Source organism: Argiope bruennichi, chromosome 7 (assembly GCF_947563725.1).
Source record: "Argiope bruennichi chromosome 7, qqArgBrue1.1, whole genome shotgun sequence".
NCBI lineage: Eukaryota > Metazoa > Arthropoda > Arachnida > Araneae > Araneidae > Argiope > Argiope bruennichi.
In genome coordinates this window covers 34,122,172-34,266,350 of record NC_079157.1, presented here as the reverse complement: position 1 = coordinate 34,266,350, position 144,179 = coordinate 34,122,172, and the positions used below count along the sequence as shown (strand labels likewise).

The 144,179-nt window shown below is 30.0% G+C and overlaps 2 protein-coding genes across 2 annotated transcripts in view; both read right to left on the bottom strand.

The window, feature by feature from the left end:
* LOC129976406 (alpha-tocopherol transfer protein-like) overlaps positions 1 to 2,515 on the bottom strand; it is a 21,532-nt gene extending 19,017 nt beyond the window's left edge. The window contains exon 1 of the mRNA XM_056089952.1: positions 2,396 to 2,515. Within this exon, the coding sequence (XP_055945927.1) occupies positions 2,396 to 2,470 (75 nt within the window). The 5' untranslated portion in view covers positions 2,471 to 2,515. The remainder of the gene's footprint in view (positions 1 to 2,395) is intronic.
* Positions 2,516 to 37,778: 35,263 nt separating this feature from the next.
* Positions 37,779 to 71,783, bottom strand: LOC129976642 (clavesin-2-like). The gene is made up of 6 exons (XM_056090323.1): positions 71,687 to 71,783; positions 69,176 to 69,355; positions 58,892 to 59,134; positions 54,085 to 54,278; positions 50,045 to 50,155; positions 37,779 to 37,980 (listed from the first exon to the last, which is right to left on the bottom strand). The coding sequence occupies exons 2-6, from the start codon at positions 69,330 to 69,332 to the stop codon at positions 37,813 to 37,815; spliced, it is 873 nt and encodes a 290-aa protein (XP_055946298.1). The 5' UTR covers positions 69,333 to 69,355; positions 71,687 to 71,783; the 3' UTR covers positions 37,779 to 37,812.
* Between the last annotated feature and the right edge of the window lie 72,396 nt (positions 71,784 to 144,179).

The window sequence follows — 144,179 nt, the reverse complement described above, 5'->3', positions numbered from 1 at the left end:
TAGTTGGTTACATTCATGGGAATTGCATACATTTTTTTTTTTTTTGCCTTACATGGGGGGAAAAAAATTAGCAATCATTTCAACTGCAGAGCGAAGTATTTTGCATATTTGCCTATCATTTTTTTAAAAAAATGTACTAGTTACAGTGCGCTATTCTTGAATTTGTAGCAACGAATTTCATTATATAGAGTAAATTAACAAAATTAAAGTTCGATGCTTCTAATGCCACTTGATAATGAGATTCTAAATAGCTGTGTATATAATTTTTTCTAATTTTAATCCATGATACTGTAACTTGTCTTTCTTCTTTTTCCTACAAACTGTTTAAATAAAAAAAAATCCTTTGCTTATAACTATGAAAAAATCTTACTACCAAATATTTAAATAACAATAAAAAAGGGTTTGAATTTCGCTGCAACAAAGAAATTATTGTTAGAAAATTAGCAAGGAATATTAAATTATCGAAACACTAAGAAATTATTCTTCAAAATTTAACATGATCACAAAACGAGATTTCCATTTTGAAAACTGCGCGAAATTAAGTTATTGAATGATAAAGATGAACTTTTTTGAAAAATAAATATTACGGAAAAACAAGCAAAAATTCGCTTATTTTTTTTATAAATTAATAATGTTACCGCTTTGTTGGCGCTCTTTGTTAAAGAATGTTGCAACCATGCGCTGACTTGGCTTCAGCGATTAAATTTATGGTAACCCTGCTGACATGGAATCAGCTATTAAAACAGATTCGTATTGAATCATTGTGGTGTCGGTTGAACGTCGATAAAATAAAAGGTTGGTTTTCGAATTGTCGTTTGATTTTAAATAAGATTACAGTCTACTTATTAAAAAATTGAAATGAACCAGTTTAAACTTATGGTAAATTCGTACCAAATAATCTTAAAAGAAAATTTTAAAAATCCATCTGAGATAAAAATTTTCCTCTACCAATGCATATCTGTGCAAAATTTAATAGCTCTATATCAATTAGTCTTATTACATATTGCCATCCTAATGCATAGAAATATATAAATTCTTTTGTATTATTAGAAAGGATTCTAATTACAATTTTGAGCTTGAATCTCAAAAGATTCAAAATTTAGCTTCTATTTGCTTCTTTTATGCAGATATTTCCATACTATAAATATGTTGCTGCTCATAGCTGATTTTTGAATGTTTGATAAAGAGTTCTAAAAAATTAAGTTAGATACATAATAAAATATTTAAAGAAAATTTATTGTTATCTTTGTTCATTCATTAAGCATTTTATCTTATTTTTGTTCATTTCATTAAAACTTTCCTAAATAAATGACTATACTATATTGTGTTTAATATTAATACAAAGAGAAATTTAATGAAAATAATTTTTTAAATATGCTTTTACGTTTAATAAAAACTTTTATTTTTATTTTATTTAATTATTTTTGAAATTTTTTTCATTTAAATTGTAATATTTTAATTAAAATATATAATTTTAAAAACTTTAAAAATTACATATTTTTAAAAAATATTAGTACCAGGTGGCTCGCTATGTAAAATTTAATACTTATTTAAAAATTGACTTTTATTTAAATAATAAAATTAGGCATTGTCTTTAAAAATACACAATTGTACAAAGGTTAAGAGCTTTAAAGCGTAGGTAATTAAATTTATTGTAAGTAACCAATTACAAATTCTGCTTTTGTAAATCCATTTAAATAAATGATATTGAAAAACAATACAGAGAAAGTGCATAAAAAAGATCTTATATATATATATATATAATTTTATTATTGCTTTTATTTTGGTTTCTTAAATATTTCAAGTAAAGTTTGTTTCCTTCATTTTTTTCAAACTTCAATATTTTAAATTAATGACGCAAAACTAGTATTTTTAGAAAATTGTTTATCCTCTTATGCTAGCACATTGATTATTTTCCACAAGAAGTAGAAACGATACCACAAGGAAACTTATGCAAAAACACAATTTTAAATTTTCTCTAAAAATTAAATTAATTTTTTTTTATTTGGAATTATAAGATGCGGGCTTTGGTGTACTTTTCGTGACCATCAGGGCTATCTGAGTGATCAATTTCATGACTATAAAAACGGAAGATTTGATTGTGCATCGCAGACACACACACATGCGCACGCACATACACACACAATTCTTTCAAGAAATCGACATTCATATGTAAAAAAGAACTAAAAGTTAATTTCAGCTTTTGATATATCGACTAATAAACCATAAAAATCAGTTAACTATTCTGAAAATGTCTTTGTTTACAAGACATAACTAAAAGAATATTGTTGCCACTGATTTAAAAGTTTATAAATAACATATACGCAAGAATCTTAAAATTTCAATACAGGAAAACATTTATGATATTCAGATAGAACAAATCATATCAACTTACTAAATATGTCCAATATAAGCCTGTAAAAAACAATAAAATTAAAAATAATAGTCTTCTACGTAATGAACGACTCATATATAAGCTATAAATTGGATGAAACGAAACTGACCAAGCACTTCGTTCATAAATCTTAAAAGTGAGTGTGGCTTTTTTATAAATTCCTTGCACCTGCTAAAGATATCTACGCAAATCTAGTTTCCTTCATTATGAGAGGCTAAATCAACTTCGTGCTTATGGAATAAGCTTAGTATTATTGAAATAAGTCAAGTTTTAAGTAAGGCACTAGTTGTAAAAGAAGTACCTAAAGCAATGGGACTAAAGGTATGTTTTCGGTACCTTCCTCTTAATGGTTTTAGAAAAATATTTTAAATTTTAATACACGTATATTATGATATTATTTTTGAAGTTTTCACCATTTTGTTCTTACATACGTTCTAGCTAAAAAAATAAGCAATAAACACACAAATGCGAGGCACACATTCAAAACGGTGAAATAAAATACACATTTTAGACAGAGGTTGAATAGTCAGCCAAATGCAAATCGATAAATAAACTCAACATAAAACGCAATCTCGCAGTCGCGCCGTAACACCTTAAAAAAGGGCTTACCGGAAGTATTCTTCATTTCGCAAGTACCGATAATTCTGTGAAATTCGAGATTTCTACACGAGTGGATGAAATGCATTGGGGGGGGGGGTGTCGGTATGTTGAATGTATTAAGCAGAATGTGATTCACAGTGATATCCATTGATTCTAGAACCATTTTCAAATGGTCCAAAATGCCAGAACAAGACAGGATTGGAAACCGGAGAATAACCACATCGTCAGACGATCGCTACCTGTTGCAATGTATCAAATGCTGGAGGACCTTATGGGCGCGAAGGCTGGCATCGCAGCTCTCAGCTGCTCCAAGATAGCCCATACCCCTCAAACTGTGACAAGCCCCATTCCAACATTCTGTGCTTGTCTCCAGACGAGGACACTTTCTCCTTTATTGTGGTTTTCCGGGGTTCTTTGATGTCTGTTCAGTTTACCGACAATTTTCAGGAAACTCCGGATCGCGTTCACAGGTGGGATTGGTTCAACAGTGGGTCAGTTGGAAGATGTTCAACTATATCCATAAAGGCCACAGGTCATTGGAACGCGGCTTCAAGAAGACTGCATGAAGGTGGACTGCTCCACGACAACCTGTCGTTTGTGTGTCTTTGTCTCCAGCGCTTTAGAGCGATGTTGCATTGGGCCCATGATCATCGCAGTTGGACATTAGAGCACGTATTCATTACGGATGTGTTTCGATTTAACATCCAGAACGATTCCCGAAGGGCAAGGGTATGACGAAAGTCAGGGACATGCTATCGGGTTCCAAATGTTGAAAGGGATCTTCACTGAGATGGCGGTCTGATTAGGCATAGCAATGAACACCCAAACCAACTTCCACGTGTTGCTTGGCGATCTCGCGACGAAATCCTACACACCCTTGGGCGCTCTTTTAACTCTGAAATTGTCACTGACGCGATATTTATGGATAATTCTTACCCTCAGAGAGCGCGATTGGAACAGCGTTCCCTAAAGAGTGAAACCATGCCACAGATAGTGTAGCTTGCTAGATCACCGAGCCATGAATCCCACAGAGCATGTGTGGGACATGTTGGGAAAACGGATTGCAGGTCGCAGTATGTCGCTAGGCACCTTGCAAGAGCTCTAACAAGCCTTATTGCAGGAATGGGCATTACTGTTACAAAAAGCGATCGACATTATTATTATCAGCATTTTCTGTCGTTGTTAAGCATGCATTTCAGTTAAAAGGTAAGATGTCTTAATGCATAATTTGGACTGTCGTGCCGCGACGACTATAATTTATGTAATTTTGTTTTTATTTGCTTTATTGTTTGATCTGTAGTCTCGTAATGCCTCACCAATCTCGTGTATAACTTTCATGTATATCTATTAAATAGTTTTTGTTTTATTCCGAGTTTTTTTTTGGGGGGGGGTGTCTATTTTTTGAGCAGGTGAGTATATATGATAGATATTTTCATAAAATGTAGTCTATATCCTTATACATAAGAATATATCAGAGTAAAAATCAGCAGTGTTTAAAAATGGAAAGACTTTATAAAGTCTTTGCCATTATTTAGTTTTAAGGGTGACTCTATTAGACACTTTGAGTAATTATTTAGTCTGAGTTATGAAATTTTTTATACATATGTATTAAAATAGAAATACGTCAAATATCTTAAAAAACATTTTAAAACAAAATGTATTATTTTTTTTAAAAAATTAAAAGATATATAATTTTTAAAAATTTCAAAACATTCCAGGCTTCTTAATTTTTATATTATTTTTTTTTCTTATTACCCAGTGTAAATTTTTCCCGAGAACAAATCTACTTATGATTTTGTAATTCCAGTTAAATGCTAATCTTTAAAAAAATTATGGAAAATTACTGAATTTTTATAGGAATTTTATGTTTTTTTGAACTAAAATTGACTTTTAACATTCTAATAAAAAACTCGAAACATAAAATGCATCCCCATTTTCTTTTAATATGTGACCAAAATCTTTATCATCAATCTCATTTAATTTTTTGAAAAATTAAGACACCTGGAACATTTCAAGGATATTTAAATCAAATTACAATATCATTTTGAGAAAAGTCATTAAGATGCCATTTTTTTCCCTCATAATCCTTCAAATATTTATTTTATTAAACAATACATTTTATAACGCGATTTTAGTTGAATATAAACATATATTTTGGTGATGAAATGATAAAAATAAAATTGTCCATTATTGCTTGTTTTAGTAGAACGCATCGTTTGAAATTAAAAAAACCAAGACATATCTTATACTGAAACTTAACAGCGAGAAAATAATTCGAATCATTATATCTTATGCATTAACAATAGAAAAATAAGCGATCAGGAAATATTAATATACAATTGAAAACGATTTCAATTTAAATTCAAGAGTGAATTATATTTTTAAAAAAGTGCTAAAATATTTAAAAATTCATCAAAAACAAAAAAAATTAGAGATGAATAAAAATTGGTATAATTTTCCATTTTTTTCATAGAAATTGCTTTGCGCGTTTATATTTTCAGAAATTTTCACAGAGAAACACCAAAATTTCATTTGATTTTTAATTAAAATTGAAACAATTGCTCCGACGTATACATTATAACGATTGGAGAAGTGACTTTTTTATGACTCAGCGCATCAATATTAGAATCTTAATGAAAAGCCGGTATATAGCATTTTTAATAAAACGATAATATTTTTTACGCTCTAGCGATGCATTAATATTGGCATACTGCATCCTATGAAAGTCATACGGTCTCATCAATAAAATCTTGATTTAAAGATGATGTATGACATTTTTAAGAAAATCGTAATATTGAAATGAATGCACATCAAATAAATACACATTAAAATAAAAATATTCAGATAAAAGATGTGCAGATAAAACATAAACGAAATACAAGAAAAACATATTTATTCAAGCTTATATTTACATATTTTCATAGATAATCACGATAAAAATTTTGATACATATTACGAAAGATTATGTGGACGTGAAAATAGACTAAAATAAAGTGAAATTATTAATATTTAGATACATATAAAAACTTAATAACAACAAAACATCAAAGAGGTAAATCGTATTTTGATGAGTATTTCATTTCTGTATAAATTAAAATGTCTTTAACTTTTCTCAGATATCAGGTTATTTATAGCACTAATGTATTCTCTTACTTAATTACATCCGAAAGGATACAATGAAATCATTTGTCTGTAAATCTAAGCAATTAATTATCCATCTAAACCCGGGAGATTGTAAGATAATATTAATGAAGAATTATCTATTTCTATGCGGTTAATGAATTAAAATATTTTAAGTCAGCTAATTCCAGGGAATTTTATTGCTCGCAAACTAATTTCCTTTTGTATAGCAAGAACTCGAGTAAGCAAATTTATATGAAATAATATAAGAAGAGGAATATGTACTGCTTTTTAATGAAACCAATTGATTTCTCAGAATTGTTTTTCCATCTGAAAAAAAAAAATAATGAAAAGTCCCTGAGTCATCTTTAATTTGACTTTGTTCTTAACTTGAACTATAGCTTTCGTGAATATTGTTTATAGGAAGCAAAGGGAATGATAGGGGATATGATAACAAGGGAAAAAATAATGTAATTTAAAATAATTTTTATATAAATAAAAAACAGTTAATTGACTTTTTAGTAAAATACAATGTAAGAAATACAAATGCATATAAAGTGATTATTACTAGTGCATTATTTCATTGATTTATGATATAAATCAATAAGTGATTTCATTTATTAATGATATAATAAAAAAAATATTTATGGAAATATTTTTTTTAAAAAAATTAGCAAAACATTTCTATTGCTTATAATTAAAAACTTAAATACACAATTTTTGCAATATATGCTGTACTAATAATACACATCAAATCCTTCAGTTTACTTTTGAAATCTTTAACCCATTCGCCGTCCTGTCCTGTCCGAAAACATTTCTGTTCTTCCTATGTTTTCTGCAGCATTAAAACAACAAAAATAAAAACTCAAACAAGTAAAAATTTATAAAGCGTTTTATACGTTTAATAGTTTTAAAATGTAGAAGAACACTTGAAGCGCGTTACGGCTTCCCTGCAAAAGTTTCACTTGAACCCGCTAGATGCGTTACGGACGACGAAGAGGTTAATAAAGATTTTAAGAAAATATTATTGAAACGCACTTCTATGTTTAGTAAGTTTAAAAGTAAATTTTTTGTAACGCTAGAAAACTTAGAATGGTAGTTTCAATTACAAACCAGTTCGAAACCAGTTTTTTCCTTGTTTATTCTTATTTCTAATTTTGTTTTTATTCATAAAGGACATTTAGAATAAAAACAGCTCATTTTCGCGCATTATTATAGGCAGCATAAATACTACTATCTTTTTTGTAAAGTTAGAAATCTGAGAATGGTAGTTTCAATTACAAACCACTTCGAAACCAGTTTTTTCCTTGTTTATTCTTCTTATTTCTAAGTTTGTTTTTATTGATAAAGGACCTTTAGAATAAAAACAGCTCATTTTCGCGCATTATTATAGGCAGCATAAATACTACTATCTTTTTTGTAAAGTTAGAAATCTGAGAATGGTAGTTTCAATTACAAACCACTTCGAAACCAGTTTTTTCCTTGTTTATTCTTCTTATTTCTAAGTTTGTTTTTATTGATAAAGGACATTTAGAATAAAAACAGCTCATTTTCGCGCATTATTATAGGCAGCATAAATACTACTATCTTTTTTGACCACTGAACAAATATCGCAGTCGATTTTGTGCATTTTTATTTCTACTTTCAGCATTTTAAGCACTATTCGTCTGCAATTTCCCCGAGATTGGAATAAATTAGATAGGAACTAATGTAAATGGGAAGAAACGCCGAGTGTTGAAAACACCTGCTATCTCTGAGTATTTTTTTTTCTCGCTAGAAAACATCTGCTTTATTAGAATGCCTACAATTTTTTTTTTCTATATACCTAAATTGTTTGGACATGTATTTTCTCTTACAGATTGAACAATATCTGGATTGTTCGAATTCTGATTAAGATGAGAAATTGTAAAAACATTCTTCTGATGATGAAATTGAGCCACTTTCTATAGGTGCATATTAAAATTTTACAGAAATTTCAAAAACAATTTTTTCTCAAACTTTAACAAAAGAAGTAAACAAAAATCGCTTGATAAATATTGTAATCCAACTTTAACCCTTAACTGGGGAGGTGAAATTTTAGGACTTAACTGGGGAGGTGCGATCTACGCGACCGCATTTCATTTGCACTCAAATTAAATTTTCTAATGAATGCATTAGTATGAAGAACTGCCAACATATTTTGCAGATATTTTTCTTGATATATAGATATGTTTTAGAAATTTTTCAAAATATATTATCATTGAAAAAAGTAAATGCGTTAGAACATACATTTTCCTCTGAAATTACATGTTGCAATAGATAATATTCTTGAAAAAGCATATTACTTTTTACTTTTTAAATCATATTTATTTTTACAGTATATGAAGGTATATAGAAGACAATATAATTTAAAATTCAACAATTATATGAAAAATAAGAAAAATGCCAGTGGGTAAAATTGGCCCTTTTTCTATCGGCTTGTGGGACTTTCATCGCACGGTTTTCTAGGGCATTTTAAATATACAGTTTAAGAACTAGTATAAAAATCAACCTATAAATTCTGTATATATATATATATCATGGTATATTAATGTATTTTATAAATTTTTCAAAATAAGATATCATTAGAAATATTAATTATATTTGAACATACATATCAAAATCAGTTTAATGCAAACTTTAATCGAAAAACTCTTCTGTACAATTATCTTTATGACTAAAATCACTTTCTGCTTCATTTAAAAGTGTCTGGAGCACTGCTTCATAAAAGGATCAGGAAACTGGATGATAATTCGGGGCCCAAGTTTTAGAGCCATCTGCTAAGCCTTGTTTATCACTGGGACACTAACAGGGAGATGCGGTCTTAGAGACCGCGCTCGAAAAAGCAGCTGAATTATTTAAAAAAGCAGCTGCTGAAATCGGTTGAAAAAGTGCACGTGTATTGAAGGTCACAAAACAGGAAGCTACAGGATCAATCCATTCAATTTAGCTAAAAATAGAATAGGGGTGACAGAAAATCCATCGCTAGCGGTCTCACAGACCGCAGTCCCCAGTTAAGGGTTAAAATCTATAAACGTGAAAATGTCGAAAATGAGAAAGATAAATGATCAAAATCAAGTAAGGTACAGTAGCTATCATTTCTTAGTGACGGTGGATCTAACAGTTAATCGGATGCACTGATCAAAATAACGTGAATTTTCTGTATATAGATACATGTACAAATACTGCCAAGGTTCTAGTTGTCTAGTTCGATGGTTGTATTGAAAAGTCTAAGGCGGCTATAAGTTTAAAGGAAAAAAAAAAGGTATTTTTTTAGATTGTGCCTCTGTTGAACAACTTCATTCTCTATCTTCTACAATAATCTCCCTCGTTCCCTTCGGGTCGCGGTGACCTGGTGGTAAGGTCTCGGCTTCGGAACCGAAGGGTTTCAGGTTCGTGACCTGATTCCACCTAATAACTGTCGTGTAAGGGGGTCTGTTACATGTTAAATACGTCATGACCAAACGTCCTCCCACTGGTGTGGTGTGGAGAGGGGGGTGCCAGCTCAGGTGTCGTCCTCGTCATCAGACTGCGGTTCAAAATGATGAGGTTCGTCCTAAAATAGCCCTAGTGTTGCTTCAAACGGGACGTTAATATAACCAAACCAAACCCTCGTTCCCTTCAGTGAGTTAATGGTTATGACAGAGCAAATTCATTATGACCAAACATCACGTGTTGAGCATAAAGAATAAATCTGAAAAATCACGATCAACTTTGCAGACTAAATCAGCAGAAGACTGCTGATATGTTGAAATTTGCACTGTTGGCTTTTGATTAATTATTCAAATGTATGATATTAAATTTATATTCCGGAAGAAAGACATTTTGATTCGTAAACGAAAACAAGAGGGAAGGGTAAAAACGAGGAACAATCCTCGAAGGAGTGGTTTAACGAAGTGAAGATGATCTCGACAACAGACCGTCAATTCGTTAGAAGGTTGAATATTTTAAGATTGTTCCAATATTGTGCTGAATCTTTTGATAGATGTAAAAAACTAATCTCGTAAATCTTTTGAAAAAGTTTAAAATAATTAATATATATGAATTTTATTCAATCATGTTGTATACTGTAACTATTTTTCAGTTTCTAATTAAATAAAATAAACAATGTATTGTAATTATTTTTTCATTTTCTAATTAAAGCAAATGAACAATACAATGTGTCTATTTTACTATTTCTAATAAAAGTAAATAAACAATATATTGTATCTATTTTACTGTTTTTAATTAAAACAAATGAACAATACAATGCATCTATTTTACTGTTTCTAATTAAAATAAGTAAACAATACATTATATCTATTTTACAGTTTCTAATTAAAGTAAATAAAAATAGATTGTGATTATTCTTCAGTTTCTAATTAAAAATAATACATGATATCTATTTTACAGTTTCTAATTAAAGTAAATAAAAATAGATTGTGACTATTCTTCAGTTTCTAATTTAAAAAAATAAACAATACATTGCAATTATTTTTCATTTTCTAATTAAAGCAAATAAACAATACAATGTGTCTATTTTACTGTTTCTAATAAAAGTAAATAAACAATATATTGTATCTATTTTACTATTTTTAATTAAAACAAATGAACAATACAATGCATCTATTTTACTGTTTCTAATTAAAGTAAGTAAACAATACATTATATCTATTTTACAGTTTCTAATTAAAGTAAATAAAAATAGATTGTGACTATTCTTCAGTTTCTAATTTAAAAAAAAATAAACAATACATTGCAATTATTTTTCATTTTCTAATTAAAGCAAATGAACAATACAATGTGTCTATTTTACTGTTTCTAATAAAAGTAAATAAACAATATATTGTATCTATTTTACTATTTTTAATTAAAACAAATGAACAATACAATGTATCTGTTTTATTATTTCTAATTAAAGTAAGTAAGCATTGTATCTATTTTACAGTTTCTAATTAAAGTAAATAAAAATAGATTGTGACTATTTTTCGGTTTCTAATTTTTAAAAAAATGAAGAATACATTGCAATTATTTATCATTTTCTAATTAAAGCAGATAAATAATACAATGTATCTATTTTACTGTTTCTAATAAAAGTAAATAAACAATATATTGTATCTATTTTACTATTTTTAATTAAAACAAATGAACAATACAATGTATCTGTTTTATTATTTCTAATTAAAGTAAGTAAGCATTGTATCTATTTTACAGTTTCTAATTAAAGAAAATAAAAATAGATTGCGACTATTTTTCGGTTTTTAATTTTTAAAAAAATGAAGAATACATTGCAATTATTTATCATTTTCTAATTAAAGCAGATAAATAATACAATGTGTCTATTTTACTGTTTCTAATTAAAGTAAATAAACAATATATTGTATCTATTGTACTGTTTTTAATTAAAACAAATGAACAATACAATGTATCTTTTTTACTGTTTCTAATTAAAGTAAATAAACAGTACATTGTATCTATTTTACTATTTTTAATTAAAGTAAGTAAACAATACATTGTATCTATTTTACAGTTTCTAATTAAAGTAAATAAAAATAGATCGTGACTATTTTTCGGTTTCTAATTAAAGTAAATGAACAATGCATTGTGTTTATTTTTCGGTTTCTACTTAAAGAAATGAGCAGTACCAATATGAGAAATGAATGAGAAGGATTAAAAGACTCTTGTTTTGTGTTTAAAAAAGAAATTTTAAGAAGAATATTTAATGAAATTAAATGTGATAATTATATAAGAAGAAAAATAATTTTGAAAATTTACAAACTATATAAAAAGCAAGATATTACGAAATTTATAAAAATACAAGAGATTAAATGGTCAGGATAATTAATAAGATCCGATGAAAATGGAGCCACTATGAAGATCTTTTTCGTTAATACATTTGGTACCCGAAGTAGAGGGAGACCAAAACTGAGGATGATTGATTGCATAGTGAAAGACTTGAAAGGCAAATTGGGAAACTTTAGCCAAAAAGAGGACAGTATGAAATGGAATTCTGTGGAAGATCAGTGCCCATCATGTATTCTCACGACTGTGAAGAAGAAGCAAAATGGTGTCATCTTTTTTTTTTCTTTTTTTTTCCTGGCGCTTTTTACAAATCTAATGCGATTGTTAGGCAGTTCAGTAACACTGATCAATCAGATTCAGTGATCATTTTAGATTTGACTCAAAGTGATCATTATAAATTAGGCTTATTGCATCTGAAAAATAATAAGAAACAAACATATCTCAATGTAATCAAAATAGTCGAAAGGAAGGTGTCACACAATATGAAAAACTATGGACTACTATTTTTACTAATATGCGTTCTTTAGGATGACGATAGCATCTAAATGTGTTGAGAGATTTGGCTGCTTCAGTCCAGATCTACTTTCTCGAATAAGTACTGTAGAGGAAAATTTTGTAATCGTCGAAGTAAAAGTAGTCCAATCTTATGGCTCTGCTATTCATCAAAACAACAAATTCCCGTTACTGAACTAACGAATTTTTAACCACATATTTGAAGTAGCTCCCAGTCGGACTGAAAATATTAGAAAGACGTAAGTTTTAGAAATATTTACCGAAGATTCAGAAAGAATTAATTATATAGAATACAGCTGGATGGAAATGAATAAAACATTTCTGCAAACATTCATATTGTACAACATCTGGATGATAGCACATCATTTGAGATGAATGAAATTAAAGAAAAATGAATGCAAAATTCAATTTGGAATTTCTGCATATACATAATCCAATCTAATGACTCTGCTTACTTACCATGACAGCAAGATCTTGTCTGAACTTCATATTTGAAGTAGCACCTAGTGGGACCGAAAAAATGGTAAAGACTGGTGTTTTAGGAATATTTACCGAAGAATCAGTAAGAATTGTATAGAATATCGCTGATTGGAATGCTGAAAATATTCCTACAAACATTCATATTGTACAACATCTGGATCATAGTACAGCATTTGAGAAAAATGAAATTAAAGAGAAATGAATGCAAAATTCAATTTGGAATTTCTGCATATACACAGTCCAATCTAACGACTCTGCTTATTTACCATGACAGCAAGATCCTGTCTTAACTTCATATCTGAGGTAGCACCTAGTGAGACCGAAAAAATGACAAAGACCGCTGTTTTAGGAATATTTACCGAATATTGAGCAACAATTTTTTATTTTGAAATACAGCTGAATGGAAAAGCATAAAAGCATTCCTCCAAACATTCAAATTGTGCAACAACTGGTTGATTGTGCAATATATGGACTATCGCGCAACATTTGAGAAAAATGAAAATAAAAATAAATGAATGCGAAATTCAATTTGGAGGTCAAAACTATTAAAAGAAAAAAATAAGATTTAATTAAAAATATTTCAAATTCATGAAATTATCTTTATTAGTAATATTGCATTAAATATTTTACTAAAAGATGTAATTTCAATAGCGCACTGACATCAAATAGAAAAGCGCCAATTTGCATACAAAGTTGGTTAAAATTACAAAGAAAGAAAGGAAAGAACAGAAAGAGCAGTATTTCCATGAATAAAGAAATGCAAAAAAATATCATTTCCTGTTTCGAAATCTTTTGAATGATTTTTTTTCTTCCAGACAGTAAAAATTTAATATCTCATCAAAAATCAAAATTCCTTATAAAAAGGGTACAAAAAAGTTGTAAAAACTAAGGAGAATAAATGCAATATAATCAAATCCTTTACTTTTCCTTTTGGTTCTTCTGAATCGTAAAAAGGAAGTAAAGGTAGTTGTGAAAAATGAATTCATCGACCTTCTTAAATAAATCGTTTGCTCGTTTCGTCAAACAAAAGTAAAAAATAGCCTGCGCTGTTTAAATGACGAACAGATGGTTCAGATTCGATACACTATTAATAGCACATCACGTTTCGGTATTTTTCCTCCTTTCATTTTTTTGGACTTAGCGAGACTATTTATACAAATGTGATAACGATCATTAGGGGAAAAGAAAGACTTTCCGAATATAAACTCCAAGTTCATATCAAAACCAATGAATCCCCGCCTCTTCTTGGATTGCTTTGTATGAAAAGCATAATGCATAATTAATAGAAGATTAAGATTCAATGACACGTAGTTCATTACATTTTCATATGGTACACGTTTTGAAGTGTGTTATTCTTAAGAAAGCTGCTAAGTCATGAATCACGTTAAATCCACTTGCTTGAGTCGGAGGATTCCACAATTTTTGCATATATACCAGGTAATTCTACAATTTTTGCAATATATCAGGAATACCATTTGTTTCAGTTGTTTAAACAAAACTTAACCTGCATTCTACTTGGCCATAAAGAAAATAGTTTTTATTAATAAATGAAAAACGGCATAAATATAAAGAAAGACATTCAATAAAATTTCTATAAATTTATACAAGCTTTCATGTTTTAAAAAAAGTTTCAAAGATAATTATAATATTTTTTAAAAAAATAATAACATTTTTGAAAATAAAATATTTTTTTTATTAAATGCATCGAAATTCTACTGTAAAAATATTATGAACCATGCCATAATTAAAATACCATATCTGTATAAACTGAAAATATTTTTACTCTCAGTTAAAGAAACCAAAAGAAAAAAATTCAAAAAAATTAATGGACACAAAAATTTATTCAAATATCCAGACGGAAATAACGTACTTGATAATGTTGCAGGAATTATTAGATAAAATTGATTTTATTTTGCATTCTGAATTATAAAGAAGTCATAACATACATATGCATATAAAATAAATTTTTATAGTGTAATACACGAGTGTGTAAATTCATGTCTGACACGATGAACAGTTGTTGACATAAAGTATATTTTTTTCTTTTGATACTTTTAATTTTACAGAAAAAACACTAAATCCACGCTGGTTAAAAAATAAATTTTTGCTGAAATCAAAGGAGAGTCTTAAAAATTTTGAAAATAAATGAAAACCGGGTGATTTTATTTATCAGGATGTCCCATAAGTTTCTTTCATATTTCTAATATGAAATAAATATAAAATATTTACTGTTAAAGATATTATTTATTTTGTTATAGAAGAACCCTTTTCTCTATTACCTTCTTCCATCTCTCAGGTAGCCTCATTATGTCTTCTTTCCAAAATTGTTGTGTTTTGGACAAGAAAGAATACTCGAGGTGCTCTTTTATTTCGCTGTTGGATTTAAAACTCTTATAGCGAAGATGATTTTTTAAGGACAGAAAGAAGTAATAATCAGGTGAAGTGAGATCTGCAGAGCATGCAGTGTGCCGTAAAACATCCCAAACTGTAAGAGCTTTTCTCTTACGACTAATGAAACATGTGGTCTCGCGTTGTCATGATGAAAAACAACGCTTCGACGATTCATTAATTCTGGCAGTTTTTTTGCTATGGCAGCTTTCAATTGATGCAGTTGATGTTGATGACAGTATTTCGTAGAATTTATTGTTTCACATTGAGGGAGGAGCTCATAGAAAATTACGCCGTTCTAATCCCACCAAATGGACAAAAGAGTTTTTTTGGGGTGTAGTCTCTGCTTGGGGTGTAGTAGAACTTTGGTACGACTGAAACCGATTACATATACGGCTAATAGATAAAGAGGCAGAACCAGATAAGGCCATTCATAATGCGATGAGAAAGAAACTTTTGGGACACCCTAATATTTTAGATTTGAATCTCCAACACACAAATTATGACAGTAACATTTTAATTCTGTTTCTTCGATCATAATTTTATCTTTAAAATTTAAATATTACAAATAATAATTACATTGTACTGATAAACAGTACCGGCACAAACAGACAACATTTATTTAAAACAATCTGTAAGTGCATATGTATATGTTTTGTAACTCAATGCCTGAAAAAATGTTGTTGATTTTACTTAGAAATATTATTAAATATTTATTCACTTTACGGAAAAATTTACATGGATATGCATCGGCTTCACCTAACAGCTAATATTTTAAATTTTAAAATTATGCTAAAATTGAACTCATATTATAATAGATTAAGATAAATTCTCTAAAATACAACAAGAAACATATCTTAATTTCAAAGGTAATAAAATTTCAATTGAAATCTTATTGGAATTCTTAATTGTATTTCTAACTGTTAAAAAATACATGTTTGCTTTATTTAATTTTATAAATTTATAAAAAGCTCTTTGAAAACAGTCATATATGTTATTAAATTAGAACAATTATAAATGACCACATATTACATAATTCCTTTAGAAAAATATCTTTTTCATTCTATAAATCTGTAAAAATTAAATATAAAAAACAAATATGTTTTTGCTATTTTCATTCCAAATAATATCTGCTGAGCATATAAATTGCAGTTGTATCTCATTCCAACACGCTAGCTTTTAAAAAGAAACAAAAATCTGTTTTTTTTATTATTTTTTTTCCCATTAAACACAAGTGATAATTTTCTCTCTTCAATATTCTAGAAAAACTTTTCTTCTTAAAAATGACACATTTAACCAGACGATAAAAATTATTGCTAATCATCCTTCAATTAGTATCAATTATGGGACAATAAAGTTATAAAAATATATTTTCGTTAACAGCTTATTACTAATAATTTAAAGGCTGACAGTAAAAATGAAATAAATTGGTTTCTCACTTGCGCTACAAGGGTGCACTTTGACAAATGTTTTACAAAAAAAAAAAAAAAAAAAAAAGTTAGATATATTTTGAAATTGAATAGGAAAGTGTTAACAGTTAAAAGAAATAAGTAACAGCGATCACAATATTTTTTAACACATGAATTGTTAGAAAACATATTTCAAAACTGTCTTTAATTTTGTATCTACAGCTCTCTCCTTGTCAATTTGAAACATTCATCGTTTCTGATGTATTATCGGAACATTTTTTAAGTTTCAAATCTAAGGATTATTTTTGTTTTTCTAAGTGATTTTCAACATATAAAACGTTATATAATCTATTATAATATGTTTTTCCTTTTATATCTGGGGGAATTCTCAAGAGAAAAAAATCCTCTTTTCAACGAAATCTATCTTTTATTCTGTATAAAATATATCCCCTGAAACAGGAAAAATTTTAATTTAAAATCAAATAATCTTCTTGAAACGCTTCAATACAAAACAATGTATTTAATATCAGTAATAATAACTACAATATATTTACAGAATTTTGAAAGTAAATATATGCCATTTCTTGAATCCATAATTCTTTTTGCTAGGTATCGCCTTTGTAATAAATATTAAATTTCTTTGATTCAATTTTTTTATGTAAAATTAAATATTATATTTTAATTATGATGTAAAATTGCAAGGGACTCATTGAATACAATGTGATTTTAACTTTTTTGTGCATTGTCAAATTGTATTTTCACAATCTTTTATCATCGTATTTTCACTAGTTTAGTTATATTAACGTCCCGTTTTAAAGCAACACTAGGGCTATTTTGGGACGCACCTTTTAATTTTGAACCGCGGTCAGATGACGAGGACGACACCTGAGCTGGCAGCTCCCTCTCCACGCCGCACAGCAGGGGTAGGTTTGGCATGATGGATTTAACGTTCAACAGACCCCCTTACACGATGGTTCTTCGGTGGAATAGGGTCTCGAACCTGAAACCCTACGTCTCACAAGCCGAGACCTTACCACCAGGACACCGAGGACCTGTATTTTCATTAGCGTAGATCACATTTTAACTAATTTCCCCCTGTTTTAATGCCAGGACAAAATATTCGTCCAAGCTGAATAAGCCTTGGTAACAGGCTTATTCGCTTTGACTTTTTGGATGAAAATTATTGACTTTTTAGCATATAAATGATTAATAAAGAATGTTTTTTTTAATTCGTTCTAATTGAGAGGATATAAAAATAAATTCAATTAAATCAGTTCACTATAAATTAAAAAAGTATTTATATTAGGAAATAAAAGCGGAAATGAAAACTATACACCTGAGTTAATGATTGCCAAATGCAAGCTATTGAATGTTTTGATGACTGAGTATTACTTATAACATTGAATTAAACAATATATATATATATATATATATATATATATATATATATATATATATATATATATATATATGTAATGATATTTTAAACTCTTAATTTCAATTTAATTAATTTACAAGGTTTTATCTTAATTTAGCCCATAGTAACTTCATTCTAGAATATTCTCTTATTTCATGATCCAATTCTACTTTCTCTACTTAATTAATTCAAGATAAGCTTTATAAAACTGCTGAATGAAATTTATTATATGAAAATGAAATTTATTTCATAAAATAGGTAATTTTTTTGTATCTTAAAATGATGCAAACATATGAACATCAATTTAATTAGATAAGTCAGCGATTACCCATCTTGTAACGATTAATCCTATTTTTATGTTCAATTATTTTTGTTTAAAGATTGTTCTTTGATTTTCTTATAATTTTTTACCTCTGACTAAATGGAATTTTGGTGACAGAACGAATCCTCTCCAAAATACTTCATAATATTTCGCAGATTTGCATTAATTAACTATGCGAAACGCTCAATCCAATGCAGCTGTTAAAATATTCAATGGAATAATATGAATTTCCTGCGACATTTTGTTTACATTTGATTTTTGCCATTCGATAGCAAGTGATTTCTGCGTCACGTACGTTAACGTTTTATGTGTAGAAATATCCATTTGTAATCGCTATGTGTAGCAAATTAGTAGAGGTTGAAGAATATTTTAGCAGCTGAGTGATTGCAAATAGATTTTCCGCTTGGTTGTAATTCTATTATTTCACATTTCAAAGGATATAAGTGTAGGACTCAGAAATCACTACTATTTTATAACGCACATTTAATTACATTTAGGACGATTAGGACATTTAGGATATATATACATTAACATAAAAGAATTGACCATTCAGTAGATTTCGTCGAATACGTCGCGTCTCGTCTCGTCTTTACTTTCGTCCAGATTCATCTGATCTGACACGTCTTTACTCTCGTCCAGATCCGTCTGATCTGCTCTCCGTCTAACCAGCGTCAACTCCGTCTAACAACCAGCAGATGGCGCTCGCCAACAGGCGCTCGTCACTACATTCGGCGATCCTGACGTCTCTTTCGTCCTCGAAAGTTATATCAAAGTAGAGAAATCTGAAAGAATAAAAAAAAAGAAAACAGTATCTAGATAAACCAATAAACATTTTTTTTTTCTTTTAGTCTGAAGACCATGCTTTCATGAAATCAGCTGCTGTTGAAGTTGTATTTGGTCCGTCATGACATCCAACTTTTTCAACGTCATACCGATCCTTAGGTTTAACCTTGACAATCGATACGGTCCATGAAACTTTGGTCTTAGTTTGAGTCCAGTTCCAAACTGCGTCCGTTGTATGGCCACTAATTCACCAAGTTTGTAGATGCGCGCCACTTTTCTTCGTTTGTTGAAACTTTTGCGATTCTCTTCTTGCATCTTCAAAGTGTTTTCCCTTGCTTCTTCTCTCATATTATTTCGATCTTCCATCATTGCTTTTGTGTATTCTTCTTCCAATATTTCCTTTAAATGTAAATCAGTTGTATCTTTTAATTTTACTCCAGTTTGGCTCTTCTTTCGTCTATGTGCCGGTCTTCATTAATAATCCGGCCGAACCCCCATATTTGTAGGACTCAGAAATCACTACTATTTTAGAACGCACATTTAATTACATTTAGGATATATATACATTAACATAAAAGAATTGAACATTCAGTAGATTTCGTCGAATACGTCGCATCTCGTCTCGTCTTTACTCTCGTCCAGATCCATCTGATCTGCTCTCCGTCTAACCAGCGTCAACTCCGTCTAACAACCAGCAAATGGCGCTCGTCACTACATAAGTATGAGTGAGTCGGATGCTTACAATGAGTTTTGTTCTTTGAAGTTCTGTTTAGTGTTTCCCTACTTATTTGGATTCTCAACGGAGGCGAACCTTTTCCTGTTTGGTTTCAGTTTCTTGTAACACTTTTAGTCCATTAGGGATTATTTTAACCTTATTTATAGATAAGCAGATGGACACACACCCATGAATATGATGAAAAAAATCATTTTTTTCTTACTGAGGATGATTTTATTATGCATATTTATCATACTTATTTTAAAATATCAGATAAAATTATTTTACTGTGATTGAAAAGTTATTAGAAAGTTAATTGTATTAGAAAATTATAAAAACACACACACACATTAATTTGAATTCTTAATAGAGATGATTTCGAACAAATTATCTCTATTAAGTATTCAAATTAATGTGTGTGTGCGCGCGCGCGCGCGTGTGTGTGAGCGTGTGTGCGTGAATGAACATTCCACACCTCAGACCGTTTGACATACAACGGAAAGTTTAGTATATACTTATTTGTAGGGGTGGATTACGCATTTCAGCTCTGTGTTGTTGTTGTTTATGAGATAATTTGATTGTAATAATTAGATAATTAATAATTGAGATAATTAGAATTGTAATTAAGAATTATTTTTTTTTCGTTTTTCTAAGATAACATCCAAGAAATAAATTTCGCACCTTTTCAAAATTTAAAAATATAGCTTTTTAATAATCATTAAAAATTTTCATTAAATTTGCAATATTTAAAAAAATATTTTTTTGAATAATTTTTACATTAGATTATGCTATTTCCCTGCATTTAAATCAGATTCCATTGTTCGATTAAATATTTTATTGTTTCTTCAATTATTGAAAGCTAAGAAAGGAGATTTCTGGTATATCAAATACCGGTGTGTTTTTTTAATGGGCACAGAAAACTGAATCGTTTGGCTTTGAAACCTCATTTGTAAGAACCGATTGATTTTCATAATGTATGCAATACCTCAAAGAATTACTCAATGAAATAACTTATCATTTATCATAAAATTTAGTTTCTAATTTTACATTCAAAATGATTTAAATGACTTAAAGAATAATATTTTATATTGTTACGGTCATTGAATGTACTTCAAAATCTGGATTTTGTATAGTTTTTTTGATCTTAAATATCATATTCTACAAAATATTCTTGAAACTAAAACTTTTTAAGTAATAATAATAATTAAAAAAACATACTTAGCCTATACGATCAAACCTGACCAAATTATGAAACTTTGCATATTACTATTACAGAAAACTCAATATTTTCATTGTCTTAGCCCAAACAGGCTTTGGAATCTGAGAGTGCTGATTGCCATATCTTCTTTGAGACGATCTGTACAGTGGTCTAAAATCACAAGTTATTGTAGTGAAGTATAAATATAGGTATTAAAAGTTTGACAGCTCACTCAGTTTTAGTCGCAGATAATATCTTTCGAAGAGTAGACGTTTCTTTTTATTTAAAATGTTTTGGTTTGTCGACATTTTTAATTGAGATTAGTCCCATGACGTCACAGCGCTATTAAAAGGCAAATATTCGGGTCAAGTATCTTCTGATTTTTTTTATGTTCCTCATAAAGTACAAAGATACCAAACGGAAACCTTATTCGTATGTTCATAACGATGAAAAAAATTCACGTGATTAGATAGTTGATGAAACAATGAAAACAGTTTGAATCGCTGGGCAATAATGATAAATTGTTGGGAATCAAGCAAAAGATATTTAAAAAAACGTCTAATTTCAGCAAACATTTTCACGACTATTAAGATCATTAATTTTTAAAATCTAAAACCAGTATAAATTTCCTTTCATTTCAAAATTATTTTTAGAAGTAATTGCAAAAAATAACACTCTAAAATTCATCTTAATTTTTAATTAACTAAAATGCTAACTATTTTTTTAAATATCATCAAAGTTCACATTTTCAATCTCCAAAATATATAAAGTCAAATTTGGTAACCATTCGGTCAATTGGTCCGGTTTATAAAGAACTAATACACACCAACCCACGCACGTACATACATATACATATTCATCTTTAGCATTTGTATTGATAGAGATATTAAATTAGCTGGTAATGCGTTTTCATTAGGCATACAGAATATCTTAGGGCTTACAGTACTTTGGGTTTATTTAATTTCTCATTGGCGGTTTAGACGTTTTGAGGCTATAGGCAGTAGGTATTATAAGTATGTTAGTTATTAATATGTCAATTTATTTTCATGGTGTGATAAATTGGTAACTTAATCATTATACGAAGGATTTATTTTAAGATAGATATTCATTATTTTTATTTTGTGAACTTCGAGAAAAACGTACATTTTAATTTTTTATGTATATATCGGCGAGTAAAAGATTGTAAGCAATGGAATTCTTGAAAAATTAACTGTGAATATTAGTTAAATGTTCTTCATCAAAAAAAGAAAATTGTTTATTAATTATGTGGAATTTATAGAGAAGTAATAAACTTTAAACATATATTGGATTAAAATTATTGTTTTACAGGGCATTTCCATTAGAATAAAACATCTTATAATTTTAAACAAAAAATTCTAGAATATATATATATATATATACATGTGTGTGTGTGTGTGTAATGATATTTTAAACTCTTAATTTAATTCAAATTAATTTCCAAGATTTTGTCTTAATTTAGCCCATTGTAACTTCATTCTAAAATATTCTCTTATTTCGTGATCCAATTCCACTTTCGGTTTATACTGATTAATTCCTCTGTAAAAATAATGCGCCATCAGTATCAAGAGAAAGTGATATCTTCGGTTGCCCTTGAAAAGGAGTCAAAGGTTACCATGTGTATTGAATTGGTGTCTGGCCAGAAATACTATGTTATATAAGACTAGTGATCATTTGTTCGTCACATTTTGTCTTCTGCTTTCGTCCGCGCTGCAACTTCTTGTAAATAATCCTGCCTGCCACTCGGAATAAAATTAAACGAAATTATAACTACAAAGTCTCTTCACTGCTTTGAACCTGCATTCTACTTAAACCAAAATTATGTTACATATTATTTAGCCGATAGGATTCCAATATATATATATATATATATATATATATATATATATATATATATATATATATATATATATATATATATATATATATATATATATATATATATATATATATATATATATATATATATATATATATATATATATATATATATATATATTCCATCTTAAAATTGGTGGAGCTCCAAAATTTTGTTTGCCAGCTAGAAAAATTGAAATTGAATAAAAGTAATAAAAAATTATATATATATATATATATATATATATATATATATATATATATATATATATATATATATATATATATAAAGAGAGAGGGAGAGAGAGAAAGAAGTTTCGTGATAGTTTCAAACCGGTTTAAACCGGTCAATGACTTAAATTAATTAAGACAAATAATGCCTTAAAAACTTTTAAAAACCTTTTTAAAAACTTTTTTTTTTCCAAGTTCGGAATGAAAAATAAAACGTTTTTGAAATTCACAAATACTTAAATGTAGATAAACAATAATTTTAAATTTCATTAATTTCATTGTTTAAGTAAAATTTAATGCCATCAATAACCATTTAGCATTCCCAAATGAATTATTTACATTTCTTAAAAACATTTAATATCTAAAATAAGCGGACACCTCTTTTACTTGAGTGATTAATTGAAATAAAGTACTTGAAAATATTTACTTTTTTCAGCTAGAAGATTTTAAAAAAAAAACATTTCTTAAAATTACCAATGCACAAATATAGATAAAATATAATTTTACATTTAATTAATGTCATTGTTTTACTGAAATATAATGCTATCAATTACCATTTATAATTATAAATAATTTTTTCCCTCTCACGTTTAATAAATAAAAAAGCTGACACTCTTTCGCCTAGATATTTATAAGTGATTGATTACTCTCATTTACGAACAAATATTTGCTTTTCTCAAGCTCAGAAAGAAAATATCTGAGAAATTCTGTAATAAAATATAATCCTGCGTGTTATGAATTTCAAATTCAATCCTGGTTTTCAATCATTTCAATTTAATCTTATGTTTACTTAATTACTTATTTATTTGAATAAAAATGAATAGCATTTTAATAATTTTGCACTGACAAATAAATTATTTGCTTTTCCTTCAAGTATTTAATAGGGAATATAAACTAAAACTCTCTTAAATAGTGGCATTGTGAAGATAAAATGAATTAAATTGTTTGCAATTATGAAAAAAAAAAAAATATTGATTCGCTTTTAGTTCGTGCAAAATATATTATCAATAATAAACTATTATTGAATAGTGGAATTAATGCCGATGGAACTATGCCGATTAAACATCGATTGTTATTCCAGGAAATTTAATTAATTTTTATTTTTCTTTTCAATTTAAATTACATCGACTGGAATTTGAGGAGGCCACTTATTGTCTAACACAATAAGACGAAGAATTTAATTTCTAATTCAATAAGAAGGCCATACACATCATTATCAAAAACAGATTCAAAGACATTATAGTTTGTTTTTTAAATCAATACAATATTTCCTTGCTGAAGTATATGTTGAACAACAGCTCACGTCGGTAAAAGGAATAGGAATATTGTTTTTTTTAAAAATCATATTGTATGCAAATGAAGAATTATAAATATTTCATTATAAAGGCGACATAAACAGAAAAGTGCATGCTCTAAAATTGTTTAGATTTAAAAAAAAAGTGCAATAAACAATTGTCCATTGGAATATCAGATTATATAAAATTATGTTTCCGACTATTAATAAAATACAACGCGTGTGGTGTTGGCGTTAAACAAAATAATATGTTTGATTTATAACTACCAAATTTTGAATAATTATACTTTAGAAAGTAGAAATGTTTGGGAAATGTTTAGAGAGCGGAAACGGATTGCTTTTGACATTTAAATTTATTAAAAATTAAACCAGATTTTGGCGTTTTATATTCATTGTTAACAAACATATAATTGCTCGAAAAATATTCTTACCTATTTTTAAAATTAAAAAAAAATCTTTTTAATGATTTTAATTTATATGGCATGTAATTATTTCTGAATTTTGAAAATATTTAGTTAGATTCGTAGAGGAAGACTACATATTTCATTAGTTATCATTGCAAAATTTCGTAAAAATTTCTTCAGTTCTTCACTGATCATGGTTCTTGATCATTTGACGCAAGACTAATTAGAGCAGCTTTATTTTTTCTTAAATATACGGTGAAAATTTTATAAAAGTTATTTATCTTCCGAATCGGGCGTTGAGTCAAAAATGCCACTGATTAGACGAAAAAGGAATTTTCAGCTGTTGTTTATAAGATCTGATAGAGGCCATATAAAGAGGTCGCTAGATGGTCGAATTTCATTCGAGATATTACAAAAGTTTGGGTGCAACTTCTGTCCTTTAATCGCAACCTCAATTCAATGTATAAATGGCTTTTTTTGTTTTTACTTTTTCCTATACAAAGAATAGAGTCAGTTTTCTAATCGTCAAAAAATTCGTGCTCGAAATTTTGATGAATCTTCCCCATTTAGACTTTCCTATGTTCGAAAGCACATTTTTGAATACTATCCGCCTGTCTGTCTATCTGTAAGTAACAAAGATAACTTAAAAACACTTTGAGTTAGAAAGATGAAATTTAATATATGGTCTTTATATCCAATTTATAGATTTATATCAAATTTTGAGGAAAGTCCGTTCAGAGGAAGTCTGTCTTTACGGGTTTAGGAATGTAAGATAACACTACAACTACAAAACGAAGAGTGTGAGATTAAAGTCAAAAGAGTCTTCGTTAAAATTTACTAAATAGAGTGAATATCAATAGTATAAACATCTATCAAATATACATCGAAAAGACTAGTTCAATTTTCTCCATTATGATAGGAAGCTCAAAGCGCATCAAACATAAATCTTTAATCAAAGTTCATGTGGATGCGTGAAAGAAAAGAACGAATGGAATTTTGACGACTTCTACATGAGCAATCGATTTTCATTAGGATTTAAATTAGATCTTAAAATATCATTACACACACACACACACACACACACACACACACACACACACACACACACACACACACACACACACACACACACACACACAAACACACACACACACACATATATATATATATATATATTAAAGGGGTTCAAGTTAGCTGGAACATCCTCACCAAACTTCCACGACATGCTAGCATTTTGATTTGCTGATTTCTAATAGGAAAAGCGCAAAAACATCCACGCTGTTCTACGATAAGAAACGACCAATGTATTTATATGTAGCTATATTTATTATACGAGAGAAAGTATTATGTAATGTGCGACAAAATGTAGTTAAAGTTATTATACGACAAAAAGTATTATGTTATGTTCGAGCAAATGTAGTTATATTTACTATACGATCAATGTATAATGTAATGTTCTACAAAATGTGGTTATAGTTATTATACGACCAAATGTGATTATACTTATTATACGACCAAATGTGATTATAGTTATTATACGACCAAATGTGATATGTAATGTAAGACCAAAATGTAGTTAGAAAAAAAGGGCATTTTGTTCAATTGAAAGCGTCAAAACAGTTTAAGTTGCTGTAATAAATAACGTTTTCAACTGATTTCTGTATGAATTTCTTATTGACATGACTTTTTTCTCTGTTTCCGAATGTATTGTCATTTCAGGTTTAACAGTTAATTTCGTCTTGTTACTGAAACCTTCTTATATTTTTACATATATTATAATATTTTTAACTATGATACACATTTATCATTATGTAAAAGAATTGTCTTCAAGATTCGCTCTCAGAGCATGCCGAATGTCGACATTTGTTTGCATGGGTCAGAAATAACATTTATCAAATATTTTGGTCTTTCATCAACATATTTGTTATATGTCACCATTCACAGGAGATATTTTCATTTGCCATAATTCAGACTTTCACAATAATGCAAGGAATTTACGCCGCTTAGTAAAAAAAAATTGAATATTCAAACACCTGTTATGTTTTAAGGCTTTAATATACCATATTCGTTAACGGAATTGCATTTTCGATAACAGTTAGCTTGCTTCTATTATAATAGAATGTTTCTATTGTTTTTTAATCAAATTATTTAATTTCGAAACTTGAAATAAAAAATAAACAAAAAACAAGATGCAGTCGTTCTTCTGTTTTTCACTTAAATTATGCTTCTATTATTATTCCGTTACCAAGACCTAATATTCAAACTGTTTATGATAAACGAAAAAATATAGTTAGTATGTAAATTACAATTACGAATTCGTAATTGAATTTACGCGAGGAAGAAAATATCACTGCTTTGAAAAGTTTTTATTATTTATTTTAAACTGTGCCGGAAAAGTTAATTCCCTATATACATCCTAAGTTTAATTAATTCAAAGGAAGTAAGTAGGAATATTATTTAATTAAAAGTTTATTTTATTTATGAGCATTTTAGAACGATACTTTACTAAATATTTCGACAAACAAGCACATGAATTTTTAAATAATGAATGTAAATTAAGAATGCTTCAGGAAAAATATTAATTAAATCGTTCAGAATTATTAGAATTTTAAAATTCCCAGAGTGTACCTTATTTGGTATTTATTTACTTAAAATTTGAATTTCAATACTTTGTGATTGATTATAAAAGGGTATTAAGAAATTTAGTAAAATCTGAACTCATTTCTTTATGCATATATTCAATTAAAATGAAAGCAGACTGCATTTTTTTTCTTTTATTGCATAGGTTTTACAACATCTCGAAATGATTTATATTTTTAGTGGCTAATCTGAAATTTAAAGAATTCTCTTGAGTATAATAATCGAATGCCGAAAAGTTAATTTACATTTTATATTAACATTTTGGATGCTAATTATCTACGCAGTACAGTATTAAAACAGTCAATTGAAATTAGGGCGTTGGTTTAATCTTTTATATAAAAATGGCACCATTGTCTTTAAAATAAACTTTAAAAAAAACAGTGCTTCAATCTGAATTTGTCTAATAGTTTTCACCATATATAAGGAAATTCATATTTCTAAAGTTCAATATCTTATTTACACATCAGAAGTTTCAGAATTTCTGAGGGAGTTATTCAAATGACACAAATGGACTAGTCGCCTTTAGCTATCATTTTGTTCTCGGTTTTAATGGACGCTAAATTTTTCTAATAAATAATTTTGAATAGCCATATCTGAATGACTTTTGCTTTAAAATATTTTAAAATTTAAAATTTCGATTGATTTATGACACTGACTATTTTAGAAGCCTTGCAGCATTTTAATTATTAAGGTGCATGTTCCTTAATTTCTTGTCTATATTTAGAACTTCCATTTATATCATAGGAAAGAGTATCAATGTTTTAAAAATATGAAAAATTTCTCGCCTTCGTTGAGTGTCAAAGTTCAACTTGTTAGTACAACCAACTTTATTTATTTAAATCCATTCAATATGAAAAAATAAGTCAAGCCTTCATATCTTGATCATCACAAATAAAGTCAACCAGAGACTTTATCATACTGTCCGATGATGGTCTTGTGGGGAAAGCTTATAGCCAGTTAGCAGCTACGCTACAAGGCCAATTGCTTTTGCATTGTGGTCATGTTACTCAGCTGCAAACCACAAGGTTCTATCCTCTCTCATACCAATTCGCCACATTGGTGACCTCGAACGATGAACCTTCAACCTTCGTATAGCTGTTGTGGCGCCATCTACCCACGGCAAACCAAAGTCGTCAGATTCACTTGACGCATTAACTCAAAGTCGTCAGACTCACTTGACACAGCAACAAAAAGTCGTCAGACTCACTTGACACAGCAACAAAAAGTCGTCAGACTCACTTGACACAGCAACAAAAAGTCGTCAGACTCACTTGACAAAACAACAAAAAGTCGTCAGACTCACTTGACACAGCAACAAAAAGTCGTCAGGCTCACTTGACACAGCAACAAAAAGTCGTCAGACTCACTTGACGCTGCAACTACTCACCCACACACGCTCGCCATAACGCTTGGCGCTACTCAAATGGGTACAAGCGCATTAGAATCAACAGCTAATACATCACCACTCAACATATTGTTCGTCTCACCTCCGACTCACTGGAGGGAGAGTCTGTGGTGAAAGCTTATAAGCCAGGTAACACCTTCGCTACAAGGGAAATTGCTTTTGTATTGTGGTCATGTTACTCAACTGCAAACCACAAGTTCCCAGGTTCTATCCTCGCGCATACCAATTCGCCACAGTCTTATTTATGCAAATGATACGATTGCTTGGATTTGCAGCGAATCCCTTAATGTTGATGAGCAATAGTTACGAAATATGGATCTTTGGCGAGAATCTGTATTTTTACATTTGGTGTAAATCCCTCTCAAGCATATGTATTTGGAAGCTTTTTGCCATTAGATTGACAGCAAAATATGACATGAACTATTGTTGTAAGCATGAAATAACATTTCCAATTTCATTTGATTAAGTCGTTGCGTTTTTGTGTTATAGCGCTTAAATGCATGCGAAAATACAGACCGACAGAAGGCCAACCGTTTGCTGAATCTGGTTCCAAATTTAATTAGCACCTATATTTTAGATGCTTAACTTGTGTAGTAGATTTATTTTGCTTAGATATTCGCGTTGTTAGACTTTCTGCAATTAGATTCATTTTCTTAATGATGATGCCCGAATTGCTTTCTGGTACTTCAGAAGATTTACCGATTTTAGTTAAGTAACATTAGGATCCCAGTTTGATGCAACACTAAGAGTCTTTTAGAACGAGTTAAATGAAGATAACGGCAACTAAATCGCATCCTCCTCAAATAATTTCGAACCATATAATCAGGTAGATACCTGTTAAGTGAAGTAAAAATTTAAAAAAAAATATGAGGCCCAAGAAAATGTTGGATCTTAGATATGTAAATTAATTTCTACACTGCAACAATAAAATCTCTAAGCCATTTCTCCAAATTTCTCGACTTCCGCTGAATCAAAAAACCTTCCCATCATGCCTTGCAGCTGGCACTGCAAGTTAGAACAATAAATAAAATAAAAAAAATTAATTTTATTCATTTTTTACATGACAACTTGTTGATATGCCTTCTTTCAGATTAAAACATTTAAATCAATTTGTAGAATTGACTACTTTTAACTTTCCTGTATTCGGTGTAATAAAAGAAAATATTGCTATCTTCAAAGATGAGAAATCGTGATTTTGACAATTCGCTATCTTCTTGAGTCCGAAAAACATATATATTTTTTTTAATTCTGTCTGTCTGTCTGAGAACAAGATAACGTTTCCATGGTATGGTATTTGGTCTTATATGGTCTTACATGGTATGGTATATATGGTCTTTACATTGAATTAGTGGATTTCTATCAAATTTGGAATGAATTGGAAGATGTATTTCTGTTTCGAGTCGAAATGAAACTAATAGTTACAAAACATAAAGAGCTAGACAAATAAAATTTGGTTTTCTGGTTTATGTCTAAAGTGGATATCCGTATCAAAGTTTGATCAATATATTTCAAAGAGGTTGGCTGTCTGTCAGTCCATATTTTCACATTAATATAAACGTGATCACATAAAAAATGGAATTAATTCAGATAAATGAAATTTGTAGTATCAAATCGGAGCAAAAATGTTATTTTTATGATAAATATTTGTTTTAATTGGACAGAAAAAAATTATTTCATAAAAAATGCTAAACATATTCTTTTTTATAGTCCTCATCAGTTAAAGGCATCCAGCGATTAATCTTCAAAAATCAAGCGCCGATTTCAATGAAAGTACTAGGTTCATTTAATTTTCTTAATTATTATTTAGCCATGGCATTTAACACATTAATAATGGTTAATATACAAGTTTTATGTTAAAATTTTGACGGAATGGCAAACTTCTTTATCAAAAAAATATTCAAAAAATTGGAAACTTTTATTGGTTTCTTAAAAATTCTTGAAATTTTCAACGGTGTGTATATTGGCAAAGCTATGAGAATGAGTTGCACCCACTCTCTCCATTTAGAGGAGGGGCTACGTTGGGATCGTTAATTATCATTAAGTCTCCACCCTCAATTTCTGAAGGTGCTATCACAAAACGGTCATTTAGATTACCTTAGATCACTTGGCTGATCACAAGAGGTCTGGTGTAATCTTTGCACATGTAGGTAACTCTTCTGTGAATACCATTTCCAACACTGTGTATTAAAAATGATAATCCTCCTGATAATTAAAAAGAATAATCATGCTTCATGCTTTTAATCAAGGGTGGTAGAGTGAAACTTCACCAAAATATGTAATAATGCTATAAAAAATTATTTTTAGACAGCTATTATAGTTCTATACACTTTAGTAGTTTATACACTTTGACCCCAAAGCTGTTCAACTCCTTTCTGTGTATTCGAATTGTAGTTCAAAAGTTATGATCAATGGTTACAAAAATCTAATTTTTTTTCTATTTTTGCTATTTTTTTATGTATTACTTTGACATATTTGGAAGAATAATGAAATGCAACCAAAATTCACTGTAAACATTTAGTCTGAGGACAGTACACCGGATTACTTTCTGTACAAAGAAGCATAGAAGAAATGGAAGGAAATAGAAAGGCTAAAAAAATTTTAAAAGTAAATAACTAAAATCTATTGAAAGCAAACAAATATTTATTAATTAAATAATATTTGTACTAATATCATAAATATATATTTTAAAATTTCTCAAAAATACAAAACATTCTACTTCAAGTAATTTCAACGATATAGTCCACCATCACATACAGCAAACACAATATCGAACAATTCGTATTTTTGTATTTAAAGAATGTTTGTTGCTGTATTTTTTTTTATTCAATACATATATCATAAAATGTACAAACAATGTTCGATGTAAACAGATGAGGAAATAGAATTTTTCTTTTATAAAAGAAAATAGTTTCATATTTGGTTAATAATTTCTTTTTCATGGTCTTTTTCATGCTCAAGAAATGTGTTTTCAGATTTAGACATCCAGAAAAATTGTTAATCCTCCTTTCTATCATTTAAATTAATAATCAATTACCAATTATTAATCAATTACTAATTATCAATCAATTACCAATTACACCAGCCTGCAACAATTTCTTGTTTTAAAAGTAATAGTTGTTTTTTATGTATTTTCGCATGCTTATTTCAAAAATAATATCAGTTTTTACGTATCACGTACAGTTTTTTTGAAAAGTAAATTTTTTAAATAAGTAAAAATACACAGATTTTTTGCGATTTGGATAGGATAAATTAATAAAGTATGTATGTTTATTTGTTTAAATAAATTCTGAAAACCTCTTACTTCATTGAAATTAAATAATACATTTATATTGAATAAATACTTATAATTGTATTTAAAAATAACCTTTTATTTTAAAATTCAAAACATTGATGGCAGTTGGATTTCACCGTGAAAAATGAAGTACCTGAAAAATTTAATAAAGCCGAATTAAATGACTTAATTCATGATTTAGGATTAGCTAAAGAAAATGCAGAATTATTAGGCTCTCGGTTAAAAGAGAAAAATTTATTAACGACACATACGCCGTTTAGTTGGTACAGGAATCGAGAAAAGCAATTTTTATCATTTTTCAAATTTGATAACTTCTTGGTTTATTGTGCTGACATACCTGGTTTGTTACATGAATTAGAAGATAATATTCCTTATAATCCGAATGATTGGCGACTATTTATAGATTCCTCAACGAGGAGTATAAAAGCAGTTTTATTGCATAATGAATATAAACTTGCATCAGTTCCAGTTGCACATTCCGTTTTCATGAAAGAAACATATGAAAGTATGGAGATGCTTCTCACTAAAATAAAATACACTGAACACAAGTGGGCAATATGTGGTGACTTAAAGGTTATAGGTCTGCTTCTCGGGAAACAAAGTGGATTTACTAAATTTCCGTGCTTTATTTGTAAATGGGATAGCAGGGACAAAGAAAGTCATTGGGTAAAAATGATATGGTCGAAGAGACAAGAATGAATTCCAGGTAAGAAGAATATTTTAAATGAATATTTAATAGATCCACAAAATATTTTATTGCCCCCACTTCACATAAAATTGGGACTCATAAAGCAGTTTGTGAAAGCTTTGGATAAAAGTGGAAAATGTTTTGAGTATCTTATATCGAAGTTCCCAAAATTGTCTAGCGCTAAAATTAAAGAAGGTGTATTTGATGTAACACAAATAAAGAAATTAGTTAAAGATTCCAATTTTGAACAATGCATGACAAATAGAGAGAAGCAGGCTTGGGTTGCATTTAAAGATGTCGTAGAAGGTTTTTTGGGAAATGAGAGAAAAGAAAATTACAAAGAACTTGTAACTGAGTTATTACGTACTTATCATCTTTTGGGGGTGCAATATGAGCATTAAAATTCACTTCCTTCACTCACATTTGGAATACTTCCCAGACAATATAGGAAAAATGAGTGACGAGCAAGGTGACAGATTCCACCAGGATATAAAGGAGATTGAACGCAGATATCAAGGACGGTGGGATGTTAACATGATGGCCGATTACTGTTGGTCTTTAAAAAGAGACAGTGATGTGGACCATAAACGAAAAACTCGAAAAAGAAGCTTCTTTACTTCAAGAAAAACACAAAAGTTATCATAATATTGTAAATGAACAGCATTATTGTGTTTAGTTAATAGTAACTACAGTTGCAACTGTATGCATTATACTGCATTTTGTTAATTTTTTCATCGTCATTTGTAAAAAATCCTTACGTGTTACATAAAATTTAGTTTGCATTTTGGAATGACATCATCATTGCTGATATAAATCAACTAAAATTTTACAAACAAAAATGTTTTTCTTTTTTTTTGCATGCTGGTGTTATTAATCAATTACCAATTATTAACCAATTACCAATTATTAATCAATTACCAATTATTAACCAATTACCAATTATTAATACAATTACCAATTATTAACCAATTACCAATTATTAATCAATAACCAATAATTAACCAATTACCAATTAATTATTAATTAATTATAATCAATTACTTACATGGATGTACATAGATTACTTACACACTTACATGGATTAATTTATTTAACACTTAATCACATGGATTATAAGCATTAATTAATTGCATTGATTACTTACATACTTTATCACATGGATTGTAAGTAAATATTACTTAATTACGAGAATTAATACTTTACTTATAAACCATGCATTATTCATGTGATTATTACTTAATCACATGGATAATCAATTAATGTTATCAATTAAATGTTAAAACTATTCGATTTTATATTTTCTAACAACTCTTTAAAGTATCTGATTGATTTGAATAAAATTCATGAAAATCTAAAAGAATTAAGAAATTGCTAATTTATATTAGCTGAAAAAAAAATGTTCAGAATGTAACATTTTTTTACATTTTATTTAAATTTCCCTGCTTTTTATATTTTTCTTAGCTTTTAAAAGCAGTTTCAGTTATATTTCATTATAATTTCTTTTTTTGGCTAAAATAAAAAAAATGTCTGTTGTAAAAAGAACGAAACTAAATCTTGCCATGTAGTGTTTTTAAATAACTTTTACGAATTATTATAGTTTTTCCAGGAAATGTCGCAAATTTCAAAGATCACATCTTTTTTTGCAAGTACTTTTTCCATTTTTGTTTAAACTAAATAATGCTCGAAAGTGCATTAAATTTTCAAAGAAACGTAAAGGAAAAACAGTTGACAAAAGGTTGAAGCAAATCATTACTTTATAATTATTATTTGAAACTTTTTAGCATTTATTTCTAGAACTATCGTCAATTTAAAAATTTGGGCAATTTATTTCTAGAAATATGGGCAGTTTAAAATAAATTCTTTATACTCCATTATACATAAACTGCATCGTGGCGCCATTTCAAAGCTGTAATTTGAGATATTTCTCCATCTTAGTAGACATACTTATTTGTAGATTTGATTGCGCGCAAATATATTTTAACAAAAAAATGGATTCTAATTTTTTTCCATTTTATTTTTCATGACATAAAATTTAATTTTTAGTATATCTTCTAAAAATTACGACGGAAGTTTCAAAAATTAAATAAAAAAAAATCCAGCTTATATTCTTTATCTTATTGCAATTACTATATCAATGAATCGAATGAAGAATAAGCACCCTAAATGATAAATCACTTCTTCTTTTTTCTTTATATTAGATAAATAATAACGGCACTGGCAAAGTTCGATAGGATCGTTTATAGAATTCAAGTCATTCTTTAGGCCAGATGCAGGACAATCTACTGCGTAGTTAAGAATATATTCGGTTCCATAATCATTATCTAATCTCATTTACCGTGTCAAACAAAATATTAGAGAATAAATATTCCACACATGTGCTCACAGTTCTAATTTGCCTTTTACCAAATATTAACTCACTCCATGGAAATCACATAGATTCTTAAATGGAATATATGGATTAATACTTAATCACATGGATTAATACTTACTTATTATCAATGGATTAATCACATGGATTAATACTTACTTATTATCCATATTTTAATCACATGGATTAATATTTACTTATTATTCATGGATTAATTACATGGATTAATACTTACTTATCATTCATGGATTAATTACATGGATTAATACTTACTTATTATCTATGGATTAATCACATGGATTAATACTTACTTATTATCCATGGATTAATCATATGGATTAATAACACACTTAATACATGGATTAATTTTCTTAATACTGAATCACATGGATTATAAGTTTTATTTAATCACATGGATTACTTACAGACTTAATCAGAAGGATTATAAGTCAGTATTACTTTATCATATGGATTAATAACACACTTAATACATGGATTAATTTACTTAACACAATTCACATGGATTATAAGTATTACTTAATCACATGGATTATAAGTATTACTTAATCACATGGATTAATTTCTGACTTAATCAGAAGGATTATAAGTCAGTATTACTTTATCATATGGATTAATAACACACTTAATACATGGATTAATTTACTTAACACAATTCACATGGATTATAAGTATTACTTAATCACATGGATTAATTTCTGACTTAATCAGAAGGATTATAAGTCTGTATTACTTTATCATATGGGTTACTTACACACTTAATCACAAGGATTATAAATATTAATCACAGAGATTAATACTTACTTATAATCCATGCATTATTTACACACTTACATGGATTAATTTACTTAAAACTTAATCGCATGAATTATAAGTATTAATCACATGGATTACTTACACACTTAATCTCATGGATTATAAGTATGCATTACTTAATCGCATGGATTACTTACACACTTAATCACAGGGATTATAAGTAAATATTACTTAATCATAAACGCTTCATTATCCATGTGATTAATACTTAATTATATAGATAATATATCGATTAATACATATATTACTTTTATCGCTGTCCTAATTTTCCTTGAGACAAACATAATATATTAATTCATTTCGTATAAAGCACATGGATTAATTCTTAAATGGATCACATGGATTATACTTAATCACATAGATTAATATTTAAATCCATTTACAACTTTTGAAACTCTAATATGGCACCTATGATTTAACTCCATCTCTTTGATCATCATCGAGGAGCATATAAACATTTCATTCCAATATTTGCAGATGGTTTAAAAAGTTCTTCGCGTACTTCATTTTCTTGCATTTCTATCAGTTCTACCATCTCGTTTCAACTTCACCTTCATGTTCTACTTTTACTGCAGAAATCACTGCCATGCTTCATGCATTATTTCACATTTCGAATAGTTTCCTCTTGCTAACTGTATCGTTTATTCAGATTCAAATATTGTTTTTGAATCGTTGACATCATTCCACCATTTTCTCTCATCCATCGACTTGAGCTATATGGCAACTGCAAGGGGCTCAAAGTTCTCTTGTGCTGGGCTCCGTCGCGCTTTGGTACTTTAAGTAATGAATTAGCAGACAATCTAACGAAATCTGCTACTAGTACATTGAATTATCCTATTCCATTAAATAACATTAAAAAACATGTTAAATCCAGTCTGTATTTAAAATGGCAAACCCAGTGGAACCTTAAAGAGGCAAATAAACTTAAAATAATGAAAACATCTATTCTACTGTTGGCCTTGTTTATCTAGTAGAGAAATTGATACACTTACCAGATTAAGAATTGGCTCACACATAAATATTTGCTGTTGGAGTAACGCGCACCACTTTGTACAATATCCTATAACGGTTCTTCACATTTTAATAAAATGTTTACAATTTAATATTCAATGCATCCACTGCTTTCAATCACCTCTTAACAAATCAAAAGCATTTTTCATAAAGTTCTCCATCTTTTTACCTTTTTAAAAATGATGGGACTATATTTAGCGATCATATGCTTAAATAACTTTTAGATTGTATTTTATCATGTGACTAATTTTAGCAGATCTTACAAGTTGACAGGTCTTAGAGGAAAATGTCGCAATTTAGAAACAAACTTTTAAAATAAGGTAAACTCTCACCAATGTTTAGCGCAGTTTAATCATAAATTGTTTTTGTGCCAATAAACGCCATCAAACCAAACCTAACTTTCCTTTATATTGGTTAAATAATAACGTCATAGGCAAAGTACAAAATGAACATGATAGGAAAAATCCGAGCATTCTAGTATTCTGGGAATTCTTGAGCTCAAAAGGTCTTAAGAATTACAAGATAAAAATTCAAGTAACTACATCACTTTCATAGACAAAGGATTTTTATTTTTTCATTCAAGAAAAACACACAAATTTGCAGCTTTATATCGTATGTACTACCAAGAGAATTAGAACAAGTTCTTAAGACCACCTGCTGGGAAATCACCTTGGTCTTCATTCGCTTTTTTCATGTAGTCAGCCATGTAATAATCCCTTAAAGTTCCTCCATACTTAACTGGCAGGGCAGAACGAGGAAAGTACTCGAATAACTCTTCAACAGATGAATGGAAGTACAGCTGCAACAAGTTATAAAATAATTTCATTAAGTAATCTTATCGATTAAATTTTATATTTTTATCTTTAGCTATACTTATAATAAAAAAGAATGTGTGCAAGTGGGTATGCATTGTAGCTCTACAGATTGTTTCACCTAGAGCTACAAAATGTGGCAAAGATATAAGTTTGGAGATTGGCACTGCACATGTTGGATCCCTTTTTTCTTCAAATTTCAACAAAAACTTTAATTAATGAAAAATTAAACAAGATTTTTCAACGTTAACCCCCGAAGATATTACGGAGCAGTCACAAACTGGCTACTACGACAAGCCGGAAGGCAGACTGTAAAACTTGAATGACGGGAGCGCCGCAACAGCAACACTGGCAGAAATTGTGGTTGAGTCCTAAGGGATATCACCAGCCACGGCACAACCTTTCCCTAAGGAAGTACGTCCAGTCATCGATGGGAGGAGCCAAACCCTCACCTTTTCATGTATTCACAAGTGTGGAGAACACCAATCACTAAGCCGGAAGCTTCTGATCCTCAGTCACGGAACCCCCCCCCCCCACGTGTTACGATATTACAGAACGAAACTATTTTTGGCAACATCCTATAATTTCTAATATTATAAATAGTACCCAATTGAATAATCGTGCCATTTCATTCTGGATTTTGGCAATTGATTTCCATTATATGAATGCTTTGAAATAAAAATTGTTTTTATTGGTTCGTCCAATTTTTAGTACATTAATATGAGATGCGAAATAATAGCGTGAAGTCTATTTTTGTGTTCTTTCGGTCCAGCTCATAATATCCAATTCCATTGATATACTAAAAGCTAAACTTTGAAATTTGTGATAAAATTGCAGGTATTTAAGTGATTAATATACTATGACTTTCACCTTAAAATTTAGTAAAATAATATATATATATATATATATATATATATATATATATATATATATATATATATATATATATATATATATATATATATATATATATATCGTCAGCCAACAATGACAAATGGAGAAACGAAAATTATATTATCAATCAACAGTGACTGATGTAAACCGATTCAAAAGTACAAAGTCAGTCACTGGTAATTGATGAAGTGCAGAATGAAAGTTTATTGTGAATCTTCAATGACTGACATGGTGTTTAACGGGTTAAACGCGTGATATTTTTTTTCATTTGTTAAATGCTTAGGTAAAAAGATTCTGTGTTATTTGCATGGTGAATAGAAGAGAAAAGCTACATTACCGTGCAAAGAAGATAGAAAATAGATTTACCGTACAATGAAACTGGGTATTATAATCGGAACAGGACTCTTATTTGAATGATCCATACACACAAAAAACAAAATGGGTTGTAGTTCAATTAAACTAACATGGCTTTAAATTCTGTCTCAATTTGAAAATATTTCCTTGAAGAAATCAAAGGTATTCATTCAAACATAAAAAAAAAAATGTAATTAAAAATACAAGCAGCCCAATTATCCGAGAACCACTTGTAGCTAAAAGTGGGCTGGTACATTATAAGCAAATAAATGGCGTCGAAAATATTAGAACCTTTTGCAACAATTAATATTATTATCAAATTAGAAGATGAGGGAATTGTAGTGGAGCTTCGTTTCCTTATACTTTTATGGTAAATTATATCAATGCAAATATGGGTAGAAATCCATGAAGAGATTTTTCCCTCGTCGGCATGTAGTTTAAAATACTTTAATAAGACACCTGAGTATATAGAAAGTTCCTGCAGTTCCGGCTTTGAAACATACCTAAGATTTGCAACCAATTTGAATTATATTTGAACTGGAACAAATTGGAGAGGTTCGATAAGGATGACGGACCTTTTTTTGTTTTTTAAAGATTTTATTGTTTCTCCGCTTTCGGGAGTTGGTTTGAGCCTTGCCTTTCGGCGTGCTGCTTCGTCGATGATGTTACAAAGACTGATGGTTTTTTTACATATACCGCTAGAGGGCGTTACAAGTGAGAGGCGGGGCAGCATGCTTACGTAACACAAATGGTGGTATTCAAATTCTTTTTGTAATATGGTAACGTTTCTAACTTGCAAATTACCACTTTACAAGATGGAACTAAAATTGCCAAATGAGAAAAATTGTTACTTTTTGATTTAATAGGTGCTTAATAAGGAAATGTTTTTAATTTATTAATTGGTATTTTTTAAATAATTAAAAATTAAAAAAATATTTTAATATTCCTTATTAGTATTTTCGAAACATTTTATAACACAAACAATATTTTTACATCACTTTAAAATTTAAAAAAAAAAATCGGCTTTTCAGTAATACCAATTCTTTTGTAAGTGGTATAAAGTTTTCTCGTACACCGGTTGAAGCAATAAATTATTTCAATTCAATCTGTTATATTAACGTTCCATTTTTAAAGAAACACTTGGACTATTTCGGGACAGGCCCCATCATTTTGAACCGCAATCAAACGACGCTTTAGCTGGCAACCTCTCTCCAAATTTCCACCCCATACCTCGAGGGACTTTCGGTCTCGACGAATTTAACGTGCTCTAGTCTTGCTTACACGATGGGTTTTGGTGAAATCGGGTCATAATTCTGAAAGCCTCCAGTTCTGAAGCCTAAACCTTACCACCAGGTTATATCGGCCCTTCAATTCAATCTTTAATGAGCTGTTCAGTGTTCTGAATACCCATGGATTCGAAGTTTCACAGTATGATCTTCAAAGAAAATAGTAATAAGGTCAGATTTAAAAATAATTTAATTTTCAGAATTTGCTTACTAACTTATTTTTTTTTCGAAATCAGTTGAAGTGACCATATTTTATGTCATATTGGTGCAGTTTTAAGAATTTATAAATTGTATTTAAGAGATACAATGAATAGGTATTATAAAAACATAAAGGAGGATCTAAGTAATTTCTTCTACATGATAGTATTTTTAGGTGTAATATTTCTGTAAATTTTAAGATTTAAATTTCGTTACGTATAGAATCTAATCGCAAATGCAATTACGCCAGAGAATAAAAGATAATAGAATAGAGATTGAATAAAATATTTCGATTAAGAGATATCGTTTTCTTTCTTTTTGGAAACTACTCATTGTTAATGAACAAATTACTCCAAGGATTATTTATAAGATTTTTTTTTTTTGTATTTCAATTAAATATAATCTATTCCAAGATATAAGCAATGATACTTCATTGTTTCCATGAAAACAACAAAACTTATATTTTATATTTTGTTCACCACATTAACAAAGTTATTTTTATTTTATAAACAAAACGAATGTATATATATTTTTAGGGATTTTTTTTATATATATTTGTGTGATTAGTAAAATATTTGCCCGTAATTGGACTCTCTTATTAGATTAATTAAAAACCGAGTGATAAAGTGAAATAAATAAATAAGGCCTCTCCAGCTTTTCCTCTCATACCAGAGAATGCCTTGCATGGAACTGATGCATAATAGTTACGAAATATCAACCTTTGGCGTGAATTTAGCATTTGTACTGAATCTATAAAGTCATCATTGGCGAATTATTTGGCGATTATTGGATGCGGTCTAATAAAGGTGTTATACCAGAGAATGGCTTGCATGGAACTGATGCATAATAGTTACGAAATATCAACCTTTGGCATGAATTTAGCATTTGTAATCAATCTAAAAAGTCAGCATTGGCGAATTATTTGGCGATTATAACATGTGGTTTATAGCATCCGAAAACCAAGTTTGTATTTTAGACGTATTTTTCCGAATAAAGTGGAACAAAAATTTTGTTAAAAAGCTACATTTGTATTTGTACTCTGTATTAAATATTTTTATCCTATAAAAAAGTATATTAAAATACTATACCAAATTTAATGTCGTTAATTCATTACGTGTCTGAGTTATCGAGTTTATATGTTTTAGAAAGATGGTCAACTCCTCCTTGGATTTGGCTCAAAATTTGACAGTTGCCTACACTATGTACGTCAAATGTGTGTGCCAAATTTCGTTCACCTAGTTCTCTTCGTTTTGCAGTTAATCGCCGGACAGACAGATTTTGATGGATCTTCTGCACGAATTTTGATCAACATTTGTAGAAATAATCAAATTTGGTGTATTTAGTATCAAATTTCATCCGTCCAGATCAACACGTTTTTGAGTTAGTTTTGTCGCAGACAGACAGACATTTTCCGAAAATGTGTTTTTCTAAATCTTGGAGACCTAAAACGTAGAAATTCGTCAAAACTTCGATTTCTAAATTTTTGACGATTAAAATTCTTTTTCTATATAATGCATATTTAACTGATGTGCAATTTGCCAAGGTTGATTCTTTAAATGCGCTTGATATGTTCAGCCAATTCATTTTTAACTGTTAGCCATGTCGATAAACACTGCGCAGGGACTCAATATTACATAATCGTAATGGTTCTGGACATCAGACTGTTCCACAGATACATGTGTTACCAATTATTTCTCCTTTCTTCTGTCACTGTACTTAAAATTAAAGAATGCTATGTAATAAAGTGAAACGATTTTCAGGGGACAGTGGAATCTATCAGACAGTTTGGGGAATTATTCAGTTAGAATTATGAAATTTTTAATGCATAAGTATTAAAATAAAAATACGTCAAATTTCTTAAAAAAACATTTGAAAACGAAACATATTATTTTTTTAAAAAAATTTAATACATATATTATTTTTAAAAATTTCAAAATATTCCAGGAGTCTGATTTCTTTTTATTTTTTTCTGTTATTTTTTATTACCCAATGTAAATTTATTTGGAACAAATCCACGTATGATTTTGTAATTCCAATTAAATGATAATTTTTTTAGAAATATTTTTATGAATATTTATTGAATTTTCATAGAAATTTTATGCTTTTCTGAAATAAAATTGCCTTTTCCATGCTCCAGTTTCTTTTAATGTGTGACCGAAATCTGTATTATCATTTTCATTTCAAAAATTAAGAAACCTGTAACGTTTAAAGGATATTTAAATGTAATTACAATATCATTTTGAGAAAAGTCATTAAGATGTACTATTCTTCCTCTTAACCCTTCAAACATTTATTTTATTGAATAATATATTTTATAACATTATTTTAGTGGAATATAAACAAATATTTTGGTGATGAAACGATAAAAATGAAATTGCATGTTTTCGTTCATTTTTGCTGATTTCAAAATCCACTTTTCCGTTAAGATCTATAATTTTGGTAGTATTTTTAGGAGCATGGTTTCGAAATGCAGTAAAACCTTTTAAATTTCAATTTAATGATCCACATATTTTGAATATAAATTATTAAAAGACTGAGAAAATATGCATAAAAAAGAATTAGGAATATTTCATGCGCAATGCATTACTTACGGAAACATAATAGATTTTGTTTATTTTATCTGTGTACTAGACTTAGCTGAAAAATAATAATATACATTTGGGGAGATGTAAATTCATAAAGTGCTGCATTTGAACTTAGTATATAAATGAAATAATTTTGCAATTGTTTTTTTTTATCATAATAAGCTTATTTTTTTATTAGAAAATATGCTTTGATTTTGGTAGATTTTACTAAATCATAGTTTAAATTCTTGTATCATGGTTTAAATTCTTCAGAGAAGTATTACTTCTAATAAAATAATCCTAAAATACGCCAAGATGCATCAAAAATGACCTTTTATCGAAATAATTGCAATTGTTTTTATATCATAATAAGCTTATTTTTTTTATTAGAAAATATGCTTTGATTTTGGTAGATTTTACTAAATAATAGTTTAAATTCTTGTATCATGGTTTAAATTCTTCAGAGAAGTATTATTTCTAATAAAATAATCCTAAAAGGCGCCAAGATGCATCAAAAATGAACTTTTATCAAAACAATTTTTATAATAGTTATTAATATAATCGTGTATGCCTTTTTTCTTTAAATGTTATTATACATTCATTCGCATTCATATCATATATTTATTTATTACTACCAAATGAAAAAAAAAGTTGCTGTCTACACAAGAAGTTTCTTATGAAAGAATTTGATAATATAGACGAAAACTTTGAAGATAAAAGACGAAAACTTTACGAAGTATTTTTCAGATAATAATTAAATCTAATATATCGCATCAAAAGCTCGGAATTATGCCATTACTGGAATTCTTTTGGAATAAGAACAATTGTTTTGTTCTACTTCGGGAAGTTTCTATAATCCTTTCTATTCATCCTAATAAAAGAAAGAGATTCTTTTGTTTTGAGGCAAAAGATGCCATGTCATTTTTAATTTGGGGAAAAGGATCATTCCATAAAACAATTTTGCATATAAAAGAGATTGCGTTCAATTTAAAACATGTCATTCGATTTAGACAAAGCAATAATGAGATGGGTGATTTGGCAATCAGAAAGAAAACGTTTAGCTGGAAAATAGGTAATACACATAAATTTGTCCTTTAATTTATTCGGAGAGTCAAAATTCTGAGCTGAAATCCCATATTAAATCGTATATTTGAAAAGATTAATCTAATAAAAAATTAAATCGACTGGAATATTTTGAATTTTTTTAAAAATTATATGTGCTTTAAATTTAATAAAAAATTTAAAGCATATATAATTTTTAAAAAATTTCAAAATATTCCAGGCGATTTAATTTTAATTTTTTTTTCTTAATAACCAATGTAAATTTATTTGGAACTAATCTACGTAATTCGAATTAAAGGCTAATTTTTTTGAAAATATTTTTATGAACACTTATTGAATTTTCATAGGAATTTTATGTTTTCCTGAACTAAAACTGAATTTTAAGTAGCTAAAAAAACTCGAAACTTAAAATGCATTCTCCATTTTATTTTAATGTTTGACCGAAAACTTTATTAGAAATTTCATTTAATTTCTCCAAAAAATTAAGACACCTGGAACATTCAAATGATGTTTAAATGTAATTAGAATATCATTTTAAAAAAGTCATTAAGATGTACTATTTTTCCTCTTAACTCGTCAAATATTTATTTTATTGAACCCTATATTTTATGGTTTTAGTTGAATATAAACAAATACTTTGGTGATGAAACGATAAAAATAAAATTTCACGTTTTCGTCCATTTTTGCTCATTTCAAAGTCGACTGTCCCTTTAGTTAGTTAATTAATTAAAATTGGGAGTTTATACCACGGCATTTCTAGAAATGATGAATTTATGTTTAAAAGCTTTGCATTTGATACTAGAACAAATTGCGATTGACACCACAACACTAGATATAATGAAAGTCATATATATAACATTTTTCAATATGACAAAAGGAATAACGAACCGTATTGATAATATAGTTGTGCATTGTTGTAAAAGCAACAAAAATAAATAGCCATAATAAAAAAATAAATAGTATAAAATAATATAAAATATAATAATAAATAGTATAAAAATAAATAAATAGTATGATTTTTTACACAATTTTATGAGTCACCAAGAAAAATAGCTATGTTTCATTTACTGGCATAAAGTTCGCAACGTTTTTTTTTTTTTTTTTTTTTTTTTTTTTTTTTTTTTTTAATATTTTTTAAGGTGTATGTACACACTTGAAATTTCAAAAATTGTTCAAAATATCGAATATTTTTTTTTCATTGTTAATAATGTTCTCTGATCCTTTAGCTTTCAAATCATACCAAGATGTTGCCAATATTCGAAATATTTCTCGAGTTGTAATTATTTTTCTTGAGGTGCTTTCATTAAAAACTCTAGTTATGGTGTTTTTAAAACTCATTTTATGAAGAATGATATTTTTCCACTATGTTGCTTCATTCAAACAATCGAAACTCAACAAGAAATGAACCAAATACAGTTATTTATATATCAAAATAATCAGTATGAAATAGCGGATGTTTTGTGCCTCCATCGAAGTTATATGTATAGAAATAAATTTTTAATAGCTATTTAAAATTTAAAATGACAGAAAAAATCTCACTTTTTCTATTCATTGTTGATGAAAAAATTGATTAAAAAAAGCTATACATTTTTATAACCTTTTTGAGGCAGACGACATGAAAACTAATATTAGGCATCATTTCCAACTAGAATTGTGTGTCTGTACAAATTAGAATTTAAGATATCATGTTTCAAAAAATTGGCTAATTAGCTCATTAAATATTATTTAATTAATTAATAATGAATGTAATATGGTGTTTTCTCACTGAAATGAGTTTACACATACATTAATGACCTACTGTGAAAAAACTGGATTTTTAAAGTTAAAATTTTAAAAAAAATCGTGAAATGTGTACGTACACCTTAAAAAATAGCTAATTTTAATTGGTATAGAATTCAGTTGGGTTTATACAAAAACCGGTTTTAGAATTTTTGCCAATTTTTGTCAAAGTCTCTCTCTCTCTCTCTCTCTCTCTCTACACACACACACATATATATATATATATATAAATATATTGCATAATAAGGATAAATGTATATATATGTATATGCATAAAGAATTGCATATACATATTACTTACACAAAATAACGAAAACATTATCAAAATTTTTGAATAAGGTTTATATTGTTTTTACTAGTTTTAATTTTTCCTAAGAAAATAGGATTTTAAAACATATAAAATATCGACTGAACGGTGGCTGTGTCTTGTTTTTATTTTGGACACAATATTGCATGAAATTGAAAATTCTCGCTCACCAGCTTCTGAGCTTGATTTTATAGTTTTCATGGCATCAAATAACAAATCTAAGAATTTTGTTCTTTTATTTGTTGACTCAAATAATGGAAAGTCAGCTTTCAGTGTCTTTGGATTTGTAAGTTTTTCTTCAAGGTCTTCAAGTAACTTATGAATTGATTTTTTCATGGCTTCTTTAAAACAAGTATTACTCTGTTGAGTAGTTTTTTCTATTTGCTCTTCATCAGAATCGGTTTCCATATAAAAATTCGGAAATGTTCTAGACAATATCTTTCCAGGTAACTTAATAATTTTGGTTTTTCGGGCTAAAGAAAGTACTCTAGATTTCTTCGCTGCACTAAAAATTTTTTGTGGATTTTGCAAATACAGCAAAAGAGTTGCTAATTTTACTTGTATTCTTTTTTGAATTCGTTTTTTCTAAAGAATATAATAATTTCAAACTTATTTCAGTGTTCAGATTTTTTAGTTCATTTAACAAAAATCCAAATATGCCTTTACTTGTTAATAAATTTGCATCTCGTCGCCTTAAGCCCTCAGATGCTAGACGAATCAGTCCAAATCGATAACTTTCTTCTTCTTTTTTTTTTTTTTTTTTTTTTTTTTTTTTTTTTTTAAGAATTGGAATATCCAGGTGTTTTGGAAAACCGGTTTTCTTCCTTTAAAAACAGGTTTTCGAATGTGATAAATGTACTTAAAAAAAAACGTTTATTTTAAAACCAGGCTTAAAACCCGCCAAACCCTAATATTGAGAAAGTTATTATTATCTAAATCTAAAAGTTATTATTATCCTAATATTAATATCTAAATCAAAATAGCGGCTTATTAATTTTCATTATTTCTAGCTGAAATCTGATGTCTTTTATCTTATGAGAAAATATTTCATTGCAATTTTTGCTATCACAAGAATGTTGATGGAAATTGCTTTTTACGCTTATGATTAGTAGCAGTTATACAAAAATACAAAAATATTTGTTATAATATAATACTTTATGAAAGAATTACAGTAAGATTTTTCTCCTCCACATTAATGAAGTATATAGAAATTATTTTAATCATCAATAAATTTCGAAATAGAAATTAATTTTAATCATCAAAAAAATTCGAAATAGAAATTATTTTAATCATGAAAAAACTTCGAAATAGAAATTGTTGTAATCATGAAAAAAATTCGAAATTGAAATTCTGATAAATGTTCAGACCTGCATGAGTCCGAATAACACATTTCCAAATTGTGTCTCTATGAATTCGATAAGTTAGAAACTCTTTGGTCTAGATAGATCAAATTTGGTATTTTGATTTTAGATGAATTTTGTTGCGTTCTATTAAATTTTGAACTCAATGCATTCAAAAGAAGTTCGAATGGATGTTCAAGTACAAGTGAACTCGAAAATTATAAAAGATAAAGCGCTAGATAGATATAATTTGGTACCCAGGCTTAGCATCAAAAATGCAGATTCTTATCAAATTCAAATTCTATGGCACTCCAAAAGGCTTGTCCGTCTGGCATTCTGCACTTCCCCAGGCACGTGAATGTAATAACACTAAACGCAATGACTTAAATCAGTGAAACTTAGTATCTTATTTTGCGCCTATGACTATAATTCTGTGTCATATTTTGGGTGTATTAGGTTTGGAAAAAGGTCGTCGTCTAAGGTCTAATCGCCGTATGAAGACAATCGCCGTAGGTGGGAGATGCCTCCGGCTCTCATTCCTACGGAATAAATTTAAGATACACACTGGGGGGTCCTTGAATATTGTCACCACCCTCAGGAACACAACAAACTTTTAATCCTTAACTGGAAAGGTGCGGTCTACGAGACCGCATTTTCTTTGCACTCAAATTAAATATTCTAATGAAAGTATTGGTGTGAAAATCAACCAATATATTCTGCAGATATTTTTCTTCATACATAAAGTCATATATTACTGACTCTCCGATCTGCCTAAAGGATCACGGATAAGGAAAACTGAATGACCGGATAGCCGCAACAGCAACATTGGCGGTTAATGTGGTTCAGCCAAAGGGCCATCGTCGGCCACAATACAACCCTTCTCGAATGAAGAACGTCCCGTCATCGATGGGAGGAGCCAATCCCTCACCTTTTTGTGTACCCTCCAGGGTGGCGAGATCCGACCACCATACCGGAAGAATCTCATCCTCTTTTCTAGGTGCCCCCGCCAGGGAGTTTTTTCATGCAAAAATATGTTTTAGAAATTTTTCAATGTGTATTATCATTGAAAAATGTAATTGCGTTTGGACGTACATTTTCTTTTCTAAAATTACATGTTACAAAAAAATAATATTCTTGAAAAAAATATTACTTTTTACTTTTTAAATCATATTTATTTTTCCAGTATACAAATATGCATAGAAAACAATTTGATGAAAAATTCAACACTTATATGAAAGATTAAAAAAAAAAAAAATGACTATGGTCAAAATTGATAGTTTTTTTTCTAACCGGCATCATTTCTAAGCAAAAACTTTTACTTAAACTTATAGCACGGTTTTGAGGGCATTTTAAACTTATAAGTTAATTACTAGTATAAACGGCAGCCTGTAAATTCTGTAGATATTTCTCTTGGTGCATTAATATATTTTGGAAATTTTTCAAAATACGTAATGACTAGAAAAATTAGCTATATTTCAACATACGTATCAAAATTAGTTGAATGCGAATATTCATTGAATAAGTCTTCTGTACAATTATCCTCATCATTAAAATCAGTTTCTGCTTCATTTAAAAATTCCTGGAGCTCAGTTTCATAACGAAGATCAATAGGTTAAATGATATTTCGAGAACAAAGTGTTAGAGCCATCTGTTAAACCATGTATAATATTGGGACACTAAAAGGGAGGTGCGGTCAGTAAGACATCGCGCAAAGAAACAGTTGAAATATTTAAAATAGCCTCCGCTGAAACCTGTTGAAAAAACTGCACGTGTAGTGAAGGTTATGAAACAAGAAGGTATAGGATCAATCCATTTGATTGAGCTAAAAATAGAATAGGTAAGACCGAAAGTCTATCCCTAGCGATCTGAGATACCGCACTCACCAATTAAATGTTAAAGCCGTATGTTTAAAGAAATAAGATTTCTTTTTGAAAATATTTCTTGATATCGTAATTAATAAAATGATGGATTGTGCAGAGGTTTGTTAAGCAGTGCATGGTGGCTCATTTCCATTATAGGCGCAATGTATTCGAGATATATTACGTCGACCATTTTTGATATAACTTGTACCTTATTTAATAATTCAACTCTTTTTCTCTCTTTTGCGAATTTCGTTACAATGAACCAGATTTTGGGTTTGAAGCTTTACTTTTTGCAGCAAGTATGTTTTGAAAACTAATTAGATGTCCTATACATTACAGGTTCAGTTTTTTCAATTTAACACTTGGCCTCCAATATAATGTATAATTGGAAAGTTTTAAACTTACCATTTTCCTTATGCTTTCTATCATGAAAGGTTTGCTGCAGGTCAGAAGAGTTGTTAACACAAAATTTGTGTTAATAAAGTGAACTTGTAAATATTTTCCGGGTACACATTCCTGCAAAATAACCGTTTTTCGAATACTTTATCAATCGATTAAATGATTAAAAAACTCCTTTAATAGCATTAAAAAATCAATTTAGAGTATCATTTTTTTAAGAATAAGTGTGTAAAAAATGGAATTTAAAAATAAATAATGTCTCTAAATTTTGAAAATTCTAATTAAAGCTATTTATTTATCAATATTCTTGTGGAAATTATTAATTTTTATTGTAAATGTGACTAGAGATTGCAATACCGGACCAAAATTTCAATACCGGTATTCGGTATTTTTTAAATCTTAATACCGGGATACCGGTTTTAATACCGGTATTAGAAATTTTGGAAAAAGAAAGAAAACACAAGTGCTTCTTTTTTTTATTTGCCAGTTTTGTTAGAGAGTGTAAATATCACAAAAAATTATTTGTAACTTATAAATTATAACAGTATATAATCACAAAAAAGTAAAGAAATATTTTACTTATTTAAATCACAAAAAAAAAAGTGTAAATATCACTATTCAGTTTGTGGTACTATTACAAATTTTTGAAATCTGATCTAAAAAAAACATAATGCATCCATTGTACTGTCATTAAGCCTGAAAAGTAATTTTGTGTAAAAATGACCAGCTGTCGAAAACGCTCTTTTGGCATCTACGCTAGTTCGTAGTACTGTTAGCAATGCGCGATATACTTTTTCCAAGTATTTACCTCTAAATCCCTCATCTTCAAATAAATCGATTTCTCTTCGGATGGTTTTGGATATAGCTGCTTTCTGTATTGTATTTTGGTTCGTTGAAATTTTTTTATTTATCGCTAATTCTAATTTTTGTTCAAGAGACAATTCCTTTCACTATCGACAGTAGTGACATCATAATCTTCGATAACTGAACCGAATTCTGAATGTGGACAGGTTTGTGGGAAAAAAATTTTAAGAAACTTTACTCTAACTTAATCAGATTTGAATTGGTTATTTTCTTTTCTTCTTTTCATTTTCATTTTTAAAATCATTAGAATTATGTAAATACCATAAGATATTTTTTATTTCGGTAAGCCTTTGTTGTGTGCGATTTTTCAATGTAATATATAATTCTTCAGATACTAATGTGTGCTGTTCTTTCAGTGACTGCAACATGAAATTTATTGTTGCATTTATTTATTGTTAATAAATTAGAATTGTTGTAGAAATTTATTGTTAATAAATTAGAATCTCTCCGACACAATACCTCAATAGTCAGTTTTATTGGAAATAGAGCTGATATAGTTCTGGATATTAAGTCGAATTCACTATCTGAAAAATTAATTTACAGGTTTAAGTCGATTATTGCTTTTTGGATTGGATTTCTCAGTTTCAAAAATCGTTCCATCATTAGGAGTAAACTGTTCCAACGTGTTTTAGAATCTAATATTAACATATATTCTGTTTTATTTTCAGTTAGTATATATTTTAGTAATATATCCTTTTTATAGGGGAACGTTTAAATATTTTAACCATTTTTAGAACTTTATAGGAAGCAATTCTTGATAGGTTAATATTTCATCCTCATTAGCAATATCTTCTTCAACAATTACATTGTCAATATCACTCTCACTCTTACTCTTTTCAAAGTTGGAATCCGAAGTTTCTATATCCACAGTATTTGGATTCTACTGTTCTTTATATTTTTTTATAATACATCTATTACTCCTATTTGAATTCCATGTGCATAGCACAACTGCTGATTTGCACCAATCAACTTTCCAACTTTTTTCATAATTGTTGCTCCATCAGTCGTTATGGATACAATATTTTCTTTCAGAGATAATCCATGCTTCGCCAATTTAGATTTAATCAATTAAATAAGCCATTAATTAGCTAATTAATTTCGCCCGTTAGAGAGACATAAAAACAAAAACGTATACTATATCGCTATGTTCGCGATACCTGAACATATAGTGGAGACAATTTTAAAAATTTCTAGTAAATACCGAAAAACCGGTATTTAAACTTGTGAATACCGGTATTACTAAATTGTACAAATGGCTCAAAATACCGGTATTCGGTATCCCGGTATACCGGTATTGCAATCCCTAATTGTGACTGATCCAGCAACCGTATTCAATTTCTCTTCTACAGATAGAACAATATATTTAAAAGATTTGATAGTTTGGCTAAAATTATTTTAGACTATAACTAACTATATCTGCATAATAATGTATGAATTAGCTATGATCAAACAGTATGACAAAGAATATCATTTACTGAAATTTTGATTTAATTATATAATGCCCTACAATTGTGCCTTGGAAGGTTAATTCTTTATTCTATAGGAAATAAGTTACTTTTAAATGCACCAAATGAAGCGCACGCGCTTAAGCATCTTGAATTTCATCTGTAGAATTTACAATAAAAAAAGTTATCAATGATATTTAAAATCGTTTTTCTAGCAGAATGATTATTTTTGAATTTTTGATTAATTATTCCAAGTTTATCTTTTTTTTTCCTCATTTCTTACGTATCTGTTTTAAACACTTGGCATATTATTATTATTATTATTATTATTTTGGTTTTGATACTTTACACTATACTTTATGTTTAAATTAATTAATACTGAAGAGAATTCAGAATAATTACCCCAAAGATTTTTAATTAAGACTCTACATTACAAATAATTGAAAAAAGTTTCTAATTATTTCTTTATTAAAATACGTGGATTTCAGGCTTCATATTTCTCTTAGTTAGTAATAGCAGCATTAACTCTAGAACATCCGGGATTTAAATGCCCGCCAGAGTCGTTTCGTCACCGCGATATAAAATATATAAAATAGTTATAATTACTAAATAATTGCAAGATTACTGTTTAGTAGGGTTTAGTTTGAACACTATTTTATATTATTTTATGTAATTATCATATATTATGACCCTTTATATCATAAGAAAACTGTATATTTAATGTTATAAAATGAAATAAAACAATATTAATCATAAATATAATAAGAAAAACGCAATTTTTGTGAGAATGTTTTTTAATCATTATTTATCGTTTTTAATACATAATATTTTCTATATAACTTATTGCAATGGATATAATGATATTAAATTTCTCCTGTACATTTTCCGCTCATCATTTTTATGCAAGAGACACACATGTTTTTAGCTGTATTTACATTACACTCTTTAATTTGCGTTTTAGCGAATCTGTAATTCCTTTAAACTCGGTATTTATTACAGGAATATTATCAATTTCATTTGCACTTTCTTCAGAGTCTTCGCAGTCACTTTCACACAATCTTCATCGGAATCTAAATTAGAACAAGACAGCTCAACACTATCCGATTCATTCTCAGAAAGCTCTCGCAACAAATTAGCTATTTCATCAGGGCTTATACCTTTTCTACGAATCATCGTTTCAGGATGTCTGCTCTTCACAAGGTTGGAAAATCGAATAAAAAAATATTTTATGAAACAGATAAGCAAATGCTATGTAACGAAATGCTTAGTCACAACAATTTTAATATAATTGATTCATTTCCTCTGTGAAACCAATAGCACTGTATTCAAGGTCAAACAAATGTGCGATAATACTTTGGGAAGTTTGTACTACTAATGGTATCTACTTTTTGTTGAACGACAGCTATTTGTAATGATAAATTGCCTTGGTGTCGAAACGACACCAGCGGGTGTCCTAGGTATATTTAGTTATAAAATATCTCCTAATTAACCTAGAACAACAAGACTTTTTCTGCGTAATCACAATGAAAAATGATTAAAAGTCACAATTTTTTTTCAAATTCCCTGCAAAATTGCGGAAAGGAGAACAAACTAAACAGACTCTGGTGTCCAATCGACACCGACGGACGTTCTAGTGCTAATCGCTAATAAAATTAATAACACAGTAGCTCATTTCTAATTGTTTTAATATTCAAAAATATAGAGAAATAGAAAATCAAAATACTTAAAAATACTTACAAATGATGCATGGTACAAAAGATACATGTTCATTGGGGTGCAGTACTTGAGATGCTGATACCCTGTATTGGCAAAATCGTGAATAATACGGAACCCAGTTACTTGTGTTACTGGATTTCGCAGTTCCTGATAACAAATCAGACGAGAAATTCTCTTGAAATCTTCAAAAGATAGTTCGTCGGGATTCCATTTACCTATAAATATGAAATATCACACTCGATTCTCAACCATATGTCCACTATGTTTCTCAACTATAAAATTAATTGCTAAATTTTGAGGTTCTCACTTCATCCAGTTTTATTATTATAGTGGTTTAGGTTTTATTATTACATAGAATTATGTTGCTTGCAAATAAGCAATTCTTGAAAAAATAGTCAATAAATTGCAGGTTTCTAATTTCAAAGAAATTGTTCCAGAAAAATTCATGCGAATTGTAACAAGTACAACAAGTAGCAATTAAAAAAACCTTTTTAAAGATATCCTATTTTATACAATATTTATTAAATTAAAGTTTTCAATATCCAAAAATAGTATTATAATCACAGCTCTGACTTCTCTGACCCACCCACTGACACACGGAAAAAGCTGAATGACAGGATCACCGCTACAACAATACCAGCGGGAATTGTGAAAAATCTTAAGGGCTCACTGTCCACGGCACAATACTTCCCTTGGGAAGTTCATCCCGTCATCATTGGTGAATGGGAGGTAGCCAACTCCCAATTTTTTCTGTACTCACAGGGGCAACAACAATCAACCACCATACCAGAAGTTTCTCATCCTTAATTTTGAGGTGCCCCCCAGTGGGATAAAATATTATGGCGAATAGGGATGAGCGGGGATAGAACCGGGGACCTTGTGGTTCACAGCCCAGTAACATGACCATGATACGAAAGCAACTGCTGGGGTAGTTTAGTTGTTAACTGGCTTATAAACTTTCACCACAGGCTCTCCCTCCAGTGAGTCGGAGGTGAGACGAACGATATGGCTGTTGAGTGGTGATGATTAGCTGTTGATTCTAATGCGCCTGTACCCATTTGAGTAGTGCCAAGCGTTATGGCGAGCGTGTGTGGTTGTTGATGATGTTGCTGCGTCAAGTGAGTCTGACGACTTTGGTTTGCTGTGGCTAGATGGCGCCACAACAGCTGTATGAAGGTTCATCGTCCGAGGTCACCAATGCGGCGGATTGATACGAGTGACGAGCAAGGATAGAACCTGGGACCTTGTGGTTTGCAGCCCAGCAACATGACCACGATACGAAAGCAATTGCTGGGGTAGCGTAGTTGTTAACTGGCTTATAAGCGTTCCCCACAATATTATGATAAAGAAGATAAATCTAAAGAAGTTAATTGCAAACAAAGTGATTCATGATATATGATGGCTTGATATTATGAATCACAATTTCTTACAATTTGGATCACATTATTCACTGTACTCTTTGTTTTCCTATTTCTTCCTGATTCTAGGTGCAATCTCAACAGGATTATGATAGTTCGGATAGTGGCGGATTATGATAGTTCGGAATTATGATAATGACAGAAGTCGGCCACAATAAATCCCTTCGCTAATGCTTCGTTTGTTGATGGCAGTGTGGTCGGCTGAATGCAAGAATTGTCTGATTACGATATTATTGAAGAACAGTTCTTTTTTCTTTACATTTCAATCTGCTTTTAACACCAATGGCTGGGTTTTTCAACCCCCTTATGAGAGCTCTCAGTCTAAATAGTCAGGCAAAGAATTGCTAGATTGTACGCGTCTTTTCTGAAACAAGTAAACGAAGTAGAAATAAATTCCACATTACAAACACACAAAGTCTTCTGTGTAAGGCCGCAAGAGTCACTCGAAATTTTTAAAGGTTGCTAAGACCGAAGCGAAATCGAAGGAATAATTCAGGTTGGTTGGTTGGTTGAATTTTTTTAGCACAAGAGCCATTTTTGGCCAAGCTGCGCCAGGTACATGGTATGAAAGGCTACTAGATTAAAAAGAAACAAACACCATAAAATCTAATATAAAGTAAAATACTCAAATTCGGATGATATAAAATGCTTTCAAAGAGTTAAAATTCCAAATGAAAGTTTGAGAAAATATTTTCACTTAAAAATTGTTGAAAATAATTTAATAAATAAAAGGCGATAAAACAGCAAAAAGAAGTGTTAAATGCGAATATAAAATCCAATGGTTCTTAAAAATTTAAAAAGGTTTGGATGATGTTTTTCACCCACCAATTCCTGTAGAGTTAATGATAATGACTTAAAAAAGTGTAATCGATACGAATTAAAACGTGGGCATTCAATTAAAATGTGCTTAATAGTAAAATTAGCTTGACATGTTTGGCACACTGGCACCCTTTCACCAAAAATAAGATGCTTGTGCGTGAAGCGAGTATGTCCTATACAGAGGCGGGATACTAAATTTGGGAGTTTTAGTTTATTTATATTAACGTCTTGTTTTTAAAGCAACACTAGGGCCCCCTCTCCAAACTTCTACACCCTGCCAACGGGATGACGTTTGGTCCCAACGAATTTAACGTGCATCATATCAGCTTATATGACAGTTCTTTTGTGGAATTGGATCTTAAACCTGAAGCCCTCCGGATCCGAAGCTCAGACCTTACCTACAGGCCACCACGGACCGAAGAATTTGGTAGAGTTGACAAAGCGACATGTTTTCTTTCTTAGTAGCTATATTTCAGCTTTAAAATAATTATTGTAAAAGATCGACCACGTGGTCAGTAAGTGAATTAAAAAAAATAGTTTTTTCAAGTTAATTATCTAAAAATAAACCGATTCTCGATTTTATATTGAATATGTTTGAGTGCATTTTTGTACCGTTTTTATGTTGACCCCAGTTGGAAGCATTTGATCTAGTTGGGTAGGAGCCTGTCCTGATTATAAGTTTTCAGTTTGCTAATTATTCATTTTGGGCCATTTTTATATTAACAGTTCGAATAATGACTAAGAACTTTGAAATATTTCTATTTTGTAAATTTAGAAACAAATATTATAACTTTTTTACAGATTCAAACATATAATATTTGGTATTTTTATATAAAATACTTGGCATTATAAAATAATAAAGTTGACATTCTTCAGGCTAGATTATTATATTAAATCCTTATAGAGCATAACTCCGGTGTAGAAAGAAATAGATGCTTTTGGGGTTATGTCATATTAAACCGATGATGTGAATATGAAGCTTCAAAAGTTCGCTGATTTGCCGTTTTATTTATGATATATAAGGTGGTAAATATACTTAACAGAGATTATTCAGGGAAAACTGAAAGCGATAATCATGCTTACCACTGAGGAGTAAGGGTTAAAATATCATCGAATGTTCACTGGAATTTATACTTACCATTAATTCAATTTTGTTTAGAAATCATAAAATTGCTAGGAATTCAATTTCAGCAATGTATAACATTATAATTTGAAGTTCATTTTACATTTGAATAGAACGGCTTTGCGGATCACTACATTACATAAAAATAAAACTGATGCAATTTAATTCAGTTTTATTAGAAACATTTTAACCATGTTTTGAGTTAAGAAATAAACCAAAATGTCACAAACTACAATACTCAGATAATCAACGTATCAAAACTGAAGTCAAAATATGCATAAAATTATTAAAAATTAGATTCCGAATCTTAAGAAACTCCAACTGTGTGAACAGTTTTACCTCATTTTTTTAAATGAATGTTGAATTTGAATAAAATAAAGTCAACAACAAATACTGATAGTTAAATATAAGAATATGTTAGATATAAGGGAAGTGGTGTGACGGTCCAGATAACTTTTCAGGGAGTTTAAATGTAATGGCAAGCGCTGGAACTCAGTGCCATTATGAAATCTCTTGCACCATGAACCGGCAGTGTTAAGCATATTTACCACCTTTGAATTTAAGTTATATTTATTTATAGACGACGTATTTCTAGGCTTTAAGGTAACGTAATGGAAATTTAAGCATCTCATTAACCTATTATTTTGTTGTGTTGTGGCACTTTATACGCCCGCTGATATTTATTTATCTGTCAGCGATTTAAGAAGAGTGAGCATCTCTTGTTTTTTCAGTAGCGCCAACTAGGGCCAGGAGTACGACATTGCTACTTCATGTGTCACAATCGCTTGCACAACCCCTTTTTACAGAGGGGGGGGGGGACATTCACACACCTCAGAGATAGAACACAGAAGAAGAACAACCATGCCCAAACAGGGACGCTAAGATCACGGGGAAGACGCGCTACCCCTATGCCAAGACGCCGGCATTTTTTATTTTAAAATACCTTTTTGAGCTCTAATTAAACAATCGTTTGCATATGGTAATACATACATAAGAGAACAAGAATAAGGAATTAACATTTATACAGATTATATTTAAACACTTAGCCATTTCGTGAAATGATGACATCGACTGTCATTGATGATGATGATGATGATGCCGTGTCCGCGTTACCACAGAAAGGGTTGCGGGTAGTTCCTGAGGGTAAAGACCCCTGAACACCCAAGGACAGAAGTCGGACTTCTAGCTCATATGAATATGAAACACACACATTCGCTTGCACAGCCGCTTTTTACAGGGGGGCACATTCACACATCTCACAGATAGAACACAGATGAAAAACAACCACGCCCGAACTGGGACTCGAACCCGAGAAACCCAGGGCACGACGAAGACGCGCTACCCCTATGCTAGGAAGTCTGCATCGACTGTCATTATATGATAAAATGAATTAATGTTATGTGAGGACAGTTTAATATCGACACTGAAAATGTTCATAAACAGTATCAGATTTACAATTAAATCTTACCCAGTTCATAGAGTAGAATAGCAGAGCCATCTGGATGTCGATGGGGTAACAATGCCGCATATTGGCCTGATGGGATCGTTGTAAAGTCAATTTCAATTCGCTGATACAAATAACTGTGTTTCTTCCTTAAATCGAGATAACATAGAATCATTCTGAATGCTTCTTTGACATTATAATTATTTCTTTGCAGAAAAACGTTTAGGAAATCATTTTCAAATTCAACAGCTTTCGATTCTTTACGACCTGAAAGTGGAAAATAAAACAAGCGTTTAGTACTAATGAGTCATTGCGATAAAAAGATTTTCATTAAATGAATTTAATTTCAGATAGTATATCAAAATATTAATAAAAATATGAATAAAATGAATAATGAATAAATGAATAATATGAATAAATATGAAATAAATATGAATAAAAAATATTATTAAAATTAAGCGGAAACTATACAGATATGAAATTGATACCATTAAAAAGGTAATTTGTAGAGTTTTAAAGAAGTAAAATGACTAATTGTTGAAAGACAACTGTTTTGGAAGAAACGAATATCAATTTCTATAAGGAAATAAGTCATAACGATTACAACTAGGCTTATGATTAATGTACAGTCGCCAAAATTAAAATATTTGGAGAGATTTCTCACTAAATGTAATCCTTTTTTTTATTACAACCTCTAAAAGCCTTTTGTTTTCATTTCTGGTAACTATCCAGGATGACAATCTTTAGGCGAGTTTTTGGAGATTGGCGCGATTTTGATGTGCTGTCCAGATAGGAGAATCGGGTACATGGCGGGCATTCGTGCTAAGTTGTAATATTTTGTTGGCGATAGGTCGCCAAATGTGACAATATTCTTTATCATTTTCTAATACCCCAAAAGCGAAACATTGATGTCACAAAAGCGATAAATTGCCAATTTTCTGCGGTGCATTTTGCGGCTTCAAAAACCACAAACAAAATAATATCATTTTTTTCGTATGATGAAAAGGAAGGCAGTGCTTCTATGACCTTTTAAAACGATTGTTTTATCGAATTTAAGGCAAGCAGCGTATACCAATCAAAACATTTTCTTTTGAAATCCAATCATCTTTGGTCACTAGGTGCTTCTTCGGAATTATCTGATATGCTAAATTTCAATTATATATCTAATTGATGAGCAGATAATGTCTAATTAACTTGAAGACATTATCTGCTCATCAATGTAATTTTAAGCATAAACTTTACACGAACATTTCTAATTGAATAGAACCTTGTGATGTAATTGTCCCATTAATAACGTAATTGTTTTGGCAGTCTAATTGTACGCTTTTTTTTTTCGCGGAATTAAACTTCACTTTCTGATTTCTCAACTAAACTGCCCTGTTAAAAAACAGTAACCCCTTAAGGTAAAATCAATCAATCAAGGAAAATAATGTGAAATCATGAGACTGAATATCTAATAAAAAAAATGAAAGATATTTGAATTTATTTTTAATAATTAAAAGATTTGTTAAAAATTATATAAAAAATATTTTTGAACATTAATAAAATTCAGAAATAACTCGTATTACATCTGAATTGGTATCATTACGCATATCAAAATAAAAACTTTTGAGTGTTAAAAAATATCCTTTGGATCACTAATTATCCCAGGAGATATAACTCGAAAAGTTTTGAAGATCTAGAGGGTCGATATCTAACAGACAATATGAAAATTTTAACGAATTAAAAATGTAAGAAAAATTAAGAAAATAGTATAATTTCGAGTTGGACATCCCTACCTTAGGAATTAAGATTTGTGGCAGATTTGGTTGTTTTTAGGTCAAACAATCTGACTTGCCGTGAGCTAGCATAAGCACACGTATATTTTCCTATTATTAATAAAGATGATTCAAATTTTCATAAAATTTAGCTCGCTTTGCTTCTAAAAAGACATAACAGGCATGCATGCATGTATATTTCCATAAATAAGTTTCATATTAAATATTTTTATTTAGTTCTTCCAACAAATTGTAAAAGCTTTTTATCATTTTTTGCAAATGAATTGCATAATTTTTATTGCAATTCATTTGGTATAGTTGCAAAAAAGCTCAATATTTTTTCCAATGAATCTGTTACTTATCAAAACGCATTGCTGTGAGCACAGATTTTTAATAGCAGCTGAGTATTTGGGGCACAATACCTTCATTGCTCAAACTATGACAGTTAAGTGAACTTTTATTTGCAAATAAATTTATTATTACATTTGTGGTAGAGATACAAAAATAAATTTCCTCTCCCCGAAGTTAGAATACAGTTTTGAGATATTTAAGGTTCCTTCCTTTCTAATAAAAATATGAGACATTTGACAAGACAGTGAACGATATACAAAATTCAGAATTTAATTATTTTCCTCTTTAGAGCTTCTCTTTTCTTTATTTTGTAATATAATCTTGGAAACGAAAATGTATTTTAGATACAATTTTGCCAAGCAATTGAAATCAAAACCTGACGCGAAAATACAACTGCACAAACAAGATCCAAGTTTCTTTATTTGTGTTACTGTAGTTTTGAGTTTAAATTTATGCGAATATAGAAACCGACAGACGGAAAGTCGCTTGACTAATTTGATACAGATGTATGTTTTAAGTTTTAAAACCGCATGCCAGACTTTACTCACTTAGTTATTTTCATTTAATTCCTAAGCTCTTTTTATCGTGTTCACGTGTCCTCTGGCAATGAGGTACATTCAATTTCTGATACTGGATATTCAAATTGGATACCGATCGTTACTCACTTAACTATTTGCATTTAATATCGAAAGTCTCTTTATTTATACACTCGCACTCAGACAACGAGACACACTGAACATCTGATACTGGAATTTAAAATTATATACCAATTTATGCACTTAGCTAATTCCATTTAAATTCTAAGCTCTTTTTATCGCTTTCACTTGCACTCAGACAATGAAACGCATTAAACTTCCTACATTGGATTTCAAAATTAGATATCAATTTTTATCCGCTATTTCAATTTAGAATATAAGCTCTTTTTGTCGGATTCAGACAATGAGACACACTAAATTTCTAATATTGGATTTTAAAATCATATACTGATCTTTACTGAGATATTGTCATTTGTTATCTAAGATCTTTTTATCGTATTCACTTGCATTCTGTAAATGAGGCACACTAAATTTCTGATATTGGATTTTAAAATCATATACTAATCTTTACTGAGATATTGTCATTTGTTATCTAAGATCTTTTTATCGTATTCACTTGCATTATGACAATGAGACACACTAAATTTCTGATACTGGATTTTAAAATCATATACTGATCTTTACTGAGATATTATCATTTGTTATCTAAGATCTTTTTATCGTATTCACTTGCATTCTGTAAATGAGGCACACTAAATTTCCGATGTCGGATTTTAAAATCATATACTGATCTTTACTGAGATATTGTCATTTGTTAAGATCTTTTTTATCGTATTCACTTGCATTCTGACAATGATACACACTAAATTTCCGATATTGGATTTTAAAATCATATACTGATCTTACTGAGATATTGTCATTTGTTATCTCATATCTCTTTTATAGTATTCGCTTGCATTCTGACAATGATACCACTCAATTTCTGATATTGGATTTTAAAATCAAATACTGATCTTTACTGTGATACTGTCATTTGTTATCTAAGATCTTTTTTATCGTATTCACTTGCATTCTGACAATGAAACACACTAAATTTCCAATACTGGATTTTGTTCAAATTTAGAAAATACTTTCATATTTGGGTAACACTACGTAGCAAATTTTATATATTTTTATAAAATTGTTTTTAATTACTGCGCTTGCAGATAGAGAATCATTATTCCATTTGTTTTGCAGTAGCGTCTGAAAATGTAGTGATTTGCTAAAATTTTGAAGTCGAATTTTTTGACAATTACAATATTTTCTTTTTGTATTCTTCGTATAAGAGGTGTAGTCCTTATTAGCACAGTATATTGTACGATATCTTTACGATGTTGCGTGGCATTGTAAATGTGAAGTGATTATCGTGGAGATATTGTAAATATTTTGTTGTGCTTCTATGTGCCGATAGGGATAAAATCTAATATTATGTCTCTTCAGTTTTGCATGAAAATGAATTTAAAGATTTCCTGTAAGATTTTAAATCACAACTACTACAAAATATAATTTTTTGGGGAGAAAAAAGATTAAATCCTTTATAAAATCTTCATAAGACTAAGTGGTAAATGGGCAACAATTGATATCAATATATTCATGCTTATTTTCAAGATAAATATAATATAGATTCTTCGTTTCGAAACGGCTCTATGAAAAACGATATATTTGATTTAAATTTTCAGGAGAGTATTCCATTTTTAGGTGGTTTCCGAACTTTCTGGGAAACATGCAAGGATAAAAGTTTTCTGCAAAGTTTTTCTTTTGTTCTAAAGCAAACTTCAACTTTTTTTTCTATCTAAAGCATATTGACTTAAGGCACTTTAAGTAAAACTGACTTATCAAATACCCTAGAAATCAATTTTGCAATACCTTTCAATTTTCCTTTCTCTCTGTACATATTGAATTTGTCAAAAGAAATGAAATGTACCTGGTATTTGTCCTTGTAACATTATATAATATTGAAATTTTAGAAATTAAAAATATATTTTGAAACTGAAATAGATTTCCAAATTTCTAAGGAGTATTTCGTTCGTAAGAGAAAATCTCGTTTGATAGCTTTTAGAATATCAAAATTTATTAAAATACGTTTTATTTTCTTCTCTTACAAATAAACCTTTTTTAAATTAGCAAATCAATCCATTTAATGTATTTCTCCACACGTAACCGCATGTAATTACACAGGAAGAAGAAAAATACTGCAGATGAATGAACTGTAAAAGTATTCGAACATATTAAAAAATGTAAGAAGTCTCTTTATTCTCCGTATATTCCGGAATCCATGAATCACACTTTAAAAAAATATAGACAGAATGCATATAAAAAACTTAAGTAAATAGTTGAATAGAAAACAGGAATAGAGCTCAGCTTAAACAATCAGAGAGATAATTCTGAGATAAGAACTCCAAAAGAACCATGTCGTGATTGCCTGATTTTATAGTATAGTCAATTGGAATTGTATCAGTTGGAATTTTCCAGAAGAATCTTCGGATTTCGGTTCCAAATAGACACAGAACTAAACGTTTTTTTTTAAAAAATTAATTATTATTATTTTTTAGAAACTTGTGTTTACCTCGGAAATCTTCAAATTTGTAATCAAGTTGAGGTGACTGATCTGATATATATTAAAAAATACCAATAAATACTTCATTCTATAGATAAAACTCACATTAAAAAAAAGTAGTAATACTTTTTTTTAATGTGAGTTTTATCTCTCTCTCTCTCTCTCTCTCTCTATATATATATATATATATATATATATATATATATATATAGATAGATAGATAAAGATAAAGATATATATAGTAGCATAGCGAGTCAAAAGCGAATTAGTTGGATTAGTCCAGCGAAGCACAATCGGTGTGTGGAGCTCAAGCATTTGCCTAATTGATCTGCATGTTGAATCCTTATGTTTAGTGTAGAAGCAGCATCGAGTCGTGTGAGGACTAGTATTGATTCCTTCCTACTGCTGAATTCTGTCTAGCCGTTTTGCGTTCTGCGGTTTTTATTACTAACGATAACTACTTGTGAGTTACTGTTGGTTGTAGTGTTCTGCTGTGTATTCGCCTGTGTATTTTTTTGTATAAGTGTCTTCGTGTTAATAAAGTCGTCGTCCGTTACTAAGGACTGTTCCTTCGTCGACTAACAAATCGAAAGAATCTCGAAACCATAACAATATCAACTGGCGAAGAAACAAATTTTATTTTTTCGAATATTGGTCATTTACTCTTCTTTTTAAAGGTAATTTTGCAACAAAAGAGAAATCTTTTTCACTCTCTTTTACTTTCCGGTTAAGAGAAAAGTATTATCTGTTATCTAAAATGGTAGCAAGAAATTTTACACATTTCATATGATGATGCCATTGTATATGGGATTTATTTGAATAATGATAAGAAACCCAACTGATTACAGATAAAGAAATGTAAAACCTTTAATGACTGAATAATACATCATTTGTACTAATACCTCCAAAACAAAAATATATTACTGATATAGTATTTATACCTCTTATTAGTAAGAAGTAAAGAGTAATTATATTTCAAAGAAAATCGCTTTTTAAAGTTGGTTTCTTAAGAAGGAATCTGCACACAGTATTTTTTAATGTGTCTTTAATACTTGGAATAAGTTAAAAATGGATTTTCTTAATTTTCGTTAAAACTGTGTATTTAAACAGCGAACTTTAAAAATTTATTTAATGCTTTTTTATTCTGAATCTATCATTTGATCCCAAATACATTCAAATTTCAAAAAGAAAAAAAATCCTTAAAAGCAAATTTTAAATGAAAACCTATTCATCATGGGTGGTTCGTATCTTGAGTTCCAGCAATGGAAAAAAAGATATAGTAGTAGAAACAATGAAAGCGATTTAAGTTTCACTCCAGTAATGAAATATATTGTATTAAAATAAAATATCTTTTTAAGAAAATGATTAAAAATAGGATAAAATTATACGATAGAAAATTTTGTCTAAACGGACCAAAACATTGTAACATTAAAAGCAGATACACAAAATTATAATAACTTATTAAATTGATGCAAGTGAGATGCTTAGAAAGGCACCCAAAATAGAAAAAAAAGTAAGAACGCAGTGAACAGTAAGCCCAATGCACTGTGGATATGGAGTAAAAATTCCTGTAGATTGATTCACGGGATCTCAAATGAGGCTAGCTCTTGTCTCGATTGGAATCTTTATGATGATAAAAAGAACACATTTTATTGGATGTAGACGGCAGTTGGGCAAATGGGAAAGTCCTTTTCAGATATTGGCGATAAATTGTCCAAGAAAAAAAAATAATTGAAACTGCAACTAAACCGTAGGTCTAAGTGAAAAATGAAGCAAATCCCTTTAATGTGCAAACATTACTAAAATGGTTACATAACATTTTAGGAATTATTTGCTTGAAAATGTAGGTTTAAATTAAAATAGAAAAAGGGATTCGTTCACGCGCTCGCTCATTTGAAATCGGCTTATGATTTAACAACACTCAAGTAACTAAGCAGACGTAATTTAGTAAACATTAACCAATACTAACGAAAAGCATTATTAACCACTAATCTATAATAACGAAACTTATTATTTACCATTAATCTATACTAATTATACTTATTACTTATCACTAATCAATATTACCGAAACTTGTTACTCACAACTTACCTATACTAACGAAACTTATTACTAACCACTTACCTATACTAACGAAACTTGTTGCTAACCACTAACCTATATTAACGAAACTTGTTGCTAACCACTTATCTATACTAACGAAACTTATTACTAACAACTAACCTATACTAACGAAACTTATTACTAACCACTAACCCATACCAATGAAACTTATTACTAACCACTAACCTATACTAACGAAACTTATTACTAACCACTAACCTATACCAACGAAACTTATTACTAACCACTAACCTATACTAGTGAAACATATTGGTAACCACTAACCTATACCAATGAAACTTATTACTAACCCCTAACCTATACTAACGAAACTTATTACTAACCACTAACCTATACCAATGAAACTTATTACTAACCACTAACCTATACTAACGAAACTTATTACTAACCACTAACCTATACCAATGAAACTTATTACTAACCACTAACCTATACTAACGAAACTTATTACTAACCACTAACCTATACCAATGAAACTTATTACTAACCACTAACCTATACTAACGAAACTTATTACTAACCACTAACATATACCAATGAAACTTATTACTAACCACTAACCTATACTAGTGAAACATATTGCTAACCACTAACCTATACCAATGAAACTTATTACTAACAACTAACCTGTACTAACGAAACTTATTACTAACGACTAACCTATACCAATGAAACTTATTACTAACCACTAACCTATACTAACGAAACTTATTACTAACCACTAACCTATACCAATGAAACTTATTACTAACCACTAACCTATACCAATGAAACTTATTACTAACCACTAACCTATACTAACGAAACTTATTAGTAATCATTAACCTATACTAGTGAAACATATTGCTAACCACTAACCTATACTAACGAAACCTATTACTATTCTCTAATCTATACTTACGAAACATATTGCTAACCACTAACCTATACCAATGAAACTTATTACTAACAACTAACCTGTACTAACGAAACTTATTACTAACGACTAACCTATACCAATGAAACTTATTACTAACCACTAACCTATACTAACGAAACTTATTACTAACCACTAACCTATACCAATGAAACTTATTACTAACCACTAACCTATACCAATGAAACTTATTACTAACCACTAACCTATACTAACGAAACTTATTAGTAATCATTAACCTATACTAGTGAAACATATTGCTAACCACTAACCTATACTAACGAAACCTATTACTATTCTCTAATCTATACTTACGAAACATGTTTACTGTTTGGGGGAGGTATACTTTTGAAACATTTTTTTGTAATTTTTAATTAAAATTTTAATTAATTAAACGTTAAATAGAATTTAGGGTATTTTCCCATAATAACTTTAACTTTTGAATTTACTGCAGCACAAAATTGATTTTTACATTATTTTAAAATTCAAAATATCTTTTCAATGATACTTCTTTAATATGATTACAAAGAAGGAAAAAAAAATCCTCTAAGATGAAATTAACGAACTTATATTCCATTGGACAGAAATTCTTGCATTTATACAAAATTCAAATTGCCTTTTCACTATCTAATTGATCAAAAAAATTGGTGCATAATTAGAACCAAATTTGAGGAGACATTTTACAGTAAAAACTATTATTTGGCTGTAAATGCCCTGTGCTCAACGCATGTGAGAAACCACATTTAAGAACTTCTGAAAAGTAAAAAAAAACAAGTACCGTATTTAACCGCGTTGGATTCATTCAACAGCGTTATAATAGCAAGCGCTATTGTCAGTCAAGAAGCTGTTAAGAGGAAAAAAAAAAAAAAAACAGGCAGACAATTGATACTTTGAAAGTTGTTTTGTAAATACCCTAGACGTGTTATCGTGTTATTCCGTGATTTTTGAGAAGGATACAGAATTTCTCAAAATAATTCGAAGAAATGCCCATGTCTACAAAAAACGATAGAAGTTAGATCAGACAAAATATCTTCAAATCTAGCCAGTCAAAAGATCGTAAATTGATTTCAGCTTTATCAATAGCTGTTGACGAATTTTGTGACTTAAATTACACAGCGCGAGCTCCGCTTTTTGATCGACTTATTTCGTCTGCTGGCAACAATAACAATAATCCTAAAGAATTTTTAGGATTAATGTTATTGGAAGGTCAAACACGTGGAGACGACACTACAAATATCGTCATTGAATGCGTGTGGAAATGAAATATTCTTCTATTCTGAGAAAAGCAGCTTGTGAGAAAAATTAAACTATTGCTTTTTAACCAATCTTTTCAAAATATCGTCAGTTTTGGTTTACGAATTTCGTGGAATTTCTGTATAGTTGGTGAAGTTTCTTTGTGCGTTTCACAGAATTCAGTCCTTTGATTATAAATAAGATTTTTCAAGAAAATATCATTCCAATAAAAATGAAATGACTTGAGTTAAATAAAGCTGTTAAACAAAAGATACATTTTATGATTGGCAATTATGACTCCATTCAAATCAATTTGTTCGAAAAATTATATAATTAGAATAAAACCATTCTTTTCAAATATCATTCATTTTGGATTTTAAATTTCGTGAAAATTCTTATATCTTTCATAGAATGCAGTTCTTTGATTATAAACATAGCGATATTCATGGGAATATAATCCCAGTAAAGCCTGAAATAATTTGAATTAAACAGATATATGAAAAAAGAAATAATAATAATTTTATTATTGACAGTTTTGAGTTTATTTCAATCAATTTGTTAGTAGAATCATACAATTATAATAAAATCTTTCCTTTTACGTTTTCGACAATTTCGGTTTTCGAATTCCGTGGGATTTTCAGTTCGTAGAAATTTTCTCACGAGTTTCACAGAATGCCGCTCGTTGATTAAAAATACAGACAAATTTTAACAAATAACAACCTTTAATATTTCATGATATTACACTGAATACCACAAACACAGCTTATTTATATAGCCAAGAGAAAGAAAACATACCTTTTAAACATTCTTTCAGCTCTTGCAGAGCGTTCTTAGAAATTTCATTTGGAACTTTCTGAATATTTTTGAGGAATAATTCCGGAACATATTTTATATCTAGAGGAAGAAGATCTTTGGTTCTTTCTATTGCGAGTAACCCATGGCTATTTGACATATTTTATACAATGCGTTTGGGATCTGCAACAGATAAAATTAAAATATGATAATTTTCTGAAAAGCTTAAATGCATCAATTCCCAATACAAGTTTTGGTAATAGTGAGCATTCATATTTTATACCAGAAACTGCTCCTGTACTTTTGTTGTATGGTATTTTTTAATTAATTATTGCCTCATAAAGAACGGTAACTTATAAAATGTAAATGTAAATGATAATTGATGTAATTTATGTATTTTAATTTATATATATATATATATATATATATATAACCAAATTAGTAAAAATAAAAAGGAATAAAAGTAATTCTATTTTTATTCCTTTATATATTTACTAATTAGTTTATGTTCATCTGTGCTTTAGTAGTAGTAACATTAGCATTCTCTAAATGCAATTGCGCTTTTTCCATTTGATTCAGAAATTTTTTTTTCTTAGATTGTTTCAGAAATAGTTTTTAATTGGAATTTTCATAATGCTTATATTTTTGATTATATATATATATATATATATATATATATATATATATATATATATATATATATATATATATATATATATATATATATATATATATATATATATATATATATATATATATATATATATATATATATATATATATATATATATATAATGATATTTTAAATTCTTTAGCCCATAGTAAAATATTGTGTTATTTCCTGATCTAATTCCATTTTCGGTTTAATTAATTCCTTTGTAAAAATAATGCGCCATCAGTACTACGTATCAAATGAAATGATGTGATGCCCTTTTCAAAGGTCAACACATGTATTCCATTAGCACGTGGCCGGAAATCCTATGTTATATAAGACTAGTGATCATTTGTTTCGCGCTTTTTCTTACGTCTGCTTTTGTAACGAGCTGTGGCGGACGTGCCTTGTCCACGTCTCTGCTTGTAAATAGTTATGCTTTCACGAAATGGATATTAAAATTAATTTTAAAATATAACATGTCTCTTCGACGTCTTCGAACCTGCATTCTACTTCAACCAAAATAATGTTACATATATATGAGGATAAAATTTCCCGCTCTTTTTCTCTTGTGTCGCGATATAGACTAACGTATTGCTTACCAATTATTCTTGTACATAAATTTTGCCTCCCGGTACGGAATAAATCGAAGTTAAAAATCAAAAGTGTCAGTGCGAGGCACACACGCACACACACACACGCACGCACACACGCACACACACACACGCACGCACACACACACACGCACACACACACACACTCACACGCACACACTCACACGCACACACACACACACACACACACACACACACACACACACACACACACACACACACACACACACACATATATATATATATAGTAAGTAGCCGAGCGGAAGAGAGAAAAGACACTTCGAATCTTTAAACTTCGCTTCATCCAACTAGCGAGGAATAATTTATGTACAAGCAGAAGCGATGAGGTACGTCAACATCAAATACAAGAGCAAAAAAAAAAAAAAAAAAAAAAGAAGAGAGGGGACGAAAATATTTATTTCTATTTTTATATACTGTGAGATTTTGATGGGGATTTCTTTACAAGTGTTTGTTTATGTATGGGAATTATAGGGATCTTTTAAAAGAACGAGTTTAAATCAACAATTTTTTATCCTTTTACTCGGAGTGTGGAAACTTGCCGATTTCAGCAATTTTACAGGGCTTCTATTACATTAATTAAATAAAAAAAGGTGGAATTTGATCTGGAAATATGAGCACATTTTGTAATGAAGTTAATACGGACTAAATTAAGAAAAAAAAATATAATTAAGAAATTAAATATGATTTAATTAAGATTTAGAGATATCACTTCTTATATATATATGTATTATTTTTAAATCCTGATTTTCTGTAAAACGGAGCTGCTTAAAGCTAAATGTGTCATTTTCTTAGGTATTTTAAATGAAAATAATTTTCTTTCTCTTTTTTAATTGATAAATAATCGTTTGCTCAATAAATGCATATTTTTCCTTCGTTAGTAAATGGTTGTTCATCGATCAAAATATAATTTCAATCTCCAGAGAAAATTTTATTTATAATTTAATATTAGCTATGTAAGCAATACTATGAAATAAATGTTTTCGAAAATAACAAGCCTTCTTCGTTTACAGTTTTTAAGCTTAAACAGAAAATTACTAAAATTTCAAAAAGATGTGACAATTTACTACACAAAAAAAATATCAAATAGAGGAAAAAATTCAAAGACGTAATTAATACTCTAATAAATAATTCTTTATTTCGTCAAAAAAGCATATAAGAATGAAATGTATGAATGAAAATCAAAAATTAACAACTATATATCTTAACAAATAAAATAAATGTACATACCAGCTGTCTTTTATAAAGAAGTAATCCTAAGAAAGACCAAAATGAACTGAGAAAGAACAGCAAATTGTAAGGAGCGTATATAAGCAATATCTAGAAAGATCAGAGTTAACATCTGGAGAAAATGGTTTTTGATAAAATACCCTCTGCCAACTTATTCGTTTATTTCTCAAGAATTTGTGCGATAATAAAGTAGATAATATGGAAGTACAAGCCCCGAAAGTTCCAAATTAGTGAGAAATATCTTTTAATCTATAACATATGTGTAACAGCCTTAAACGTGATTGTTTCTACAGCTGATTATTTACAAATAAAATAAATAAAAGATGTTAAACTCACGTTCTGCTCGCCTAAAACGTGAAGTTCTTCGAAATATATTTGCTCATTTGATAGGATGAGATTATTGCTTGTAAAGTGCAAACAACTATAGATGTTTGTAAGAAAAATTTGTATTGCTTGTGAAATACTTTAGTATTCTTTTTAAATGCAAAAACGCACCTATATATCTATTTAGTTTTAAACTAGTTTAGTTAGCTGCTTTAATATAAGATATATTAAGAATTATTTTTTTCTAATGTTTTATTACAAATCTCTCAAGTTTGATTCCTAATTATTATAAAGATGAATGCATTTGTGTGCTGGCGCTCTGTAAGCCTAACTGTTTGACATAGAATTACCAATTATAGCCCAATACACTTTGGGGAGCAGGAAAGAATACACACATCCATGCGAATTGCATTTGTGAGCTGGCGTTCCGCAAGCCAAATTGTTTGACCTAGAGTTACCTAATTTTTACCTAAACTGTTTGACCTAGAGTTATAGCACAATACAGTTTGGGCAGCTGGAAAGAATTCGCATATCGATGCGATTATTTGAAATTTTAAGTAGAATTTTAATTAATTAAGAATTATTCTAGATTTTATTTTTTCGATAACTTTCAAAAATATTTCATCGCAAAAATTATAAGATGAATGTATTTGTGTGCTGGCGCTCTGCAAGTCAAACTGTTTGACCTAGAGTTACCGATTATAGCACAGTATACTTTGGGGAGGAGGAAAGAATTCGCACATTGATGCTAATTGCGTCAAATTTTAATTAATTAAGAATTAATCTAGATTTTATTTTTTCGATAACTTTTAAAAATATATCATCAAACAAATTATAAGATGAATGTATTTGCGTGCTGGCGCTCTGCAAGTCAAATTGTTTGACCTAGAGTTACTAATTATAGCACAATATACTTTGGGGAGCAGGAAATTATTCTCACGTCGGTGAGAATTGTTCCAAATTTTAATTAATTAAGAATTATTCTAGATTTTATTTTTTCGATAACTTCCAAAAATATTTCATCACAAAAATTATAAGATGAATGTATTTGTGTGCTGGCGCTCTGCAAGTCAAACTGTCTGACCTAGAGTTACCAATTATAGCACAATACACTTTGGGGAGCAGGAAAGAATTCGCATAACGATGCGAATTGTTTGGAATTTTAAGTATAATTTTAATCAATTAAGAATTAATCTAAATTTTTTTTCGATAACTTCCAAAAATAATTTTTACATCGATTTAAAGTCTAAAAAAATTCATTTTCAATGATGCAAATTTAGATGCTGCAAATTTCTTTAATCTAACTTTAAATAACTTTTAAACATATTTTTAAGAATTTTTCACAACATTATTTTTATTGTTATGAATGAAAAACAAATCACTTTCATAGTTTAATCAATTGCTTCATCTTCTATTTTTTTAATTCGATTTCCGAAAGTTAAGGAAGAATTCTATTTAATATTTTTGTAATTTATAGTACTGAATTTAGAAGACAGACACTTTCAATAAGGTTATGATGTCATGCATTTGGTTTAAATCAGGAACGTTCATGTACGCGATAAATAATGTGTAAGGCAATTAAAGTCAATTTAATATCTGACAATTTGACAGAATCACGGACAAAAATTACATCAAAGAAATTTAACTGAAATATAATATAGTCTACAGCGAATAAGATGGTAGTCGAAATCGACAAATAATTAATATTTATTTCATAGTAGAATTGTAAGAACATACTAACTGATTGTAATTATTTTCAATAAATATTTATATTTGATAATATGCTTAGAATGTCAAAGTTTCATACATCCAGCTTTACAGAACATTCCATATATTCCTTATTAGGTTTAGGGCTATATTTACCATTGTTCAATACTCTTCAAGTATAGCCTTGATAAAACTTATCCATTAAAAGAAAGCATAAAAAAATAATGTGAAACGATTATTTCATAGTAGAATTGTAAGAACATACTAACTGATTGTAATTATTTTCAATAAATATTTATATTTGATAATATGCTTAGAATGTCAAAGTTTCATACATCCAGCTCTACAGAACATTCCATATATTCCTTATTAGGTTTAGGGCTATATTTACCATTGTTCAATACTCTTCAAGTATAGTCTTGATAAAACTTATCCATCAAAAGAAAGCATAAAAAAATAATGTGAAACGATTATTTCATAGTAGAATTGTAAGAACATACTAACTGATTGTAATTATTTTCAATAAATATTTATATTTGATAATATGCTTAGAATGTCAAAGTTTCATACATCCAGCTCTACAGAACATTCCATATATTCCTTATTAGGTTTAGGGCTATATTTACCATTGTTCAATACTCTTCAAGTATAGCCTTGATAAAACTTATTCATCAAAAGAAAGCATAAAAAAATAATGTGAAACGATTATTTCATAGTAGAATTGTAAGAACATACTAACTGATTGTAATTATTTTCAATAAATATTTATATTTGATAATATGCTTAGAATGTCAAAGTTTCATACATCCAGCTCTACAGAACATTCCATATATTCCTTATTAGGTTTAGGGCTATATTTACCATTGTTCAATACTCTTCAAGTATAGTCTTGATAAAACTTATCCATCAAAAGAAAGCATAAAAAAATAATGTGAAACGATTATTTCATAGTAGAATTGTAAGAACATACTAACTGATTGTAATTATTTTCAATAAATATTTATATTTGATAATATGCTTAGAATGTCAAAGTTTCATACATCCAGCTCTACAGAACATTCCATATATTCCTTATTAGGTTTAGGGCTATATTTACCATTGTTCAATACTCTTCAAGTATAGTCTTGATAAAACTTATCCATCAAAAGAAAGCATAAAAAAATAATGTGAAACGATTATTTCATAGTAGAATTGTAAGAACATACTAACTGATTGTAATTATTTTCAATAAATATTTATATTTGATAATATGCTTAGAATGTCAAAGTTTCATACATCCAGCTCTACAGAACATTCCATATATTCCTTATTAGGTTTAGGGCTATATTTACCATTGTTCAATACTCTTCAAGTATAGCCTTGATAAAACTTATCCATCAAAAGAAAGCATAAAAAAATAATGTGAAACGATTATTTCATAGTAGAATTGTAAGAACATACTAACTGATTGTAATTATTTTCAATAAATATTTATATTTGATAATATGCTTAGAATGTCAAAGTTTCATACATCCAGCTCTACAGAACATTCCATATATTCCTTATTAGGTTTAGGGCTATATTTACCATTGTTCAATACTCTTCAAGTATAGCCTTGATAAAACTTATCCATCAAAAGAAAGCATAAAAAAATAATGTGAAACAATTATAGTAATGTTATTAAATTTGACAAAATAATTCCACAGCAAATAATTATTTGGACTAAGGCGAAATAAATAATTGCTATTAACTGTTGGATTGTTGACCGGAGATAATCTATACACAATTATCTGATAAGAATGAATTGCTGCGTCCAGTCAGTTCTAATGAAAGTGGCTGCCTCTTTAAATATCTTCTTAAAATGAGAAACTTTAAAAACAAGAATACTAATGTTTAAAAGCGGTATGCAAAATTATGCTAAAGGATTGCTAAAAACAAAGAAATATGAATAAAAGAATGAATTACAATGAGAGGAAATAATTTGGAACAATAGTTTAACCCTCTTATACTTAAGATCATTCGTGTTCGCGTATCTTAGAACGCCGTCTTTGTTTCTCTTTCAAAGGCAACAGATATTCCCTATCCCTATAAAAAAAATTACAGTGGTACCCATATTCTTCAGAGGTTAATATAAAAAGAAAATTCCGCTTAGGATAAACTATATACTGCATAAATGTATGCTTGAACATCTCTTAGTAGTTCTTATAAAACCTTCTTGTCTCCCAAACCCATATGGGTGAGGCTTTCTTAGGAACAAAGTACTAACTTCGGGTACTAAACGAAAGATAAAAACTAGAATTCCATAGAAGAAAATACATACTTAGCAGTTGCAAGCTTGAACACCCTTTAGTAGTTGTTATAAAACCTCATCCCCCCCCCCTCAAACCCATCTGCGCGAGCGCTTCTTACGAACAAATCCCTGACTTCAGGTACTCATCAATTAGACTTAACGAAAGACAGAATTAGGATTCCGATTAGGAGAAGATATATATATTATGCAAATGTATTCTTGAACATTGCTTAATAGTTCTTATAAAACCACTTTGTCTTCTAACAGCATTTGGACGAGCGCTTCTTACGAACAAATCCCTGACTTCAGGTACTCATCAATTAGACTTAACGAAAGACAGAATTAGGATTCCGATTAGGAGAAGATATATATATTATGCAAATGTATTCTTGAACATTGCTTAATAGTTCTTATAAAACCACTTTGTCTTCTAACAGCATTTGGACGAGCGCTTCTAACGAACAAAGCACTCACTTCGGGTACTCAATCAATTATCTTTAACGAAAGAAGGAGGATACTTCGCACTGATTGCCAAGGATCTTCAGGATCTTCTGTAGTTTCATTGAACGTGTGTTTGTAACCTTTAAATAGTCTTAAATATCAAATACTAATGTCTGTAAGTATTATTTTTTCTAATGTAAGTAAATGCTAAAATAATCGAAAAAGTAACAAATAAATCAGAAAAGTATGGTTAAAGCTGAAAAGAAAAAAAACATGAAATATATTGCATTAAAAATCTAAAGCATTTTAAATTAATAAAAAAAGGCAATAAATGAACATTAACAATAAAAAAAAGTGTAAAAAATATTTTGAATTACAATATTGTATGATATGTAATCTAACTGATCATTACTTGGATCAAAAACAGATATAATAAACCAAGACTAAGAGAAAGAAATGAAATGTTGAATTTTTAAAGTTAACATCCATCAATGGTATAAGTTTCTCATATGACACAGTTTCTAAATATAATCAGATAAAGTTTTTGAATTCTTCAAACTTTCCTGCCTCAATTTTTCGCTTCTACTTTTATTTTCTACTGCCAAAGATAGGATGCTTTTCAAAAACAACTTTAAAGCTTTTCCCGATTGGATAGCTCACCGAAGGGCAATTTTAGAAGTTTTGTTTTATTTCAAAATATGATTTTCTGGAACAATTTTTCACTTTTAATGATTCTGAACTCTTCAGTCACATCATCGTTTCAGAAGAAGAATCTGGAACTCTTGTTCAACAATTTGTTCCGATATTTGTAAAACTTTGATTTGACAAAAAATATTTTTAAACAATTTTCCATGAACGTTTCCTTATAATTTTTTAAAATATTTTTTCACTTTAATTTTGCAATTAAATATAACAATTGTTACTCATTAAAACTCGTTTTATCATAATAATTTAGAAAAGTATATTGAACAACAAAAAAGCCATTTTTGATTTGATAACATGACGTTCTAACATTCTTATAATGTTTATTAATTTTCTTTTTGCTAATATTTATTAATCTTACATAGTCTCAATTATGATTATGTATACACCAACTACATACTATAATTACTAATAACTAATACAACAACATAATGTATGGTATGCATAACCCAACATAACTTATATAATTCCAATATATATATATATATATATATATATATATATATATATATATATATATATATATATATATATATATATATATATATATATATATATATATATATATATATATATATATATATATATATATATATAATAAAGCTCAATGTGTGTGTGTGTTGGCGCTCTACAGGCCAGGTCATTTGACATACAGCTACCAAATTTGGTACATGTATACCTTAGAGGTCGGGAATGTGCACTTGGGGTCCCTTTTTTTGAAATTTTAATTAGAATTTTAATTATTAATTAAAAATTAACTTTCCCGCCAAAAAAATCTTCCATTTTCCCCACCGCCAACTTTTCCGCCAAAAAAAACCTTTCATTTTCCCCAACGCGAAATGATTTAGGCTTTAGTTCTTTTTTTCTCCCAACAGTAATGAGGCTAGGGTTAAGATTTTTCGGCGGATTATTTCAACCGATTCTGTTTATTTTCTTAATGTTTTATGTATTTAAAATTAAACATTGTTAATTAATCCATGTTTCAGATTCATTCTGAAGTACTTTTGAATTAAAATAACACAGAATAAAGGAAATTAAAAATGTATAATCTGCATAGCGTTACCCCAACTGGCGTAGAAAAATTCACGCATTTGCGTTACCGTAAAAGGCGAAGAAAATTCGCGCATGCGCACTGTGTTCTGATTGTTGGCATGGCAACCATTATCAACGGACGATTTAAATTACTTTTAGGTTAGTTGTATGCTTTTGTAAGTAACTTGTATTTATGTTAGATATATATTTTTTTGTATATGCTTATAGTTTTAAGTACATCGTTTTTTAAGTAGTTTTTTTTAACCTGTTTTCAATGATTTAAATTATTTTTAGGCTAATTGCATGCTTTTGTAATTAAATTGCATTTATGTTAGTTATATATTTTTTGATATATGCTTATAGTTTTAAGTACATCGTTTTTTAAGTAGTTTTTAAACCTGTTTTCGACCGATTATTTTAAACGATTCATTTTATTTTCTTAAAGTTTGATGCATTTAAAATGAAACATTGTTAATGAATCGATCTGTTCCTGATGAATCTGAGAAAATTTTGTTCACAAATTCTTGATATATTACATAACTTAAGAAAGATATTCTTTATTGCCCATAAAGTTTAAACGCTGAGTGACTCTATTATCAGTAATCATATTATTAAAAAAAATGATTTGTTTCAGTAAAAAATATTATTATATTAATTGCAGATGAATCATTTACACTTTAATTTAAAGCATAAATTCTACGATGTGTAACAGAAAATTAGAGAGATACATATCACGTTATGACTGAAGGCCTTTATAATATTATGAGTGAATTATATGACTATCAAAATTTGAAGTTTTAAAATATTTTGCTGAAGAATCTATTAAAGTTGGAATTGCATAAAATATTTAATTATTAAAATTTTAACAAACATTAAGATTGGCGAAACGGCTGGTCACCAAAGGTGGCTAGTATATATATATATATATATATATATATATATATATATATATATATATATATATATATATATATATATATATATATATATACAGGGTGTCCCAAAAAAATGTATACACATTTTAGCAGCTGATAACTAAGTTATTTCTTCTTTCTTTACTGACTGAACCTATTGAACAGAGTGATGGCAGACTGATTTGAATTTGAAGAAAGGAAATTTATTCTAAAATGCTACTGAAAGTATGAAAATGCAGTAGAAGTGCAAAGACAATTTTAGAGGGAGTTTAACAAAGAACCACATACACGAGTTAACTATCACTCGAATTAGAGATAAGTTTGAAGCTGATGGAACTGTTCAGGACGTCCATAAACCTGCAACAGTTGTTCAATTGAGGTCAACCATTGAACATGAATGTACGAATATTCCAAGGGAATTGTTCCATCATGTGTGCTATTCCATCGCTTCGCGTTGCCAGTAGTGTCTGGAGCAGAACGGACATCAGTTTGAGAACATGCGATAACCAGACAATAGAATGATATTTGTAGAATCTTTTACATGTTGGAAATTATTCGAATTATAATAAACCCCAAATTTACAATTATTTAAAGTGTGTATATATTTTTTGGGACACCCTGTATATATATATATATATATATATATATATATACTATAACTATTAATAACTATACTACTACATACTGTAACTATTAATAACTAATAATATAACAACGTAACAAAGTGTATGATATACATTAGTAGAAATCAATGTTTACAATGTTTATTATTTTTAACTATTTTCTACTCTTTAATCTTTAACATAATTCTTGATTCATGGTTTCAAATATTGCGGAATTTAAAAATTAATGGTTGTCAAATTAATTCTCAGATCATATCAGGTTTGTTTAATAAAACTCTCAGTTAAATCAGTAAAATAATTGATAATTATGAGCTTTAAAATTATTGTAATATTCTTTTTTCTATAATAACCAAATTTCTTAATGTTTCAAAAAATTACGATGATGAAAACATAGACGGCGAGAAAGTGAGTAAAAAATTGATTGCAAAATTCTGTCTTTACAAACATGAAACATACGAAGTTAAGCAAAAACGTTTAAAAATAATAGAAATTTAGAAATAATGTTATTAAAAATAAAATAAAATTATATTAATTGGTTGTGATAAAATAATTGCAAGAAAATTAAACAACCATTGAGAATATACAGTGGATAAACAGAATACAAAATTCTATGTACACAAACAGGAAGCAGTTGATATTGCATAAAATTATGTAAAAAGTGCAATTTCCTGAATTGTAATGTCAGTTTCAGAAAAATCAATACGTTTCTCATTTTTTTTTCAGTTTGGTCGCCAGACCAAGCGAATTTTTCAAATAATACCTTAAAAAATAATTATTTTTATTTAAAGAATAAATTCATTATTTTCTTCTATTGAATGTAGATTTTTGTCATCTGCCATTTTTTAAGATTATTAATTTATTCGCAGCGAATTTATAGTAAGAATTTGAGGCCAGAATACTAAAAGTTTGAAACCCGATACCACAAGCCTTGTGTATTTACCGGCTGCACGTTAACTTCAATGCGTTCATTTGCCATTTCATTGATTTCAAGGCCTCCATGGCAAACGTTCTCTTGTTGGCGAGGCATGTAAGTCTTGAAAAGTGACTGCCTGATCAGGTTCCATGTTTGTCACGTGAGAAGGGCTCAAAATGAGGAAGTCCGTCCCCTAATATTCAATTTTCCAAACATAGGGTTAATATGACTAAATTAAATTAAAATCATTAAATGTTTAGTTATTTGTTTTTATTTTCTCAATATATATTCTATTAATTTACTTTTTCATTACGCAATGGAAATGTAATTTTTTTCAATCCTCATGAAACATATATCACATAACAAATTCTGTCATTATTTGAAGCATTTATAAAAGTGTTTTCCCAAAATAATATGGGTTATTGAAAATTATTATGTTATGTTAATTTCACATAAATTCAGTTTTATAAAATATTAAATGTGATATTTTTATTTTTTCCAGTTTTTTTAATCTCATCATAATTTTATCTGTAATATTTTTATATTCTCTTTAAATAATATATTCAATATTTTCGTTTAATGAATTGTCCGTTTAAGCGTCAACTTCATTAGATCAAGGTTAAATATTCAAAATCGTATACCTTGAAATTGGAATTCAGTTGAGTAAATGAAATTATGCTAATGTATGAAAAGCAAGAATGAAGAATATTTGAAAAAGCAAGCAGTTGGAAATAAAAAAAAAAAAAAAAATAATAATAATAATAATAATAAAAAAAAAAAGATGCGACAATAATAATAAACACCATTGCTATCATAACAAAAACAAAATACTTAAAACTCGTATTTTTATTTGACATAAATATATTTTCATATTTTCATGCTTTAATGACTTTTTTAATTGGAAATATTTTTATTTTTTAAATTTCTTTTAAAAGATTCAAATTGTAATATTTTATCAGAAAGTTATTATTTATTATAAGCAAGTTTTAAAGAATAATCGAATATGCTATTTTAACATTATTTAGAATAAGCATTTTTTTATTCTTTAAATTCAGCTGCGAGAAATGTTTATAAAAAAGGAAAAAATTTCTGAATACACGTGTGTTAATGAAAACTTCAGAAGGAATCTAGAAAAGCCTTTTTATTCTGTGATAAATATTTATGCACGTCTGCCAATAACAAAATGGTGCTTTAAAAATATTACAAAGAGTAAAGTAAGGAAAGTATTTGAACGTGAGCAAATAAACAAATTCGATTGGAGCAAATATTTTTGATAAAATTATCTGATTAGATTAAAACCCTTTTGCCAAACAAGAGATAAAAATAACTAGTAGTTTCCAAAGATATTTGGACATCATTTGATACGTCAATTAATTTAGATACTGGAAATTTTTATTTGAAAAATTTGAAAATATTTATATTGTTTTGAAATCTGAATTTGCTAGCAAAAATGTTTCGATCTTTACAGACAATAATAATTATAAAATTTTGGATTAAATAATAAAAAAATATCTATATATTTTTACATTTTTGAATTTAAAAACACTTCTTCTATTCGACCACGCAGCTGTTAAAACACGTTTTCATCTAAAGTTAGAACATCACAAATATTGACCTGTATTTAAGTGATAGATAATGTAATGTCCTGATCTAGACTGATCTAATAACGAAGCAGAATTTCCAGACAATTCTTTATTTTACAGCTCTCTATATACATAGAACAACTTGTTCTAACCTTGGTTAAAGAAATAGTTATTTACACCTATAGTAGGAGATACAACAATCAAAGTCGAAGGTTTTTCTTAAACTCAGTTCTACATCATGTCAACACGACCACTCCAGGGGTAGTTTTCTCAGACTCCGAACTCGTGGGCGTAGTCCAATTTTCTCCTCCAATTCGTTTCTTCTCTCCCCCTAAAAAATCTCCGCTCTTTATTTCGGTGACAATCTCCACCTCTTAATTTACATTGGTCATTTGAGCTCTCTTTCGGCCAATCGGGGTTCAGCAATATGCTCTCTGAGCGGAGCCAGTGGGTCGTGCGAAGGTCCTTTCACAAAGAGAAACATCTAGCCTCCAGATGTTTGGACATCCCTTTCTCTTTGAAGGTACTATCAATACTTCTTGGACGAGGAATTCCACATGTGGTCTTTCATTGTAGTCTCTAATGAACAGATGCGAGACCAACCAGGTGAAAAGATCCACCATCTGGCTATCTCGGGGAGTTTAGTAAGTAACAGCGACGACACAGCTGACTGTAAATGTCTTATCAGTTCTGGGAAACTTGGAATGTTACAATAATCAATACAATTATGTTTTCAAGGACAATATAATATCTTAGAATTTTATTTTATAAGGAAAACTCATTTACTTAACATTTAGTAAACTGCAAGCCTATTAAACTGTCACCAAATAAATCCCTATTACAATTTGATGCTAAAATAGCTTTTTAGATAATTATGAATGTCAATATTATTTATGAGTAATTTAAATGAAATGAAACATATTCAATATTTTGTGAAAATTAATTAACGGCACACATTAACACAATCAGTTTACAACACGATGGATTATTATTATTGACACAATCAATCTACGGCAAACCAGATTAAAAATGTTTTGATTCTAAAAGTAATAAGAACCAATATGCATTGTTGTTATAATTGGAATAAATCTTGTCATATTTAAAATTAAAAGCATATTAACCAAATTTTCTTTTTATTAGATCAGATTTATATTAGTTCCCAGTGAGTTCCGCTGTTTATTTTTGAATATCAAACTTTTATTTATGCTTCAATTAACAATTATTTGCTTCGCTTCAAACAGTTTTCTACATCATAAACATAAAAGAAAAACAAATACGTATTTTTCATATCTGCAGAAATTTCATAATATATAATTTATTTATTTATGTAGTATTCACGCGTTTGAAGTGAAAGGGGTGGTGAGAGAGATTGGAATTGAATATTTTTTCTTTCAGTTATGGCAAATGCAAACATTTGATAGCCATTTTAGTAAAAAATTATTATTTTTTATATAATTTAGTGAAGGAAAAGATGGCAAATGCATTTATTTTATTAAACTTTATTTTTATTAAAACAAACTCACTTTGGAATTTATTTTTTAATACTTATTAACTGTTTGAGTAAACAGATTAAATCTAAAGCAATAAAATATTTTGTTTTGTTTCCTATGTTAAAAAAATGGAAAAATTCATTTCTACAGTATTCTTTATTCATTATTTTAAATGTTTTTAGCGATGTGATAGATACCCAAATTAGATACAGAAAATGATACAAGAAGACCCACGATAAAGAGCTATAGACAGACACGTGAAGATATATAGAAAACCTTATTCGCCGTTATGACCAATGCCTAAATCTCCATGGCTATTATATCGAAAAGATTGATGAATACTGTAGATAGCGTTTGGATATAAATTCATTTTGTTTTCTACTCTTACAATTTTTGTTTGGTTCCACAGACCTTGAAAAACATTGCCGTCATAGGAAGCAGACATCAATGAAAACATTTACTCTGTAGAAATGCTGTCAATATGTTAAAAACATCGAAATTTCTCTAGTAAAAGAAATTAATAGGAAATGCTCAATAAATATCATAGATGATCAAACTGAAATGCATTACAAACAGCATATTTTTACAAGGATAAATATAAACAAACGGGCAATTTTAACTTTGATCCTGTGTAAGGCCAAGAAAGAGAATGAGCAAAAAATTATAAATTATTTTATACTAGCCGCCTTTTTCGACCAGACGGTTCGCCGGCCTTATTACTCGATAAAATTTTAAATTAAGTATTTTATGTCTTTTAACAGCTTCTTCAGCAATGTATTTTTAAGCTTCAAATTTTGATAGTCATATAATTTACTCATACTTTTTAAGTCCTAAAGCCATAATTTAGTATGTATCTCTCTAAATTTTTGTCAGCTCCTGAAAAGTTTCAACTTTAAATTAAAGTGGAAATGATAAAACTGCAATTAATATAAAAATATTTTTTTACTGAAACCAAGCATTTTTTTTTCAAACATGAGTACTGAAAACAGTATTATAACATAATTATTTGCTTCATTAAAACCATTTTAACAGATGTATTTCTATTACTAAAGGTTTACAAATTAGCTGTTGGGCCCTGATTTTGAAGGATATATATCAAACTGTTCAGTTTGTCTTAAATGAGTTCATATCAGTTTGTCTTAAATGAAGCTAATGTATTTAATTAATAATGTAGATATTGTACAAGATCATATAAAAATTTTTTATGTTTTAGAAAATATTATATTTCTTATTTATTTCATTTCATACAGACACGTGCTGAAAATTACAGCTTTCTAAGTTTGCGGTGATATTTAACTTATTTTTTGTTTTAAATTTAAACTTTTGTCGATGGCAGCATGTTGCTAAAAGTTAATCCACCACCGCCACCACCATGTCTGCGAAGCAAGCTTGTGCAGATTAAATTTTATTTTTTATTTTGTACGAAATAAATTGTTTAAAAATATGGTTAAAATAATTTTTAAAAAATCATTCATAAATGGCTGTCTAATTTATAGGTTTAAACATCGGTATTATTTAAAATACAATATATATATATATATATATATATATATATATATATATATATATATATATATATATATATATATATATATATATATATATATATATATATATATATATATATATATATATATATATACTAGCAGACCCGGCCACTCGTTGCTGTGGCTAAGGTTTTTGTTGTATTACATAGTAGTAAACTATTCAAGGGAAACGGTAGGAGAACACCAGTCATGGGGACCACCATGCTTTTTTACACAGATGCCATTTGTAAAAAAAAAAAAAAAAAAACATGGGGACCTCCATGATTTATTTTCTACTACCGTTGATATTGAGCAAAAATCAATACAAAAAAAATTAAATTTCTTTATTTTTTGTTTTCAAGTTTGTAACAAATGAGTACATTACAAAGTTGTTAGTAAAAAACACGTAACACTTAAACTTATAAATGAGGTAGGTAGGGCAGATAGTTTTAAATCTTTTATTAATGTTTATTAATAAAAGATTTAAAACTATCTTAATGTTTATTATTTTGAATTATAAATACTTTTAATTTCAATTTAATTTAGCACTAATCGGTGCACAATATTTTTGGTTAACCTGTCTTTAGCTAACTCAAATAGATTTGACGGTTTTCCTACACGTGAACATGCAACATATAGTTGCCCATGAAAAAAACATGGATTTTCCAAATCTAAACCACAAATGGACATTGTTTGGCCTTGAGACTTATTTATAGACATGGCAAAAGCTAAACGAATTGGAAACTGTAACCTTTTGAAGGGTATCGTAGATTCTGATGGTATCATCGGAACACGTGGCAACAGGACCACTTCTCCTTTAAACTTTCCAGTTAAAATGGTAGCTTCAAGTATATTTCCGGTGATCTTTTTGATGACTAAACGCGTACCGTTGCATAATCGAGATCGATTCAAATTACGCAGGAGAATAATAGGTGAACCAATCTTTAATCGAAGGTTATGTGGTTAATTTCGTCAACATCAACATTTTTGGCTGCCAAAATAGCCCGATAACTGAGCCAGTTATGATTCAAGTAATTACTCTGTATATCCGGAAAAATACTCTGAATCAATTCATTTTTCCCTCAAGAACAGTGCAGAAATTGTCTGGCATTTAATGCATTGCGTATTTGGTTGCAGTTCTATTTTACCGTTCCCAATATCTAGTAATTGTTCAGAAAATATTTGTGCTGATGGATCATTTTGCAATTGTACGCGCATGTTTATGGCCAATCGAAGTGTTTCAACACTTCGCCATAAGAATGATTGTTTTAAACATGCATTTTAATTAAAGATTGTTGAACAATGAAGCACTAATAATTAAAAAGCAAAAAGAATTGCACTGTATTACTTTTACTATAATATGAATTCAATTTATATTTCAGTCTAAATAACACGTGGTCGGCTATGCTAATACCAAAAATTGAAAAAGTAAGAACAATTGAATTTCATTGTATTGCGTTTACTACGAAATAAATTTAACTTATACTTTAGCCTCAGCAACACGTGGTGGTTATGCCATTAAATTGTAGCTTATGTGAAACGTTGGTACTTTTAACACAGCGCCATCTGTTAGAATACTTACTCAATCCAGTCAACAGATACCACCATCTGTTAGAATCGCTTGGAGCTAACAGATAATTGTGACTGTCAAATAATGAACAAATAATTTGTTCCTTCTTAAAACCTTCCTTCTTAGTATAAACCCTTTATGATGTATAAAAAATCCTCTAACTTCAGTGATACCGATTCTGGCTTCCTCAGCTTAAAGGAAAGATTAAAAAAAAAAGTTCTATATTCCACACATGAAGTTGCCATGAGATTTATTCCTTCATTGATACATTTGTCTGTTGCAATAATTCAGAATTCATTTACAAAATGGAATCAGTTTCAGAAACATTTATTAAATAATGATAAGCATTGTAGCTGAAGTGAATGATAGCTGAGTTGATGATAGCTGACATAACTTGATACGTACATGCAGTTTATTAGTAAAGAAATGAAAAACTGAAACGATTATTGTAACCATTTTTTATTATCATATCTTCAATAATTTATATAAAAAAGATTAAATTTCATTTAGCATACAAATGAGTTAATATTTTTTTTATTATCCGATTAGAGGAACTTATTATTGGCTCGTTCACTTACCTTTTTTACGATATGCTTAACAAAAGAAATAAAATCATTTAATTGAAAATTCAATGAAGGTAACAAATGTTATTGCCGTACAACATTTTTCTTAGTAAACAGTCAAATAAAGAATCGGAATTCATTCAAAACGAAAAGTAATAATTATCCGTGTGCACCTCCAAGTATTTTTCCAAACTTCTTTATAATTAAAAAAAAGCAGAATTTTAGTATGTTATATTAATCAGTGATCCGTTAAAACGTTTGTAATTAATTATTTTCAAATAAAATATCTTATTTCTGAGAATTGCCACTGTGCACAGTAATACAAAATTCAAACATAAGATCGTGATACTTTATCCGTTGCAACGTATCAAATTTATTGTATGCATTAAAAAATAATTGTGGAAAATGATATCTTATTCCTGACAAACGTTTTCGGATAGGATCATAAATAATTCGAACATTCGGATTCGAAACGTAACGCAAATGCGTGAGTTTTTCTACGCCAGTTGGGGTAACACTATGCAGATTAGAAATTTTTAATTTCCTTTATTCTGTTTTATTTTAATTCAAAAGTACTTAAGAATGAATCTGAAAGATCGATTCATTAACAATGTTTAATTTTAAATGCATCAAACATTAAAAAGATAAATAGAATCGTTTTAAATAATCAGCCAAAAAATCTTAATCCTAGCCTCATGACTGTTGGGGAAAAAAAACTGAAGCCATACTCATTTGGCGGTGGGGAAAATGAAACAATTTTTTTGGCGGGAAAGTTAGTTTTTAATTAATAATTAAAATTCTAGTTAAAAATTCAAAAAAAGGGCTATCCTATCTTTTAAGTTAGATCAAACTACACACGGTGTGCAAATTTGATTAATATCGGTTTAGTAGTTTAGGAGTCCATCGCGGACAAACAACGTGACACGTAATTTATATATATTAAGATAAGATTGGCGGTGGGGAAAATGAAACGATTTTTTTGGCGGGAAAGTTAGTTTTTAATTAATAATTAAAATTCTAGTTAAAAATTCAAAAAAAGGGCTATCCTATCTTTTAAGTTAGATCAAACTACACACGGTGCGCAAATTTGATTAATATCGATTAAGTAGTTTAGGAGACCATCGCGGACAAACAACGTGACACGTAATTTATATATATTAAGATAAGATTGGCGGTGGGGAAAATGAAACGATTTTTTTGGCGGGAAAGTTAGTTTTTAATTAATAATTAAAATTCTAGTTAAAAATTCAAAAAAAGGGCTATCCTATCTTTTAAGTTAGATCAAACTACACACGGTGTGCAAATTTGATTAATATCGGTTTAGTAGTTTAGGAGTCCATCGCGGACAAACAACGTGACACGTAATTTATATATATTAAGATAAGATTGGCGGTGGGGAAAATGAAACGATTTTTTTGGCGGGAAAGTTAGTTTTTAATTAATAATTAAAATTCTAGTTAAAAATTCAAAAAAAGGGCTATCCTATCTTTTAAGTTAGATCAAACTACACACGGTGTGCAAATTTGATTAATATCGGTTTAGTAGTTTAGGAGTCCATCGCGGACAAACAACGTGACACGTAATTTATATATATTAAGATATATATATATATATATATATATATATATATATATATATATATATATATATATATATATATATATATATATATATATATATATATATATATATATATATATATATTGTATTTTAAATAGGGAGAAGGTTTTCAAATCTAATACAGTTTGCACATTAAGAATTTTTTAACATAATTTTTCCATTATTTTCAGCAAATTAATTACTTTTGGTGACTAATTGTTCCATCCTATCCTCTAGTAACCTTCATTACAATGCCATTTAAAAACTTAATCTTACTAACCTTCAATATTAAACTTAATATAATTATACTATCATAAATACCTTCTAAGTACACTAATTTGTGGTAGTGTAATTTCGCTTTCTTGTTGACCACGAATCATATCTTTTTTTTTTTTTTTCATTTTTACTTATAATAAAGATGTGTGTGTGTTAGTGCTCTACAGGGCAGACAGTTTGAACTACAGTTACCAAACCTGTCACATTTCTACACTTCATGGATCGAAATAGGCAGTTGAGGACGAATGCTTAAAAGTTTAATTTTAATTATTTCAAAATAAAGCGACAATGTGTTAATTTTTAGTGATAACTTCTGAAAATAATGTAGCACAAAAACCATTTTTACATTATTTTAAAATTCTAAGCGACATTTTTTCCCATCATGCCAATTTTTGCCATTATTTTTTGCAAACTATCTTTGGGGACTGGAGATCTTTGGAGACATTAATCAAATCACAAGTCATTATCACAAAGACATTAATCTGTCTTCTAAGTACATGTTTTTTTAAGGTAGTTTATTTTCGCTTTCTTATTCAGTATCCATATTCAATAGATAGGAAATTTTCAAACTTCTGAATATGGAAGTGAAGGAACAATATGACATATGTTTTTCAATATTTACTTATAATAAAGATGTGAGTGTGTTTGTTGATGCTATACAGGGCAGACAGTTTAGACTAGAGATGTTAAATTTGGCACATTTCCGCACTTTAGTGGTTTGAGATTGGCAATTGAAGGCGAATGTTTGAGGTTTTAACTAGAATTTTAATTATTTTCATTATCATTTTTCCTTGATAACTTCCAATAATATTATAGCTCAAACATCATTTTTACATCATGATTTTGGAGTCATTTTAATAATCAGAATTGCATGTCTTTATATAACAATTTATTTCATGGAGTTTTGTAAAATACTACTTGATATTTCCTTGTAAATTTTCAAAATTGCGTTTCATTATTTTAATAATACACAAAAAGTTTTCATTGTTTAAATTACATTCAGAATGCTTTCTCGTTTTATCAACTATTTAACCATGGGATGTGCTTTCTTTTCTTCAAAGTTTAAAAAAGAAAATCTTTGTATATCGCTTGTGAAGTTGAAGTTGTGAATAAGAATGAAGATTGGGCTACTAGAAATGGTAACGTGTGACTAGACGATGAATATCCAAGGCAATTACATTTATAAAGGCAATATAATGTTAATTAATTAAAAAGAATCATCTTCGTAATAAATAGAGAAAGGTTATTAATCCTTTCATTACTAATGGGGGTATATGCATCCCTCTGATCTTTAAAAATTAGTTTAAAACATTCCTAGGATTCTTGAAGGATTATTTCACAATCCTGCTCCATCTTCTTGCTTAAAAATTTGAATAAATTTATCTTATTCAGAAACTACTCTCACCACCTACATAGAAAATGAAGAATTCTTTTTAGAAAAATTTGGTTATTTAAGGATTAAAATAACGCGTTTTTAATGCTAAAGCTTAAAACCGGTTAATGTGCAGATTACCTAGCTAATAATTGCATATTAACTGATTTTTTCCGTTAAAATGCGAATTCAAGGTCTCTCGGCATTTTAACTAGGTGATGTGCATATTAGCGGCTTCCGTATCGTTAAAGTTCAAAAGTTTGTTTTTCTCATTTCCTTTCAATACCGCTTCCCGTGGAGGGTTTCATAAAATGTGACTGCAAATCTAAATGTACCACAAGTAGATGTGCTTGTCACATAAACTAATTGCTATGCGACGTAAAGCGTCACCAGTCTTTGTTGTTTCTTATGGCAGTTGCCATGGACAAGTCCGATGTTACGAATACAGAGATTCGAATACGAATACAGAGATGGTGGGGGAGAATTTCTTGTTTTTATAGCAATGCCGTCTGGGGCCAACAGAACGACTTGGCTACACACACACGTCACAACCCTTTTGACGGGGCAGACTTCATTCATGCATTTCATTCACAGATCGTAATTTAGGCCTGAATCAGAGAACGGTCACCCCTATTACTCTCAAAATGGGGGACTTTGCGACAACGACAGTTTCAAAAGCGCGTCAGCCACCAAGCCCGCAGGGAATCTTCGGCCGCAGGGGTTCGAACTCGCAACCCAAGAGACGCGAATCCAATGCTCTACCAACCAGGCTATCCTGACATTAGATGCCAATCTTTAGATGGGACTACTAAGTACGCATAATTTTATCATATGTTTCGGAAATTCATTTCCTTAATTGTAATAATATGTTAAACATGCCAGTTTCCTTAAATGCAACAATATTTTTTTTTTACCATTTGATTATTTGTATTATAGTTTTTCAGCTGATTGATGATTGATTCTATCAACGGGAATGAACTTGTTATTTCAACAATTGTATTCACCATTCCTTAGATGTCGGAAAATAAATAAATAACATTATGCCAAATTCGTTCATGGAAACAATATTTTTGATACCATTTTATTCTTTGTATTGGAGTTTTTCAATTCATTGATGATTTACTCTATCAACTAATGTGTTGATTATTCGACTGTCTTAACTTCATTCTTTAGATTTCAAAAATTAAATAAACATTTAATTTAAGCTTACAGAAATGTTGCTGTTGTTCCAGCAAAAATCTCATTTTCACCTTAATGAGTGCCTAGTAGGCAATATGAAGATTAACGAGAATAGGTAATGTGCAGATTATCTAGATAATTCGCAAATTACCTAAGTAATTTGAGAAATGAAACAATTTTCCGCACTTTAATGGATAACCCTAGTTAATGCGCAGATGAGGAAGATAATATCTGCAGCTTAACTGATTTCTGCATTTTAGAGATAACATGTATAAAAATTTCATGCTTAACATTTCTCCTTTGAAAGAATTATGGCCATCAAGATACGCGAAGCAATTTAATTGAATTGAATCACAATCCACATTCCTTCCAAACTACCTGTTTGTCAAATGTAACTACACTCATGTATAAAATTAAGGTCACAAAAATGTTTTTCAAAGTAATTCTAAATGGCTATTAGTAAAATTTAAACAAATTATATTTTATATATTGTGAAGGACCGGTAGCACGATATTAACCTTTATTGTGGGAAAAATGTTTTTTAGCATTAGTTTTTGAGGAACTACTGAAATTAGACCATTTAGGCATCTGGGATTTTTGCTTGAAATTTTGTGAATATTGCATTAAAACAAAAAAATTTAACCTGTTTCCAGTGAAAATGAGTTTTCATAATCGTTTAAACAATTCCTTGAGATGGAAGCCGTTGGCAGGCTTGAAGCTGGGAAGTGTCAAGTGGAGGTGGCTCGATGGTTACAAGTGTCACTGAAAGTGGTATCCAGGTTGTGGAATCAATTCCAAACAAGTGGTACTGTAAACAAGAAGGCCGGCATAGAGCAACGACTTCTGCACAGAATCACTATTTGGCATTACGCGCACGACGGCATAGGCTGACAACGGCTTCTCAACTTGCCCGTGACCCTGCTGCTGCGTCTGGAATAAGAATTTCCAGACAAACAGTATACAGACGTTTAGCAGACAGGGCCCTTTATGCCCGGCGACCTGTTGAGTGCATCCCTTTGACTGCATCCAACAGAAGAGCCCAGTTATTGGGGTACCGAACATGTCAGTATTGGGCACAGCAAGAATGGGGGCGTGTTCTTTTCAGTGATAAGTCGAGATTTACCACACAGAGTAACACTCTTCGAATCTTCATCTGGAGAGAGCGAGGAGCCAGCTATCATCCCTCCTACGTAAAAGAAATTGACAGAATTGGTGGCAGACGAATCCTTGTCTGGGGTGGCATAATGCTGGGCAGTCGTACACCACTGCACGTCTTCGACGCGGGTACTGTCAATGCACATTGCTATAGGGATGGGATCCTTGATGCCTATGTGAGGTTGTTCCAGGTTGCTTTTGGCCTAGACCTCATGTTTATGGACGATAACGCGCGTCCACACAGAACCCAGATCGTTGATGATTTTCTTGAGGAAGATATTCAATATATGGACTGGCCCTCGAGGTCTCCAGATCACAATTCTATTCAACATATTTGGGATGATCTCGGAAGAGCCATTGCACAGCGTAACCCCCCTCCTAATACCCTCCAAGTGTTAAAAGGCGGTCTTTTGGAAGAATGGACTTTGTTATCCCAAGCATTTATTGACACCCTCATAAACAGTATGAAATCTCGTTGCGAAGCCTGTATTGCAGTGGACGGTGCTCACACTCCATATTAGACAGGCTTTCTCCGAGATAAAGGCTTTATCTCTGATTCATAATGTAACACTTTTTGATATACCCTGTTTCTTAATTCTTAATTCTTTTTTTAAATCTTTTCTATGTTGTTATGTGTCTATATTCTTTCTATCCATTGTAGTGTATCTCTGTACTAAATTTCGTGGCAACACAGTGAATAGCTTTTCATTTTTCGCAGATTTTATGTTTGTGACCTTAATTTTGGACATTAGTGTGATATAACACATTTGGCATATTCTTAATATAGACAAACTCACACAAATGTTAAGATGAAAATTAGGAACGAATTACGATTTAAAATTCTAAATGGGACTTCTCTAATTTAGAATACGTCATTTCCTAATGGACAGACGAATATTCTAAAAGGGAATATTGTGCATATAGGGATTTCTACAGACACCCATTGGGTTGAATTCTGAAGAATTAATTAGTTGTTTATGCATGCGTGAAGAACTTTTAATCGGCGTTCTATATTTCGACTTTGATGTAAAAGATGCTTTGACTCGTTGTTAATAATGTTGATTATATGCCATCAGAATATGGAAATATTTCCCTTTACACAATTACCAGAGAATAATAAGTTATCCAGACATCTAGACTTTCTTTAATTGTTTGCGTATTTATGATATCGAAAAGAATATGTTGAATGGTATATAGAGTAAATAACATGCCAAGCATCATTAAGAATGACATTTTAAGTACATTTTGTTCCCAAATCGGAAATTCAGTCGAACGTTACATATAATTCATAATGCAATAAAAGAATTACATTGAAATGAAAGAAAAATTATTCCTTGACCTTATTGGATTCCTTTGCATCGAGTTTAAATTATATGCGTCTATGCGAAATTTCTTCAGGTATCGTGAGTCTATTTTCGTGGTAGTTGTTATTGTTATTGTTGTTGTGTCTATGCATAGAGTGCTAGTGCAAAAGATTAGAGTCCTCCGAAGGCCTTTGTGACAAGATCTGCAAGTTCTGGAGCTGGATGGCTATGGAGGATTTCGATTGGGGGTGCTCCAAGTTGAAATAGGGAACCGATAATGGCTTGGCAGTCAAAAACATGATCTGGAGTTAGTTGCGAATGGGGGCAGTAATTGCAGATGGGATAGGATTTTATATTGGTTCGTGAGATCTTCATGCCTTTGAAATGTCCAGTATAGCGAAAATGGGTAAAAGCCTGCGCAAGTTTGAGATTCGAACTCACAACATTACGGTTCATAGCCGAGTAACAAAGCAACGAGACAAAAGTGTACACTCTTCTCCGGAAGTTGTTATCTGGCTTATGATGTTACTACCACAAGCCTCTAATAGCGATTAATTCGCTTGTGAAGTTTGAAGCAATTTGGCCTGTGGGTATTTTGAGTTTGACGTTATATCCTGAGGAGTAAATGATGGAGATACCAGCACCACCTCTGTTACAGTCAATATCAGAGGAACCAACTGTGTAGACTATAGCGCTGTTTTAACTGGAAAGTGAACGAACAGTGTCCTCACCTTTTTGTAATAAAACTTCTTCAGGAATCGTGAGTCTTTAATATAAAAACTATTTTTGTGGTAGTTGTTGTTGTTATTGTTGTTGTGTCTATGCATACAGTGCTAGTGCAAAAGATTAGAGTCCTCCGAAGGCCTTGGTGACAAGATCTGCAAGTTCTGGAGCTGGATGGCTATGGAGGATTTCGATTGGGGGTGCTCCAAGTTGAAATAGGGAACCGATAATGGCCTGGCAGTCAAAAACATGATCTGGAGTTAGTTGCGAAGGGGGGGGGCAGTACTTGCTGGTGGGATAAGATTTTATATTGGTTCGTGAGATCTTCATGCCTTTGAAATGTCCAGTATAGCGAAAATGGGTAAGATCCTCTTTAATAGCGATTAATTCGCTTGTGAAGTTTGAAGCAATTTGGCCTGTGGGTATTTTGAGTTTGACGTTATATCCTGAGGAGTAAATGATGGAGATACCAGCACCACCTCTGTTACAGTCAATATCAGAGGAACCATCTGTGTAGACTATAGCGCTGTTTTCACTGGAAAGTAAACGAACAGTGTCTTCACCTTTTTGTAATAAAATTTCTTCAGGAATCATGAGTCTTTAATATAAAAACTATTTTTGTGGTAGTTGTTGTTGTTATTGTTGTTGTCGTGTCTATGCATACAGTGCAAGTGCAAAAGATTAGAGTCCTCCAAAAGCCTTGGTGACAAGATCTGCAAGTTCTGGAGCTCGATGGCTATGGAGGATTTCGATTGGGGGTGCTCCAAGTTGAAATAGGGAACCGATAATGGCCTGGCAGTCAAAAACATGATCTGGAGTTAGTTGCGAATGGGGGTAGTGCTTGCAGATGGGATAGGATTTTATATTGGTTCGTGAGATCTTCATGCCTTTGAAATGTCCAGTATAGCGAAAATGGGTAAGAGCCTGCGCAAGTTTGAGATTCGAACTCGCAACATTACGGTTCATAGCCGAGTAACAAAGCCACGAGACAAAAGTGTACACTCTTCTCCGGAAGTTGTTATCTGGCTTATGATGTTACCACCACAAGCCTCTTTAATAGCGATCAATTCGCTTGTGAAGTTTGAAGCAATTTGGCCTGTGGGTATTCTGAGTTTGACGTTATATCCTGAGGAGTAAATGATGGAGATACCAGCACCACCTCTGTTACAGTCAATATCAGAGGAACCATCTGTGTAGACTATAGCGCTGTTTTCACTGGAAAGTGAACGAACAGTGTCTTCACCTTTTTGTAATAAAACTTCTTCAGGAATCGTGAGTCTTTAATATAAAAACTATTTTTGTGGTAGTTGTTGTTGTTATTGTTGTTGTGTCTATGCATACAGTGCTAGTGCAAAAGATTAGAGTCCTCCGAAGGCCTTGGTGACAAGATCTGCAAGTTCTGGAGCCCGATGGCTATGGAGGATTTCGATTGCGGGTGCTCCAAGTTGAAATAGGGAACCGATAATGGCCTGGCAGTCAAAAACATGATCTGGAGTTAGTTGCGAAGGGGGGGGGGCAGTACTTGCTGGTGGGATAAGATTTTATATTGGTTCGTGAGATCTTCATGCCTTTGAAATGTCCAGTATAGCGAAAATGGGTAAGATCCTCTTTAATAGCGATTAATTCGCTTGTGAAGTTTGAAGCAATTTGGCCTGTGGGTATTTTGAGTTTGACGTTATATCCTGAGGAGTAAATGATGGAGATACCAGCACCACCTCTGTTACAGTCAATATCAGAGGAACCATCTGTGTAGACTATAGCGCTGTTTTCACTGGAAAGTGAACGAACAGTGTCTTCACCTTTTTGTAATAAAACTTCTTCAGGAATCGTTAGTCTTTAATATAAAAACTATTTTTGTAAATAAAATTAAATGATTACATATCAAACAAAAGTTTTCACAAAAATTATTTATATTAATTATAATCATATTGCGATTACTGATATCGTTTATAGTGAAGAATTTAGTTAAAAAATTAATTTGAAAAAAACATTGTTCCACTGATCTTTACAGCAATAAAAATGTTTGAAAACAAAAGGAATCCTCTATGGTAAAAATAATTAGAATTTTCCAAGAAGCTGTATTTTATTCTACGAATTTCTTTCTACACGCTAGTGAGCCTTCCACATTCTACTCATTGTAGCTTCGAATCTCGTTTTCTGAGATTTGCGAGATTTTAACCTAACAAATGATTGAGAAAAAGGTACAAAAATTAAAATGTAATAAAAACAATTGTTATATTGTTACAGTAACTGGTAGGTGGGTGTACGGTACTAGAAGTTGGACACTTTTGTTATTATGAAATGGAAGATTCCTTCTACAAGAAAATACAAGCTGTAGGTAGTAAAATGGCAGCCGATGTATACATCACTACAATACGAAAGCAATTGTCCCTGTAGCGTAGCTCTTAACTGGCTTATAAGCTTTCACCACAGACTCTCCCTCCAGTGAGTCGGAGGTGAGACGAACGATATGGCTGTTGAGTGGTGATGCATTTATTAGCTATTGAGTCTAATGCACCTGTACGCATTTGAGTAGCGCCAAGTGTTATGGCGAGTGTGTGGGGGTGAGTGGTTGCTGTTGCTGCGTCAAGTGAATCTGACGGCTTTGTGTTGCTGCGTCAAGGGAGTCTGAAGACTTTGCGTTGCTGCGTCAAGTGAATCTGACGGCTTTGTGTTGCTGCGTCAAGGGAGTCTGAAGACTTTGCGTTGCTGCGTCAAGTGAATCTGACGGCTTGGTGTTGCTGCGTCAAGGGAGTCTGAAGACTTTGAGTCAAGTGAATTTTGAGTCTTTGGTGAAGACTTGAGACTTGAGTCAAGTGAAGCTACGTCAAGTGAATTTTGCGACTTTGGTTTGATGTGGGTAAATGACGCCATAACAGCTGTACGAAGGTTGAAGGTTCTGTGTACGAGGTCACCAAAGTGGCGGTTTGTTACGAGCGAGAATAGAACGTGAGACCTTGTGGTTCACAGCCGAGTAACATGACCACAATACAAAAGTAATACCCAGTGTAGCGCAACTGTTAACTGGCTTATAACATTTCACCACAACCTCCTGATAGGATTCAAATTTTGCAGAAGAATCTATAGATCTCTGTCCCTAATAAAATCGGAATAAAAATCCTTACAGTTTGAAGAATTTTCATTTTTGTTACAAAATTCACCAAATTTATCGCTAAGATCAGGTGTCACTGGTTCAACAATCATACAGGATCCATTATAAACCACTGCAAATCTTTCTTATCATTGATAATGGTAATTTAGAAGTACAGCTGTATTGTAGATTCGTAATAAATTATCAACGACTTTGATAAATTGCATTTAATTTCGCGTATTGTTATTTGTACGTTTCGAAGAATTTGCACAAATTCGATAATGCATATTTATTTGCGAGAAATTTGAAAAAAAGTTCGATGGTTAGTTACAAAATGTCAGAAATTTGAAAAAAGAAAAACATGTTTACATAACGCAATTTCTATATATATCGAAATTTCTGGGAATGGAAGTTTTTTCCAGAATTTTCAAGTTCGATTTATAGAGGTTACGAAATATTTTTGTGCATTATTAAATTTAAAGATCGATTCTAACTGGATAAAGTTCTTTTAAAGTTGTTCTTGGTAATAAAAAAACATCAATATTTCATTTGCAAATTTTCTAAATTAAATTTTACATCTCAAATTATCCCTTATAATTTATAAAATCCCAATACAATTGTTTTTAAAAGCGTTTGCTTTCTAATAGCAAATAAAATGTACCTTCTGATCTCCGAAATTGGCACAATATCCGAATATACGTTCAATAAATATATAGAAAACTTCATTGACTTAAACCTAAAATAAAAATAAAAATAAAAATATTGAATATTGTGCAACTTGAAAATCTTTAAAAATTAATTTTTTTTTCATTATAAAAAAATTTCTTAAACTTATATTAGAAAAACAGGAGAATAATGGCCACCTTTCTCTTAAAAAATGAACTAGAATTGGGTGAAAAATCACTATATATACTGCATTCTGAAAAATAATTAAATAGACTGTACCATTAAGATCATGGATCTGAATAGGTTATGTTTGCTTTTGCGGAAAATATTTAGGACATATTTATTGTTTCTATATTACATTTGACTTAGTTATAAATGTTTTCTTTATAGCCGTAATTAGCATGTGCATGCACTCAACTAAAATTATTCTAGATTTCTGCATCATAATCTTCATAAATGAGTGTCTAGAATTGACGTCAATTCAGATAGACAGCCACATTTTTCCATCTGGGTAATAACATCATCAAAATTGGAGATAAACCGCAATATTGGAGGCACAATCCAATAAATCAATTGACTTCCTTTTTAATATACCTTTCCTATATAAGTTTCATATACCTATATAAGTTCCATAAGCAAAAAAAAAAAAAAAAATACTGAAAAGGGAAAATGGATTAATTATTAACACAAAATAGCTAAAAAAAAGCAAAGTATTGGATTGGAAATCAATAAATATCGTTAGGTTGAGTGTCGTATTTGTGAACTCTTTATTGCAAATAGGTCCAAGGATTTTGTAGTGAATCTGATTTTACACACTAAATGATAGTTTTATTAGACAAAAGTAGTATTAGTAGTATTAGACGAAAGTAGTATTAGTAGTATTAGACAAAAGTAGTATTAGTAGTATTAGACAAAAGTAGTATTAGTAGTATTAGACAAACGTACTATTAGTAGTATTAGACAAAAGTAGTATTAGTAGTATTAGACAAACGTACTATTAGTAGTATTAGACAAAAGTAGTATTAGTAGTATTAGACAAAAGTAATATTAGTAGTATTAGACAAAAGTAGTATTAGTAGTATTAGACAAACGTACTATTAGTAGTATTAGACAAAAGTAGTATTAGTAGTATTAGACAAAAGTAATATTAGTAGTATTAGACAAAAGTAGTATTAGTAGTATTAGACAAAAGTAGAATTAGTAGTATCAGACAAAAGTAGTATTAGACAAAAGTAATATTAGTAGTATTAGACAAAAGTAATATTAGTAGTATTAGACAAAAGTAGTATTAGTAGTATTAGACAAAAGTAGTATTAGACAAAAGTAGTATTAGACAAAAGTAGTATTAGACAAAAGTAGTATTAGTAGTATTAGACGAAAGTAGAATTAGTAGTATCAGACAAAAGTAGTATTAGACAAAAGTAATATTAGTAGTATTAGACAAAAGTAGTATTATTAGTAGTATTAGACAAAAGTAGTATTATTAGTAGTATTAGACAAAAGTAGTATTATTAGTAGTATTAGACAAAAGTAGTATTAGTACAAAAGTAGTAAATCTGTACGGCTTAAGAAATTTAAAAAAAAAATAGATTCTTGTTATAGTTTTAAAAATCAATTATTCAAGAAATAATAAATGTTTAATTGACGTTTGCCATTTCCAATCTGGTCTGATATTTAATTTGCAAGATTTATTTATCAGTTTTTTAATTTGCAAGATGACATCATGTGTAAGAAAATATAACGAAATGACTCTTGCGATGGTGTAATCACACTAATGTTTAAAGTTTTTGATAATCTTTTTAAAATAATGTTCAAAAAATTTCAAACTTTTGTTAAAATATTTATATAATATGCAAGAAGTAAAAGTAAATTGACCCTTTATTTAAGTTTTTTTTTATACAATTCATTACAGAAAAAATAATTTACGATGGTGTGATTCGCTTGGTTTTACCTCCTGAGTAAAAATAAATGAAAATAGGTTTGTTTAAATATTGTAATTTAAGATTTCACATCGTTGCAATAAAAAGACCATCTTTCATATGTACAGAAAAAGGAAAACAAAAATAAATATATTTTAATGAAGAGGTAAAATACTGTATATTTCTACATATTGTCATCCATTAACTGCATTTTAAAAAAATATATAATTTCTGCAATTCAAAGCTATAAATATTATATATATATTTTTAATCACTTAAATATCGTTTCTTATGGAGAAAAAGTTGAAAAATCAATTTTTTGAAGATACAAATATTTTCATCTCGGTTGAGCACTTTTTAATTAAAGTAATTTTTTTTCCTTCTTTCTTTCTATATTCTTTTAAAAAACATTTCAACAGAAATTTTTTATTGAAAATCTATTTTTAACTTTATACTTAATACAAATAAAATGCAAAAATTGTAAATAATTACAGAAACGATATGCAAAGTAATAATTTATCGCTAATTAAAATTGAAAACTATATATATATATATATATATATATATATATATATATATATATATATATGTTGCAACTGATGAAACTAACATTTTTTAAAAGCGTATCTTCTACAAATTGATATTTAAAAGAGCTCATTATGTGACAACAATTTCAAATATGCACATTTCATGTTTAATAATCAAGCAAATTGACTGCCTCATTAACAAAATGGTTTTGAAATGAAATCGTTTTGTTTTATAATCAAAATGAATACCTTGAGTAAGGCAGCGAATGTTTTGTGTGCCAATGATGAGTAACATTTATGTAATACAGATCTTTGGAATGAGTATAAGATTTTTAACGCATCTATCAAGCGATCTTCGTCGTTTAATTCCTGGTAGGAGGTTAATACATAGGCATCTGAAATTGAATTTGTATTTTAGATGACTGAAAGTGAAATTTCATATAGAACTAAAACTGTGGCCCCAAGAATGCATGTAAAGACTTTATCTAGTTCAATCCATTTTTGGGTCATTATCTTTGCTTGAATTAGGAAGTACAGATCTCAGAATATAAACCCTTGGTTTGTTAAAATTTGATATGTATCTGTGTTTTAGATGCTAAACCTTTAAGAAATTTCACAAAACCTGTTCATTACGTTTTGTAATTATCGATTCCAACTTTTCTCAAGTATCCGCACAGAGGGACTGCATCTGAATGTACTTCGTTTAAAATTTGAAAATTCGATACAAATCTAGAAAATTAATTTAAAATCATTATGCCATAATTCATCCTTCCAAGGTATGTCTTTCTGTCTTATCATAATCGCAGACGGATAGAAAGACTCGCATTTTTTGAACTGAAAAAGATCTGAAACTCAGAGATTTGTCAAAATTTCTACTTCAGATTCTTTGAGGATTAAGTTCACTTTCTTTTTATACTTCATGTACTTGCAAAAGAATATTTAAGAAAATTGTAAAAAAGACGAATTTCTTAAACATTTATGGAATAAAACATCTTTTCCCGTTATTCATCGAAACGCTTCAGTTCATATATGCCAATTTTATGATTATTTTAATAATCATATTGACAAATGGTTAATATTTTGACATATTTTTTTCTCTCAAAATTGAGTACAGAATTTATGTTCAAACTATTAAATTTTATTTTAACTTTCGTACGTGAATTTAATGAACTTTAAGAGTTATAGTGCTCATATGGACAGAGACATCAAATAAATATTGCCCTCCCCATATACAAAATTCATCGGAAATCAACAGAAATCTGCAAATTCAAAATGTCAAATGCTAAATTTTAAGCATATAATACGATGTAGTTTCCAATTATCGCATTCAAAGTTCTAAATAATCATGTGGAGCTTAAAAATTCGTCAAAATATGGAATTTGATATGTATTAAAATAGTTTAACGATAATTACTGCTGATGCTGTAATAATGATTCCCTAAGAAGAAAGTCTTCTGTTAAGAAAAAAAGGCTTCATAGATATGATAATGGCTGCTGAAAGGATATCGAATCATTGAGTTCCTCCTTCGCGACGAATTCACAGTCAGTTAAAGACAAAAAAGAAGGATCCAGAACATTCCAGAATCTTGGTAGTAACTCCATTGCAACTTGAATTACTGCTTTTGTTCAAGAATATTCGATGACTAGTGAATGAAATATAAAAAGAATCAGCGAATCCAATCGAGTGGTATAAGTGTTGCCTGAAATCCTTCTTAGGAACGCTAATAATCTCCAGCGATATCTCTAACAGAGCTTCGTGATGTTGTGTTTGTTTAATAGCAATTTGTTGATTGCAAGTTCGTTATTTTTTTAAGCGCTGTTTAGTTGGACGCTTTATCTGTGTTTTTACTTGTACTTTGTATTTTGGTGCGGAATAAAATGTTATTACCGTTCTGAATCTGTTAGACTGTTCACCATATACCCTCTAGATAGACTGTCACGTAACAATACACTCTTATTTCTGTACATGGTCCATGGTGAATTAATAAAGTGGTTCAACAATGTAATTTGATATAACATGGAAATAATAAAATGCACTCATGTCCATGAATTAAAGATAATGCAAGTTCAGGAAAAGAAAGAGTCAGAAGCAAAACAAATGTGACTTATTTGTAAAGCCTATTTATTAAACAAAAGGTAAAGAGCAAAAAAAAGCTACATATTTGATATCATTAATAAAAATTGCAATTTTTTGCTTCCTGGAGCAAATTACAAAAAAAAAAAAAAACTATTTACAAAAACCAATATTACATGGTTGGTATGAGGGTTAATACATAGTATGTCTCCCAGAAGATGCAATACAACGCCTAGGCATGCTGAGTATCAAATTATCGTTATGATCTTGGGGAATATTACGCCACTCTTCAAGCAATGCTCTCAGAAGTTCCGGTAGACATGTAGGAGGTGGTTGACGGGCTGCAACTCGTCGGCAGATCATGTCCCACACGTGCTGTACTGGATTCAAGTCCGGTGAGAATGCTGGCCAGTCCATACGGTTGATATCCTCTGATCGAAGGCATTCGTTTACGATGTTTGGACTGTGAGCACGGGCATTGTCATCCATAAACACGAAATCTGTCCCATGGAGCCCCGAAACAAACGTACATGTTGTTCTAAAATGGCATCCGAATGGATTTGGCCTGTCATGGTTCCAATTTGAATATGCAGGTCAGTTCTGGAAACCAGAATAACTCCCCGTCAAACCAGCAATTCTGCACCAGCGTAACAGTGTCGTTCAGTGATGTTCTCCTGGTGGTAACGGGTACCTGGCGCTCTCCAATGCAAGTCCAGCGTGAATCCGACTGCAAGTTAAACCTGGACTCTTCGGAAAACATCACACAAACCCACTGTTGTGGTGTCCACAATGTCTACTCTCTACTCCAAGCTAACCGCAGGCGACTGTGAGTTGCAGTAAGTGGAACACATCCGACAGGCCTACGAGCATATAGACCAATCTGTCCTAAGCGTCTGTTCACGGTCTGCCTTGAAATTATCGTACCAGTGGCTGAAGAGAGCTGACGAGACAGGTCTGATGCTGTGCTCCGTCTGTTTCTTTTCTCAGTAACTGCCAAATACCGGTGCTCATTCGGCGTTGTAATTCAGGGGTGACCTGTGCTGTAACGTCTACTCACATTACCATCATCTTGGAATCGGTGCCAAAACCTGGAGATGACACTCTGGGTCATTCAAATTTCCTCGGATACTTCCAGATGGGTACGCCCACATGCCAGACGGCCGATAATTCTACCATTCATTTTCTCTCGATAAATTAAGTAAAAATTCATCAGGCAAAAAATTAATTTGATGCCGGTCTTATTGCCAAGGCGGCAAGGTATTGGTGGCCTTCTCCAAGATTCAAAATATTCTGTGGAGAAATTACATAAGACCATTATTGGAGAGAATACGAGACAGGGAGATAACACTCCCTGTGATTTTTGTTTATGATGGAATTTGAAATGAATTCTGTAATATTTATAAAAACGTTTAATTATGTGTGGTTGCAATAATTATGCTTCTTAGAAATATTTTAAGAAACAGGAATTCACCATCAAGAATTAATTATTCTTTTAATAAAATTTACCAAGAAAGAATTGATTATGAAGAAATTTTTCAATCTTTAACAATTCTTTTAAATTCGTCAAAAATAAATTTATCATCAATAATTCTTATTTAATAAGAATTCATCAAAACAGAATTGATCTAGCATCAAGAATTTTTTATTCTTTAACAAGAATTCTTCAAAACAGAATTGATCTATCATCAAGATTTTTTTTTATTCCTTAACAAGAATTCCTTAAAAACGAATTTATCATCAAGAATTCTTATTTAATAAGAATTCATCAAAACAGAATGGATCTATCATCAAGAATTTGTATTTAATAAGAATTCATCAAAACAGAATGGATCTATCATCAAGAATTCGTATTTAATAAGATTTCATGAAAACAGAATTTATCTATCATCAAGAATTCGTATTTAATAAGAATTCAGCAAAACAGAATTGATCTATCATCAAGAAGTTTTTATTCTTTAACAAGAATTTTCAATAAATTCAAAAATTAATCAAAAAAGAATTGCTAGCTTAAAATTCTCTATCATGTATCGCGAATATTGATTTATTTCATTCTAAAACCCTCTCAGCAAATAAAAATAACAGAATAAGTACGCAAATTTTTCTAAAAGATTAAATGAAATTTAATCGATTACATGAAACTTTAGCACTGTTTCAGAGAAAGCTTCTCTTAAATATTAAATTAAAATAGAATAATAATCTTTAACACAGAATTAATTAAAACAGAAAGATTATTAATTACATTTTAGCCTGGAGTGTGCAGTTTCAAATAATCTGCTCCAAATGTATCGAAGTTGAGAGATTATGCTTTGAGACAGTTTTGTATAATCCTATTTCAATAGCTGTTGAATATGAAAGTAATAATAATCCTTATTTAATATGCCTGGTTAGAATTTATGCATCATAATATATAGAGATATTCATAGAGAATTAACTTTATATATTGGCTCAAATTTTCACATAATCCTTCAGAATATTTCGATTAGAAATAAGCTTAAATATGAATCAATTTACAAGATATTTGATTTGTTTGTTGGCAAAAGGAACATTATTCTACAAATCATAATTTTTTAAAGATATGCATACAGTTCATTTGTAAAATATTATCTTATAGTTAAAATTACGCGCTTTCGATTATTGTTACAAATAATATTGTTGTGAGATAAGAAACCTTTCATATTGCAACGCAAAATCAAATCCGAAGTGTATGCGCTAAAGATACAACACGTTGAATAATGGACAATGATACTTTATTCTACAAGAAATCTCAAAAGACATGTAGGAAAATACAGAATATATACAAAACAGCACTTGCAGAAAACCTTTATATACAAGCAGCAAATTGTAAATAAAAAATCGCTGCAGCGTAGAGCGCTCCGAGAGAAAATGGAGGTGATTAACTTTCTAAAACTAGAATTCCCATGATTATTCTTCCGCTAGATTCGTCAAATGAATCACCCAGATGTGCGACTCACTTTTTATAGTTACCACGACAATGTTTCATATGTGCTAGAATAAATTGCAGAATTCGAGTTCTGACTGCCGAAAATTGAGTAGTCTCGAAAATTGTTGTTTTTGTTGGCAAAATCACCAATTCCGTCTCAAAATTCAAGTAAGTATCCATTATTATGTGTCTTTAAAGAGGTCTCAATATTTTCAGCAACCATTTTAATATTCCTAAACTCTCTTTTTTACCAGATGAAAGTCTGAGAAGATATACAATGTTACGAATTTGTAACAATATGAAAATGGATAAATTATTTGCATTTTCAATTAACACTTTTCAATTCATTGTTTGATTGATGTCTTTCTGAATTATCTATTCATAAATTGAAATAATAATGCCTGGTTTCAAGCGTATGATCCTTAAAATCTAATCTCAGATACATTTCTTCAAGTCGATGTTAAAAAGCAATCAAGCAAAATCCAAATACATATCTTTCTTATTAAAAGAAGAATGCAAGTGACATTTAAATAAATTTTGGAAAAATTAAATAAATAAAATTTCAACTATATTTGGCAGAAGAAAATGTAATTTTTTTCTAACATGTTTTCTTTCTTTTATTTTGTAAACTTGCAATAAAACTAAACTTACAACAAAATTGACATCATACGCTACACTGGATGGACTTTATCATCAGTTTTGTAAACAATAAAGAAATATACTTAATGCATATTAAACCTCCAGAAATTTTCTAGTTTATCAGACTGCTTCAGCAATAAAATTTTAAATATTTGTGTCACAGATTCATACTAAGTATTCTTTGCGATCTGAAATCCAAATTTCCTTATCATTGTATTTTGAATCATAATTTTCCCGAAAATTTCCTGGAAGTCTTATAATAATTTCTCCTTTAAAAAAGGAGTTTAATCGACAGCTTTTTTGGGAAATGTTTGTTTTTGCTTAAATAAAAAAATAAAAAATTGAATTCCGTAGTTCATAAAGCTGCATTGAAATATAATTATGAAAAAATCAGAATACAATAAGCCAAAGAATATATTGACCACTTAAATGTTTTATTTTCTTTACTATCTAATAAGATGGCACCTTCCATTTTGGGAATATTTTCTTATTTTGATTCAAATGGAAATCTGTTGAATACTTGACTTATCTATGTATTCAAAGTAATTTTAATATTGAATTATAATCGTTATGAATGGTTTATTTTCATATATTATATAAATATATTATTTTTATATTATATTTATCAAAATTCGATAAATCTATGCATGTAATATATACGTGTAAAAAAGTTAAGCGGATTCCAGATTACTTCAATGATCCAAATGTATATATAGAAAAAATCATAAATATTTAATCATTTCATGAAAGTCCGTAAGTGTTTACTAAAATTTTATTTCCTCTGTCTTGAAAGAATGTTAACATCAATATTGATTATAAATTTCAAAACAAAGAACTAATTAAAAAATTATTATAAGTATTTAAAAAAAAAGAAAATTAAGAAACTTAGATGCAATGAAACAAAGTAAACTGTTAAGTTAGAGTTGAGTTGTATTTAACAAGTTCCTTAATTAAATTATTATCCTAACAGCGTTATAAAAAGCTATAAAAAATGGAATATACATTCTAGAAGTGAAACGCAAACAGACGTTTTTAAATATTTGTTGAAGAGATGTTAAATTTTATTAGTATGGAAATTAAAAGTGTTGGCAGACAAAGAGTAATATTTTTGACAAAGTTTAAAAAGAACGATAGAATAATGAAGTAATTTTCTTAAACAGAATGCGTTTAGTAAATTATTTCACTTCTATTTTTATATTGTCGCAAATAAAATTTAAAAATGCTATTTAGCAAAATAATTCTTCTTTTATTTTTTTAAAAGATAAAAGAAAAAGAGGAAAATAACAAACAAAACGCTCTCACGTTGATTTTTGAGAAAAATTAAATATGAAAATCACAGGAGTAAGCGCACATGCAGCTTCTCGAATCAACCGATTAAACTCTACATGATGTTGTCAACGGTCGTTCCTATTTTTACCATGTGAGAACATGATGTTGTTTTGGTTAGGGAGTTTTGAAGCTCGCAATCACGTAGGCAATGAATATTCAAGCTGGACATAGCGTAGGCAATGAATAAAGCATAAATGGCAATTTTAGACATCATCTTTTAATCGCATATATTTTTTTACCTGCTTTTACCAGTATTGCATTATTATTACGTATCCTTCTTTTACAGCAGATGCGCTTTTAAAAGGTTGACGTAGAACTATGACACCATAGCAGCTATTTCATCTCAAAATCGGTCGAGCTCCAAAACTTCGTTGGCCAGCTAGAAAACTTGAAAATGAAAGTTTAAAAAATTATCAATATATATATATATATATATATATATATATATATATATATATATATATATATATATATATATATATATATATATATATATATATAGAGAGAGAGAGAGAGAGAGAGAGAGAGAGAGAGAGAGAAGTCTTGAGATTGTTTCAAACCGGTTTTAACTGGTTAATGACTTAAATTAACTAAGAGAAATAATGACTTAAAAAATGTTCTCACATGATAACTTGAAATTTGCGATCGTAGATTTCATTTTAATTTTCATTTTTTTTTATTCCTCTGACTATCTTTCCAATTTCCAGGTATTAAATTCAGTCCACGTGCATTTAATCATTTTTGAATTAATCAGCCATATTATTTATTTCTTTGAAGTTTCTTTATTTATATACTTATATTTTTCAATGTAGGAATATCAATTTATATCTTTCAAATATTTCTTTTTATTTAATCATACTTTATTTACTTTCTTTTATTTCATATTTGTGAAGTTGAAATTCTGTAGCTAAAATATTTACTCATTAACTGGTTAGCAAAATTTTAGAATTGCTTGTAATTGTTTTCTATTTATGATTATATTAGATTTATATCACAAGAACTTAAGTAACAACTGAAAGTAATCTAGTTTTGAATCTGCTTAATAACTCTACACATGAATGAATTTTTGAAGAAGAAGTTCGAAATTCGGAAAAAATAGACTTCAATATTAGGCATTTATAAGAAAGAATTATAAATTATATACTGAAAAAAATAAAAATAAAAAATATTCAGCTTTCAGTATATTAAAAGTGCTTTTTTCGGAAATTGTTATCATTCATCTTATATAAAATACTAGCCGCCTTTGGCGACCAGCCTGTTCGCCAATCTTAATGTTCGTTAAAATTTTAATAATTAAATATTTTATGCAATTCCAACTTTAATAGATTCTTCAGCAAAATATTTTAAAACTTCAAATTTTGATAGTCATATAATTCACTCATAATATTATAAAGCCCTTCAGTCATAACGTGATATGTATCTCTCTAATTTTCTGTTACCCCTCGTAGAATTTATGCTTTAAATTAAAGTGTAAAGGATTAATCTGCAATTAATATAATAATATTTTTTACTGAAACAAAGCATTTTTTTTTTAATAATATGATTACTGATAATAGAGTCACTGAGCGTTTAAACTTTATGGGCACTAAAGAATATCTTTCTTAATTTATATAATATCTCAAGAATTTGTCAACAAAATTTTCTCAGATTCATCATGAACAGATCGATTCATTAACAATGTTTCATTTTAAATGCATCAAACACTAAGAAAATAAAATGAATCGTTTAAAATAATCGGTCGAAAACAGGTTTAAAAAAACTACTTAAAAAACGATGTACTTAAAACTATAAGCATATATCAAAAAATATATAACTAACATAATACAATTTACTTACAAAAGCATACAACGAACCTAAAAGTAATTTAAATCGTCCGTTGATAATGGTTGCCATGCCAACAATCAGAACACAGTGCGCATGCGTGAATTTTCTTCGCCTTTTACGGTAACGCAAATGCGTGAATTTTTCTACGCTATGCAGATTATACATTTTTAATTTCCTTTATTCTGTGTTATTTTAATTCAAAAGTACTTCAGAATGAATCTGAAACATGGATTCATTAACAATGTTTAATTTTAAATGCATTAAACTTTAAGAAAATAAACAGAATCGTTTGAAATAATCCGCCGAAAAATCTTAACCCTAGCCTCATTACTGTTGGGAGAAAAAAAGAACTAAAACCTAAATCATTTGGCGTTGGGGAAAATGGAAGATTATTTTGGCGGAAAAGTTGGCGGTGGGGAAAATGGAAGATTTTTTTGGCGGGAAAGTTAGTTTTTAATTAATAATTAAAATTTCAAAAAAAGGGACCCCAGGTGCGCATTCCCGACCTCTAAGGTATACATGTACCAAATTTGGTAGCTGTATGTCAAATGACCTGGCCTGTAGAGCGCCAACACACACACACACACACACACATTGAGCTTTATTATAAGTATAGATGAGTTCAAAGATTATATATTTTTACAGAAAATCCACCCGATGAAGTAGAATGAAATCAAAATCCTCTAATCCAACAAACCCTGAGGCACATGGAAAAATCTGAATTATGATTAAGTTCTAAGATCTATCACTGGCCACGGTACAGTCTTTCCCGTAGGAGTCAAGTCCCGTCATCTATAAAAGTAGCTACCCTAGCGAAATTTCCGTATCCATGAGGACGACCAAAACCAACTTCCATGCTGGATGTTTCTTATTTACATATCTAAGGTGCACACTGGCGGCCAAAATTGAAACACCCCTACTGTGATCTCTCTTTACAAGGAAATAGTGTAAAGGCTCCAAAACTGTTGAACTTACTATTTAAGACATGGGGAATGGATTACGAGGAAAAATAAACTAGTTCCAGAAACACCGAAAGATGGAGCTGTACAACAGAAAATATACTTAAAATATACAAATAATCCCAAAACACACATACATGCGATGTAGAATTTTGCCTTTCTAATTTTTATTGCAGATATGAAAAAAAGAAGCTAAAGAAGTGAAAAAACTGAAACTGCCATTTGTAACCGCAATTTCACTCGGTTAGCACAAAAATTTGCATAAACCCTTGGTTTTCTGCTACTGTTCAAGGTTTAAAAGGGATAAAGCTTAGAAAATGTCATTCTTATCAGCGATGGCTTCTCTCTTTGCTTGTGAGTTTGTTTTATGAAAACAAAGGAAACGCTGCAGCTGCACTTCGAGAGTTTTGTCGACCTGAAAATCTACGCAAAGGATTAGCAGGTACAAAAACATGCTCGAAGATATCGTTGCGCCCCAAATACAACAGATTGATGACAATTAGTTCATACATTGGACTCTGTGTGCGGCACTTGTTTCGGTATCATTTTACTAATGATAAAGTAATTAGTCGTGCATTTTCGGCAACCTAACCATCTCATTCTACACATCTTAACCCCTGTGATATTTGACATTGGGGATACTTAAAAAATATTGTTTGTCGAGGACTTCTGGTAACCTTGGCAGATTTGAAAGACAATATCACTCTGTATGTTAGAAACATTTCATTCAACTAATTACGATCCAGTTGAACAAGCTGTCCACAGAATACAGATTTTACATTTAAAAGAAAGGAACCATATTGAGCAGTTTTCCTTGCATCGATATGGTCCTTGTGATTGAAAGTTGGATACGTTCGAATAAAATATGTTACAAATGAGTATTTTGAGTCTTTTCAGAATAATATTTTCTATACAGCACCATCTATTGTTGTTTCGGGAACTAATAGTTTTCATGTAAATCGTCTCCCCATGTTTTGTATTGCATGTTCACCAATTTTGGAGCCTTTACAATGAGTAGTTCGCTATATAGAGAGCTCAGAGTAGCGATGTTTTTATTTTGACTACCTTGTATATATAGAATAACTTACCCCTCAGTTATAATTACACAGACACACACACATATTTATCTTTATTATAAGTAACGGTGAATGATTGTCATCTTTTAAACTCTTATATAATTGCATGTTACATTTTATGTGGATTTCGTGTTTACCATTTGTAAAAACGTCCAACCATCCAAACTTTGACACCGCGATGGGTGTATTCTTGAGGCTGGAAAATTTAATATAAAATATATAATATTATAATAAATAATATTTAATATAAAAGCCTTATACAGGACATACTGCTATCTTTTTACTGTTTCACTATATTTGCCATATTTAGAACTGAGCTATTTTGAAATTTTATATTTTTATAAAATAGACATCGTTCTATCTTACTATCCAGCTTAAATTGTACTCTCTATTTCGTGTTAATTTACTAACACTGTGAAGGCTATAAAGCCTCGCATTGAATAAACTACATATGACTATATATGGCTAAATACAGGGTTATGACTATATATGGCTAAATACAGGGTGTTTTACAAGGTATGCAGCGCCTAATTTTTACAGATTCAGATAGAACACAATAAGATGAGTTTTCCGTTATGTAACATGTGGGGTCCCCGGATATAGTTTCATAATCTAATTACACGAAAAACGTTAATTATAAACACGACTGTCTGTATTCTAAATTACGATGCATGCGATTGATTGCCCAACATGGGAGCTTCCCTAGGTGATTATTCAAATTCGTGGTAACCAATGACAGGAAAAGAGAGTCTGCAAGTGAATATGCAAATTCTTGCAGGGACATATAAGGCGTGGATAATAGATTTGATGAGAATGAGCCTCGTGTTATTCGCTAAAAAAATTCTGTGTAATGTGAGTATTTGTTATGACTCTGAAATGAGCAAATAATGGATTGAATGTGTTTGATTTATCATGAATTGCAAGCATATCACAGCGTGGTGAAACAATTCTTTCATCACCACAACACAAACAGCACAACCATCAAAAGAACGTACGAAAGATTTAAAGAAACCGGCACTGTGTTTGAAAATGTGAAAGGAAAAAAAGAGAGAAGAACAGATCCTAATGTTCAGAGAGTGAAATATTTTGAATGACAGTGACATCCCATTCTTGCATGGCACAGACAAGATAAACGATTAGTGGTTTATGCAAGATAGTACTAGACCTCACTACACTCTCGAAACCTCAATCTCTAGCAGAATATTTTCTCGATAAACTGATCAAGTTGGATTCCAATACAAAACAAATAATGGAAGAGAATGGCCACCTTCTTCGTCTGAGCTTAACCCGTGCTACTTTTTTATGGGGGACATTTGAAAGACACAGTGTATCTCTTACTGCCCTCAACATTGGATGACTTGAGAGCAGCAATTGAAACCGAGGTCAATGAAATCGGAAAAGATGTTTTACAGGAAACAATTAAGAACTTCGATTCCAAACTTCACCATTTTATTTGTTCGAATGTCCAACATGTTGAAATCTATTGTATTGAAAGTTCTCAATAATCATTGATTTTTGACTGTTTTTTCATTCATTTCTTGAAGTTTTCATGACACAAGCTTCACACCTTAATTAGACCATGGCACCAAATTCGGTGCCCCCATATGTTATACATCAAAATACTCGTCTACCCCTGTTCTATCAGAATCAATAAAAATAAGACGCTGCATACCTTGTGGGACACCCTGTATATAATCTCTTGTCTACTTATTCTACCATATTCGTTTCGAAACTTCTAGCACATTTTATTCATTATCTATTAGGATATTTTATTTTTCTATTAGAATATTAGCTCTTTAAGCTCTTAAATAAATAGGTTTACTTTCCTTTAGAACATTTCAGAAAATACAATTTTATTCTTTTCTAGATAAAACACTAATATTAAAATATTAAATCAATTTTTTTAGAAATTAATTCTTAATATGCTTTCTAGTACTGGTAAATGTAACATCATATAGCCTTCATTAAACCTTAGAAAAAAAAGCAAAAATTTTTATGCAGCATATTTTATGAAATTTAATAAAATATTTAATTTGTATGCTTAAGTTTATTTTTTATAATTAATTAAATTATATTCTTTTGAAAGAGAATAATATAAAATAACTGAAAATTGTTTTTATCGTTTGGCTTATTTTAATTTTAGCTTGAAAAAAAACAAAACGAAAATTATTATTTTAAAACTTAAATGAGAATTATAGAATAGAAAGAAAATTGTATTTTATTAAATAAAATAAAAAAGCATGAATCTAAGAACATTCACACAAGTAATTAAACATTAGTTAATTATTAAAATTAATTAATAAAATCTCTTGTCGTTTTATTTTATGATCTGAATAGTTACTATAAATATACTATATTGAAAAAGTTGGTTATTTTATCTAGGCCAACAATGTATTTTTCGGAAATTTTGTTCATATGTTTGCCTAGGAAAATTTTAATTCTGACGTACATTCTGTCAGGATATTGTGAACAAAGTAGGCAGATAAACATAATCGCAATTTTATTCTATGAAGTCAAATTTGTTATCATTTATCAAATTCAGATAGATTGAAGGTTTTAAGGATTGGATTCTTTGTATAAAGGGTGTTTAGATACAACCAAGGAAACTTTAAGAATACTCGTTCTGAATATATAAAAAGTTTTCAGAGAACTGCACTTCTCTGAAACTTTGTTTTAAGAAAAAAATGCGAAAGAACAGCGTATGATAAAATACACGGTGCTTCATGTATGCAACTGTATAGCTTATTATATTCATAAGTAAAAACTTACTGTACCTTTCGTATTAAATTTTTTTTTCTTATAATGCTTCTCTTTTATTAGCTCTAAATTACCAGCTGTCAAATATTGGCTTGCCAACTCTTAACTGCACGAATGGTGACAAATCCAGGCCTTGTATTAATTTTGGGACATCCTTAATTAATCACGTGATTTTCTTTTAGTCCTGAAATCTAAAGTAGAAGGATTCTGTTAGTTTGTATCTGTATACTGTTTAAGACGAGTAAATGAGTTTGTTTGTTTGTTTTGTTTGTTTCTTATGGCACTTGCCACTGACAAGCCCGCTGTTACGAAGGCAGCGATTTAAGCCTGAGGGGGGCGTCTCTTATTTTTTATAGCAGCGCCAACTAGGGCCAAGAGTACGACTTTGCTACTCACGCATCACTCATTCGCTTGCACAACCCCTTTTTACAGGAGGGCACATTCACACATCTCACAGATAGAACAACAGAAGAACAACCATGCCCAAACCGGGACGCCCAGATCACGGGTAAGACGCGCTACCCCTATGCCAGGACGCCGGCAAGTAAATGAGTGAAGTTGTAATACAGCGAAATTTAGAAGCATTTGTGCTTTTAGTACTATTATGATTTCATTTGACTTATCTTCAGTAGTTCATATACTCAAGGAATATAGCATATTATCCATGATAATAAAATGCGTGGAAATAAAATTATATCTAAGCAATTTAGTTTAAATTAAATATAGCCCTTATCCTCAAAGTACCTGCTTGTCGTCAAAGGCGACTATTAATAAGCCTCGCATTTTTAATGATATTTATTTACTAAATTATTCAAAATGAGGGAAATTTTTGCATACCATGTATACATAAACATATTTAGTGAAATGAATAAACAATCTTCTTACGCGATGTCGATACGATCAATCTGGAAAAGTCATTACGCGCATTTCCCCCCGCCTTTAAAAATATTTCAATGAATATGGCAACTATTGAATAAACAAAGATCATTTTGTGAATTAAGTTTTTTAAAATGATTAAAAATTTTGATAATCAGATTTCTGAGAATATTTTCTCAAAAGTAGTCCATTTTATTTTAAAAAAAAAAAATATCATTTACAAAAATGCAAAGAAAAATTATGTTAACACCACCTAGAAAAATACAAATATCCAAATAATTAATAAATCTTAAGCACAAATTTATGCTTGGCACAGAAGGTTCTCAAAATTTGCGAACAATAAATTTTATTCTCTGTTTCAATCGAAGATTTCTATTAGAAAAGAAATTAATAATTAAAATTAATTATAAAGAAAAACAATTTAATATTGAAATAGAAAACATGGACGAAAAATATACAGTTCTTTAATTTTGTTGATGACAAACGAAATGGGTAGGTTTTTTCTTATAATGTGGGGATTTATGGATAGTAATTTTTGAAAATACAAGGGGTGTTCAAATGAAAAGGTACGAAACGACATTGTGTGTATAAATGAAGACTTCATTCAAAGTATAACACCACAGGCCTGAACACAACGATCCTATTGATTAACGAGCCGAAGGATTCATTGTTCCCATAATTCCTGTGGCCATGACGAGACCCAGTCCCTCACAACTTCCTTGAGTTCGGCGTCCAAGGTTAGCTACTTATTGAATTCCACGAACACAGAAGAACCATTAACTCCGATGTGTACTGTGAGACCCTCCAAAGGCTACGCAGTTCCATTAAAAACAAAAGATCGAGGCTACTCACAGAGGGTGTGGTTCTGATTCATGATAACGCGCATCCATACTTCACCAGGGTCACACACGCGGAACTGGCCAAGTACAAATGGGAGCAGCTTGACCATCCCCCCTACAGCTCGGACATGACACCCTGCGATTTTCATGTATTTGGTCCCCTAAAAAAATATGAAAGGAAAGCGCTTCAACTCGGACAGTGAACTCAAGGACACTATAAAAGACTGGGTCTCGTCACAGCATTTCTGGGAACAAGGAATCCTTCGGCTCGTTAATTAATGGGATCGTTGTGCTCATGCCTACGGTATATGAATAAAGTCTTCATTTATATCCACAGTGTCGTTTCGTACCTTTTCATCGGAACACCCCTTGTACAAACATCTGATAAGCATTGGTTAGTTGTTTTCGTATTAAAGTTTGTAATATATATATTTAAATTATGTTTCATTTATCTTGTACTTTTTTCATCCATTATATAAAAATAAGTTAAATATGCCAATAAGCTTATAATAATGATATAGATATTTGAAATTTATTGTTTAATTCAGTGTAATAACTCAAATACCTAATAAAATATTTAAAAAATTAGTGATATACATAATAAAAAAGTCTTGAACTATGAATTTAGATATTAAGCAAAGCGACTTATGTATGAGATGCAAATCATAGAAATCGCCACTGTTTTTGATATTATTTTAATATTTGTTTGTACTTTTAATAGGAGAATACATCTCAAGTTTTGGAATAAATCTGTGGCATTCCTTATTTTTTAAAAACAAATTGAAGAAATATATATGAATCAATTCTTAATCGGTTAATTGTTATTTAATTATTAACTATTAAAAGTTATGGATTAATAGTTATTAGTTAGTAAATGTTTAGTTTATAAATAAAGCAATTTATTTTAACTTTTTTTGCAATTTTTTCGAATTTTCAGTTGTAATATTGTCGTTTTGAATTGGATTTCTGGAATTTTTATACTTATTGACGAGTGGATGTTGCAAAAATAAAAGTGATAAGAATACTTTAAACAAATACACTTTTCTTATAGCATCCTTTCCTAATATGAATGAAAAGACATCCCACGCCAATTCAAAACATAAACAGAATTTTCTCAGATCGAGTTATATTTTTGTATTATTCTTTTGAAAAGCTTTTCAGATAGTATAATGAGTATTTTCAAAATATAAAACTGTCCTCGGATCGCTTGAAGTCGTCAAAGAAATCCACGCATAAACATTCATTGATTTTTTTTTTTATGAATTCAAATGATATTTTGCAAGCGAGACCTTTTATATGCAGAAAGCTATTATTTTTGTAACAAGTTCATGAAATAACTTGTCGAAAATCAATTATTACTGTTTTTAAAGGCTTGTAGAATATAATATTCTGTTTTCCTGTAGCCTATTTTGAATTTAGAATTCTTTTTTTTTTCTCAAAATATGTTTTATTTTCCTCTTAGAAATAAATTTATTGTTTTTAAAGAAATTAGACTTTCATTCAGTTGAGGTTGTAATTTGTTCATCATATTTGTGTAATATACTTTAATGAAATTTATTTAATAATAACTTGTTTTCAAATTTTCTGATGTTTATATCAAATGAAAATTCTAAAATTTAGTAATAATAATTTATCTCTACGAAATAGTAACTGTAAAAATCTGTGTGTTAAGAATTTTTCCGCCATGATGAAAATATTTTTATCATTGATTCGATTGTTTAATCATAAATAGTCATATTTTTTTGTAAATTGTTCATGATTATGTAGATATATTTTACATTTTATAACTTTAACGAGAAATTCTCGAATATATATATATATATATATATATATTTACAAGAAAGAACAAAAGCAGAAATAAGGAAGGGAAGAAGGGATGAAACAAATGATCACTAGTCTTATATAACATGGGATTTCCGGCAGCGCGACAATTAAATACGTGTGTTAACCTTGAGAAGGGCAACGGAAGTATCACTTTCACTCGATACGTAGTACTGATGGCACATTATTTTTTACAAAGGAATTAATAAATCGAATACGGAATTAGATCAAGAAATAAGACAATATTTTACTATGGGCTAAATTAAAATAAAATCTTCAGAATTAATCAAATTGAAATTAGAATTAAAATATCATTACACACACACACACACACACACACACACACACACACACACACACACACATACATACATACATACATACATATATATATATATATATATATATATATATATATATATATATATATATATATATATATATATATATATATATATATATATATATATATATATATATATATATATATAAAGCAATAAAATATAATATTTGCCGCCGTTTTTTTTAATGTATATATTTTAGTAATGTATATATTCTGGTAATATGCTTAGCCTTATTGAAGTTCTATAATTCTTGGATATTTCTCAAAAGCGTAAAATGTTGGACCTCTCAGATTTTCAAAGAGAACAAATTACAATAGACAGTCTGGCTGGAGCAAGTGTAACCGAAACTTCCCTACTTTTAAGTGTTCTACAGGAACGGTCTCTAAAATCATGACAGCATACACACAGCTCGGCAAAGCAAAATAGTGCGTGGAAAGAGAAGCAGAGTGAAAGAGACTAGTGGATATTGAGGCGGATTGTAAAGTCAAAAAGGCGAACAACTGCAGCAAAAGTGACCACAGAGCTCAGTGCCCATCCAGATTCTTCAGTGTCAGTGATTACAGTTAGAAGACACCTTCATAAAGAGAGCATTTGCGGCAGAGCAACAATTCCCAAGCCACATATCAGAGATGTGAATGTTAAACGTCGTCCACAGTGGTGTCACACTCACAAAACCTGGTTGATTAGTTAGTGAAAGAAATATGGTCTGACGGATCGTGTTTCACACATTTTCCTACAACAGAAGTGTGCAGATTTGGCGGACACCTGCACAAGCGGGTGTTTGTAACTGTGTCCTTCCAACTATGAAACATGGAAGTTGATCTGTCAAGATTTGGGCAGACACGTCGTGTTTTCTGCTGTACCAATTGTAACCCTGAAAGGAAGGATCACTAGGGTAAAGTATAGAGAAAGTTTGGCTAACCAGGTCCATTTTATGATGCAAACTTTGTTTCCTGGAAAAGATGGAATTTTACAGGATGATAATGCCCATACAGCGAGATTGTCCAATCATGATTTGATGAACAAGAGGATGAAGTTGGACCTCTGCCTTGGCCCAAAAAATCACCCGACCTCAATATAATTGAACCCTTATGGTATATTTTAGATCGCTCAATACGGAATCAATATTCTGCACCGGTATCTTTCCCATTACTTTCATAATATCTCCAGGAAGAATGGTACAATATTCATCTAAACACTATTCAACACTTGTATCAATCGATTCCAAGCTGTATTGCATGCCAAAGGCGGTCCTATACCATAATAATAAATTATTCTTTTCAAATATAAGGGGTTTTCATTGTTGTTGTTTCTGATGGCACTTCTCATAGACAAGCCTGCTGACTAAGTTAGCGAATTTAATCTAATTCAGCGAATTTTTACGTCTCACATTCTTTAGTAGCGCCATCTAGGGCCAAGAGTACGACTTAGCTACTCACACGTCACAACCCTTTTTACGGGGCGGACTTCATTCATGCATTTCCTTCATTTAACCACATATCGTAATATTGACCTGAACCAGAGAACGATCACCTCTGATTTTCTACCTCCAGTGATATTACTCTCGCCATGGATGACTTTGTGATCCCGACAGATTAATACGTGCGCCAGCCACCACCACATACGGATAGTCTTCGGTTGCCGGGTTCGAACTCACAACCCGAGGAATACGAATTCAACGCCCTACCAACCAGACATTTTTTTAATAAACACCTGTGTAAAGCTATTGACTATACATTCCCAGCATTATGGTATGTTGATTTACTCGATATGATATATGGCTATACATGCCGTACATAAACGTATCAGAGATGGAGTTGTGGCTAGGATTTTGGACCACTATGCATTTTTCTCATGCTTGCAATTCATTCTCACGTTTGAAATTCAGTTAAATTTCGCTAAAGAGCAATTGTTTTATAAATAAGGTTAGCAAGAAATAAGTTATCCACTTCAGAGGACTCTAAAATACGTTCTGTCGGTCCAAATAAGATAAAATTTGTACTACAAATTATTCAGGTAATGCACTTTATATTTATTAATTAAAATAATTAGTTCAAGAATTTATCAATAGATGGCGCTGTAACACAAATGGCATTTGTTTGCATATATTGAAAATGTGAAACATAATTTGCGTTACTGCGCATGTCTATTACCATTCTTCTTTGGATAAAAAGAAGGTGAATTCTGCACGAACATTAGTTTTTTTTCTCTGTTCGTCGTTATCTGTCTCTGTCCGTTGCAAGATAAACCAGACTAGACCTACGTTGCAAGATAAACCGTTCTACCAGAACCATCAAAACTCCGTTGCAGCTCTAAAGGAATTGCGTCGTATTAAGCAGATATGAAGATGTCCAATGTCTCTAAGTGCTACGCAAGATGATGCAGAAATTTGAAAAAAACTTGAAGTCTTGGCAGTCTTCCAAGTAGACGGGAAAAAAATCCCGTCTTCTAGCGTCGAAAAGGTTGCTACCTCGTTGATTGAAGTCAGTAGTTAGTCGCCGCATAATAATGCGAGTTTTCCAATTGTCTCCTGTGTTCTGGATATGCCTTATGCAACTGCACGAAAACTCGTACTGCAGATTTTGCATTTTTATCCATACAAAATAAAGTCTGTGCATCTGTTGCAGGATGGGGACTTAGAGGTCCGTAAAACTTTAGCAATTCAGTTCCTTGCTCGAATGGTGCTTGACAAAACTTGGCCATGGAACATTCTATGGAGTGATGAGGCCCACTGAGGGCAAGTTTACACCCACAACCGTCGAATTTGGGCAGAGGAAAACCCTCACGTTATCCAGAAACAACCATTGCATCCTGAGAAAGTGACAGTATGTGGTGGTTTTTCAGCTACCTTTATTATTGGGCCGTATATCTTTGAAGAGATAACTTCAAATGGTATCCAAACCTGTTGCGACACAGGACGACGGTACCATGATATGCTGAGGGATTTTGTAATCCTAACTCTTCTACAGCTTGGATGCCTTCAATACATCATTTTCATGCAAGATGGTGAATCGCATCATATTGACCGCTTGTAAAGCGATTGTTAATACAGCATTTCACCGAAGCACGAGTTATCAGCTATCATTTCCAGATAGTATGACCTCCTCGTTCAACGGAAAAAACCCCTTGCGACTTTTGGTTGTGGGGTTATTTGAAGGACAATATCTACAGTCAAAGGCCATCACCTCTACCAGATCTGAAGGACAACATTTGACGATATATTCTTAATATTCCGGCAGATCCACTCTGGTTATCTAGAGAAAATATGGTTCTCCGATTAGAGTATATTGTTGAAAAAGAAGGAGAACATATTAACCAATTTTAATTTTACTTTATTTAACAATAATAAACCATATTAAATAGTTTTATGTGTTATTATAACGCCACCTAAAGATGAATGTTTGTACTATTTTTTTATTTAATAAATGTAAAGCGCATGATCTCAATAATCTGTAGTTCAAATTTTATCTCATTTGTATCAATAGAACGCAGTTTTAGAGCCCTCTGTAGTGGGTAACATTTCTTGATAACCCTGTATATAAATTTATTTCTAGCATCTCAGGGACGGCTGAAAGACCTCGATCAAATTTTATACTTATATAAGTGTTTGCTTTTTAAGTTTATTTGTACAAGTGCCTTTTCAGAAAAAACTCGATTTTATACACATATATACAAAAATAATAATATTGTTATTATTTAAGCTATTTAAGCCTTTTTCTCTCTGTTCTTATGCTGATTTTCATACTGCACTATCTCGTAAATTTTTGTGCTACTTGCATTGTTGTCATAGGATGATAACTTACTGGTACCTCAAAATTTTGTGAGATGGCGCTCTCTGACATTATCCAAATACGAATACGTTCGGCTGACATCAAATAACAACAATGCAATTATTGTGTAAACCAATTCGTATAATATGGTGAACTAAGTACACTTATATATTTTGTTTTATTTACTTCACCACTTCAAATTTAGATAAGATTGAAATATTACAGGTTAACCGTGAAGATTTGAATGTGTGAATCTTCAATTTATGTTTAGTGTAAGATTTTATAATATTTAACGCATTGTTCGAAAATTGAAATTATTCATATCATTCCCCCATATGAAATATTTTTATGTGGAATTTCTTTAACAGATGGCAGCACTGTTTCTTTTGCTAAGAAGTTATATTTGATCTGAAGCAAACATTTCGGAGAAATTTATTTATTCAGGGTATTTGAACAGCAGGGTTGCAAACGTTTCATAGGAATCGGGTGCACTAAGACTACTCGGAATTATGTAACAATATGAAATCGGAAACGCTTGCCAGATGCGGTAGATGGCGATGCTTATGTTTGGGATTCTGGAAAGTTTTCTAAGAAAATATTTATTGTATCTTTGTAGTAACCATGGCATCACAACTAACGACTGCAGACTTTAAATTTAGATCCACAATGCATAGCACACGTATTGAAAAAAAATTTTACTTTTTCCCACATAAGGTTATATAAACTTTATTATTTTTTAATTGAAAAAAATACTTCGATATGTATTTACTTGTCTTCATTCTTCTTTTATTTAGTACATGTGTACATTTATGTGTGGTGTGAATATCATTTAAGATTTTTATTGTCGTCTCAGTCAAAATTTGGGTGTATTCTCAATCGATTTCGAAAGTTTTTACTGTTACAACTTTGACATGAACTATGTATTTGCTATAAAAATGTTGTCTGCTGACATCAACTCTTACTTTATTGCTACGTCATTGTTTAATGATGACGCTCTATTCAATGTAGACAATTGTGACGTGATTGCTTATAATCATTGATTCTTTCTATGGAATGTTGAAATGAACATTCTCCTAAGAAACGTTCAGAAATTAGATGCACATGTACGTATTAAGTTATTTACGACCATTTAACCAAACCACATATTTGAGGGCAATAACAAAATAAATTGAAAGAAAATAAACATATAAACAGCTTATAACAAAATATTATTTCTTTTTGAACTTATTTATATTTTAAAGAAAAGTATTGATAAATATATGCATGTTTCTAGTCCTCTTAAAACATCTTATAGTCTATTGTCCATAATAGAATAAATATGAAACATTTCACAATAACTTTTCAGTAGTTATTTTTGTTCATAATTAAGAAAAATGTTAGCTCAGTTTCTGTTCTTCACATGAATCAATAAACTTATTGCCATAGGCTACTTGCATGTTATAGTTGTGATACGAAAAAAAAATACACTAAATTAATAAATTAATGTGGATCATTAAAATGCTCAATAAAAAAACATAGTTTTAAGCTAATAAAAATCTAAGCAAAGTTTGTATTTTCGTTTCACCAAATTTCCCGAATTTGACAAATATTTCCAAAACACTTTAAAATAAATGAAGTAATTTTCCATGTAGTTTCTAAAGCATTTAAATACACTTTAACAGGAAAACTTTGAAGGAAATAAGTAAAATATTTGCAAAGTTTTAAATATTAAAGACGAAACTGTAAACTTTTAATCCGCTTGTGTGCGTTTGCTTTAAATTAAACATGTTTGTACACGTTTGTTTTAGATTAAATTCCAGTTTTCGCAAAATAAAAGAAGAATGATTTATAAATATTTGCTTGACAGATAGAACAAGAGATGAGCGTTCTTGTAAATTTAAATTATTATTATTATTTTTTCTTCTTCAATATTACTTTATGTGAGTGTAAACGTTTTGGGAAAGGAGGCTTCTTAATTTTGTTTAATCACAAAATCTCAACGACTTTTTGAAATCCTATTATTAAATAAGTTCTCGTGTCTTGCTGTTTTACCGATGGGATAATTGAATTTTTCAATAAACTGTTTTAATACAAAATATTCATAAAAATTAAACTTTTGGGCTTTAATCAAATTTATACAATTAAATCTCACGTGCTGTAAATGCAAGAAAGAATAATAGAGGTATTCGCAAGAAGAAAGTGTTAAAATATATATATTTTATTTTTTGAATTATCTTTCATTTCGATAATAACTTCCTTTTCATTTAACCCGCCCTTCGATCATAATCAAAATTAAGATATAATTTGTATTAAAATCTAATTAAAATTATCCTTACAAAAAGCGTTAAAAAAAAAGTTACACAGAGCGAATTCGAGAATTTCATTTTTTTGCAAGATTTTTTTTTACTCTTATGTTTATTATTTCCTTCCAGCTTCTTTTTTCATTAAAGCCTGCTTTCATCAGTCATGCTTTTCTGCAACATTTAAAACTGTATTTCAATTCAAAATCGTCTGTTTTTTACAGAAAAAATGATTATTCCTTTTTATCAGTATATTTTTCTCAATTTTATTCTATAATAGTGACTCTATATTGATGATTTAAAATCGCTTGGATGTTCTAAAATAAATTTCAGACATAGACAATGAAGATCTATAATCTTATTCAGCATTGCAGTGTCTTAAATATAGATGATAAATTTAAAGCAAAGTATTTTAATCATTTCTTAAACATAAATCTGAAACGAAATAATATATGGTTATTCGTATTAATATGACAATTTCTCAGAAAATGTGTTTTATCTTTATTATTATTGAAATTCATATTACATGGATAGATGATATGGCAATTAAAGAAGTAAATGAATAGGAGATCTATTGTGATGTAAATTAAATTTTAGCTTTTATGTAGGTATTAAATTCTCGGCATTGATATAAAATTTTCCTAAATATGATTTCCCAAAAATAAATTTATGGAATTGCTGCTATATTTTTGGATGTTATCTTTGGAAACCGGCATTATTTTGGTCATTTTTTTTAATCAAAAAATTCCAATTAAAACTTAGAAAACAAATTCCAAGTCGCTCATTTTCATCCTCCAAATATATGCAAAGTTTGATTCAATCATTTATGCCGGCAAAGCGCCAATAGAGTGGTTAGTTTGTCGGGAATATTGATTGATTAATTTCAATAAGGCAACTTAGACGTAATTTCCTGTCCATGATTCCTCAAAATTGTCAGTCATTAAAATTATGTTATTCTAATAGTCTTCTATTGCCCTGCTCATTGTTTTTACATGAATTTCCCTAACAGAAATTAGACCCATGACATTGTAGTGAATGCCTATCATAAATCATATATCAATAGGAATATGTAAACTACTGGCTCCATCGAGGCTGTGTGTGACGTAATCATCCGGGTATTGACACGGGCTATGCTTTTAAAAATCTTTCTCTCTTTTAGAACACTCTCGCATCCGTCTCGGCGAAGCTTTTAGTCAAATACAATTGTTTAATTTATTAATTTTAAAAGTAAATAAAATTATTTTTCTAACATGTCGCAATAATTGGAGTCAACCACAACGACACTCAACCCAAATTACGATTTGATTAGCAGCGCGCCAGTTAATGAAAAACTCAACTATGAAAAACGCAACTGTAAAATTAACCTTTCTTCTAACTCTGGTAACACAGCAAATTCACTCTTTGCTCATTGAAACACTCGTTTCGATTTGCACATTTCTTCAGTCCAAGTTAAGTATGTGCCAAAATTGGTAACTATAAGTCAAGCGATCTGTTCCATGGAACGTCAAAATTCTCATATATTCATCCTTATTATGAGTAGAGATCACAAATTAAGCAGCTCAAAAGGAAAAGGAAAGGGAAGGGGGAAACAAAGGGGAAACATTCCCAATTTAAAGTTTTTCTTTAAAGTATATTTAATACTGAGGAATATCAAATTGTAGTTATTAGGCCATTTATAAAGCTACTTTGTGCTCAGATTCTTATTTCTTCTTATTATTATTTTCTTACTTATTAATTTATAAATAAGTTTTTTTTCCTCTTTTAATGTGGAATGAAACAATTTTGAAAAATTGCTTTTATGAAAATATTTATAATTTAAATTTACCAGCAGACATTGGGTTTAGGGGTTTAAATCAGTTCTAATCTTGTGTGGAGTCTTTGTTATTTTGGACTTCAATACATGCTGAGCTTTATTTTTTATGAACTCGTTAAATTTCAAGAATTTGTAATGATGTAATTGCTTTTTAATATCTGGACATGAAATTAACATTGTATTTTACATCCGATTTCATTATTTCATTTCTCACCTCATTTGCCGATTACAAAATATGTTCTAAACCTTTATTTTGTTTAAAATACTAGCCGCTTTCGAGGATTAGCTGATTCGCAAGGAATATTGATTGAATTTATTTTCAAACTTTTATGCAAAATTTAGTGTTCAAAGTTCCTTAAAGAAAAAATATTTTTTTTATAAAAACGAAATTGAAACAGACATTAAAAACTATGTAAATTGTATGTCTTTGTTCAAATTCTGTTCATTATGTTTAAGTTTCATAACATCATGGTGTTATTAAAAATGCATGCAATTGTATAATTTGTCTACTAACCTTTAAAGTACTAACATCATCTTCCTATTCCTCATGTAAATTACATATTTATTAAACAGAATCTTAATTTCTTAGATTTCCACAAAGGCGAAAAAACATAATAAATCATGCTATAAAATATTTGACGAAACAACAAATACGAATTGAATTTTATTTTAATTCAACAATGAAATCTGTTTTTGAAAATTAGGCAAAAGAAAATAAATTCTTTAAATAATTACAGAATTTCAAGAAATACTCAGGTAAAAATAATTTTCCATTGAAAAATAATATTCCAAATTTTAAAATGGTATGGAAACGAGTTGTGTGCTAGTTATTATTTGAAATTATTTCTGAAACTCGGTAAAAAGGTGCTTAATTTTAATTTTAATTCTGATTAAAATTTCTGAAAATTACTCAAATATACGTATTTCCAATGTGCCAAGTTTTGAAGTTCTAACTCAAAGATTTAGTTCATTAGAGTGCCTACACACTAGGGTTAGGGCTTACAACTTCATTATCGCCATATCGATATTTTTCGATATATCATGATATCATTATTTATTTATAGATATTATAAGTTACGAATAACATCTCTTAACATATTGACATATCAGAAGGATTCCAAATAAAAGGAAGTTTTAATTTATATAATAAAAATACTTATTTTCTTTTGACTAAAAAAAGTTAGAAAATGATTTTCTGAAAACGCCTTTAATAAAGGGCGTCAATGCAAATATCTGCATGCATGTTACAATTTATAACATTGCGTTTAAAATTAGTAATTTTATGTATTAGAATATGACAATATTTATGGAAATATTAATAAAAAATATCTGTATGAAGATCAATAAGAATGAAGAGCAACAAAAATAAACACAAACGAAATCGAAAACGTAAATTAATTGTGAATATCAACTTATTGTATCGCGATTTATTATGAGCTGCTAGGCAAAAACGGAAATATAATTGATTCTTTTATAAGAATAAGCTTAAGTGTGAAAATGCGAGCTGCTAATGAAATCATGAATTTAATCTGAATGAATCCTTTTTGCTTTTATTTCTGTAGGTGAATTTTTAGCGATTAAACAAAGGACAATTAACCGACTTCGGATAACCATAATTTTTTTCATAATGGCGTCATTCAGTTAGGGAACAGAAAACAGTTTATTCCGAAATGACATGCTAAAAACAAGTACTTTTATATATTAGAATATGAAAGTATTTATGGAAAAATCAACAAAAATTCTGCATGAAAGTGAAAAAGAATGGAATCGAAAACGTGAATTAATTGTGAATATCTATTCATTGCATCATATCATATGCAATGCACACACACACACACACACACACACACACACACACACACACACACACACACACACACACACACATACACACACACACACACACACACACACACACACACACACACACACACACACACACACACACACACTTTCATCATTATTAGTAGTAGAAATAGTAAGTTTTAAATAAATAACTTAAACAATAGAACTCGATTCATGAATATCTGGAACCATCATGTTTAATTCAAGGAAAGAGAATTGAATGCCGATCTATATCTCAAAGTAAGGTAATATTATGGGTAACCCCTCCAGTGCTTTAATTTTAACTCATAGAAAATCACTAAGTGAAAAGACAGTAATGTCTCAACTCGTAATTATTCCTTGCAGGAAATTTTTGGAAGTCTAAAATTAATTGCCTAATAGTTTAAAACAGCGAAATACCATTTACTTCATAAATTGAAATCACTCAAACTTTATTAATCCATAATCAATTCAGAATTCATGATCAATTGAGCACAAATTCTCAACAAGGGATTGGAAGATTGCCTTCTAATTACTATAAATAAAGAATTTAGAGTTAAATTATTTTCAAGAATCTAAAATATCTAGATAGTATAGAATTATTGACCCGGATGCAGTTACAAGTTGAAAAGCATTATACTAAAAGAATCCAAATATTTTTAAATTAAAAATACTCCCCATTCAATTAGAAATACTGCTTCCATGCTACTATGGAAGATCGATAACTAGTAAAAGTAGATATTCTTCGCAAAATGCCAAATTATTCGTAATCTATAGGTTAGTGCTCGAAATATTCCTAAATTATTATTCTTTTTTGTTTGCATCGGTAAATTTAGATAATCAACATGCTCTAATAGTAGAAAATGAATAATAATGTTCTTGTTTCATTAAGACGAAACTACAAATTTATAATTATATTTTGATATTAAAGCATATTATTATATATGTCAAATATCGGAGAAATCTCATAGGAGAAAATAATAATACATCTAAATAAATTGTTGAGTTTAAAATGATGATGATGATGTCGCGTCCGCCTTACCACGGAAAAAGGGCGCATTGGCTTCTGAGGGTAAAGATCTCTAAACACACGAGAGCAGAAGTTAAACATCTAGCTCATATGAAGATACGCCCATACACTCGCTTGCACAACCCCTTTTTACAGGGGGTGGGGGCACATTCACACACATCACAGATAGAACACAGGGTAAAAATCAGCCCCGCCCGAACCAGACCTCGAACACGAGACGCCAAGATCATGGTAAAGATTGTAATTTTGCATATTAATTAGATGATTAATCAGCACAGAAACTTTCAAAATTAATTAATAAATTTTTTTAACATGTCGCGAAACTTCTTAAGTTAAATTATGATTAATGGATAGGATTGTTGTTACTTATGGCACTTACCATTGACAAGGCCGCTGACTTAGTTCAAACAGAGTTTGTGCAGTAACTTCTGTGGGTAATGGACCCTGAGCACTCGAGGGGAGATGTCTGACTTCTAGCACATATGAAGATAACACTCACATACTCATTTGCACAACCACTTTTTACAGGGGGTGGGGGCACATTCACACACATCACAGATAGAACACAGGGTAAAAATCAGCCCCGCCCGAACCAGACCTCGAACACGAGACGCCAAGATCATGGTAAAGATTGTAATTTTGCATATTAATTAGATGATTAATCAGCACAGAAACTTTCAAAATTAATTAATAAATTTTTTTAACATGTCGCGAAACTTCTTAAGTTAAATTATGATTAATGGATAGGATTGTTGTTACTTATGGCACTTACCATTGACAAGGCCGCTGACTTAGTTCAAACAGAGTTTGTGCAGTAACTTCTGTGGGTAATGGACCCTGAGCACTCGAGGGGAGATGTCTGACTTCTAGCACATATGAAGATAACACTCACATACTCATTTGCACAACCACTTTTTGCAGGGGGTGGGGGCACATTCACACACATCACAGATAGAACACAGGGTAAAAATCAGCCCCGCCCGAACCAGACCTCGAACACGAGACGCCAAGATCATGGTAAAGATTGTAATTTTGCATATTAATTAGATGATTAATCAGCACAGAAACTTTCAAAATTAATTAATAAATTTTTTTAACATGTCGCGAAACTTCTTAAGTTAAATTATGATTAATGGATAGGATTGTTGTTACTTATGGCACTTACCATTGACAAGGCCGCTGACTTAGTTCAAACAGAGTTTGTGCAGTAACTTCTGTGGGTAATGGACCCTGAGCACTCGAGGGGAGATGTCTGACTTCTAGCACATATGAAGATAACACTCACATACTCATTTGCACAACCACTTTTTACAGGGGGTGGGGGCACATTCACACACATCACAGATAGAACACAGGGTAAAAATCAGCCCCGCCCGAACCAGACCTCGAACACGGGACGCTAAGATTTTGGCAAAGACTGGCTACCCCTAGGCCAGGACGCAGGGAATGGACCGGATTCATTAATGTTTAGGAATCAATCAATAATATTTATTAAATTATTTTATATACGAAAACATCTAAATTATTCTCTGTAATTTTGCTTAATATATAATAATGTTATATCAAATGTAAATATTTAATCATCGTTTACTAAATATATATTTTTTATCTGTAGAAATTTCTTTTTAGCTATAATTTGAGGGCTATGTAAAACTCTTATCTGTTGTGTTTAAAAAAAAGCAGAATTTCATATAGAATTTTTTATTATATGTTTCTGAAGTTTTTATTATTTGTTAAGGTGTCCTTTTTATAGGGGAGGGGGGGGGGCTCTTTCACACATCTCACAGGTAGAGTAACAACCATGTCCGAACCAGGATTCGAGTCCAGGACGCCCAGATCAGGTCGAAGACGTGCTATGCCTAGGCTAGGGCGCCGACTGAATTTAAAATAACCAATATAAATTTAAATGAGAAAAATAAACAGCACTATTGATAAACTTGTATTAAAATTATGTAATGAATGTTATATAACCACATTTATTGTAAAGACTTAAAATGTTACGGTGGTCTTTTAGGTTGTGTCTTTTCGACTTCTTATTTCACTTCTCAACAATCTTTTCAAAGTGTGTTGATTATTGGAATACTTACGAATATATTGACATTCTCACACTTCAATATGTCACGCAAATACATGCTCTTCTTTGATTGTGTTGGAAAGTTCCAGATGGCTGTGCTTACCTTTCCGCGAATATGTTGGCGCAATATGTACGGGTAATAGCCGGCAATTTACTATCGAATTGCTGTAAGACTTTACGTCATTCCGAAATCTCATCACTGCCAGAACTAACAAATTTACAACCCTCCTCTTGAATCTATGAGCTACATTTTTGCTTATTTATCTCAACATTTTTGCTAATTTGTTTAGCATTTTGCCATTACGAATTCGCACCAGTTCCAGAACTTACAAAGCAACGTCTCTCCTCTTGACTGTATGAGCTACATTTTTTTTTTCTAATTTATCTCAACATTTTTGCTAATTTGTTTAGCATTTTGCCATTACGAATTCGCACCATTTCCAGAACTTACAAAGCAACGTCTCTCCTCTTGACTGTATGAGCTACATTTTGTTTTCTAATTTATCTCAACATTTTTGCTAATTTGTTCAACATTTTGTCAGATCGAATTCGCACCATTGTCTGAACTACAAAGATACGTCTCTTCTCCTGACTCTATGAGCTACATTTTTGCTAATTTATCTCAACATTTTTGCTAATTTGTTCAACATTTTGTCATTCCGAATTCGCACCAGTTCCAGAACTTACAAAGATCCGTCTCTCCTCTTGACTCTATGAGATACATTTTTTTCTAATTTATCTCAACATTTTTGCTAATTTGTTCAACATTTTGTCATTCCGAATTCGCACCAGTTCCAGAACTTACAAAGATCCGTCTCTCCTCTTGACTCTATGAGATACATTTTTTTCTAATTTATCTCAACATTTTTGCTAATTTGTTCAACATTTTGTCATTCCGAATTCGCACCAGTTCCAGAACTTACAAAGCTACGTCTCTCCTCTTGACTCTATGAGATACATTTTTGCTAATTTATCTCAACATTTTTGCTAATTTGTTCAACATTTTGTCACTCCGAACTCACATCATTGCCTGAACTTACAAAGATACATCTCTTCTCTTGACTCTATGAGCTACATTTTTGCTTATTTATCTCAACATTTTTGCTAATTTGTTCAACAATTTGTCACTCCGAACTCACATCATTGCCTGAACTTACAAAGATACATCTCTTCTCTTGACTCTATGAGCTACATTTTTGCTTATTTATCTCAACATTTTTGCTAATTTGTTTAGCATTTTGCCATTACGAATTCGCACCAGTTCCAGAACTTACAAAGCAACGTCTCTCCTCTTGACTCTATGAGATACATTTTTTTTCTAATTTATCTCAACATTTTTGCTAATTTGTTCAACATTTTGTCACTCCGAACTCACATCATTGCCTGAACTTACAAAGATACATCTCTTCTCTTGACTCTATGAGCTACATTTTTACTTATTTATCTCAACATTTTTGCTAATTTGTTCAACATTTTGTCGCTCCGAACTCACATCATTGACTGAACTTACAAAGATACATCTCTTCTCTTGACTCTATGAGCTACATTTTTGCTTATTTATCTCAACATTTTTGCTAATTTGTTCAACATTTTGTCACTCCGAACTCACATCATTGCCTGAACTTACAAGGATACATCTCTTCTCTTGAATCTATGAGCTACATTTTTGCTTATTTATCTCAACATTTTTGCTAATTTGTTTAGCATTTTGCCATTACGAATTCGCACCAGTTCCAGAACTTACAAAGCAACGTCTCTCCTCTTGACTTTATGAGCTACATTTTTTTTTTCTAATTTATCTCAACATTTTTGCTAATTTGTTCAACATTTTGTCAGATCGAACTCGCACCATTGCCTGAACTTACGAAGATACATCTCTTCTCTTGAATCTATGAGCTACATTTTTGCTTATTTATCTCAACATTTTTGCTAATTTGTTTAGCATTTTGCCATTACGAATTCGCACCAGTTCCAGAACTTACAAAGCAACGTCTCTCCTCTTGACTTTATGAGCTACATTTTTTTTTCTAATTTATCTCAACATTTTTGCTAATTTGTTCAACATTTTGTCAGATCGAACTCGCACCATTGCCTGAACTTACGAAGATACATCTCTTCTCTTGAATCTATGAGCTACATTTTTGCTTATTTATCTCAACATTTTTGCTAATTTGTTTAGCATTTTGCCATTACGAATTCGCACCAGTTCCAGAACTTACAAAGCAACGTCTCTCCTCTTGACTTTATGAGCTACATTTTTTTTTTCTAATTTATCTCAACATTTTTGCTAATTTGTTCAACATTTTGTCAGATCGAACTCGCACCATTGCCTGAACTTACGAAGATACATCTCTTCTCTTGAATCTATGAGCTACATTTTTGCTTATTTATCTCAACATTTTTGCTAATTTGTTTAGCATTTTGCCATTACGAATTCGCACCAGTTCCAGAACTTACAAAGCAACGTCTCTCCTCTTGACTTTATGAGCTACATTTTTTTTTTTCTAATTTATCTCAACATTTTTGCTAATTTGTTCAACATTTTGTCAGATCGAACTCACATCATTGCCTGAACTTACAAAGATACATCTCTTCTCTTGACTCTATGAGCTACATTTTTGCTTATTTATCTCAACATTTTTGCTAATTTGTTCAACAATTTGTCACTCCGAACTCACATCATTGCCTGAACTTACAAAGATACATCTCTTCTCTTGACTCTATGAGCTACATTTTTGCTTATTTATCTCAACATTTTTGCTAATTTGTTTAGCATTTTGCCATTACGAATTCGCACCAGTTCCAGAACTTACAAAGCAACGTCTCTCCTCTTGACTTTATGAGCTACATTTTTTTTTTCTAATTTATCTCAACATTTTTGCTAATTTGTTCAACATTTTGTCAGATCGAACTCGCACCATTGCCTGAACTTACGAAGATACATCTCTTCTCTTGAATCTATGAGCTACATTTTTGCTTATTTATCTCAACATTTTTGCTAATTTGTTTAGCATTTTGCCATTACGAATTCGCACCAGTTCCAGAACTTACAAAGCAACGTCTCTCCTCTTGACTTTATGAGCTACATTTTTTTTTTTCTAATTTATCTCAACATTTTTGCTAATTTGTTCAACATTTTGTCAGATCGAACTCGCACCATTGCCTGAACCTACGAAGATACATCTCTTCTCTTGAATCTATGAGCTACATTTTTGCTTATTTATCTCAACATTTTTGCTAATTTGTTTAGCATTTTGCCATTACGAATTCGCACCAGTTCCAGAACTTACAAAGCAACGTCTCTCCTCTTGACTTTATGAGCTACATTTTTTTTTTCTAATTTATCTCAACATTTTTGCTAATTTGTTCAACATTTTGTCAGATCGAACTCGCACCATTGCCTGAACTTACAAAGATACATCTCTTCTCTTGACTCTATGAGCTACATTTTTGCTAATTTATCTCAACATTTTTGCTAATTTGCTCAGCATTCTGTCATTCCCAATTCGCATCATTGCCAGAACTAACAACCCCCCAACCCTCCTCTTAACTCTATGCAATTTTGCTAATTTCTCTCAACATTTTAGCTAATTTGCTTTCAATAAATCCATGTCAGAAAAATAACCCCTGGCAATTTTTGTGCTGAAATTTAGCAAATTTTATATCTTGTAAGTACACTTAATAAAAAAATCAACACATTATTGAAAAAGTAGTGATTTAAAAATCTGAATATTGATGAAAAATATCCAATAAAATAAATTAAATGCATCACTGTGATAAATTAATTACAATTATTATTTTTAGCCTCTATTTTCCTATCCACAGCTAATTTAACTAACCTGCGAAACGCCGTAGGATAACTTATTCTCCTCTCTTGTGTGTAGATATTTTATCTCGATACAATGAATAAAACGATTATAAATGTCAACATCCGAAGTGTCATTTCCCTCCAAAAGTCATATCATTCTTTGACAAAGATAATTATCTTCTCATCTTCGATGCCTATGCTTGAAACACCGTCGATAGAAAGAATAATCATGGCTTTAATCCATCAACAACTGTCACTTTTTTATGAATATTCCAGTAAGGTTGATCTTCCTGCAATGATGTCTATGGGGAGAATAACAATCAATTCAAACCTTCATTAATTGACAGCCACTTTTAGGCATTCCATGCAGCTAATGACCACAAGGGTCCGTTTTTTCTTTAATGGCGTTGATGGAAAGAATACCCAACCCTTAAGCCATTTCCCAGGTAGCAGTTTCTTCTTATCCTGTCGATACTGCTACGTTCAGTGGTGGCGGGGTGGTCGGCTGTACGCGAGAAGAAGAAGCAGTTTCTTCTTGGAAATATATATAATTAACAACCCCTGGAGTCTTTTTTTTCTACAATGATTTTGATGGAATGACTAACCAAAACCATATTACTCCAACAACTGACAGCCCCTTCTGGGTATTCCACGTGGTTACTAATCCCTAAGATTTATTTATATGTAATGATGCTGACAGGAAGAATGACATATCCCTAATCATTCATGATCTGGCAACTCTTTCTGGGTATTCCATAAAACTAACAGCCGTTCCGATCTATTTTTTTGTTTTTGTTTCAATAACCAGCAGAGCTTTTTCAGGCAATCAGAGGGCATGTGTTAGTCTTTTCTACCCGATCCTAGTGCGAGTGCATAACCCGACTTTATTTAACTCTTTAAACGGCCATTTTTTTCTATTCATATTATGTTAAAATATTTTTAGGCTTGAAATTAGAATAAGAAAAGAGATTCATTTGGCTTATTAGATAGATTTAATTTGATGAATTAATTAATTTGGTTAATTAATAATTAAGTAACAAATCAAGACACATCATTTTGTGTGAGATAAAGAACTGAAGCATCTAAGCTTCTGTCTCTCTAAACAAATTTTTCAGAACTGATGCCAACCTACATAATTTCATACAAAGATTGATAAATTTGGTGGTAAACTTCCCACGGCCCTAGAAAGGGTTATATAATCTTTAAATATTCCGCTTTAAGTGCAGAAGAAAAGGAATGTTTGAGCTTCCATCAAATTGATAAATGAATTCCAGAACGATGGATCACATGCTAATATTTGAGTGAAAATGTGCTAAAAAAACAATATTTTAAAGTAATGTAACTAAAATCATTTTTGTTCAATATATGGTCGAATTTGATAAACACTTTCAAGTGTGGTAATGGTGCAATTTTAATATTTCCATTTATTTTTCTATTATATTAAGTTTGCATGCAATTCGATGAAATACATAGACTATTCTTGGACAGACTTGTAATTTTGAATCAGAGCCAGATGTTTAAACACCTGAGTTGCGGCCCCCTTGCAATTTCAGCTTCATAAATAATGGTGCACATTTGGCAACGGCATGCATCATATCTGCTTGTACTGCAGTTCTTCGATGGAATCATATTTCTCACCTGTAATTTTCCAGTTCCAACAATGACTGTCATATTCTAAAGATTTAATAAGTGTTCAAATATTATTTTTATTATTATTTGTCTTATTTACTATATTGGTAAACCTTTTAATTACATTTTTAATTATCTAACTATATGGAACCTTCATTTTCGGAATCAAAGGCCTTAATGATGAAATTAAATACTCTTAAAATTCTTGGATTCGTGTAATACATGTTGCATTATGTGCGATTTTTTTTATTAAATTATAAAATTTTTGACAGCTTTAATTTCTGATTCAAATTTTAATAAAACATGATAAATGGAAAACTCATTGGAAGGAGGATTAAGAGCTTAATTCGTATTCAATGAAATTTGCAAATACGTTGCTTTCAATTACTTTTATGAATAAAATTGGTCAAATTAATCCCTAATATTTTTTGGGTGACATCTCTACTATATAAACGTAAATAAAAGTAATTTTTAGTTAAAAAATATTTTTCCATATAAAACATTACATTTTCTATAATTTTTATTAATAAATACATACCGTTTATTGGACGCGACGCAAGATAAAGAGTGTTGGAAAAACTGGTCGAATTCTTGAAATAAGTAGAAATGGGGAAAATCAACGATTTTACTGTTTATATTTCTTAACAGAAAATCACAGTAAAACTAATATAAAAGTTATATTTATATAAAAAAAAAATTATATTTACGCAATCCTTCTTTTCTAAAATATTTAAAATGAGTTGGGATCAGCTAAATTTAAGAAAGATGACAGTTTCAAAAACATCTTTAGAAAAACATCCGGAATTCTAGATTTTCAAATGGAATTCGTGATGTCTGTACAAGACAAACCAAACTCTTCTTAAGAAAACTGTTTCCAGAAATGGTGAAATAACAAACAAATTATGAGAGTAATTATGAGCTTGAAGATGGAATTCAAACTTTCGAGATAAATGTTTACTTTTCATAAAATTTCTTAACGAGAAATGAATAAAAGTAAGATAAATCACGTAATTATCTCAAGAATGTGAAAAAAAACGGGAACAGAAGTCCTGTTATCCTGAATGGTCTGGACAAAAAGGCCCTAAATTTCAAAATTACAACTTTTTATGGAAATATGGAAAATTATTCTTGTTTTGTTTTATTCTGCTTTCTCTTTCAACTTTCTCTCCTTTAATTGGTATATATTTTTTAAATATATCCTTAATATATGAATATAAATATTTATTTCCGGTAAAAGAGTAGTTTAATGTGCTTCTTGCAGCATCAAGGAGGCCAAGTTCCCAATAAACATAACGGACAAAATAAACAAACGCTTCTGCAAAATTATTACAGTCATAACTTTTTGCTTTAAATTTATGATCATTACTAAAAAGTATTGTTTTATCTGAGATTTTAATTTTAATTTTTTTTAACTTTTTCGATCATTATCGCTCTTTGTCTTAACAATTTTGAAATAAATAAAACAAGCCGCGCCTTTTATTTTGCCTCTGCTTTTCCAACTGGCACATACATACAAACTACCTTTTCTAACTTCATCAATTCGTGTATATATATCTATATCTATATCTATCTATCTCTCTCTCTCTCTCTCTGTCTCTCTCTCTCTCTCTCTCTATATATATATATATATATATATATATATATATATAACCAATCTAAAGTAAGAAATATTTTCAAAATTCGTCATAGTATTTAGAGAATAAAATGTGTAGAGAATAAAATTTAGAGCATGCGATGACGTCGGCATCTGGAAACAGAATTTTTTTTTTAACTTAAAAAAAAAAAACGCCTACGGCTTCCTTAGAACATTGAACATAAGGACTGTGTGCATAACAGGAACAGCACATACATACAAACTACCTTTTCTAACTTCATCAATTCGTGTATATATATCTATATCTCTCTCTCTCTCTCTCTCTCTCTCTCTCTCTCTCTCTCTCTCTCTCTCTCTCTCTATATATATATATATATATATATATATATATATATATATATATATATATATATAACCAATCTAAAGTAAGAAATATTTTCAAAATTCGTCATAGTATTTAGAGCACGCAAATGAGCACACATGAATTGAGACAAAAGTAATAAAAATCAAGTTAATAGGAAAATCAAATTACACCAAATAAAAAAAGAAGACTCTTTCAAGGGTGACCCTCAGGCAGGAAATCGAAAAAAGGGATTTTTTTCTTTGAAGGAATGCAGACAAAACAGTCCAATAATAATTGCCCGTGACCCGAAAATCCGCTGAAATTAGGCCCAAGAGATATACCATTTTAACAGAAAGGAAAATACAAAACAATAAATAAGAAGAATACATCCGCTAATAAGCAAAAATACAATAACAAAAATAACAATAATAACAAAAATACCATATAATAACACTGAAACCAGTAATGTAAAACAAAAAGGAAAAAAAAAATACCAGCTGCAGGCAAAGAAATTTTAAGCTATCGATCGATTGTGATTCCCGCTTTTTTACAACCCCAAGCTAACGCATTTAAGGTAAAAAAATAACTGTAGGGTCCCAGCACCATATATATATACTGACCCTTCACCCCATTCTGCAGGTTTCATATACTTTCTTCTGCCATTCTCTTCACCAGACATCCATTCTTGTACTATTACCGATATAATAAATTATCATGGGAACCATCAAAGCACGAAAAGAAACAACAAAGCACGAAATAGAACAACAGAGAATTCTATTGCAGAATAATTTTAAAGTAAGAATTCAGACGAATTCTTAAAGCGCATACCAACAGTTAAAAATTGAAAAGAAATAAATATTTTCTGTTAGTATTCAAATTTAAAATAATATTGCAATGTCTTAATAGTAGTAAAAAAAAAGACTTTTTATTATAATACAGAATTAAATAAAAATCTTTAATAGATTTTTTTTTATTATTTTTAATTAAAAAAATTTCATAAAATATTCATACATAGTTTATGTACAACTCAACCATTGTAAAATGTATTAAACAAAACATCATCAGGGTTTCTAGAAGATCGTTTCGTTGGGTTGCCATATTGGCGACAAACTCGGGGGTCACACTAAAGTACATTTCATTCTTCTTTCCTTTAATCGAGTTTTCAATTCCTATTAAATCGTCTTTAATGCATGAGCCAAATATTATTGTTGATGTTTATAATGGCACTTGCCATGTACATGCGTGCTGACGAAGTCAGTGATTTTAAGCGAAGGGATCATCTCTTGCCTTCGCAGCGCCAACTATGGCCAAAGTACGTCATAACTACTCACGCAACACATTCGCTTGCACAACCCCTTTTTAAAGGGGCTGGGCACATTCACACATCTCACAGATAGAACAGATGAAGAACAACCATACCCGCACCGGGACTCGAACCCGGGACAACCAGGTCACGTAGCAGACGCGCTACCCCTATGCCAGGATGCCGGCGATGAGCCAAATATCAATATAATAAGGAGAAATTATATTTCTCATTTCTATTCGAATTATTCGTTGTCTTCTTTTAATATAATCTCAATAAGTGCGAGAAACTTTAATAACTATCATTTGCATTAATGAATCTTTGACATCAGATGAATCGACGATGTTTTTTTCTGTTTATATAACAATTATTTCAGTTCTTAGATGTATTAATTTAAATTGTGGGAAACCTTTATGCAAAATAAAGATTTGCTTAATTTCATCTTTATCTCCTTTAATTTTTAGAGCATACTGAAACATTCTGTAAATGATTTTTTTTGTTATATGTGCTTTCCTGTACTAATAATGTACATGTAGGCTAATTTTTAGAGCATACTGAAACATTCTGTAAATGATTTTTTTTGTTATATGTGCTTTCCTGTACTAATAATGTACATGTAGGCTAATTTTTAGAGCATACTGAAACATTCTGTAAATGATTTTTTTTGTTATATGTGCTTTCCTGTACTAATAATGTACATGTAGGCTAATTTTTAGAGCATACTGAAACATTCTGTAAATGATTTTTTTTGTTATATGTGCTTTCCTGTACTAATAATGTACATGTAGGCTAATTTTTAGAGCATACTGAAACATTCTGTAAATGATTTTTTTTTGTTATATGTGCTTTCCTGTACTAATAATGTACATGTAGGCTAATTTTTAGAGCATACTGAAACATTCTGTAAATGATTTTTTTTGTTATATGTGCTTTCCTGTACTAATAATGTACATGTAGGCTAATTTTTAGAGCATACTGAAACATTCTGTAAATGATTTTTTTTTTGTTATATGTGCTTTCCTGTACTAATAATGTACATGTAGGCTAATTTTTAGAGCATACTGAAACATTCTGTAAATGATTTTTTTTGTTATATGTGCTTTCCTGTACTAATAATGTACATGTAGGCTAATTTTTAGAGCATACTGAAACATTCTGTAAATGATTTTTTTTTGTTATATGTGCTTTCCTGTACTAATAATGTACATGTAGGCTAATTTTTAGAGCATACTGAAACATTCTGTAAATGATTTTTTTTGTTATATGTGCTTTCCTGTACTAATAATGTACATGTAGGCTAATTTTTAGAGCATACTGAAACATTCTGTAAATGATTTTTTTTGTTATATGTGCTTTCCTGTACTAATAATGTACATGTAGGCTAATTTTTAGAGCATACTGAAACATTCTGTAAATGATTTTTTTTGTTATATGTGCTTTCCTGTACTAATAATGTACATGTAGGCTAATTTTTAGAGCATACTGAAACATTCTGTAAATGATTTTTTTTGTTATATGTGCTTTCCTGTACTAATAATGTACATGTAGGCTAATTTTTAGAGCATACTGAAACATTCTGTAAATGATTTTTTTTGTTATATGTGCTTTCCTGTACTAATAATGTACATGTAGGCTAATTTTTAGAGCATACTGAAACATTCTGTAAATGATTTTTTTTGTTATATGTGCTTTCCTGTACTAATAATGTACATGTAGGCTAATTTTTAGAGCATACTGAAACATTCTGTAAATGATTTTTTTTGTTATATGTGCTTTCCTGTACTAATAATGTACATGTAGGCTAATTTTTAGAGCATACTGATACATTCTGTAAATGATTTTTTTTGTTATATGTGCTTTCCTGTACTAATAATGTACATGTAGGCTAATTTTTAGAGCATACTGATACATTCTGTAAATGATTTTTTTTGTTATATGTGCTTTCCTGTACTAATAATGTACATGTAGGCTAATTTTTAGAGCATACTGATACATTCTGTAAATGATTTTTTTTGTTATATGTGCTTTCCTGTACTAATAATGTACATGTAGGCTAATTTTTAGAGCATACTGATACATTCTGTAAATGATTTTTTTTTTGTTATATGTGCTTTCCTGTACTAATAATGTACATGTAGGCTAATTTTTAGAGCATACTGATACATTCTGTAAATGATTTTTGTTGTTATATGTGCTTTCCTGTACTAATAATGTACATGTAGGCTAATTTTTAGAGCATACTGATACATTCTGTAAATGATTTTTTTTGTTATATGTGCTTTCCTGTACTAATAATGTACATGTAGGCTAATTTTTAGAGCATACTGATACATTCTGTAAATGATTTTTTTTTGTTATATGTGCTTTCCTGTACTAATAATGTACATGTAGGCTAATTTTTAGAGCATACTGATACATTCTGTAAATGATTTTTTTTGTTATATGTGCTTTCCTGTACTAATAATGTACATGTAGGCTAATTTTTAGAGCATACTGATACATTCTGTAAATGATTTTTTTTTTGTTATATGTGCTTTTCTGTACTAATAATGTACATGTAGGCTAATTTTTAGAGCATACTGATACATTCTGTAAATGATTTTTTTTGTTATATGTGCTTTCCTGTACTAATAATGTACATGTATGCTAATTTTAATGGATGTTCCAAGATATAAAAATCGAGAAATTAGATAGTACATCATTCATATATTCTTCATAATTAATTTAAATCTTTAAACTAATAACATTAACTAATAGTAATTAATACGTTTAATTTTAACTTATTTAAGTAATTTTCTTAAGTTTCAAAATTTTATTGTTGAATTCGTGTCTATGATCCTGTATGTGATGCCTTTCTCTTGGTATCTTAGTAGAAATCAGAAGAAAAATGTGTGCAAAGAGCTTCAAACATTTTTTGAAAGATTTTACCATAATTCATCTTGGCAATCATTTATATTGACATTCTCACGTGATATGAAAATCAGATTTAAATCCTTTTACCCTTTGATTCACCCCACATTTAAAATGAAGCCGGTTTCGGTAGTGCTTCCTGTATTACCTTTAAAGCGTACTTAAATTGAATTTTTAGAATTATTAGAGCAAAGATAAAAAGGATTTTGGCTTTCTTTTACTGCATTGAAAATACTGGTACATAATATAAGAAACACGTCTTTAAAACTTAATTAAATCTAGATAAAACAAACTGTACTTATGGCTATCATTTAAAGAGATTTTTTTTTTTTAAATTATAGGATGGTTTAAAATATATTTTGTCATAATATGTCTAGAAATATATTATTTAGTATTAACCTAAAGAGTTAGATGGAAAGGATTGTACAGTGATTTAATCTTTAAATTCTAGATCCATTTCAGAATTTGGGTTATTGCTGAGAAGAGGATGATCAATTGTCCGTCTGTGCTTTGGTATACACAAATATGTAAAGATACAAAAGCGAAAAGATTTAAATACAATATATTTGGTATATTATAACTTTAAACGAGCAAATCTTGTATATTGAGGAATTCATCTTGGAAACGGCTCTAACGATTTGAATCAAAGTTTGTAATGATATAACGTTTCGCTTTTTAAGTTTATCTATATCTTTCCTGAAATAACGCTATTTTACATTAAAAAACATTCTATATAACTATTATATTATTTCTCTATCTGCTGTCATGCTGATAATGGCATACAGCGCCATCTTGTAAATTTTTGTTGTACTTTCAATGTTTCCATAGGATGATTAACTTACTGGTACATCAAAATTTTGTGAGATGGCGCTGATGGATGTGAAATGAGGTAAGATTGATAAATATTCATATGTATTCATGTATGTGATTTGAGTCTAAATATATTTTTCCAAAAAACACGATTTTACAACAACAACAACAAAAGCTGCTGAGCGAAACTCGGTTTTCCATATATGGTTTATGGTAAATTTATGGCTACAATCATGGTAATTTTGGTAAATTTCAGTTTTAGTGTCCAAAGTCCAATATACATAATTGTTATCTTAGCATTCATGTTTGAATCGCATGCGAGCAATTAATCGCCAAATATCAGATGGTAGTTCGTTAAAA

Excerpts from the sequence above, each read along its gene's own strand:
- LOC129976642 (XM_056090323.1), bottom strand. The coding sequence starts at position 69,332 with ATGTCAAATAGCCATGGGTTACTCGCAATAGAAAGAACCAAAGATCTT. Across the intron at positions 54,279-58,891 it reads TATTCTACTCTATGAACTGG|GTAAATGGAATCCCGACGAA; the intron begins GTAAGATTTAAT and ends TCATATTTATAG. Across the intron at positions 37,981-50,044 it reads TAGAAAGCATAAGGAAAATG|CTGTACTTCCATTCATCTGT; the intron begins GTAAGTTTAAAA and ends AACTTGTTGCAG.